The sequence below is a fragment of the Oryctolagus cuniculus genome, chromosome 4 (assembly GCF_051225735.1).
Source record: "Oryctolagus cuniculus isolate XC-2025 breed Fujian yellow rabbit chromosome 4, ASM5122573v1, whole genome shotgun sequence".
Classification (NCBI taxonomy): Eukaryota; Metazoa; Chordata; class Mammalia; order Lagomorpha; family Leporidae; genus Oryctolagus; species Oryctolagus cuniculus.
The window spans coordinates 113,556,534-113,700,712 of NC_142870.1; the positions used below are offsets into that span (position 1 = coordinate 113,556,534).

General features: G+C 36.8%; 2 pseudogenes; both read left to right on the forward strand.

Moving 5' to 3' along the window:
* Window positions 1–4,568: 4,568 nt before the first annotated feature.
* On the forward strand, window positions 4,569–59,405 carry LOC149127079 (protein MIX23-like; annotated as a pseudogene).
* Window positions 59,406–128,926: 69,521 nt separating this feature from the next.
* Window positions 128,927–129,100, forward strand: LOC127483003 (U2 spliceosomal RNA; annotated as a pseudogene).
* The last annotated feature ends 15,079 nt before the right edge of the window (window positions 129,101–144,179 follow it).

A 144,179-nucleotide genomic window follows, 5' to 3' on the forward strand; every position in this document is an offset into this window, starting at 1 on the left:
CCTGCGCAAAGGCTCACTTGGTTAATCCTCCGCCTGCAATGCTATGTTCTAGTCCAGCTCTCTGAAGTAGACTGGGAGGGCAGTGGAGGATAGCCCAAGTGCCTGGGCCCCTGCACCCACATGGAGACCAGGAGGAAGCACCTGGCTCCTGGCTTCGGATCGGTGCAGCGCCGGCCATGGTGGCTATTTGGGGGGTGATCCAGTGGAAGGAAGACCTTTCTCTCTGTCTCTCTCCCACACTGTCTATAACTCTACCTGTCAAATAAATAAAAAAAAATCCTTTAAAATAAACTGCATTTCGAACATTGTTCCAGAAAAAAATATGATACTCTGTTCTCATTATTGAGTGAATTACAAATTAGGGTGCTTCAAAAGTTTATGGAAAAACAGAAAAGCTAATGTGAATTTTCCATGTACTTGTTGAAGTTTGCTTGTACATAAAATATAAGGTAAAATTGAGATATTTAATATAAAATGATCAAGATATTTTTACAAAAGAAATGTTTGTACCATTAAACAGATTATCAATGCAAAATCAAGTACTATATTTGATGAGATTATCAACCTTTGTCTAAATACTTAAACAAGCAAGCTATGTTTCTACAAATGTCATTGGAGTGCATATTTTCTGTCAGTGTTTAATTCATTGCATGTTACTTACTACTGAAATAGAATTACATTAGTATTGAACCTGACTGTTTACAGATGAATTCCATGAGTATTTCTATTTGGTAATCTAGTGATCCTGATAGTTATTCACCTGTGGAATGATCACTTACGGACAAATGTCAATTCCCTCAGTCCCCCACTCCCGTGTAATTGTTGTCTGCACTACATCCAGAATTGGAAGTGCTCCAGGAAAGGCATTTGTACAGTATTAGGGATTCTAGTTAAATCTCCTTTTTTAAAAAAATGTTTTTATTTATTTATTTGAGAGACAGTTAATGAGAGAGGGAGAGACAGAAAGAAAGGTCTTCCATCCACTCCCCAAATGCCCACAACAGCTGGAGCTGGAGCCAAGAGCTTCCTCTAGATCTCCTATGAGGGCGCAAAGTCAAAGCATTTGAGCCAGTCTCCACTGCTCTCCCAGGTCATAAGCAGAGAGCTGGATCAGAAGAGTGGCAGCCAAGACTCAAACCAGCAGTCACGTGGGATGCTGGCACCACAGGCCGAGGCCTAGCCCACTGCACCATAGCACTGGTCCTTAGTTGAATTTCAATATTATTCAGTCTCAAAGTAGCCCAGGGAATTATGTTGGAAGCAGTTCACCAAAGCATAACACTGTCCAATGGAAAAAAAATTGTTTTCAGTATGGAAGCAGAGGTTTATATACTAAAAACTAATTAATTAATAGTTTACAGGTATAACTATAAAAAGAATAAGTTAAATTAGAAAGTGAATGCAGAGATTCTTCATAACTTCAAACAGTTTCCCGAGATCAAAGAGAAATGTACTTCTTAAAAATAAAATTCACTATTTTCCATTAGGAACTGTAATTGAAATTGAAATTGCATTCATTTGAGAAAGATTACTGGATTTATTTTTTACTTCTTCCCTTTCTTTTCTTATTGCTCTTTTCCTTTGAGTCCTTCTTAAGAGAGTGTTTCAGCAAGTGGGAGAGAAGAATCCATGCCTTCCCATGCATTTGTCTTATTTTAGACCCATCACCTAGGGATGCGGAAATGGTGCTATTTCACATTTTTCCATCTGCAATGCACAGTGCACTAATCTTCCAGTGTGTAGGAAGAAACAAAGATTCTTGAACACTTAGTATCCAAAGAATAGCTTTAGTGTTGTCTATATAACTCTTTTTTAAAAAGATTTATTTATTTAAGTGAAAGAGTTACACAGATAGAGAAGTAAGGGCAGAGAGTGAAGTCTTCCATCCGCTGGTTCACTCCCCAGTTGACCACAACGGCTGTAGCTGTGGAGATCCTCCGGGTCTCCCCCGTGGTGCAGGGGCTCAAGCACTTGAGCCATCTTCCACTGCTATCTCAGGCCATAACAGAGAGCTGGATTGGAACTGAAGCAGCCAGGACTCGAACTGGCGCTCATATGGGATGCTGGCACTGCAAGCGTCAGCTCTACCCACTACGCCACAAAACTGGCCCCTCTATATAACTCCTTGTATAGCTTAGAATCAGTTTATGATGTATATTACAAATGATGGAACAAGGACATAAGCCCCAGACATTTTAGTTACCTCTGTCTTCTTTCAAGAGTTCAGTTCATTCTAACATCCTGTATTTTTCCCCACCCCACCACCTGCATTCTTCCACAGGTTTGGAAGCCAATAGGCCAAACTTGATAAAACAATATGGACAAGCTCATCTCCATCTACTGTCCCTCGCACCCACTACAGCCCACCTAAGATATAAAAAGGCCCAGCTTGCTGGGTTCTCGACTCTGTCACATGTTCCATCCATGTACATGCTGGCGGTTTGTCGACCTCTGCGAATTTATTTTCTCTGCATACAGTCAGTCTGGCTGCGAGTTTGTACCCTGTGCCCCCTGTTCTGTGCCTTTTTCCTTACTTTTGGTGCCCTATGTGAGGAGGCACCAATCTACACCCTTTTTTAACAACATATGTGTGGTATAATATGTATGCATCTTTCACAGTAAAAATGTGAGCATATAAGAGGCGGGATATGATTGTATGCACAGAGATATTTCCAAAATTTGACACAGGGTTTGGTACATGTGAGAATCTTAGGAAACTATGTCAGGACACACTAGGTGGGGGAAGTTAACACTACCCTCTGAATCACAGCATGGAGGCGATTAATGACTATTCTTTAAAGACAAAGTTAAAAGATTGGTACAAAAGCAATGCTTCTACTTTCACATAAATTTCAAACATCTGCCTGTTAAAGAATGGAATAGTAGTTCCTCCAGGCTTAGTGAAAATTTAATGTTATATTTCATTTAATATTTTGCATTTTCACAAATAATTAAACTTTTTGTGTCTGTTCAAAATAATAGGACATTCTAACTTATAAAATGCTTTTTCATGTCTCAGCCTGTTTATTTTTCACAAAAACTCTGAAGGAGAATATTCTTAGGTTGATTTTCATATTCTGATGGAGAAAACCTGGAAAGTTATGTTGCATTCAGGTGGTACTGGTTCTCTCCCACTCTGACACTTGGAAGTCTGGGTTTACCATCTCTACCGTTGTCTTCAGAAATGTAAGAATCTCCTCTATGTTGCTCATTATTTTGTCTTTACCAAACTGCACAAAAGAGCAGGTGGAGGAAGAAATATTTTAAGATGAATTAGTGCTTGCTATTTCCATTATATCCCACTTTACTATTCTGGAAATACATAAAATTGGGACCAGCTTCTGTAGTCAAATGCTTCACTGTATAGAGAGTTACAAAGAAAGGAAAGATCATTCTAGATGGAAGGAAGAGAGGAAATTAGAAAGGACAGAAAACAAGAGGGAAGGAAGGAAGGAAAGGAGAAGGACAGAAGAAGGAAAAATAGAGTAAGAAAGTGTTTCCTTCTGGAGCTGAAGTGGCACAGCAGGTGAAGCCCGCGCTTGTGAAACCTGCCTTCTAAATTCAGATCTCTGCCGCGCTGCACTCACAGGCGCACTCTCTCTGCCTTTCAAATAAATAAAAGTTAATCTTCAAAAACAACACAAGAAAAATAATGATTCTGTTTTATAGTGGGAAGAATAATCACTCCTAAAATGTCCACACCCTAGTCCCTGGTGCATGTGACTGTGTTGTACTTTACGATGAGAGACCTTACAGGTGTGATCAACATTCTGGTGCTGAGAAGAGATTTTATTGGTGGGACAATATGACGATGTACATCCTTAAATGCAGTGAAACTTTGTCAGGTGTGCTGAAAAAAAGAGAAGGGTCAAAGAGGTGTGACATGAGAAGGAGCTAACCTTTAGCTGCAAACTTTGAAAATGTAGCAAAAGGACCATGAGCCAGGAACTGAAGGCAGATCCTATCAAGGAAACCGATTCTCCCCTAAAGTGTCCAGAAAGGAACACAGGCCTTTAGATACGTTGACTTTAGACCAGTAAGATTGATGGTATACTTCTAACCTAAAGAAATATAAAATATATATATATATATATATATATATATTTGTATTATTCAAACAATTAAACATGTGGTGAAACAGTTGCATCTTTTTTCCACACAAATGACAGGAGCAATATAGAACAAGGGACGTTGTGCATTGGAAGGAAAAGGTAGGCAGCAGTCACTTTAACTCAAAATTCTAAATTTTTACTCTAGGCAGAAGTGGATTGAAGTTAAAGAAGACTCTGCAGGCCTGGGACTCAGACATCTCCTTAGAAAGAACATGCCTTTTCCTCCAAATAAACCACAGAGATTCTGTACCTCGTGGATCACCCTGACAGGGACAGGGCTGAGAGGGGTGCAGGCTCTGGGACCTCTCGGCACTACTTCAATGAGAGTGCCTTTCATTGCTTCTGCTCTGCAGATGTCTAAAGGACTAAAACCCTGAGTGTTAGATGTTTGCAACTTCCAGGGACAGGCTTTCTGGGCAATGTTCCAGAGACGGCTGTCACTTTGGGAGTTTGGCAATGGGGAATGAAAAAGCTCCTTCCTGCTCTTGGTGTTGCCTGCGCATCAACTTCAATAGTAGCTTCAGCATGTCAGTGGTGGTGTTCATGGCACCTGTAAGAGAGAGGGGAGTGTAGTTCCTGTGGCGCTTCCATAGCAAGAGGAGAAGAGGCAGTGGCAACACCCCCAGCTGTTGAAGTCAAGTGTAACCTGTTAGACTCCGGTGAGTGACTATGCACCTTCCACTGTGGTTCTTCACCCCTTCCTCATCTTCAGTTTCCTTCTCACCATCCTCTTCCTTTAGCTCTGTGATCCTTCCAGTGTCTTTATTATCAATTTCTCACTTTACATTTCTTTTTTACAAAAAAAAATTATTTGAAAGGCAGAGTGACAGAAAGAAAGTGATAGAAACACACAGAGAGATTTTCTATCTGCTGGTTCACACCCTAAATGGCCTCAATGGTTGGGGCTGGACCAGGCCAAAGCCAGGAGCCTAAAATACCACCTGGGTCTCTCTCAAGGCTTACAGGGGCCTAGCTATGTGGGCCATCATCAACTGCTTTCAAAGGTGCATCAGCAGAGAGCTGCATGAGAAGCAGAGCAGCTGGGACTCAAATGGTGCTCAGGTATGGGATGACTGTGTTATAGGTGGTGGCTGAACCTGCTGTGCCACAACGTTGGCTCCTGCCACTTTATATTTCATAACACTAAAGTGATTTCTACTTGCTAATTGAACTTTAACATATGGTATTACTGAAAGAAGTGGGCACAGGAAAAGGATCTCAAGGATTAGAATCTGGGTTTGTTAGTCTACTTGCCATCTGAAGGTGAAGTAGGCAGGCAGGTTAAAATTAACCTGCAGGTTAAGTAGGCAAGTAGGTTAAAATTGATCAGATTTGTGAACTGGAAGACCACGCCTTTGCCAAGCCCCTGTGTGGCCTCATGCCCCTACCTGGCCACACCTGGGTGCCCACCAGCCAATCAGGTTAATTAACCACTCCCCTTCGGAAGTGGGTTAAAAGCCGGGACATGGTGTGGCCGGCCCTGATCTTTTTCCCCGGCCTCTTGCTAGGAAAGGGGCTTGCTGTAGCCCTGCTCCTCCAGGGTGCATGGCCTTCGGGCTATGTGCTCTAGGCTTCCTGGCCTACGTGCTCATCCATGTGGCTGGTTCCTGGTGCTCGGCATGAACCCCTATTCACCTCTGTCTCCTAAATAAAGCTCTCACTCTCCTATGCGTCTTTCTCACTAAATAAAAGCTTAAAACATACCATGCTGCCTTGTTTATCTGTGCCGGTATTTAGAATTCTTCTCTAAATATTAGGCAAGAACCCTCTTGGGCTTATTAATATTGAGGATTTAGTAATAAGCCCGTGGTGAAATCGTAAGGCACCCCAAATTCCGGTAGCACATGGCACCCCGGATAGCATTTCTAGGGTACTTTAAGGGGCCACATTTCAGGGTCTTCTTCGATTTCAAAGGTTGTGCAAAATTATTGCCATTGAATGATGGGCTATTTGTGTTTCACAGTACCAAAAGCAATTAAAATTAAAAACAAGCCTATGAGGCAGCAAGTGGCTGCCGATTGTAGTGGGAATGGTCTTTCCATGGCTGAGCCATTTCTGGCTGCACTGGAGAGCTGTTGGTGTAGTTACAGGAAGGCTGAAATCCTGTAGGGTGTTTAAATCTCCTGTTGACCTTTCTAAAGGCACCCAGGAAGGCAAAAACACTATTTTCTTCTTTCCATCTTCCAATTCCTTATTTATGCTTCCCTCTGGCAGCCCAGAAATAATCAAGATGCCGAAAGATCAATGGAAATAAAGTTTTCAGGCTTCAAGCTCCCTGTAATGAAGTGGGTATCTCAGAGTTTTGAGAGGAAAGCTAAGTGCCAATAGACAGATGACCAGCTCAGTGAATACATGTTTAATGTGTTTTATAGTTGTCTGTACTCATGATCTGTAAGCACATATCAGGCTCAAAATGAGAGAATTCTAATAATAATAATAATAAAATAGCATTCATCTTATTTCTGGGTGAAATAACAGACACAAAGAGAATCTCATAGGGTAAATAGCAAAATATTGATGCTAAAATTAAAGTAAAAATAAAATAAGGAAAAAATAATGTGACCAAGACATTTTTCTGCAGTATGCAAAAAGGAAAACTTACATCTAGGGGAGATGAAATATCATGACAACATTTACTGTACAAAATAGAGGTGAATTTCAAATAATATCTGTACAAATCAAAATAGCATTAGTGTATTTCAATTTTTGTGCATAAAATTCAAGAAAACCATGTTCCTTCATGAAGACAAAACAATAAATTAAAAAGTGAACAAGGGGCAAGGTTGTGAAGTACGGACTTAAGGTACCACTTGGGATACATGCATCTCATATTAGCAGGGTCCCTGAGTTTGAGCACTGGCCACTCCACTCCTGGTCCACCTTCCTGCTAAAGGGCCTGGGAGGCAGCTTAAGCAACTTTGCCAATGTCACAGTGAAAACTGTTGAGCTGGGATTTTATTATGAGGCAACTGTATTGAGTCTGTGCTCTTGACTACTGCACAACACTGATTCTCACATTTTGACATTTGTCTCCCGGTGGCAGTCTGTCTTAAGCTACCCATACTGTGTGTTTATCATCATACTGTGTGTATTTCCATTATTTCATGATGTGGTTATTTATTTTAGTTCAATAATGTTCTTTTTTTCCTCCAAGAATATATTGCCACATCTACATCAATATTATAAAAATTATACAGAACATAAGTATTCTCATCACTATTAAAAGAAGCACTAACTCAATCAATATCTATTAAATGGCTATCCTACATATATTGCTGAATGCTTATGACAAAAATAGAAAAGTCACAAGGAATTTGAGATTTCAAAGATTCACAGACTAAAAGGGAATGTGACAAATGACCAAATGTACATCTATAGACACAGGTGCTATTAACAGAATTATTGTAGATAAGATTCAGTGGGAGGAATTAAGTAGTTTCTCTTTCACAAAGATAATGCTAGTGAGGTCAAAGAAATGACTGACAGAAGAGATTTTAGGGATATAAAATAATCAGTAATATAGTAACTGGCATTTATTGAATATTATTAATGTACCTGTTTCTGTCATAAGTGTTTCACCTGGATTTTATCACATAATTCCAATTGTAAAAGCTATTAGCAAGCTGTATTAATTTTATAGGAGAAAGAAATCAAGCATCGGATAGGCTACATAAGTAACCCATGGCATGTGACAGAGGAACGTTATGCAACTCTTGGTACAGGTCGCAGCTCTCTCTTCCATCCTCTTGGAGTGTTGCTCTGAACCTGCTGGGAGAGAACGCTGGTTCTACAGAAGGGGATCGTAGGGATGACTATCAGCCTTTGAGTGGTTATCGCGAACCCGGTAGCCCAGCTAGGCCTCCAGTAGGTGGTGCACTGGTAAATGTCTAACAGCTCAGGATTATGGGCTGGACAAAGTCTGATATATAGTATTTGCCTCTTTTTGTGTAGTCAGCAATTATAGTCAATTTTGAGCCATTAATGTGATGTTACCTTTTCATAGAACTCCTGCAATTATCAGGGCTCTTGAGTTGCTCGGAACAAGCTTCAATCTACTCCTGTGTTCTGTTAAATGTAGTGGCATAACTCAGCCAGCTTTAATCCCAGAAACTCACAGAAGCATGGAAAATAAATCATTGCTTTAAGCTACTAAGTTTTTAGTAGTCTAATATGTTGCAAAAACTAACAACAGTGGACAGCAAGAATATAGAACAATAACAATGTTTAAAATCACATAAATATTCACTTATCTCCGTATTGACCCAATGATAATACTAAGAGCAAAGAAACAATATACTTTTATGTATAATTTCTACTTAACATGCATGTTAAGAATTTATTTACTGTCTCTTAAATGATATCATCTCTGTGTAATTTTAATTGACTAATGCATGGGACAAAAAGAAATAAAAAATTTGGGAAAATGCATATTTTCACATGTATTGAAACATGATTATATCTATATGGGTATTAAGAACACAGTGTCTCTTCATTGCAATTTTTATATGATGATATTTTAATGTGAAAGAAATGTATGATAAAAATCTCTTGAGTTTATGCAATCTTACAGGATTTAAAGAGAAAATCTTGGGAAGATTTACATATCTCTTATCTCATTTCCTACCTACCCCACCACTGCCAGATAAACATGATGCTTCTCTTTTATAAATAAAATAATGGAGTCACAGAATATTTAAAGATTTTCTAATTGAGTATTAAGTGATGAAAAACAAAACTCATAACTTATTTTGACTTGCTTTGCATTCTACCATGCTGCAAACTAATCAAATAAAAAAATCAGCCAGACATATAAATGTGAATTTTATACAGTTTTATTTTGAGTTAGCACTTATTTATATTTTAGCCAGTATTCTGAAATGTCCTCAGTCATTATATTCACATGAAATACTGTGAGATCAGTCCATAGGAGCTACTACCAAAATTTTTATTTATTTTATTTATCACTCATGAGGAGAGGTATACTAAATAGTTGACAACCTTTGTCAGAGACTTTGGGAGCTTGGCAGTCAATTTCACTTCTCAGCTCTTCATTTTGGAAAGCTCTGCATATACATAATGACTGCCATAGGCATTTTTTCAGCAGTAGAGAATAGAGCTCAGCTGATAACGATAACTAATAGGAAAATTACCAAATGAAGAAGATAGAATTCAGGATTTTTCTCTTTGGAGTTTTTCTGTGATCAACTTTCTTTGGCAACATGGGGAGGGTGTTTGGATAGCCTTAACTGCCATCATATTATGAACATTTTTATGACGATGACAAATTTCTGAAGATAATATTCGGAAAATTATCACCAGTACAAGCTATAAGCCTATAAATGCTCTTGTTTGTTGTAACAAATTAAGATTGAATTGCTTATTCTAAAGATGTTGGTGCAGAAGCTGAAAAACTGCTTGATGGGAATATGGTAGAAAGGATCTCAGGATAGTGTGTGGACATTTAAATTGCCTCTAAAATATTTTCTACTTTTGATAGTCTTTGTTTTTTTGATTCAGGGATACAACATGTATTTATCTATATTCTCCTTTGGGAAAAAAATTACTCCTAATAGGGTGTTTGGTCTCCAGAGTTTGAGTTATTAAGCTACAGGTTGGTGTGAAAAGTGATTAAGATAACTTATTGTCCTACTGAAACTAAAAGAATGAGAGATAATTTGGCTGACACATGACAGTGGTATAAGTTGTGCCAAAATGTCAGTTTTGCATATATACATTGCAATTTTTCTGTAATCTGTAATAGTGATGGCAACTCAGGAAAAACATGTTTTATTTGTATTTTGGGGACTGGCTTTTTTTACTCTGCATAATAGTCTCTGTTACATCAATTTTGTGGTGAAAGAGAGGATTTTATTCTTTTTTGTGGCTGAGTCATATTCCATCATGTTCATACACCAAAAGTTCTTTATCCAGTCATCTTTTGATGGACACTTGGGTTGATTCCATATCTTAGCTATTGTAGCTTGAGCTGTATAAATATGGGGTTACAAATATTTCACATATTGATTTAATTTCCTTTGTGTAATTACCCAGGAGTGGGATTGCTGAGTCATGATAGATTTGTTTTCAGATTTCTGAGGAATTGCCATGATGTCTTTCATAACGGTGTACTGGTTTACAATTCCATAAATAGTGTATTAGGGTATCTTTTCCCCACATCCTCACCAGTATTTTTTATTTTTTGATTTTTGGAATATAGTCATTTGAACTAGTATGGGATAAAACCTCATTGGGGTTTTTATTTGCATTTCCTTGATGGCTAGTGATCCTGAGCATTTTTCCATGTGTCTGTTGGTCATTTTGATTTCCTCTTTTGAAAAATGCCTCTTCATGTTCTTTGCCATTTCTTAAGTTGATTGCTTGTTTTGCTGTAGGTGAATTTCTTGAGCTCCGTACATATCATGGATATTATCTTTTATCAGATGTATAATTTGCAAACAGGGATAATACGACTTTCTCCTTTCCCATTTGTATTCCTTCCATTTCTTGTTCTTGTCTAATGACTCTGGCAAAAATTTCCAAAACTATACTGAATAGTAGTGGTGATAGTGGGTATCCTTGCCTGGTTCTGGGTCTTAGTGGGAATGCTTCCAACTTTTCCCCATTCAATATTATGCTGGCTATGGGTTTGTCATATTTATCCTGGATTGTGTTGAGGAATATTCTTCCTATATCCAATTTGTTTAAGGTTTTCATCATGAAAGGATGTATTTTATCATATGTTTTCTCTGCATCTATTGAGATAATCATTTGATTTTTAAAAAATATTTATTTTATTTATTTGAAAAAGTTACACAGAGAGGGTAGAGACAGAGAGAGAGAGGTCTTCCATTCACTAGTTCACCCCTCAAAAGGCTGTAAAGGCAAAAGCTGAGTAGATCTGAAACCAGGAGAGAGGAACTAATTATGGATCTCCTACATGGGTGCAGGGGACCAAGATCTTGGGCCATCTTCTGCTGCCTCCCTAGGTGTTTAGCAGGGAGCTGGATCAGAAATGGAGCAGCTGGGACTTGAACCGTCACCCATATGGGATGCTGATGCTGCAGGCCAGGGCTTTAAAAGACGGTCTGGCGCTGTGGCACAGTAAGTTAATCCTCCGCCTGTGACACTGGCATCCCATATCCGATCCGTGCCAGTTCTAGTCTTGGTTGCTCCTCTTCTGGTCAGCTCTCTGCTATGGCCTGGGAAAGCCACAATCTAGGAAGACTACTGGCCTTGGTAAAGAATAAATCATTGTTATGCTAATGTTACCACTTTTAAAATAAGCATAACAGAGACTAAAGGCAAATAACTCTAGCTAAGTGATATACTCAATAATGTCCATAAAGTAACATAAACAAAACACTGAATTTAAGTAAATAAAAGTAACAGAAATGATATGGAAAAGGAAGAAGCTGGATTTTAAAAAATGCTTATTATAGAACTAGAATTCTGAATATTTTAAAGTTAGACCTGATAAAAAGGCCTAGGAAGTGCTAAACTGTGTTCATTAGATGTAGTGTGATGTAGCCCCTTTAGAAAGTTGTGACTACCTATGGAAACTGTATATAATATAACGTTAGCTAAAACATTTACATAAATATAATTTAAAAGTACTCATGTGGAAGGAACAAAATGTGGTATAATTTTAGTGCTGGTATTATGGATAGATGCTTTTGTCAATTGAATTTTTCTCTTCTTTTCAGTATGTTTTAGTGTGACAAAAATCAATTTGTATTGAAAAGGTAATTATATATAAATAAAAAGTATTTTTCATAAAAGTTTTTTTTTTAGATAAAATGTTTTAAAAACAGACATTAAATAAATGGAAAAGCTCATAATAATACTATTACTTTTGGTAACTTCTGCAATAAATAGAATTCAAAATGTATAATTAAAGTATCTTTGCACTTTATTTCTTTCTAAAATATCTGCACTTGTCTAGTAAATATCTAAACGGACAAACATTCAGGAACTAGAATCTGGGCACATTGATACACTCAATGAATGACTACTAAGGTTTTGCTGATCATCAATCCCATTCCAGAGCTGGAGAAAAAGAAATGAGCACTTCAGTATGCTCCCAGGAGCATTTCGTAGGTCAGGGCTAGAAATGATAGAACCATTTTTGCAAGTGTTGCTTTCTGTATCTGTTAACACTTTCTGTGAAAGAGGTCACCCCAAAACTCCATTTCCTAAAACAATAATTTATTTTTTCCTCACAATCCCACGGGTTGATTGAGCAGACCTTTTGCTACTCATGCTTATTTTTGTGTCTTCATTCAGTTGAATGTCTGTTTGGACACAGGTTCATCTGAATTGACTGGACATATTTCCAGGTAGTCTTTTATTCCAAGTTTCTTTGTTTTCTTTCTTTCTTTCTTTCTTTTCCTTTCTTTCTTTCTTTCTTTCTTTCTTTCTTTCTTTCTTTCTTTCTTTCTTTTTTTTTTTTTTTGACAGGTAGAGTCAGTAAGGGAGAGAGAGAGAGAAAGGTCTTCCTTCCATTGGTTCACCCCCAAAATGGCCGCTAAGGCCAGCGTGCTGCACCATCGGAAGCCAGGAGCCAGGTGCTTCCTCCTGGTCTCATATGCGGGTGCAGGGTCCAAGCACCTGGGCCATCCTCCACTGCCTTCCCTGGCCACAGCAGAGAGCTGGACTGGAAGAGGAGCAACTGGGACAGAACTGGCACCCTTACCAGGACTAGAACCCAGAGTACCGGTGCCACAGGAGGAGGATTAGCCTAGGGATCCACAGTGCCATCCTTTTATTCCAAGTTTCTTAAAGGCAAAACCATGGCAGGGAAAAATTTCACGAGGAAGTGAACAGAAATTCAGTTCCCTGAAGACCTACTAAGAGGTCACATGGTATTATTTTGGTTATATTCTGTTAGTCAAAACAAGTCACAATGTCAGCCCAAATTCAGAGAGGTCACAGATGCCCCGGGAGAAAGTAGTGATGCACAAATAATTGGCTTCCTGCCACCTATGTGGGAAATACAGTTTGAGGTCCCAACTCCCCACTTTAACCCTGGATCAGTCTGGGCCGTTATGGACATTTGAGAAGTGAACCAGCAGAGTGATCCTCTCTCTCTCTCTCTCTCTCTCTCTCTCTCTCTCTCCTCTCTCTCTCTCCTCCCTGAATAAGTGTATAAGAATTAGGAGGATTAATATTTAACTCCACCTGTAGATCTGAAAATTACTAAAGTCAAATTGCTAAGCAATAGAGATATGTCAATACTTCAATAGATTCATTGAAAATGAAATTTAAGGATAAATTTACTTTGTTGGAAGAAAAGTGGTAATTCATCAACACAATGAGTACAATGAAAAAATATGAACGGATTTCACAATATTTTTTGCAGCAAATGAATACATTGCGTCAGGGTTAGTCTAGTGGTTAAGACAGGAGTTATGTGTGCCATATCAGAGTGATAGGGTTTTGTACTTGAATATAGCTCCTGACTAGAGTTTCTCACTAATGTGGACCCTGGAAGATAGCAAGTGAAGGTTTAAGCAGTTGGGTTCCTGTAATCTTTGTGACAGACCTGGATTGAGTTCTTGGCTCCTGGCTTTAGCCTGGCCTGGCCTTTGATGTTGTAGGCATTTGGCAAATGAATCAGCAAATGGAAGATCTATTTTTTCTCTCTGTCTCATTGTGTTTCTCTGTCAAAAAAGTATACAAAAATAACCAGTTTATTTTTAATTCAATTTTCCTAAACCTGATGAAATATCTTCATATGCAAAGACATAATTCACTAGGAGTTATTGTAACAATCTACCACATGCCAATTAGAACTTAATACTTATGGTGGCCAAATTGAGAAACGAGATCTAACTTTTTGCCCAGGAAGAAAAGAAATTCTTAATTTTACTGAACCACAATAATTATCTTTGGGAGTTCAGTAGGTCTCATTTTTGGTTGTTTTTCCTTGTGTACTAGATTTGTACTTTATTGAAATCTAATGAATAATTACATTTGAGATTTACCATTATGTTCTCTTATTACATTAAAGCTTTCTCTTGTAGCAAAAGTTTGATATCACAGTTCTGACCAATGGGCTGTACTATTCCTGTGATTTTGTTGCCAACTCAGTCTCAGCTTAACAGGTGTCAGTTTCCACTGCATCCAGTATGGCCAAAAAATCTAGACAGATGCACTGGTGATATAGAGGAAAGTGAAAAACAAGAGAGTACAGATACCTTGCAGTCATATTTGGGGTAGTACCTTTAAATCTATTCAGTGTCGTACTAGGGGACTTGCAGCCATTCTCCTGGCAATGTGTACTCTTGGCACATTATTAAGATGAAGAGAAAGATAGGCAAAGTTATGTTTTAAAACAGTAAATATGGTTGCAATAAAGAAAATGCTTCTGTGGGTAAGTGGCTAGGTAAGGGAAGAAACCAAATTACATGCAATTAATGTCTGAATGATTGTAGTGGGAGAGAAGAAATCGATGAAAGAGAATGTCTGAATTGGAATTGATACAACGACGCTGAGCAGGAAGGCGCAGAAGGTGGAGCCTGCTCTTTATGCAAGTCTGTGCATTTCAAGGCACCCGGCCACAGGCTGAGCTGCAGTTCTTGCTCAACTTGCCAATCCTTGAGTCATGTTAGAACTATATATTCCTGCAGAGAGCGTGTAGCCTCTTAAAATATCTTTCCATGTGGGCCATCTATTTTTAATTCATCCACCGGCACCAATGGGAAGCTTTTTTCATGTTCCACACTTAAAGTGGAATCCTTTTTTTTTTTTTTTTTTTCCTAAAACTGCAGACATGTGCTGCTCCGGTTGGAAGGAGTCCTGGGTGACAAGCTAAGGGGCTTGTGACATGAGTCACTAGCTCAATTGTTAGGGCTTTGTTTCTCAGAATGTGGTCTTTGGAAAAGGGCATCAATATTGTCAGGTCGTTCATCAAAAACACAAAATTTCCAATCAGAATCTGCATTTTATCAAGATCATCAGATGATTCACATACATGTATATATGTTTATGTATGCATATATGTGTATGTACATATGTATGTGTGTGTGTGTGTAAGTATAATTAGAGCTTGTGGAACACTGCTTAGGGTTACAGATAAAGAATGCTTCAGAGTTTGGATAGTAGGGATTATTTATTTCTCCATGTGCCAAGCTAGAAGCTTTCCAGTTATAGGTGATAACCAAAGACTGTCTAAAAAACAAATTTAAATTAAAAAATATTTATTGAAAGGCAGAGTTATACAGAGAGAAAGAGATAGAGAGTAAGAGATTTTCCATTCCCTGATTCACTCCCAAAATGGCTGCAATGGCCAGGGCTGGGCCAGACCCAAAGCCAGGAGCCAGGAACTTTATCTAGGACTCCCACATTGGTATAGGGGAGATTTTCTGCTGCTTTCCCTGGCACATAAACAGGGAGCTGGATCAGACACCAATTTTCATCCAGGTCTCCTACATAGATGCAGGGACCAAAGCATCTGGACCATCTTCTGCTGCTTTCTCAGGACCACAAGCATGGAGCTGTATTGGAAATGGAGAGGTCAACACTCCAGCAAATGCCCATAGGGTATGCTTGTTTCATGGGCAGGGGTTTAACCTACTATGCAACAACATCAATCCTGCTCAGAAACTTCTTGCAGTATCTATAGATGACTCAGAGAAAATAGCTTCTTTTAATAAGGAGAGAGGACTTTTACAAGCTGTTGACATAGGTCAGTGAGGAGGAGAGAAAATTGAAAGCATAAAAAGAGATAGACAATTTTGAACGGCTGCCTTGAAAAGATTCACAATCTGGATGGTTTAAAATAGAAATTTCTTCTATCACATTTCTGGAAACTAGAAGTCCAAATTCTAGAGATTAGGAAAACCATGTTGCTGTCTCTCTGTCTCTCTCTCTCTCTCTGAAAGCTCTAAAAGAGGCTGTTTATTTTTTCTTCTAATTTTTAGCTTCTGGTGGTTACTGGCAATCTTTGGCTTGCAGATTCATCACCCTAGTGATGAATCATGGCTTCTTTCTATGTCTTCACAGTGTCTTCCCTTCTGTGCATCTGTCTGTGTGAAAACTCACCTTTTCAATAAAGCAAGAGTTGTACTGAAGCAGGATCCACACTAATGGCCTCGTCATAAGGAATCACATTAGCACTAATCCTGTTTGCAAATAAAGGTACATCATGAAGTACTGGGGGCTGGGTCTTCAACATACCTTTTTAGGAGATATAATTCAACTCATTAGAAAAGGGAGCAATAATTGTAATAAGCTTGCTTTCATGCTATCTTAAGAACTCTCTTAATTTATCAAAGACTTTCTATAATCAATAATATGATAATTGGTATTCATGGATTTTAAATTAAAGAAGTGTAAGTTTATATTAATGGCATTAATCCAAGGTAATAGAACAAATCAGAAAACATGAAAACCTGAAAGCTGTAAAGAAATTGTTAAGTCATTAAGAAAAAACAGCTGGGAATAGCAAGAATATAAAAGTCATGGACAGGCCATTAATAAATATACCCTGAAAAAGGGATGGAATAAAGCACTTGAGTTCCTTAAGCATTTAGAGTCACAGCTGATGCACTTGCACAGCATTTTTGTGACTCTTTCACTTCTTTCCCATCTCTACTCAGCTTTCAGGTACTGAGACTTTTCCTGCCTCCCTTTCAAAAAAAGAAATATTTTTCCTACTTCCGGGTTTTCCCTATTATCATGTTTTATTTTTCTCCAAGCAGCTTATGATCCTCTGAAGCACAATATTTTGAAGTGTTTATTTCTTATTATATATCTTTTCTCCACATAATATAAAGTTATTGAGTGCAGGGATTTTTTTCTGTGCTGTTCACTATTGTGATCAACATTATTCTTGAATCTCCACCTACGGACAAAGAAGCACTAAAGGAAATGCCCCAATGATGTCTGAAGAGTTGGGAACAGTGGAGATTTATGAACAATAGTAATCAATGAACTGATTCAGAAAGATCCTGACATTAAGGAGAAATTACTGGGAATATTTTTTTAAAGATTTACTTATTTATTTGATAGCCAGACTTACACAGAGAGAGGAGAGGCAGAGAGAGAGAGAGAGAGAGAGAGAGGTCTTGCATCTGCTGGTTCACTCCCCAATTGGCTGCATCGGCCGGAACTGCGCCGATCCGAAGCCAGGAGCCAGGAGCCTCCTCCTGGTCTCCCAAGCTGATGCAGGGCCCAAGGACTTGGGCCATCCTCCGCTGCCTTCCCAGGCCATAGCAGAGAGCTAGATTTGAAGTAGAGCAGCCGGGTTTCAAACCAGCGGCAATATGGGATGCTGGCACTTCAGGCCAGGGCATTAACTACTGCACCACAGCACCGGCCCCTACTGGGAATATTTTAAAATTTAAGTAGAACAGGTACAATGAGGATAAAGAATGAAGGCTATTGAAAATGGGGATAGATCCAGGAGGTAGCAGAAAATAGAAAACCATATATGTTTTAAAACATTTATTTATTTATTTGAAAGTAGAATTAAAGAGCAAGAGTGAGATCCAGAGCAAGACAGATTGAGAGAGACAGAGAGAGATCCATCTTCCATCTACTGGTTCACTCCCCAAATGGGCTGCAATGGCCAGGAACTGCCCAGGCCAAAGTCAGCAGCCAAGAGCTTCTTTCAGGTCTCCCACATGTGTGGTGGAGCCCAACCACTTGAATATCCTCTGCTGCTTTCTTAGGCACATTAGCAAAAGCTGGATTGGAACTGCAGCCTCCTGGACTTGAACCAGCATCCATATAGGAAGCTGGTGTCACAGGTGGCAGCTTAACCCGCCATAACATGATGCTGACTCCAGAAGGCCATATTTTTATTACTTCATAAAAGCAACAAAAGTGGGATTTCTAGGGAAGTGAAAAATAAACACTTTCATGACAAATTCATGTTCCTCGAAATATCAGGAATCTAACCTAATCCAATTTAACGTAACAATGTACAATAGGCATTCAATGTAATCAGAATTCTTTTCAGAATTATTTTGGAAAATGACACAAGAGCAAGAAGCAGGATAACACGCTCACAGAGAATGAAAGGGTGTTAAGCACCAGCATACACTAGATTGAAGCCATATTCAAGCCAAACTGAAAACAATTTTCAGCAGTTATGAAAACACAACAGAGTCAAAATATATAAAAACTCAAAAATAGACATGAGAATTCTAGAAATACTTACAATAGAATAAAAGAATTGCACAATTCTTATGTTGCCCGTGAGCTGTATGTTTATCACCATTGAAAGAAGAAAGGCACAGAATGAAGAGCAAACATGAATTCTTCTGAGTGGCTTTGGTACAAGGTTTCTACAGGGGCGTATTGAAAGATGAGTGTGAGAAATTGAATCAATAATTTATAGTCGAGGGGCTGCGCCATGACGTAGCAGGTAAAGCCACCACCTGCAGTGCCAACATCCCATATGGGCACCGGTTTGAGTCCTGGCTGCTCCACTTCTGATCTAGCTTTCTGCTATGGCTGGGGAAAGCAGTGGAGGATGGCCAGGTCCCAGGTCCCCTGGGCCCTTGTGGGAGACCTGGAAGAAACTCCTGGTTCCTGGCTCTGGATTAACCATCTGGGGAGTAAACCAGTGGATGGAAGACCTCTCTCTCTCTCTCTGCCTCTGCCTCTCTGTCACTCTGCATTCCAAATAAATAAAAATAAACCTTAAAAAAGATTTAAAAAATAACTTATACTTGAGTGACATGCTAAGAGTTGTTAATTACATGTTGAGCAACTGAAGGTTGAACCCATCAATATTATTTTTTCAAAAATGGTTGTGGCACAGGAGAAAGATCAATGTAAATACTTATTTGCTACAATTTCTCCAATTCCAGGGAATTCCAACCAAGGCACTAGAAGAAGTTTCCTTCTTTCCTGACCCATACTGCTGATATTTTCTTCCTGGTAAGAATGTTCAATGTGTATGTATGTTCTATTGATTACCCATTTCTAACCACATTCTGTTGCACCGGTGACATGGTTGCAGCATCTGAAATACTTACTCTTGATTCTGGCGACATAATTTGGACCTGCTTGTCTATTCAATGGTGAACTAACATAAATCTGTGAATTAACCTTGTTACCAGGGAGATGGCCATTTTTGTGTAACATTTCTGCAAAATTAATATTTAATCTACTGAACATAGCAAGTATTTGATGAGTAACCCACTTATATATTGGCTGATTCTGTAACATAATATGCTTTCAGTCGAAGAGAAGTTAAGGCCATATTATAAATAGTTACTTTAAGTCATTTTGTGAAATGCAGTTCTAGAGCTTAAGTTAGAATCATTTCAATTGAATTCATTGTGTGTCTATGTAAAAAATAATAATTATGAATGAGCTTAGGACTCATGAAAACTCTAAATTGCCTTAGGAATAAAATAAATTTGACAGGAGAAATCATCATTTCACAACACACATTGTGCCATTTCAAATCTGTTTGCAGTGTAACCTGTCACTCTTTTATCCATTCTTTTCACTCTAGATTATATTTTCTCATTGAAGATTTAAGTGTCAGGAATTCTGTTAAAGGGTCACATGGAGGTTAAATAAGACTTCAATGATAGGAACTCTTTAAAAGAATTTGATCTTACAGACTGTCAACTGGTGATTTTTTATTGGCACTAATTTGACAGCCTGAAAATTAAAAGAGGTACAAGAGGATGAGAACATTTAGCTGTACATATTTTCAACAGTGACTTGCTGAGAATGAAAATGTGTTATTTAGTTCCAAATTTTGCAAGAGCTGAGAATAGAAATATTAACTTCTTTTCATATATACTAGTATGTAGATAATATATTTACATACAAATATTTCCAAAAAGTCATACTTCAAAATGCAATATTATTTAAAATTTGACAGAAGGGAGGAGAGAACTTCCATTTTGACAATGGCCTTGTCTAAATAAGATCAGAGTTGGCAAACTCAAGAGGCTTCCATAGCCTTGGCAGCTCGTGACAAGAGCCTCAGGTGATTACTGACATCATAAACAAGAGTGTCAATTGTTAAATCAACAGCAGGAGTCACTGTGCATTTACTCCCCATGTAAGATCTCTGTCCTTCATGGGTTGTACTATGTGAATTAATGGTACAACTAGTACTCAAAGAGTACTTTACACTTTGTGTTTCTGGGTGGGTGCAAACTGTTGAAATCTTTACTTACTATATACTAAATTGATCTTCTGTATATAAAGATAATTGAAAATGAATCTTGATGTGAATGCGATAGGAGAGGAGTGGGAGATGGATGGTTGCAGGTGGGAGGGAGGTTATGGGGGGAAAAAGCCACTATAATCCAAAAGTTGTACTTTGGAAATTTATATTTATTAAATAAAATTTAAAAAAAAGAAATATCACATTCTACCCTATAAAGAAGTACAATTTTATCAGCCAATTTAAGAATAAAAAATCAGACTCAAAATCATCCCAAAGAATCTTGAGAAAAGGAAATAAAATATACTATTAATTAAAATAAAATTTGAAAGCCCTAAGTAAAGTACCTGCACACACACATATTAACATAATATGTATGCATTGCTTTGTATGTGTTGACATAAACTACATATATGAGAGTAAGCAATTAAAGTTCCAGTTATAAGCAAATGGTTGAACAACTTTTGGTGTTGGGACCTAGTAGAATACAATGAAATATTGACAATGATTGGAGAAGATACATTTGTACATAGAAAAATCACTGTATGTGCTAGTAAATGAAATATGCAAATTATAGAGCAATACATTAGCTTTTGCACACACAAAAAATCATTCTTCACACAAAACCATGCTATAATTTTCTATAGATGGTTGTACATTTGTAAATGGGTTACAGAAATTCTAGAAAGAATCACAACAAAACAATAATAGCAGTCACGTTTACTGAGGGAACTAGGGTTAAGATAAGCTTTGATTTTGCTTTCTGAGAATATATGTTCATGTTTTACTTGAATAATAAAAATAAAATTTAAAAGAAAATAAATGTTTACATTTATGCACAAAAGAAATTTCACAGAAAATAGAATTAAAATGTAAGTATATTCTGGTGCAAAATGTTTTCTATGCCAATTTTCTCGTAATATGTGTGTTTATGCACTCCTTGAAACTTCCTTGTATGCATTTCACTTATTTTTTATAATTAAATATACTTATCACCTACTTCCATCTTTGAGGTACCTTCATATATAAATACATGTAATAATATAGATATTATAGATGAAGATACTATTTAGAAAATAATTTAATAAATTTATCAAAAGCATAGAATTGCTATATAATTGGAGAGTACAACTTGTTAAATTGAATCACAAAGAATCCTCAAGCAGTATTGATTTTATCCAGTTGACAAAACTGATTTGTGAAACATATTGTGATTTTGTCTTTCTTTAAGATTTATGTATTTATTTGCAGGCAGAATGATATAGGGAGTGAAGGAGAGACAGAGCGAGGTTTTCCGTCTTCCGATTCAACACCCAAATGCCTGCGATATCCTGGGCTAGGACAGGCAGAAGCCAGGCCAGGGATTCCATGCAGGTCTCCCATGTGGGTGGCAGAAACTAAATCTTTGATCCATTATCTCATGCCTCTCAGGTGAATTAATAGGAAGCTTGAACAGAAAAACAAACAAAAAGAACAAAGCAAAAATAGCCCACAGTGCATTCAGGACTTGAACCAGGCACCTTGTTAAGCAGTGTATGTGCCCTAAATAGTAGATTAAAACATTGTACCACCCATGCTCACCTTATTTTGCCATTTTAAAATTGATACCCAGTCTCAATAATAATCAGTTGCCTATAAAATTGAGGAAGACTTCTTAGTTCTTCAAGTCTCTTTACCACGGTAGAGTCTGACATATTCAGGATACCACACATGGCCCTTCATGACCTGCCCTTTTTTGCCAATCAATGTTCAATGTTACTTTCTACTATTCATCTAAAGCTGACTTTTCTATTTTTGGAAGGTACACTTTGCACTTATTACAGTTTTTTAACTATATATGTTATTTTGTTTCTTGTTCTCTTTCCCACAAGAATATATTTTCTGTGCAAGCAAGGTTCATTTTGACAGTTTTATTTACTACCATAATCTTAGCACCTAAAACAATACCAAGCTTGTGACAAACATTTGCTATTTGCTGATTAAGTGTGTCCTGCAATTCATGTTTGGTATGAGAAAACCATGAATCAGAACGGTTAAATGGTTGTGCAGTGTCAACTGGCTAGTCCGTGGAAATCAGAAATATAATCTAGGGGCTGGTGCTGTGGAACAGCAGGTTAAAGCCCTGGCCTGAAGTGCCGGCATCCCATTTGGGCCCCGGTTCTAGTCCTGGTTGCTCCTCTTCCGATCCAGCTCTCTGCCTGGGAAAGTAGTAGAAGATGGCCCAAGTGCTTGGGCCTCTGTACCCACATGGGAGACCCAGAAGAAGCTCCTGGCTCCTGGCTTCAGATCAGCACAGCTCTGGCCATTGTAGCCATCTGGGGAATGAACCAACAGATGGAAGACCTCTCTCTCTGTCAATACCTCTCTCTGTAAAACTCTGTCTTTCAAATAAATAAAATAAATCTTAAAAAAGAAATATAACCCAGATTTTATAATGCACAATACATTTTCTAAACTCATCCATATGCAATCCTTGTGCTACGCACAAACATAAACAAACACATATAATGTGTTATACATATAATGTGTTATGTGTATAATATATATTGTGTTATATGAAAAAATCCTGTTTTGGAATTTATTCAATTTCAAATACTTAAAATAAGTATTTTCTATAAATACTTCCATCCTTGAGTGTAAAAAACAATTTGACTAAAAAAATCTATGTTTAAAAACTTCATAATGAATCAAAGATAGAATAATGTATGATGAGTATATTACATCAATATATTAGTTCAGTTGAATAATAAGAGGATCATAATAATTTTAATTGTACTTATATGTCTATATTAATATTTAAATATCCAAAATGGGTATGTGAGTTTACTATATATTTATTTACATGTATTGTATATACGTGCATACATACAATATGTTGATAGATGTATTTTCTATCTGGGAAATATTTAATATACACAGATAGTGTAAAATGTATGCTAATTTGAATAATAATTGAATGAAATTTTTTTATTACAAAAATATGCTTTTAAATTTTTTACTATTGAAATAGTTATGGGGGCACAGAAAGAGAAAGAGTGGGATATTGAAAGAGAGAGATTGAGAAAGAGAGGCAGAGAGAGTTCTTCCATCCACTGATTCACTCCCCAAATGGTTGTAAGGGCCAGAGTTGAGCCTATCTGAAGCCAGGAGCCAGAAGCATCTTACAGGTCTCCCACATGGGTCCAGGGGCCCAAGGACTTGGGCCATTTTCTACTGCTTTCCCAGGCATAAAGAGCTGGATTGGAAGTTGAGCAGCTGGGACCAGAACTGGTCCATATGGGATGTCAGTGCTACGGGCTGGGGCTTTAACCCAGTGCACCACAGTGCCGGCCCGCAAAATGACTTCTGAAAGGTAATTTTTTCCTTTCTGGTTAGCTTTTGTTTTGAATAAGAAAAAAGCAAAGCAATATCTAGAATTTTTATATGTCAACTAAATAAATTTAAAAATTAAAAAAAAATCTGGTTTCCAAGTTACTGGGAGACTTGTGGTAGAAAAAAAAAAAAAGATGAGGAAAAATCAGTGTACTAATGAAAATTCTCCAGTCTAAGTGATAATTCAATCAATTTATATATTTTCATGAATATGCTTTTCATGCTTTTCTTTAGTTCTTTAGTTTTCATGCTTTTTCTTTAGTGCAGACTTAATCAGGATGACAGAAAAAATAATCCTCTTTGAAAATACGGTGCAAACCAAATCACTGTCTTTTGCCTGTGTAATCAATTCAGGCAGTACTCATTGGCTGCCTGACATTTTTCTCCTTGTGAAGAACAAAGTGTTTCATTTTTTTAAATATTTATTTTATTTTTTGAAAGGCAGAGTTACATACACAAATACACACACACACACTCAGAGAGAAAGGAGACAGAGAGAGAGGAGGATGGAGAGAGTGAGGGGTAGAGAGATCTTCCAACCACTATTTCACTCCCCAAATGGCTGCAATGGCTAAGATTGGGCTAGGCCAAAGCCAGGAGCCAGGAACTTCATCCATGTCTCCCACATAGGTGCAGGGCCCGCTGCTTTCCCAGGCACATAAGCTGGGAGCTTGATCAGAAACAGACTGGCGCCCATATGGGATATCTGCCTTGCAGGAGGTGGCTTAACCATTATGCTACAACACCAGTTGTTTCATTTTTATTTGGAAAGTTAATAATCTCAGACTTTCAGTGTAACTTATGAGATTGAGGTTCTCCCCCCTGCCCACAGGGGCAGTGAATGATAGCATCCAGACCATTGTTTTGCTTTGTGGTAGACAACACATATCTCAAGAACTGTGAAGTGACTGGAAAAAAAGCTTCCTATTTTCTGCTGGATGAGAATCAGAAATAAAAAATATGTAGGAGTTCCTCTGAAGCCATTTTCTGACTGTGAGGAGAAAAGGCATCCAGTATGCGAAGTGAGCAAAGTTGAACAAACATATGCAGAAATCTGGTTCTGCTAAGTTTGTATCCGTATGTATGCTGCAAACCAATTCCCCAATTTGTCAATAAGCTGAATCCACTGTAGTTCCATTTTGTTGAAGCTGTTTGAGTAGGACTTTCTGTCACTGACAGACAACAGATCACTGATCAACACCAATCATCTCAATATTAAAGGTAAGTTACATGAGCAGAATTGCAGAAAAAAGAGCTGCATTTAGATTTACAATACTGAGGTATGTTTTTTCAGATGGTCTTTGTTTTTCCTTTTGGTTCAGAGTGGGTATTTTTTTATAAGTAGTGTTGTTCATGAGTAGATCTATAAATTTTCAATTACAGCTCTAGACGTGAGCAAGGAAGTTAGCGATGAAGGTGAGAGGAGCAGCGTTCTCCAGTCGTGGACAAGCCACCTCAGCCCTTCCTTCTTGAGCACAGGTCCCAGAAAGCATTCAATTCATCGGCTTGTTCTGTTTCTGGGGATACATTGTAAGGAAGCCAAGTGTTTAAGTGGCTGCAGAAATGGGCACTGTGCCTTCATTCTAATTCACTCAGCACTTCATTTAAGAGCATTGGGATTTTACCAAATACTCAGTAAGTTGGCAAAGTCCTATGAGGGTTCTCCGTCTCTAAAACTTCTGCATTTTGTATGTCTCCATCGTATCTTTGCTTCCTACCATGAAAGTTGTCCTCCCGAAGTCCAGCATTTGGGACATCTTTAGAAACACTTTTGTTTATGAATTTCCATGGAATTCAATGTGGGCTGTGAGCCTGGCCATCCTATCTTCCACCTGTTTCAGTAGATACAACAAACAGAAAGAGCTTCCTGTGCCAAGCACATTATAAAGAGGTTTGGGAGGGGAGAGCTGGAGGATTGAGAGCTTCTGGGAGTTAGAAAGGGCTTCAGTACTGCTTAGATTAGGTTTGTTCACTTCTTTTGGTTGTATGAAAGATCAAAAAGAAAAATAAAAAAGAAAATACTTTTATTGCATAGATTAATTTTCTTATACCTTTCTTTATTAAGCCTCTTGCTAATGTTCAATCCCTTTTGTTTTTACCCTTAATATACTAAAGGAGTATTAGTCACTCTTCTATTCTATATACATAATGCAGAAAGTATGTTCAAATTCTTTTATACAGTCCTTGGGATTCTCAGGGTGGCAGTGTACATGGAAAAAGTTCACAGTATACATAATGAAACTTGCTGAACATTGAAATATGTATGGAAATAAAATAATACTGGAATTCTTACATATCAGAAAAATATAGCAGATACAAGTTGAATAGTTGAACTTATTTCCGTATCTAAAACCAAATGAAAACACAGTTATGGTGGTAAGTCAGTTGAAACTGTTTTTTGCTTGTATATATGAGCATTTTGACGGAACACAGAAAAACATAATTTATTGACCTTAAGCCATGTCTTTTTTTTTGAAACACGCACCTTTATATCTTTTATTTTAATTCACAAATGGTTAAAATTTCTCACCACATTTGTTTTATTTTTCTCTTTTGTTTTTGTTGATTAACTTGGAAACACATTGCAGACAGCACATGATTCACCACTTGCATGTTTCTTCTAGAACAAGGACATTTTCTTACAAAATTGCAGGTCCCATTATCAGACACCCTAAAATCAATATTGGTTCTGTAATACTTGTTATATAGTACATATCCAGACTTCCCAAATTATCTCCCACAAATGACCTGCATAGTTTGCTCTTTTCTTTCTTTTTTTTTTTTTTTTTTAAGATTTATTTATGTAAAGGAAAATCAGAGTTACAGAGAGAGGGGGGCAGAGAGAGAGAAATATCTTCCATCTGCTGGTTTACTCCCCAGATAGTCTCAATGGCCAGAGCTGGTTCAGGCCAAAGCCAGGAGCCAAAAGCTTTGTCAAGGTCTCCCCTGTTGGTAGCAGGGACCCAAAAACCTGGGCCATATTCCTCTGCTTTTCCCAGGCTATTTGCATGAAGCTGGATCGAAAGAGGAGCAGCCTAGCCAGCGGCTGTGGCTCAATAGGCTAATCCTCAGCCTGCGGCACTGCCACATCAGGTTCTAGTCCCAGTCCGGGCACCAGATTCTGTCCCGGTTGCCCCTCTTCCAGTCCAGCTTTCTGCTGTGGCCAGGGAGCGCAGCGGAGGATGGCCCAAGTGCCTGGGCCCTGCACCTGCACGGGAGACCAGGAGGAAGCACCTGGCTCCTGCCGGCCGCAGTGGCCACTGGAGGGTGAACCAATGGTAAAGGAAGACCTCTCTCTCTCTCTCTCTCTCTCTCACTGTCCACTCTGCCTGTTAAAAATTAAAAAAAAAAAAAAAAAAAAAAAAAAAAAAAAAAAAAAAAAAAAAAAAAAAAAAGAGGAGCAGCCGAGACTTGAACCAGCATGCACATGGGATGCTGGTGTCACAAGCAGCAGCTTTATTTTTTTTTCTCCTTTTTTTTTATTTATTTAATGAGCATAAATTTCCAAAGTACAGCTTATGGACCACAATAGCCTCCTCCCCTCCGTGTCTTCCCTCCCATCCACAACGCTCCCCTCTCCCACTCCCTCTCCCCTTCCCCTTCACATCACGATTAATTTTCAATTATCTTTATATATAGAAGATCAATTTAGCGTATGTTAAGTAAAGATTTCCACATTTTGCTCCCACACAGAAACACAAAGTGTAAAATACTATTTGAGTACTAGTTATAGCATTGATTAAACACCTAAGAGTAATTGTGTATTAATTACAGAGTTCAACCAATAGTTTTAAGTAGAATATAAAATGCATCTTTTGTATTGTTGTGGCTTCCCCCCGACTTCCCTCCCTCCCTCCCTCCCATGGCCCTCCCCTCACCCACTTCCTCTCCCATCCCGCCCTTCATCACGTTTCATTTTCAATTACCTTCATATACCGAAGATCAATTTAGTATATACTAAGCAGGGATTTCAATAGGTTGCACTCACACAACTGAACCAGGTACAGGGTATTGTTCGACTAGTAGTGTTGTTTTTGAGTTTCATAGATAAACATATTAAGGACAGAGATCCTGCGTGGGGAGCATGAACCCAATGACTCCCGTTGTTGATTTAACAATTGGCACTCTTATTTGTGACGTCAGCAATCACCCGAGACTCTTGCTATGAGCTGTCTAGGCTATGGAAGGCCCTTGAGTTCACCAACTCTGAATTTGTTTAGTCAAGGCCATATCACAGTGGAGGTTCCTTCCTCCCTTCAGAGAAAGGCGCCTCTCTCCTTGATGGCCTGATCCTTCTGCTGGGGTGTTGTTCACCAGGATCCTTCATTTAGATTGTTTTTTGCCACCGTGTCATGGCTTTCCATGCCTGCGAGACTCTCATGGACCTTTTAGTCAGATCTGAATGTCCCAAGGGTTGATTCTGAGGCAGGAGTGCTGTTTTGGGCATTTGCCATTCTATGAGTCTGCTGTGTGTCCTGCTTCCCCCGCAGGATCATTCTCTCCCTTTTGATTCTATCTTTCATTATTTGCTTACACTGGTCTTATTTGTGTAATCTCTTCGACACTTACCCTATCTTTTTGATCAGTTGTGTATTTATATTTGTCACTTTACCAAGTGTGCTGGCATTGGTACCTGCCTCCTTGGTAAGACTGAGTTGAAATCCCCTGGCACATTTCCAGTTCCACCATTGGAGGTAGGTCTGAGTGAGTATGTGCCGTCCTAAATATCTCCTCCCAAAATAAAAACCATTAGAAAATTAAAAGTCAAAAAGTTTTTGACAATTGCAGTGCCTAGAATTTTTAAGGTATTTAGAAAAATATATAACCCAGACAATTTTTACTATATAATATAATAAAATGTTTGTATTAAATTTTCCTTCCTCTGATCTATGTATCCAGTTTTGAAGCAAGGTCCAAGTGATAGCACAGCAAATCTAAGACTATATTTCAATTGCACTATAGTATTCCATAAATTCCTGTGAATTTGAATTTGTGTATTTAAGCTCTGTAATTATTTCATGAGATGCTTATTTACTTCCTTCTCTCCTTTTTAAAGATGTATTTATTTATTTGAGAGGCACAGTTACAGAGAGATAGAGGGAGAGACTAAGAGATCTTCCATCCATTGGTTCACTCCCCAGATGGTCACAATGGCCAGCACCAACACTGAGCCAGGCCAAAAACAGGAGTGAGGAGTTTCTTCCAGGTCTCCCCTGTGAGTAGCAGGGGCCTAAACATGTGGGCCATCTTCCAGTGCTTTCCCAGACCCTTAACAGAGAGTTGGAGTGGAAGTGGAGCAGCCAGGATATGAACCGGAGCCCATATGGGATGGCAGTACTGCAGGCAGAGGCTTATCCTACTACATCACAAAGCAGGTCCCTATTTATTTCTTTCAATGGACTGGCTTAAAAACCTTGCTTTGTATCCAAAACATATATATATGATTACATCATATATTCACAATATTTAGTAACATGGAATTAAAATACATATGTTTGGTTACGAATTTTGCTTTTACTGTCATGTGTAGAGAAAAACAGGTCACTATAACATTATAATCACACTAATATGACGGATTCATCAAATAACTTCTTAGATATTATAAGTGGCATAAGACAGAGGGACATGGACACTTTTCTATTGCCCTTTTAAGAACTTTGGCTAAAAATTGGAGTAGAAAAAGCTGGGTCGATGTCTTAAATTCAAGTACATATTTCTTTTTACTTTTCTTGTCTTCAATAAAACTTAAACCAGCCAGGATGAGTATTTTTTTCATTAGAATAATAATGGGGGGAACGGCTTTGTGGGATAGCAGATTAAGCCTCTGCCTGCACTGCTGACATCCCATATGGGTGCCGATTTGAGACCTGGCTGTTTCAGTTCCCTACTAATGCACCTAGAAAAGCAGCTAAAGATGGTTCAAGTCCTCAGGCAACCGTACCCATGTGGAAGATCCAGAAGAAGCTCCAGGCTCCTACTTTCAGCTTGGCCCAGCTCTAGCTATTGTGGTCAATGAAGGAATGAACCAGCAGATTTGAGTTTTCTCTCACTCTGTCTCTCTTCCTTTCTTGGTAACTCGACCTGTCAAATTAATAAAAAATATAAAATATAAATAAATAATAAATAAATAAAATGAGGGATAATGACAAAGATGCAGGTATGCATATTTGTACATTTACATAATGAGAGACATCTTAGTTGCTTTCAAGTTTTGAAAATTATTAATAAAGCTGCTATATGTATCTTGTTAAAGTTTTTATGTGGACATATATATATATATACATATATTTTAATCATACTTTGGTAAATATGTGAGAAGATGATTGCTGGATCATATGGCAATGTTATGTGTAGTTAAATAAGGCTTTTTTAAATTTTTATTTATTTTATTTTATTTTATTTTATTTTATTTTATTTTATTATTTTATTTGACAGGTAGTGTTATAGACTGTGAGAGACAGAGCAAGAGAAAGGTCTTCCTTCTGTTGGTTCACTCCCCAAATGGTTGCTATAGCTGGTGCTGCACCAGTCAGAAGCCAGAAGCCAGGTGCTTCTTCCTGGTCTCCCACACGGGTGCAGGGGCACAAGCACTTGGGCCATCCTCCAATGCCTTCCCGGGCCACAGCAGAGCGCTGGACTGGAAGAAGAGCAACCGGAACTAGAACCTGGTGCCCAAATGGGATCCCGGCGCCAATGGCAAAGGATTAACCAAATGAGCCATTGCACCGGCCCCTAACTAAGACTTTTAACAAACTGCTTTCCAAAGAGGTTATACTATTTGTCCTTCTCATTTGCAGTGAATGAAAGTGCCAGTAGCCCCACATTCTCTCTGGCAATTGTGCTGTCATTGTTTTGAATTTTAACCATATTAAATGGCACATGGCTCTCTGGGTTATACTTTATCTCTTTGTTATATTGAAAACAGTTTTACTTTTTAAAATAATGTCATCACCTTATCATGCATCTCTCATCCACAATATTTATCTGATTTATCTTTCTGATGTCTAAGTAGTTCCAGCTCTTATCTCTGTACTTCATACTTCATACAAACAGTTTAAACCATGTTTGAGCATCTGAAACCTTTAATTTTCCTTATCCTAATTTGTGACATATAAGTGTACTCTTTCAATTATGGCCCCAATAAAAAACCCTAGTTTTTTTTTCAACCTCTTTATCCTGTTAAAATGAGTTTATTTCTGTTTTTCATCAACTCAGTTTCCTTTCTTGATGAAAGAAACAAAGGAGTAACCTGTGCCATCCACTTTGCTATTATCCTGCAGCAAAATATTAACTTCCCAAAAGAATCATACAGTTGTAATTTCAGTGAAGTGGACTATCTTCTTTTATCTTCACACTAGATATTAGAAACCTACAAGAGCCTTCCATTATACAGTTTATCTGTGATAAAATTGGAACTAAGCTCTGGTCTTATGACTTCTGCCACTTTCCCTTTCCCACTGATTCTTACATCACATGGAGATTTCATAACTTTTCTAATCTAGCCTCCAGAATTAACTGAAAATGAAATTAAATAAAATAATAAGGGGTATTAAAACAAACAAACATATATATGTATATATACACATAAATTCATTAAAACATTCAATGATGCAATCTACTGTTATAGGTTGCATTATGCTTTCCAGATGGATACACTCAAGTCCCAGTATTCTGTACTGCAGAATATGACCAAATATGAACATCAGGTTTTGTCAATGCAATGCAGTGAAGATGAAGCCAGGAGAGTGGACTTAATCCATATAACTAGTGTTCTTTAAGAAAAGGACAGAGATACACAAGGTGAACCCCATGAGACTATGAAAGAGATTAACGTTAGAGGCCAGCGCCGCGGTTCACTAGGCTAATCCTCCACCTTGTGACGCCGGCACACCGAGTTCTAGTCCCGGTAGGGGCACCGGATTCTGTCCCAGTTGCCCCTCTTCCAGGCCAGCTCTCTGCTATGGCCCGGGAGTGCAGTGGAGGATGGCCCAAGTCCTTGGGCCCTGCACCCCATGGGAGACCAGGAGAAGCACCTGGCTCCTGCCATCGGATCAGCACAGTGCGCCGGCCGCGGCGGCCATTGGAGGGTGACCCAACGGCAAAGGAAGACCTTTCTCTCTGTCTCTCTCTCTCACTGTTCACTCTGCCTGTGAAAAACAAACAAACAAACAAACAAAAAACATTAGAATGCCACTCATTACCTGGTTACAAGTCAAGGAGTACCAACAGTTGAAGATGAGGCCGAGAATCCAGGAAGAGGAAAGGAAGGAAATACGTCAAATGGAACATGATCCTCCTGACACCTTCCCAGAACAATGAGAGGAAAATGTTGATTGTTTTAAGCCCTTGTTTGTGACACTTTTTCTTACCTTAGCCACAAGAAAGTACAACACCAGTGTAGGGCAAACAAGTGCCAGAGTCCAGCTCCAGCCAGTCCAGGGGTTCCCAAAAGTGTGAGAGGTGTTGCACATGAAGAAATGAGAGGCACACTCACAGCAAGGCTGATGGCATGGCTCTGGCTCTTGAGCACCAGACGTTATTTTTATATCATGTCACATAATGAATCTTTCTTCTTACAGTAACAAGTCTGTTTTCCATTTTCTTAGAACCATTGGCCTTGTATTTTATGTTGCCTTTAGATTCTATGTCAACATCTAGTTACAATTTCTTTGATTTTCAAGGGCATATTCAGAGCATGGGTTACAATCATAGAGAGGCGCGAGATAACAGGCTGCCACACAAGCCAAGGCTTGGAGTGCTGCTGAGCTATGCAGAAATTGGCTACACAAGCTAGAATATTACTTTCCTAATCTAATCTTTACTAGAAGCCCCAATGTTTAAAGCAGGACATTTTTTTAAATGTATCCCCTCTTTTGCAGTTTTTTTCTGTAACACTTTATTTTATTTTATTTTATTTGACAGGCAGAGTGGACAGTGAGAGAGAGAGAGAGAGAGAAAGGTCTTCCTTTTTCCATTGGTTCACCCCCCAATGTCCACTGCAGCCAGCGCACTGTGCTGATCTGATGGCAGGAGCCAGGTGCTTCTCCTGGTCTCCCTTGTGGGTGCAGGGCCCAAGCACTTGGGCCATCCTCCACCTCACTCCCTGGCCACAGCAGAGAGCTGGACTGGAAGAGGAGCAACCAGGACAGAATCTGGCGTCCTGACAGGGACTAGAATCCGGTGTGCCGGCGCCGCAGGCAGAGGATTAGCCTATTGAGCCATGGCACCGGCCTAACACTTTAATTTCTTTATTGTACTTATCTAAAAGTTCACTTAGATCTATTACAGTGTTGGCAACCTAATTATTATTGTATTTGTTGCACATATAGAATTAAAGCTTTAATAACATTTGTCTTTGTTTTAATGGGAAATGTACACCAGAAAGCCTGTTGCTTTTTAATACTTTTCCACAAACAGCTCGACCTTGCGTAAAGCATCAACCCTTTCTCCTACATTAACTTTCTGCTTGATTAAACTACTACAAAGCAATGGACATTTTGGGGATTTTAAAACCAAGGGCTCTTCCCTAAAATCAGAAATACAGCAATCGTTAGCAGGACCACCAGGAAGTCCGGCTTTCTTATGCAGAGTGTAATTTCCAACAAACCTAAAACCACCTGGAGGACCGAAGCTGTCATTCTCACACCTTACTGAGAAGGACCTTCTGCTGTGACCTTGTCAACCAGCCGAAGTTGCTTTGGCCTCTCCAAACAAGAATGCCAGTGAAGGAGAACTTTGAGCGTGCTGCTCAGTGATCAGGCTGCTTACGCTTTGCTGTTGAGTTCCCAGGGTGCAGCCATGCTGATGGCTTGCTGCTTCTCAGTGTGCACCAAGTTCTTTCATACATTTGCTGCTGCTGACCCTTTCCCTGCTGGGCAAGACAAAATGCCAGTGAAGCTTTGTCTTCTGTAATTGCATGTTTTGGGTTCGTCCTTTAATTGCTATGGCCAAGATATTTTATTCACTATTTATATCCACATAGAAATATTTTCTCCTAAGCCATTGTCAATGCAAATGAGATGATTATGGTTGTTACTGGAGACCAGGGAAGGTAAAGGTTTATTTGCTGCTTATGCTGTGAAGATTCAGGAAAAAAAATGCCTACAAAGCCTCATGAATCCAAACAAAACAAAAGAAACAAAAACACAAGCAGGGACACAATGGCAGCTCTTCAAAGATGAAAAAAGTACAATACATTTTTGAGTGTGTTTAGCTTTATTATTACATCCAATGTCATTCAGAGTTATCCCTCTGTCTTCTGGAAGTTAGCATATTGAAAATAATCAATTTTAAATTCAATTCCTGTAATTTTTTTTGATTCAAGGGACATTATTTCCTATGCCCAAAAGATTTTTCTCTTTGCCTATTAGAAAACAAGAGCTTATTTGTCATTGAAGTAAATCATTGTCTTCTTTCTTTTTTGTCACAATTTTCTACTCTTCACATTTGGCTACCTGTACCTATTTCCATCACCTCATCTGACGGCAGCTGATGAGGGGCTGCTCATGCTTTCCAAGCCCATTGGTCTCAGAATCGACAGTAATGCTACTGACAGCAACCTGACAAAATCAAGCATTCACATTGTTGGAGCTCTGCTTATCTAAACATTTCCCTCAATTTCTTTACAAAATGTAAAAAAGGTCAAATTTATGGTAAAGGAATATAGTGGCTATTGATCCCATAGATTCTTTAGAATCTATTTAGGTTTTGGATAACAAAGGTACATTAATTTGTAGATCATAAGTGATCAATGAAACAAATGCATATGTCAACTGTGATTACCCCAATGCAATGAAATCAGCCTATGAAAGAGTGATCTGTACCCCATACTTATTTCAGCTCAATTGATAATAGCTACGAAATGGAATTAATCCAGATGCCCATCAACCAGTGACTGGATTGAGAAAATGTAATAGATATACACTAGGGAATATTACTCAGCCATGAAAAAGAATGGGATCCTTTCTTTCACCAAAATAATGGATGAAAATGGAAATCATTATACTTAATGAAATAAGTCAGTCCCCAAAAAGACAAATACAATATGTTTTCCCTGCCATGTGGTAAATAGTAGAGTACAAAAATATAGTGTATATACATGAAATTGACATTTTTAGAATTGATTATTATTTAAAGCTTTTGTTTCTACAGATGTGGAACAGTATGCTTCTTTTTTCTTCTTTACTTAATGAAGGTGTGATAACTGAGTGAGACATTTTAGATTTTATATTATTTATTTATTTGAGAGGTAGAGTACAGACAGTGAGAGGGAGAGGCAGAGAGAAAGGTCTTCCTTCCATTGGTTCACCCCCCAAATGGCTGCAATGGCTTGAGCTACTCTGATCTGAATCCAGGAGCCAGGAGCTTCTTCCTGGTCTCCCACGCGGGTGCAGGGGCCCAAGCACTTGAGCCATCTTCTACTGCTTTCCCAGGCCATGGCAGAGCTGGATAGGAAGAGGAGCAGCTGGGACTAGAACCGGTGTCCATATAGGATGCCGGCACCACAAGCGGAGGATTAACCTAATGTGTCATGGCACTGGCCAAATGAGTGAGACTTAATGGTTTTCTTGAAAGAACAGTCATGTAGTCATTTGATTTTGTCTTCTGTATGTTGGCAAAATTTCTGGTTTCTGTGCTTGTAAGTGGTCGAAAATGTTTTTTGTGGGGGCAGGGGATGTCTTTTGCAGTCAGGGTCTCATTTATTTTGTCACTTCCTTTGCAATCCAAAGTTACATTTATGAATTGATAGCTTGGAAGAAAATTATTAATCATCTAAAATTGAATTTTATTAATTTAATATTAATTAAATTTTATTTCTTCACATGATTACAACCAATGCAAAAAATCTGATAGATTATGAATTATTGTTTTTACTGTGATATTCATTCTTTCTCTTAAGGAATTGTGCTTCAGTTTTAACTAGATAAAGACAATTCTAGAATAAAATATTATGTTTCCTAGTTTCCCTTGCAGCATAGAATAGCTCTGTCATACCTTTTGACAGAATGTATAAGTGTTACATTTGATTTTGAGTAATTGTGACTACTACAATGATGCACATTCTCATCTTTTTTTTTTCTTGTCTTAACTATATGTGATGGAAGGAGTTATGATTAAGTAGAAACATCTTAAATAATAATTTTTGAAAAAACTGTAAGTGATTAAGTAGTTTTTTAAAAATAGATAATGTTTTTAAAATCTTAAGATGAACAAACTGCATAAACACATGAGGAAAACAGAGCTCTTGCTAACTTAACAGAAATTACTAATGAGATTGGTTGATGATTATAGTCAACTTAGACTCTTCCAAATTAGTTACTCTATCTATAAATTGCAGACACTCTAGATATAACAAAAAATGTAATAAATAATCTGGAAAATTGTAGTCCAATTTTATCCTAAAATTTTGCATAGCAAAATCCTTAACAAATTATTTATTAGAAACAAAATTTTATATTTTTAATGACATAAAATTATTATAAACCATAAAAGATGAAAGATCAAATTATCTTTCTATCCAAGGTATAGAAAATTAATTTTATGAAACTGCCCTTGAGGTTGGTATGCCACAGCTGGTTAAACTGCTGCCTCTCACTCTCTCACTCTGTATTCTATGACTTTCAATATATAAATAAATTCCAAAAAGAAAAACCAACCAACCAACAAAAAAAACTACCCTTACATGAAGACATTACACAAGAAGCAATATCCAAAAATGCTGGTCAAGCTCTGTCTTATAATGAAAGATGAAGCTGTTGTGCTTATCATACACTACTTAGTGCTTAGAAGTATAGATACTGTAAGTGAATAAGCCTACCTAATTAACATATACATTACCTCACATTTTTTTTTGTGCTCAGAACACTTTATGTCCATTTTCTTAGGATTTTTAAATAATGCAATTGTATTAGTTATCTTTTCATCATTATAAAAATAATTTTTGAAGTAATCTACTTTGAAAAAAGAGAGGTTATCTAGCTCACAACTTTGGAGCTTCAAAATTCAAATGACATAGCACAGACTTAATGAGGACTGGCTTCTTGACTACATAAACTCATAGTATAGAAAACAGTGATCTGGGCATGTACAAGACCAAGTAGATGATTTCATTTCTAATCAGGAGCAGAGCTAATAATCTTCCTCAAGGAAACATCACAACTGAACCAGGGATCTCCTGTTAGACACCAGAGCTGAAAGATCCCAACCAGCTCTGTCAGGTGGCAACCTGACAGACCTGCTTTCAGGTACAGTGGACACTTAGGGGACAGTCACACCACATCCAGTAATAATAATAATAATACATTGTAAACTGTAATTATTATTTTATACAATATATATTTAACTTATTTTTATCTAAGAAAAATTTATGTCATTTGACCAATAACTCCTCAAACTCTCCAAAACTCTCCCAACCCTTGGAAAGTATGCTGTTCACTACTTCTGTAAGATAAAATTTGTTTAGATTCTAGACTTGAGTGACATCATGAAGTATTTGTCATCCTGAATTTGGCTTGTTTCAATTAATTTGATGTTTCTGAGGTTCATCTTTGCTGTCATAAATTAGTAGATTTTCTTTTTTCATAGCTGAATAGAATATAATCATAACAATATATACCAATTTTTCTATACTTATTCATGTATTAAAATTGATTAGGTTGATTTCATGTCTTGGTTATTGTGAAAGATGTTGCAATAAATATGACAATGTAGCAACATCTTGAATATTTTGAACATAATGATTTCATTTCCATAGGATATAGAGTTAGCAGTGAGATTGCTAGATCAAACAATATATTTGCTTTTGATTTATTTTAAAGGAGACTATATATTGATTCTTTTTATGATTTTATTATTTTATTTATAACTGCAGAGTTATAGACAGTGTGAGAGAAAGAGACAGAGAGAAAGGTCTTCCTTCCGTTGGTTCAATCCCCAAGTGGACTCAAAGACCGGAGCTGTGCTGATCCGGAGCCAGGAGCCGGGTGCCTCCTCCCAGTCTCCGATGCGGGTGCAGGAGCCCAAGCACTTGGGTCATCCTCCACTGTTTTCTCAGGCCACAGCAGAGAGCTGGACTGGATGAGGAGCAACCAGGAGTAGAACTGATGCCCATATGGGATGCTGGTGCCGCAGGAGGAGGATTACCCAGTCGCCACGGTGCCAGCCCAATATATACTGTTTTATAAAGTAGCTGCACTAGTTTTTGTCCCCAGAAACAATTCACAAGGATTGTCTTTTATTCACACCCTTGCCAACATTTATTATAATTCATCATTTATAAAATAGTAATTAGAGAACACTGGGGAAACTTTGCAAGACATTGGCATAGGCAGCAACTTCCTGGAAAATACCCAGAAGCACAGAAAATCAAAGCCAGAATTGACAAATAGGATTACATCTAGCTGAGAGGCTTCTGCACTGTAAAAGAAACACTCAGTGAAGTGTAGAGGCAACCGCCACAATGGAAGAAAATATTTGCAAACTATGAAACCAATACAGGATTAATATCCAGAATCTATAAAGAGTTCAAGAAACTCTAAAACAACAATAAAAAATCCATTTAACAAATGGGCAAAGAACTTAAGCAGGCATTTTTCTAAAGAGAAAATCCAAATGGTCAATAAAAACATGAAAAAGTGCTTACGATCAATAGCCATCAGGGAAATGCAAATCAAAACCACAATGAGGTTTCACCTCACCACAGTAAGAATGGCTCTCATATAGAAATCAACAAACAGTAAGTGCTGGCCTGGTTATGGGGGAAAAGTTACCTTAATCCACTGTTAGTGGGAGTGTAAACTAGTACTGTCATTGTGGAAGTCAATATGGAGGTATCTCAGAAAGCTAAAAATAGATCTACCCTAGCAATCTCACTCCTGGGAATGTACCCAAAGGAAATGAAATTAGCATATGAAAGGGTAATCTGTATCCCCATGTTTATTGCAGCTCAATTCATAATAAATAAGATGTCCATCAACAGACAACTGGATAAGGAAATTATGTTATATATACACTATGGAATACTATTCAGTGTTAAAAAAAATGAAATCCTGTCTTTTGCAACAAAATGGATGCAACTGGAAACCATTATACCTAGTGAAATAAGGCAGTCCCAAAAAGACAGATATCATCTGTTTTCACCGATCTGAGATAACTAATAGAGTACCTAAAATAATGTATTGGAGTGAGATGGACATTTTGAGATTCAATGATCATTTACAGCCTTTGTCTCTACTGATGAGGAACAGTGGGTTTTTTGTTTGTTTTTGTTTTCTTTTGTCTTCTTTTTACTATCTGTTCAACTCTTTACTTTGTGTAGGGGTAATCTTATGAGTATAAAGTACACTGAAAATAGATCTTTGTTAAAAGTAAAAGTGGGAGTAGGAGAGAGAGGAGAACAAAGTTTGGGAGTGTTGGCAGAAGGGAGGGCAAGTTGGGAAAAATCACTATGTTCCAATCTATATATATGAAATACATGAAATTTGTACAACTTAAATAAAATTTAAACGATTTAAAAAAGAAATAACAAAAACTAAAAAAACTGCAATTACAACAGGTATGAAGTGATATTTATTGTTGTTTCAGTTTGTACTTCCTACATGTTGAGCATTGTTTCATATTCATCTTGGTCATTTTAATCCTTATTCTCAGAAATATCTGTTCAGTTCCTTTGATCATTTTAAAATCCTTTGCTTTTTATTTAGATGAGCTTCTTGTGTATTTCTATTATAATACCCCATCCAATGCAGGGATTGCATAAATTTCCATTCGTTCTATGAACTGTCTATTCTCTTCTTTGATTGTTTCCTTTACTGTATAGTAGCGGTTTAATTTAATGTAGTTCAATGTCTGTTTTTGCTTTAGTTGCCTGTGCAGCTTTGTCATAAGCAAAAATTCATTGTCTAGACAAAATTCATTGAGCTTTTCCAATTTTCTTCTGATGTGTTATACATTCGCATCCTATGTTTAACTGTTTAAGTATTCTGAATTTACTTTTGTATACAGTGTGAAATAAAAATTAAATTTCATTCTTAAGCATGAGGATATCCAGTTTTCACAACATAATTTACTGAAGAGAATTTTTCCCCTTGCATGTTCTTGGCATGGGCTTATTTCTGGGCATTCTTTTCTGTTCCATTGATTTATGTTTCTATCTGTATAGTAGTACTACACTATTTTGGTTACAATGGCTTTATAGTGTATTTTAAATTAAGACAGTGTAATGCTTCCAGTTTTAGTCTCTTTGATCAATTACTCAGGCTATTCAGGATTTTTTGTAGTTCTGCATGTGTTTTGGATTTTTTCCTATTTCTGTGCAAAATGTTATCTATATTTTAATAGAGTTGTGCTGAAACTCTTCATTGTTTTGTGTATTATGGACATCATAGCAATATTATTTTTTTCCAGTCCTGAGCATATATTTCCATTTGTTTCTTTAATCAGTGTTTCATAGTCTTTAGTGCAATGTACATTTACCTCCTCAGTAAATTTTTCTAACTAATATTTTTTGTAGTTATTGAAAATGGGATTTTTCTTCTGATTTTTATTTACATGATTTGCCAATTGTGTATCTAAACACTATTGGTTTTTACATATTGATATTGTACTTTTCAATGTTATTTAATTTGCCTATATGATTTAGCAGTTTGTTTTTTTTCCTCTTTGGTGGGGTTTTTATACATTTCTATTTTTAAAGATCACATTGTGGCGCTGGTGCTGTTGCATAGAGGATAAAGCTGCCACCTGCAGAGCCAGCATCCCATATGGGTTCGAGTCCCAGCTGCTCCACTTCCAATCCAGCTCTCTGCTATCACCTGGGAAAGCAGTAGAAGATGGCCCACGTCCCTGAACCTGGAGGAGACCTGGAAGCAGATCTGGCCATTGAGGCCATTTGGGGAAGGAACCAATGGATGGAAGACTTCTCTCTCTCTCTGCCTCTCTTCTCTCTGAGTAACTCTGACTTTCAAATAAGTAAATAAATAAATCTTTAAAAAGATCACATTGTGTGAAAGTAGGGGCAATGTAACATCTTTTCTAATTTGTGTGTCTTTTATTTATTTTTCTTACTTGATTGCTGTGGCTAGGAACTCCAATGCTGTATTGAATATAATTAATGACAGTAGGCATCTTGTATTGTTTCAGATTTTAGCTTAAAGGTTTCCAATTCTTCTATATAAAATATGATACATTTTGGTTTCTCACATATCATATTCATTGTGTTGAGGGACATTCTGTCTATGTCTAATTTACTGAGAATCGTTTATCATGAAAAGATGTTGAATTTAGTTACATAGTTTTTCTACATCTGTTGGAAAGATTATCTATAAAAATGGTTACTCATTTATTTGAAAGGCTAACTATGAGAATGAGACGAGAGAGAGAGAGAGAGAGAGATCCATTTACTATTTCACTCCACAGATGGCCACAATGGACCAATGGACAAGGCTGGGCCAGGCAGAAGCCAGGCACCAAGAGCTTCATCCAAGTACCCCATGTAGGTAGCAGGGGTCTAAGACATTGGTCATCTTCCACTACTTTCCCAGACATATTAGCAGGGAGCAGGAATGAAAGCAGAGCAGCTGGGACATGAAACAGGTTTCCTATGGGATGCCGGCAACACAGCAGTGACTGAAACACCTGTGCAACACCAGCAGCATGATTAGCCTTTTTGTCCTTGAATTGTATTGATTTGGTGTGTTATATTTATTGAAATAACTTTATTGGAAACATCTTTTCATTACTAAGATGAATCTCTTTTGGTAATGTTTAATTATCATTTTACTATGCTGTTGAATTTGGTTTTCTAGTATTTTGCTGAGAATTTTTATATCTATGTTCATGCAATGTATTGTCCTGTAATTTATTATTATTAATTTTTTGGTAATGTCTTTGCTTTTGGTATTAGAGTGATGCTTGCTTCATAAAGTAGGATTGAAAGTATTTTCACCTACTCAAAATTTTGAAATAGCTTAAGAAGTGTTGGTGTTAGTTCTTTTGAGGTTTGATAGAATTCAGCAGTTGAAGCCATTAGATACAGGGCTTATCTTTAAGCAAAGACCTTTTATTACTGATTCAATATCCTTATTCATGTTTGTAGGTTACATGTTTAAAGGAAATTATCAATTTCTTCTAGATTATCCGTTTGGGGCATATAGTTATCCTTAATAGTCTCTTACGATCTTCTCAATTTTTTTTTTTACCAGTTATAATGTTTCCTTTATCATGTTTGATTTTATGGATACTCCTCTGCTTTTTTTTTCTTGTTTAATATAATATAGCTCATATCTACTGGTTTTCCTTAGCTTTATAAAAAAGTGAATCTGCATTTCACTGATCTGTTTTTATTTTATTTCCTATTTCATTTATTTCTGCTATGATATTTTATTATTCACTTTCCTTTCCTAAATGGGGAATGAGTTTGTTATTTTCTAGTTTCCTGAGTTGTAAAGTTTTGTGGGTAATTTTTTCATATCCTTCTTCTTTTTTTTTTTTTTTTGCTGTAGACATTTATTGCTATATACTTCTCAGTTAACAACTGTTTCTGAAGGGTCTTAGAGATATTGTTTAGTTGTTTTTCCATGTTCATTTTCTCAAGATGTATTTTGTTTCCCTTTTAATTTCTTCATTGAACTATTTGGTTGTTCAAAAGCATATTGCTTCATTTCCTTGTAAATGTAAATTTGTTAAGCTTATCACATAATTGGTTCCCAGTTTTATGCTATTGTTGTCAAAAAAGATATTTGTTAAGATTTGTTTTGTGGCCTAACATATTTTAGAACATTCTTTGTGCTTTGAGAAGAATGTTTATTCTTCAGTTGTTAGACTAAATGTTTATAGTTGCATAAGTCCATTTTCTCTAGAATGTTAACTCTGACATTTTCTTATTCATTTTCTACTAAGGGAGGGTAGGATGCGAAGTATCACTAAGTTTCTAAATCTATATATACCATACTATATTGTACGATAGCTTACTTTAACCTCTGGTTCTATCAATTTTAACTCTTTCTGTCCTATATATGGCATATATTGAGGTGCTCCAAGATTGGCCACATATATACTTGTAATTGTTACATTCTCTAACTGAATTGATCTTTTTATCATTATATAATGACCTTCTTTGTCTTTATTCTTCTTATATATTTGATTGGTTATTTATAATTTTGTCTTTTTCTATCTCTTCCTTTTCAGTCCATGTATGTCCTTGAAGGTGAAGTGACCCTCTTCTTGGCAGCAAATATTTGGATCTTATTCGATTTTGTCACAATATGTTTCTCTTTGGATAATTTATTCCATTTACATCAGGGAATTATTAATAAGTAAGGACTTATTGTCACCATTTTGTTAATTGCTTTCTAATTATTTTTAGACCCCCTGTTCCTCCTTCCCTGCTATCTTCATTTGTATTTAAAACAATTTTTCTAGTGTAATGTTTTGGTTCTTTGATTCTCACTTTTTCTGTCTGTACTATTGATTTTTGTTTTGTGGTTATCATGAGGTTTACAGAAATGCCATTTAACAAGTTATTAGAAACTGAAAAAACTTTCATTAAAAAAAAAGCTATGCTTAACCTCCAGTCTCTTTCCACATTTTGAACTTTAGGTATCACAATACAAGACTTCTTAATATTACATATCCTTTAACATTTATAGATATTCTTATTTTAATAGTTTTATTGATTAGCATTTGTATTAGACATATGTGATTTTTTACTCCACGATTATAATATTATTGTATATTTGACTATGTACTGTTTTTTTCAACAAGTTTTACACTTTTGATAGTTTGCTTGAATAATGCCATTTAGCAGTACTACAAGACAGGTTTTGTGGTGAATCACTTTTTTTGCTTGTCTTGGAATATGTTTACCTTTCTCTCATCTCTGAAAGATGGCTTTGAAAAGTATAATATTAATTGGAAATGTTTCCTTCAATACCTTTGCTAAAAACATTCAAAATATTTATTAATAGTAATTACAAATATTTATGGGATTCTGTGTGACATTTCACTTTGTGCTCCTTAAAGCATTTTTCAATTTATTTTAAGATTTAAGGTTATTTAAAAATATTTATTTATTTACTTGAAAGGCAGAGTTCCAGAGAGACAGATGGACAGACAGACAGAGGTCTTCCAAATGACTGCAGTCAGGAGCCAGGAGCTTCTTCCCTGTCTCACATGTGGGGTGGCAGGATCCAAGCACTTAGGCCATGCTCTACTGCTTTCTCCGGCAAGTTAATAGGAAGCTGGATGGAAAGAGGAACAGTCAGGAATTGAATAAGGGATGCCAGCGCCACAGGCAGTGGTTTTACCGGCTACACCACAGCACTGGCCTCAAGATTTTATATTTTTAACATTTGCCCTACTGATGTATCACCCCACTCTTCCTGTAAGGTTTTTATGAGAAGTCTGCTGATACCTTATTAAAACATCCTTTATGTTATTTGCTTCTTTTCTCCAGCTGCTATTGGTATCCTCTCTTTGATTTTGATTTGCTTAATTTTTTTTTCCAGGAGCCAAGTGCTTCTCCTGGTCTCCCATGCGGGTGCAGGACCCAAGGACTCGGGCCAACCTCCACTGCACTCCCGGGCCACAGCAGAGAGCTGGACTGGAAGAGGAGCAACCTGGACAGAATCCGGTGCCCCAACCGGGACTAGAACCCGGGGTGCCCGCACCGCAGGCGGAGGATTAGCCTGTTGAGCCGCGGCGCGGCCAGATTTGCTTAATTTTGATTTGTTTAATCAAAGTTTGATTTTAATATGTTTAGCAGTAAACTTGTTTGGGTCGAATCTTATTGGACATCTCTGGCCTTTTTGTGCCTGGATATTTATATCTATTTCGAGGTCCAAAAAGTTTTATGTATAATTTATTTAAATACAGTTTAACACCTTCATCTTTCTCTTCTCCATCCTGAACTGTGACTCAGATATTTGCACTTTTGATGCTGTCTTTCTAATCCTCTGAAACTTTGCTCACTCCTTTCTAGTAGTTTTTCTTTTTCTTTTCCTTTACTGAATATTTTTAAAAATCAGTCTTCAAGTTTTCAGATTTTTGCTCTTGATCAATTTTGTTGTTGTTTTCTTCTATTGTGTTTTTAATTATGTACTTTGTGTTTCTCTATTCTGGAATTTCCATTAGAACTTATTTTTAATTGTTTCATTCCTTCTGGTAAGTTCCTCATTCCACTTGTTTTCCTCATGTCATTGAATTCTCTCTCTACATTTTATTGAAGTTCATTAGGCTTTCTTAAAATAATTATTTTAAATTCATTCTTCATATATTTCTTTTGTATAGGTCATTCACTATCATCTTATTTGTCCCATTTGGTAATGACATGTGTGCCTGATTTTTTTTTTTAACGAGTTCTTTATCTATTTGAAAGGCAGAGTTACAGAGAGGCAGAGAGAGAAAGAGAGGTTTTCCATCTTCTGGTTCACTCACAAAATGGCAACAAAGGCCAGAATGTTGACAAGGCTGAAGCCAGGAGCCATGCGCTTCTTCGAGAATCTCACATGGATGCAGGGGCCCAAGGACTTGGGCCATCTTCTACTGCTTTCCCAGGCTACAGCAGAGAGCTGGATAGGGAGTGGAGCAGCTGGGACTTAAACTGGTGCCCATATGTGATGCCTACATTTCAGGTGATGGCTTTTCCTGCTATGCCATGGTTCTGGCCTTGTCTGATTATTCTTGATTTCTAGTTAGTCTTATTTGTGTTGGTGTCTGCATATTTGAAAAAGTAAGTATTTATTTCAGTTTAATAAGACTTTTTCTTTTTAAAAATTTATTGTATGTGAAAAGCAGAGAGAGAGATCTTCCATCAGCCCTTAAGGCATGCGGATCTGGCTGAAAAGCCCATTAGAGTATTACAGGCATGGAAAGCCAAAACACTCTGGCAAAACAAACAAACAAACAAAAAAAACTACTAGATGAAAGATCTCTGTGAGTGAGATCTCAGTGGAAAGAACAGGTCATCAAAGAAGGAGGTACCTTTCTCTGAAGGGAGGAGAGAACTTCCACTTTGACCATGGCCTTGTCTAAATAAGATAAGAGTCGGAGAACTCAAAAGGCTTCCATAGCCTTGTCAACTCATGGCAAGAGCCTAGGGTGATTACTGATGGCATACACAAGAGTGTCAATTTGTTAAGTCAACAACAGGAGTCACTGTGCACTTACTCCTCATGTAGGATCTCTGTCCACAGTGTGCTGTACATTGTGATTTAATGCTATAACTAGTACTCAAACAGTATTTTTCACTTTATGTTTCTATGTGGGTGCAAACTGTTGAAATCTTTACTTAATATATGCTAAACTGATCTTCTGTATATAAAGAGAACTGAAAATGAATCTTGATGTTAATGGAAGAGGGGAGGGAGAGGGAAAGGGGAGGGTTGCAGGTGGGAGGGAAGTTATGGGGGGGGGGAAACCATTGTAATCCATAAGCTGTACTTTGGAAATTTATATTCATTAAATAAAAGTTAAAAAAAGATTATATGAGAGACATGCCTGCAATACTAGATGAGTTCCTAATTAATATTTAAAACTAATTGTCAGGAAAAAATAAGAGCTGTGAAAGGGGTTGGTCAATGAGTGAAGGATGGATGTTCTAGAGGTCAGAAATAGCTTCTGATGAATCATTCCATTTTAGTGAAACCTGAATAAAATTAGAGCTCTGTTAGAAGGAAGAAATGATGAAACAGATGCTATGTATACAATAAATTAAGTGTAAATACGTAAAAAAAAGGATTAAAAAATCCCAAAGAATCCTTCAATGAAAGTTGACAGAAACATTGTGGCAAACTCCTCTATATGTGTATATCAGGATATATAAAATCCAGATAGCTTTCAAAGTTTAGTTTTAGTCTATATGTATTTTTAAACAATTTCTTCATACTTTATCATTCCTTCTTTAAAATTTCAAGCCCATATATACAACTTCCTACTTAAGATTTATTCTTGGATAGCTAAAATTATTTAAAATGCATCTGTTTTAGGTATCACAGTTCAATATTTCCAGTTGTTCTCATTAACAAGAGAGTCACTATAACCGCCGCTTTCCTTTATACTTTGCATGGAAAATCTTGAGAAATTCTGTTGACTCTCTCTTCAAAGTACATGCAGAAACTGACACTTTGCTGCCCTTCCAGTTCTGCCACCCTGATTGCTGTCACTTTTATCTGTTGCTTGGATTACAGAAACACCTTCTCTACTTCTCACTTGCCTCCTCTCCATGAGCATAGCAGCCAGAATGAAACTGCAAAAACATGATCTAAATGTAGTTGTTAATTTGCCCAAATTCCTGTTCTGCTGCTCTCTCTGTTGTGTTCATAGTTTTCTCATTTCTGGCCCTCTACCCTAGCATTTTAGACAAACTTTTACCTACAGTCCTTGCTCTGGCTCCTTGCTTTTCTGGACATATACTTCTCATATATATTAATATGGACAATGTCCTTGCCACCTTCTAATCTTTGCTAAGGAGGCCTATATAGGTTATTCAATTTAAAAGATAATCTGATTCTATCACCATTCACTTCATTCATCTCCCCTAGAATTCTTTCCAGTTATTATAATAATTATTACCTCTAAATTTACTTACATAGAATTACTAATTTTGGTTATTGCATGCCCCCCCATATAGAATATAAAGCATATTAAAACAAGTATTTTTGTCTTCTTAAATTGTCTGTTTAGTTCCCAGAAAAGTATCTAGCATATAATTCTCAATTCATATTTATTGAATTAATAAATTTAGAAATTAAAAAAAATCTTTATGCAGATTCATCATAGCAAATTTTCAGATAAGTAAGATAACTTTTATCTATCAAAAGAAAAATCTATGCCATTAGACAGAAGCTTGTTGTTGACAACCAGCAAGACACACTAGCACGTACTCTAAAGTGAACTGAAAATCTGGATCCATCACCAAGAAAAAAATAACTTTTAATACCAGGGTGAAACAAAAACATTTTCCACAAAATAAAATCTAGAAGCAGAACAATGGAAATGCTGATAGATAAATTTAAGAGAATAGGAACATATTAGCTATGTAAATGGAATAGTAAACTATTATTTAAGTGGGTTGTTATTTCCACAGATTAAATCAAATATATCTTTTAATTTTTTATATTAATTTTCCATAATGTTCACATGAGTTTATTTTTTACATAATATATCAAATGGATGAAAATGGATGAATAGCTTAGAAACATTTTTCATCACAAGGGATTGCTTTCATCCATCTTAACTAAGTTTTGGCAGATTTATTTGTTACAATTTTTCTATTGGGAAGGCCAAAATGCAGAGATCCTTATATGCTTCTTTGTAAAGAAGATGATTATATAATTTCTTCCACTATTTCAATTTTTTAGTGTGTGAACTAATGTAATACCTCAAATTTTTTATTGAAGAATGCACTCCTACTGATACTCTTTCTGGGTCTACTGAAAGTTATGTAAGCTTCATTTTGATCATTACAGTGTCAGTGTGAAATGCATTTGCTATCATCTCTATTTCTGGACCAGTGGTTTTCAGAAATAGGTAGGAAATGTCAAGGTTGAAGTGAATCAAATGTAGTGTTTGTACAAGGCTAAGGTTAACAGTGGGCTGTTAGGCATTGTAGCTGAAAACTGCCCATGTGATGATTTTCCAACAGGTAATATTCAGTGTGTGGGAAAGCTGCATCTTATGATTCATTATTGTCTTAATAATATTTTTGATTTCTAGTTTTTTAGATTTTTGAAACCATTAATAATTTTTCAGTGATTCTATTAGCTGTATAGGAACTGAAAATATCACTTCTGAAAGTATTCTTAACCCCTTATACCTTTGATTCGAACTCTTGAATAGCTTTGTTTAATTTATACTATGTTGTGAACAGCCAAATCAGCCAATATACCACCAGCTTCGGAACAATATTGGAAGCATTCATACCAACATTTTCCTTGAACTAAACAGCTATATATGCATCCAAGTGAAAAGGTAAGGCATAGAGACTATGAATATTAGTTGTTCTCCAGGTAAACAATGAAATTGCTAGTTGGATGCATTTTTATTACATAGAATTCTAACAAAGTTGGGAAAAAACTCAAAAGCTGACTGGGATAAGAAATTTTGAACAGTCATTCTTATGAAAACTGTAATCTATAATAATCACAAATAATCAAATTCTAGTAGCCATTTTATTAGAATTTATTATTTTGATACCACCAAGTGATATTTTTTCATGTTTGGTCCATTAATACATATCTTCAAAAATAACTAACATAATCTCATATTAAGTAAAATACTTTTGCTTAGTTATTCTCAATAAAATAATCTGTGGTTAGGATTTGTCTTAATTATTGTAATGAGGCCAGCATTGTCACACAGTGGACTAAGCCTTCACCTGCAGTATTGGTATCCCAAATGGGTGCCAGGTTGAGCCTGGCTGCTCCACTTCCAATCCAGCTCTTTGCTATGGCCTGAAAATGCAGTAGAAGATGGCCCAAGTCCTTGGGTCACTGCTCACATATGGGAGACCCAGAAGAGGCTCCTGGCGCCTGGCTTTGGCCAGCTCTGGTCACTGTGGCCATCTGGGGAGTGAACCAGCAAATGGAAGACCTCTCTTTCTCTTCCTACTCTCTCTCTCTTCCTTTTCTACCTCCCCCTCTCCCCCTCCCTCCCCTTCTCCCCCTCCCTCTCCCTCTCTTTTTCCCTCTTCCTCTTCTCCCTATCCCTAGGTCTATCCATATCCCTGGGTCTCTCTCTCTCTCTCTCCCTCTCCCTCTCCCTCTCTCTCTCTCTCTCTATCACTATCTCTATCTATCTCTATCTCTAATTTCTGCCTCTGTATAATTTTGCCTTTCAAATAAATAAATCTTTAAAATATTATATTTTCTTTTTTCAATTTCCTTTATTTTGTAGAGTGCAAATGAAATATGTCTTAAATTGTTTACAGACTCTCAGGATAAGCACCAACCTTTTGTAATTGTTACAAGCATATTCTTCATTCTATAACATACTTAAATATACTAGGAAAGCACTTAAATATATTAAATATATAAAAGTAATGTAGGCAATTTGAACAAAATTAAATCATAAAAGCAAAAAACGTTCTCTTCCCATTTTCTTGATTACATTTTTGTACAACAGAAGTTTTAAATTTTTAAAGAGTCCAACTTAAAAATTCTTTCTTTCATGGATAATATCTTTGCTGTTCATTTCTAAAAATTCATTGTTCATCCAAAGGTCATCTGGGTTATCTCTTACGTGTCTTCTAGGACATTCAGAGTTTTTGTCTTACATTTAGGTCTATGCTCCATTTTGAGTTAGTTATTATAAAAATCTGTGCTTGTATTCATGTTTTTGAATATGGACATCCATATTTTTCAGTTGTTCCATCACCATTCATTGAAATTATGATCCTTTGGTATTATATAGCTTTTGTTTCTTAGTCAAATATCCACTGCCTATATATTTTCTTGAATTGTTGATAATCTCTTATTAATGTTTCAATATCCAAAGGATCAGTGGTCATTTAGTCATACCAAAGATTTAACAACTTAATCTTTTTACAGAAACTACATTTGAATTTGTTAATTTTCTTCACTGAATGTCAGATTTCATTTTAATTTGATTTCTGCTCTTACCTATTTCTTTATTTCAGCTTAATGTGTTATTTTTAATGTCTTTATTAGATAGATGGATTATTGTTATTTCCCTGATAGGTATTTATTCTTCTTGAAAGCATGAGGAAAACAAAATTATCTGTACTTAGCAACTGCATTAGCGGGATAATATTGCCATTTTCGGGTTATGGTGTATTTAATGTTCAATGAAATAAATGAGTAATCATTTGATTCTCTCATCTTACCATTATCTGTCCTTTAGGACTAGGGATTTGGGGTAGAGGTAGGGAGATAAGGAATTAACAGAGACAAGCACAAGCTAAAAACACTGTATACACACATTCAAATCAGAAGTAGTCAAATAGAATTATTTTATTAAAAAAATTAGTAGGAATTCGTAAATTATTTTAATTGCAGATATAAGTGAATGCATGATATGTGTATATAAGAGTGAGATAAACATTGACTACCTCAAATTAACTAATCCAGCATAAGACTCCATAACTTTGAAATCACAAAAAGAGAGGCAGATATGTAGAGATAAGAGACAAACAATTGTTCTCAGAAGTAGCCCAAAAATATAGACTAGCCCAAATGCAAAGACTTCCCTGTCTGCACTATTCTCTGCTACAGAAGTTCAAGGGTTGCTTTGAGAAATGGTTGATGTTAGGTTGGAGCAAGAAATATACAGGATGAGCTAAGAACATCAGATAGCAAGACATTATCAAGGACCACTAAAATCATGTCAAAAGGACTTAGAAAACAACTTTCAGATACTGAGCTTCACAAGAATAATAATATTGATAGGTTGAGAAATATCCTTGTCTTGATAATTATATTAAAATAATATTTTACCTCTGAAATTATAAGATATAAATTTGATTCTTTGAAAAATAATATAGAGAAAGGAGGAGACATATTATTCTTTTTACCATGTAAATAAATGAATAAGTGAATGAAAGCAGCTATTTATAAAAGTATTCCAATTAAGATGTGAAAAACATACTATGTAGTTAGAATCATATAATTTTATATTCTCTAAAATTTGCAAGGCTATATGGAGCATTAGTAGATTTAACAACACACACAAAAAGAGAAGCAGACATTATAAGCCTCCCAATAAAGAAAATCTATGGTGTCTCTGAAGGAACTTAACATTAATCTGATAAGGCCTTCGTATCCCACTGCCATTTTTCAGGAAAAACAAAGGCCAGGGATTATGTCAAACCTCGTTATATGCCTATAATTCAACAAAATCCACCGTGGAAAAATATGCTAGTTTAATTGCCTCTGGTTTTCAATAGATATATTCTTACGAGAATTTAGGTAAGGAGAGAGAGCCTGAATGGCAAGGACACTTAAAGACAATGGATTTCAACAGGCAAGACTGAACCATGGTATCTTGGCAAGTAGATTGGAAAATATCATTTTAAAGAAATTCAAGGACATAAATTATTATAAAATTCAGGACATGGATGATTTTTGAGGTAGTAAAAATGGAGAAAAAGATGGAGTACATGGAGGAATTTTTAGATTGGTATTCAGCTTTTTGTTTTTTAGCTGGGTGGTGGTTACATAAAATTTTCTTAACTTTGTTTAATTTCCAATACTGCTTTTCCAGGACATAACAGGGAGCTGGATAGGAAGTGGAGCAGCTGAGACTCAAACCTATGCTCATATGGGATGCAGGTACTGCAGGTGGTGACTTTACCCCCTATGCCATAGCACCAGCCACATGAGTGTACAATTTGACAAAGCACTTTAGAAAAGAGTTGGCATCATTACGCAAAGTTAAAGTGATGCATTTCCTACAAGTTAGCAATTTGTGTGTTCATACACAACCAAAGGAAAACTGTTACCTTATACACAAAAAGGACATGTGTATGTTTACAGAAGCAGTGTTTCTAATAGCAAAACCTGGAATCAACAAAATAAATTTATTTCAACAATTGTACTACAATAATTAGCAACACTAAAATAAATGGTATGTATTATCATTATCATGAAGTATAGAAAAAACTATTAAGCAAGTAATCAGAATTCAGTAATAATGGTCAACACAAAGAAGTTGATGTCAAAACTTCTTGATAATAAGTATATAATCTTAAAATAAATGTGGCATAACTACAAGTGTCAACATGCAACAACTAAAATATACATTATTGAGGAAAAGTAAGTTACAGAAAACTATCATATCATATAAAAATACAACAAGCAAGTAAGAAGTAAAAATCAAAAGAAATCACACATTGCCGAAGATACATATGGTCAAAATACATGGATTTTGCTCAGACGAATGGGAAATATTAAAGTATTAAAAAAGAGATATTAAAATTATGGAAAGCATATATTTTCTGGGAAAGAATATGAGATATGATGAGAGCATAAAAAGACTTCAAAGTTTATAGTGATTTATATCTTAAGTTGAGTAATAAATGCTGACTTTTATGGTAATTAAAGCAATAGATTTAAATAGTCTATATATCCTTTCATAAGTGTGATGCATTTTATATTGAAATTGTCTTTTAAATTATACCATATTCATTTTCCTTCACATGACCCTGACTTAATAGTTACTTGGCAAGTAATTGTCCAGAATTGGTAGTACAATGACACCCCTCACTTATCTATTTAGACATTTAGATTGTCCCCTATTATTCAGTAGTGTTAAAATAGTAAAGACGTTCTTTATTAACACTGCATGCGGTACTCTGGTGTATAATCGATACTATTTCAAAAACATTAAGCCAAATTCTATTAAATATACTATTTTACTTTTACTTTGGATTCAGGAATTTTTTTTTTTTTTTTTTTTTTTTTTTTTTTTTTTTTTTGACAGGCAGAGTGGACAGTGAGAGAGAGAGACAGAGAGAGAAAGGTCTTCCTTTGCCGCTGGTTCACCCTCCAATGGCCGCCGCTGCAGCCGGCGCACCGCGCTGATCCTGGCAGGAGCCAGGAGCCAGGTGCTTTTCCTGGTCTCCCATGGGGTGCAGGGCCCAAGCACCTGGGCCATCCTCCACTGCACTCCCTGGCCATAGCAGAGAGCTGGCCTGGAAGAGGGGCAACCGGGACAGAATCCGGCGCCCCAACCGGGACTAGAACCCGGTTTGCCGGCGCCGCAAGGTGGAGGATTAGCCTATTGAGCCACGGCGCCGGCTTGGATTCAGGAATTTGTCTGTAACTTCCCTCACAATGATGAAAGCTGTTATTAGTTTATGTCTTCTCAGTGGAAGAATGCTAACAGTGAATTAAAATAGCAAGATAAGAACAGGTTTTCAAGATTTCAGGCAAAATGTTTTTAGAGTCCTGTCTATATAAACAGTTTGATTTTAAATTTGTTTAAAATTCATAGTCACATGAGGTTAATGATTTCTGTTTAGAGAAATAGAACAAAAGTAAAGAGGAAAAGAAAAAAAGAAACTATTGCATTCACATTATTGTTCAATCAAGCACTCTCTTTGCAGGTCCAGAAGCTATCTCTTTGTGCAAGAACAATTGAAATTATTACTACTGGATAATTTTTATCTTCCACTATGAATAATAGTTTAGCAGTGCTATTATCACCCGCAGTGCCAAGGCCTTTTGGTCTCTGTGTGTAAAAGAAAAAAAAAAAAATCCAAACTTCATATTCTAAAGTTTTCTAATGCTGTTATTTAATGCATTATAATTTTGACGTCAACTTTTTTGTGTTCACCGTGATTACTGAACTCTAATTACTTTCTTAACAGGTGATTTAATTTTTATTTTTTTTATATCTTTATTTATTTATTTATTTGAGAAGTAGAGTTACAGACAGTGAGAGACAGAGCAAGAGAAAGGTCTTCCTTCCGTTGGTTCACTCCCCAAATGACCGCTACAGCCGGAGCCGCTCCGATCCGAAATCAGGAGCCAGATGCTTCTTCCTGGTCTCCCATGCAGGTGCAGGGGCCCAAGCACTTGGGCCATCCTCCACTGCCCTCCCAGGCCACAGCAGAGAGCTGGACTGGAAGAAAAGCAACCGGATCTAGAACCCAGCGCCCAAATGGGATGCCAGCATTGCAGGTGGAGGATTAACCAAGTGAGCCACGGCGCCGGCCCCTATTTTTTTTTAATGAACCAGTGCTCATATGGGATGTCAGAACCACAAGTTCTTTCTTTTTCTTTTTCTTTTTTTTTTTTTAAGATTTATTTATTTATTTGAAAGTCAGAGTTATACGGAGAGAAAAGGAGAGACAGGGAGAGAGAGAGAGAGAGAGAGAGAGGTCTTCCATCTGCTGGTTCACTCCCCAAATTGCTGCAAAGGCTGGAGCTGTGCCTATCTGAAGCCAGGAGCCAGAAGCTTCCTCTAGGTCTCCCATGCGGGAGCAGGGACCCAAGGACTTGGGCTATCCTCTACTGCTTTCCCAGTCCATAGAAGAGAGCTGGATCGGAGCAGCCGGGATTTGAACAGGCGCACATATGGGATGCTTGCACTGCAGGTGGCAGCTCTACTTACTACGCCACAGTCCAGCCCCAACAGTTGATTTTATACTTCATGATAATGATAATACATACAAAACTAGCCAGCATATGTATGACAGTATGAATGTTATTTCATTTTGTTGTTATGCTAAATGAATTATTTTTGATTTAAACTCTATTTTCTTCTAAACTCTTCTGCACTAAACACTGCATACCTACAGTGTGATCTCTTTTAATATTGATCACACCCGCGTCTTCTACATTATCACTCACAGTATCACCTTTGGGAAATGTGGAGGTGTCTAGGACAGTTTGTGAAAGGTGGCCTCGCTGGAACAAAATATGCCTAGGTCTTTCTTCCAGCATAGCTTTAGACAAAAACAGGATACTGTGAGATAAATATTAAGCTGGAGGCAAGACAGGACATAAATCAAAAGATACATTGTTTAGTGGACATTGTAGTTCAGTGGGTTAAGCTGCCATTTGAGATACCCTAATCTGATACTGGAGTACTGGTTCAACTCCTGGATATTCTGCTCCCAAATCAGGTTCTGGTTAATCAACCATGGGAGGCAGTGGATGATGACTGAAGTGCTTCAGCCCCTGCCACCTATGTGGAAGACTTGGAATGAGTTCCAGGCTAGTGACTTCTGTCTTGCCAAACAAAATCTGTGTAGGCATTTGGAGAGTGGTCCAGCCAAGGGAGATAATCTCTCTCTCTCTCTCTCTCTCTCTCACTCTCTGTCTCTCTGTATGTGTGTGTTTCTTGTGTGTGTGTGTGTGTCTCCCTTCTCTCTCTAAAAGTGAGTAACTACTTAAAAAGGGCCTATTGCACTTGCTTGGCAACTGTCTCAAAACCCTCAGACACCCAGGGAGGATGCCTTACACATCATGTGGGAGTAACAGAAATGACGGGATGATTTCTGTGAGTGCAATGGCAATGGTGCACATGGTAAAGAATGCTGCTGTAATCCTCACCACCCTTTAATGTAGTTGGGGCCATGGTTCTTACATGAATTGGTTAAAATTGAGGTGTAGGCCCAGAAATCTTTCTCAAGTACAAGATACAGTTGTGAAACATTGGTAGCTGAGAGCCCTGAATTCTTCCTGTGAATACTATGAATGAGAACAGCTACAAATCAGATTGTCTGAACCATTCTGGTAGCCCAATCTTCCACACTGCTGTGAAACAATGACCAAGGTTGGTGACAGGAACATCCTTATTACCAGGCCACCATCCTGGTATTAGAGTTAGACCATCAGGCTGCAGCAAAACCCAATAATCATAATTACTAGAACTCCACAGTGTATCTGGTCAGTTTAATGATTTGTTGAAGAATGACCCAAAGGAAATAAGTGAGGACAGGGGCTATAGAAGTGCAAGTTATTATACAGAGCCATTGAGCCACAGTTGCTGCCCCATAATGGGAGTAGACTTAAAAGTTTTTGAAAGGCAGATCTTAGCAACAAGAATATACGTGAGACAAAGCCAGTTTCTGAAGTACCCTGCATGGGTGTCACTTTGGTACTGTGCAGTCCAAGGTACTGGAAATGAATGAGAAAAATCTGAAATAGGCACTGAAAAGTATCATAGCCATCAGGATGCAGGTTTCAAGCAGCACACTATTTATCCATATCTAAAGGCATCATTGAATAAAACAGTCAATATTAAACATGATTTGTACAAATGAGCCAAATCAAATACCTTTTACAATAAAAGGCTAAAATATCAATTAATAATAATATGCAATATTGATTAACACATGTCTGTAGTATGACATTTGTTCTTTAGCTATACATTCATTATATGTCTAGCACAATTCAGATATAGCATTAGGGATACAACAATCAATATGAAATGTTTTCTACATCAACTGTGATATTGAATCATAAAAAAGTTTATAATTTTTAGTTGATTGATGTAATATTAGAATTTAATACTAGGCAATAAAACAGACTCTAAAATACTATAGGAAGCAAAATGTGTATTAAATATCATTAATTGAGGCTGGTGTTGTAGCATAGTGGGTAGAGCATTAGTTTTCAGTGCCGGGATCCTATATATCCCAAATGAGTGCTGGTTCCTGTCCTGGCTGCTCCACTTCGGATCCAAATTCTTGCTGATGCACATGGGAAAGCAGTGGAAGATGGACTAAGTGCTTGGGTCCCTACACCCACGATGGGAATCTGGAAGGAGCTCCTGGCTCCTGCCTTCTGCCTGGCACAGCCCAGGTCGCTGCAGCCATTTGGGTGTGAACCATCAGCGGGATGATCTCTCTCTCTCTCTCTCTCTCTCTCTGTCTCTTCCTCTCTCTGTGACTCTGATCCAAGTAAATAAATTAATCTATTAAAAAATTGAAAAGTAAATATCATTAACTATATTGTATACTGTTGGTCCTTAAAATATTCATCAAGACTGCTGCTCTGAAAATTCATCTATACCTTGATCCCACTCTGCTTCTCACTGGAGATAGCCAGTCCTTCATGGTGCACTTCTAGAGCTTTAGCGAGAGCCCAGAATTCTCACTATCATTCTACTGCCTCACATCACCTGGGTGTCCCATCGTGTCAAATGGAGGCCATGGACACCAACTCAGAAATCACTGTTAGTGTCTATGAGGAGAAGAAAGAGGTGTGAGGAAGGTGGAGAACGGAAGAGGTGCCCCTGCTTATAGAAAATGGGAGCAGCAGGCCGAAAATGAAATAGATGAAGAAAAGAGAGAAGGCGGGGAGGAGGAAAAGAAGAAGGTGCCGGGCATGGGGAAAGGAATGTATAGGATGATGAGAGGCAGCTATGGGCCCCAGGCAGCTGAAGATGATGAGGTGATGAGGTTGACACCAAGAAAGAGAATGATGGAGATGACCTAGAAAATAGAAGAGCTAAACGTAAACAACAACAACAAAAATATATCAGAAGGCCTGAATGACCTGTTCAGCACCCATTTGCTGTCTCAGAATCTACAGTGGTCGCCTTGGTGTGGTGGGCAACACCAGTTGCTGTCCACTCCTGCTCTCCACCACCTAACCAAATTCCAGGTGAATTCCCAATGGGGGTGGAAAAAGCATCCCTGATCTTTTTGTTAAAAGTATTTTAAAAGGGATTTTTTTATTTCCAGCTTATATTTTTCTATATATTTTTATAGGCAAGCCATTTTTTTTTTATTTTTTAAAAAGATTTATTGATTTATTTGCAAGAGAGAGGAGAGGCAGAGAGAGAGAGAAGTCTTCCATTTGATGGTTCACTCCCTAATTAGCCACAACAGCCGGAGTTGTGCCTATCTGAAGCTAGGAGCCAGGAGTGTCCTCTGGGTCTCCCATGTGAGTGCAGGGGCCCAAGGACTTGGACCATCTTCTATTGCTGTCCTATGCCATAGTAGATGGCTGGATCGGAAGTGGAGCAGCTGGAACTTGAACCGGTACCCATTTGGGTGGCACTTCATTAACCCCCTGCACCACAGTGCCAGCCCCAGGCAAGCAACCCCCCCCCCTTTTTTTTTTTTTACAGGCAGAGTTAGAGAGTTAGACATTGGTTCACTTTCCCCTGTCCCCCAAGTGGCCGGTGCACTGTGCCAATCCAAAGCCAGGAGCCAGGTGCTTCTTCTGGTCTCCCATGTAGGTGCAGGGCCCAAGGACCTGGGTCATCCCCCACTGCACTCCTGGGCCACAGCAGAGAGCTGGACTTGAAGAAAGGAGCAACTGGGACAGAATCTGGGGCCCCAACTGGGACTAGAACCCGGGGTGCCAGCGCCACAGGTGGAGGATTAGCCTAATGAGCCAGGGCACCGGCTAGGCAAGCCATTTTAAAGATCTTGGATGACCAAACCATAAGCCAGCCTTGGGAGCATTCTTTGTTCCACTTCTGACTTGACTTGTGAAGTGAGCCTGTCCATTATAATTTTTAAAGAGAAGAAGGAGAAGAAAAAAATTAAAAAAGAAAAGCAGGTGCATTCACTGAGTTCTAGTCTATATTCTTTTATTTTAAATATATATAGGACCTTCTTAAGTTGTTGAGGACAATTGACGGCAAATAGTTCATGAATTAAATACTATGTTCCAACAGCTTTCTTTGCAGGGAAAATTGATGTCAGTAAACAACTTTATGAGTCTTTGATGGCAACTCATGATAATAGGGATAGAATCATAAAAAAATTGTATAGCCCTTATGTCAGGTATGGTAAGAAAACTCTAAGAAGAAAGAGAAAATAATGTTGATGATTTAATATTATTAAAACAACTTAGGAAAGAACAGACAATTGAAATAGATGCAGTCAGAACTAAATGTTGCCAGCGCCGTGGCTCACTAGGCTAATCCTCCGCCTTGCGGCGAAGGCACACCAGGTTCTAGTCCCGATCGGGGCGCTGGATTCTGTCCCGGTTGCCCCTCTTCCAGGCCAGCTCTCTGCTGTGGCCCGGGAGTGCAGTGGAGGATGGCCCAAGTCCTTGGGCCCTGCACCCCATGGGAGACCAGGAGAAGTACCTGGCTCCTGCCTTTGGATCAGCGCGGTGCGCCGGCCGCAGCGCGCTGGCCGCGGCGGCCATTGGAGGGTGAACCAACAGCAAAAGGAAGACCTTTCTCTCTGTCTCTCTTTCTCACTGTCCACTCTGCCTGTCAAATAAATAAATAAATAAATAAATAAAATAAATCTTAAAAAAAAAGAACTAAATGTTGTAGTGATAAATGGCAGGAACTGGAAGTTGTTTAATGAACACTGCAGGATTCACTTCAAGCTCCCAAAGAATGAATGAAGATATATATATATATATATATATATATATAATATATATATTTAAAGACTGGGTCATCTCACAGGAGCTAAGCATGATAGGTGTCAACAGGATGGGCTTCTAAGAATGGTTTCTGAGCCAATAGTCTAAACCTGTTTTGATTTCAGCAACATATATCCAAGAACTTAAGTATGAACAATTTTGATAATTATGGAGAAATCAACTACTTTTTACTGGTTCTGTAAAAAGGAACATTTTTTAGCTGTTAAAATAATTTTCTGATTCAATATAAAAAAAGACAACAGTAACAAAAATCATATTTGGAGTAATCCAGTAACTTTTAATTTTTATACTTAGCTGCACTGTAAATAATTGGGGTGTGTGAGATGCTTAAAAGGGCCAATAATGAGAGGTTTCTGATTTTTCTTTTATTTTTGTATATAAAGTTTATATTTTTGTTTATTTGGTCTGTTGACTTATATGGAAAATGTTTCCAACAATAAACTAGTATTTTATTTTGCTGAATTGTTCTAAAAATATTCAACCATGGAAGAAGTTTTTGTTCAACTATTTTATGGGATACTATACATTAATTTAAATTAGAATCATGAAGCTCTCTGGAAAAATAACTATAACTATGTAAGTTTATATTTGCCTGAAGATTAAAACCAACAAAGAACATAGAAATATGGATAACTGATATTCACAGTGAACCTCTATATTTTAAAAGATTTTTAGGATATTAAGCTTACTGAAAATTAAGTAAACTTAATGATATCCTTTAATTTATATAATTAGCTGACTACATTTAGCTATACAATAGTAAAACATGAGGGCATTTTAAAAATTCATTGAAAAATGGAATTAAGAAATATAATTACTTGTTACAAAATATTTAAAATCCTTGCATGTTTTTTCATAATACACACTTTATATTTTTGAAGATATATTATATCATATATCATATGACATCATATATCACAATCATTGCTATTCAATCACTTAATCATTTTAATTTTTTTTTTAAAATGGAGATGTTTTCTATGCCAGAAGTATTACATTATACTGACATTTAAATTCATGACACTAAGTCAATAGTTAATAGTTAATAGCTCATTAATATGAATGGAGATCATTGTAGAGTCTGAAAAATATTAAAATATAAAGCAATATATTGTAAATTAAGTCAAAAGGTAGAAGGAAGTAGGTGCAAAGGAAGTCAGCTTTGAGAATGCAGTAGTAGGACTGATACTTGAATGAAAGAAAATTCAAACATGAAAGAATCTCCCGGAAGAAAATTCCAGAGAGAAGGAACATCCTTTACACATTTCCTAAGGCACATTTACCTGGGTAATAACAATGTATTATGTAACTAACTGTAGTGGATAACCACTGGGTATTTTAAGTAAGGAAATGTTTTAAACAGACCTCTCTGGCTACTTTGGGTGTATGTCTGTGGCATGACTAGGGGTTAAAAATACAAGTAAGGAAATAATGATATTTGACTCATGGAATGTTGAGGATGTAACTGATTGTCGAATGGACTAAGTGCCAGCTCAAGAGGAGGAAAACAAATTGGATACTGATCTGATTATATCTGTGAATAAATGGAATCAAAAAAGACTGCAGGTTTAAAGACATTCAATGAGATGGGTCAAATGAGGGAGGAGTACAGCAAGGTTTTCTGACATCTTTAGGTTAATTTCAAGGGACCCATTAAATATCTAATAGAATATCAGATGCCTGATATGAAATAAGTGTCCCAGAGGCTGGCATTGTAACGCAGCGGGAAAAGCTGCCACCTGTGGGGCCGGCATCCCATATGGGCGCTGGTTTGAGTCGCAGCTGCTCCACTCTGATTGAGCTCTCTGCTCAAGTGCCTGTGAAAGCAGTGCAGGATGGCCTAAGTGCTGGGGCCCCTGCACCTACGTGGCAGTCCCAGAAGTTCCTGGCCCCTTGCTTATGCCTGTCCCAGCCCCAGCCTTTGTGGCCATTTGCAGAGTAACCCAGCAGATGGAAGATGTCTCTCTGTCTCTTTCTCTCACTTGTAACTTTGTCTTTGAAATAAATAGAATAAATCTTTGAAAAGAAAGGAAGAGTCTCAAACTCGTTGGTATCTGCTGAACTAAAATAATCATACTCAGTATTTTACCAAGTATTTTATAGAGAGGATATATTAAAATATCCCATGTGCTGATATAGCTTTGTATTCATATATCTTACATAGTATTGATTCCACTATATCTATTTAATCGAATTCTTCCAGCATTAAAATGTGATACTTTGGCATTTCTTAATTTTTGCATCAAAAGCAACTAGCCCAAAGTCTGACCTACAGTACAAGCTCAGTAAATGTTTGTAAATGAATATATTATGTAGAATAAAGAAAATTAAAAGAAAAAATAATTCCTCACAAACTATCAGAAAATGTTATATTGTTATTTAGTTTTATGATTTATAGCCGAAATAATGTAAAAGAAATTGACTTGTATGGAAATATTTATTATTGAGGTTCAGTAGGAAACAGAACAGAGTGTTTATTTGAATAGAATTCCAGTCAAATATAATGCATAGCAGGTCAAAAAGGACAAACAATATTCCCAGCTGAATTAAGAATTGTGGTATTTTTTTGGAGGGGGAGGGTTGGGAGTCAACTCAAGGCCTTTTGCACTATTTTTTATTTCTATTAATCCAAGCAGACTGCAAGGATATGTGTAAAATTCACTGTAATGTCACCCCGTTAGTCAACAAAGTGCAAAAGTGATTTAAATGTGAATGGCAAGAAGCTACTGATAACTAATTCATGGGACAAGACTTTAATGGTTGCACACTAGACAGAATGTTCTTTAATAAACCTCTAGTGAAGCCAGCAATTAGGATACTTTAATAGAGCTGTCTAGGGTCTCCCTGCTAAGCATGATGCATGCTAGTTTTTAATAGATGCTTTTGTTCAAATTAAGAAAGTGCCATTTTATTTCTAGGTTGCTTAGATATCTTTTATTAAATTGGGAATTGGTGGTGAATCATGCCATATCTTTTGCATCATCTATGAAGCTGATAATTTGTTTTTTGTATTTTTTGAAACATTACATTATACCATTATTAGTATCCCAATATTGACTTAATTTTTCACTTCTGGGTTAAACTCTATTTACTCAAGATACACTTATCTGTTGAATTATGGCTGTATTTGATTAACTAATATTTCATTTAGAGTCTAGGCATGTACATTCATGAATAACTATAACTGCAGATAAGATTTTTATTTATACTTTTTGTATGGATCTTAGTTAACAGGGTTATTATCATTTCCTATAATTAATTTGAGAGTATTACAATTCTTTAATGTAGTAGAATAATTTAAATAGTAACAATATGATTGAAAACTTTGATATAATTTCTATAAAATTATCCATGTATAATGATACTGTCAGTGATAAATTATCTAATTACTTCCATTTTAGGCCTAATTATGGTTTTAATTCTTTTTTAAAAGAATTTATTTATTTATTTGAGAGGTAGAGTTACAGACAGCAAGAGAGAGAGAAAGACAGAGAGAAAGGTCAGCTGGTTCACTCTCCAAAAAGCCTCAAAGGCCAGAGCTGGGCCAATCCAACCAGGAGCCAGGAGCTTCTTCCAGGTCTCCCACGTGGGTGCAGAGGCCCAAGCACTTGGGTCATCTTCCACTGCTTTCCCAGGCCATAACAGAGAGCTGGAGTGGAAGAGGAGCAGCATGGATTAAAACTGTTGATGGTATGGGATGCTGGTACCACAGGCGGAGACTTAGCCCACTATACCACAGCGCCGGCCACAAGGTTTTAATTCTTAAAAAAATAGTGTGTTTTTTTTTTTTTTTTTTTTAATTTTACAGGTAGAGATATAGACAGTGAGAGAGAGAGAGAGAGAAAGGTCTTCCCTCCGCTGGTTCACTCACCAAATGGCCACCACAGCCGGCACTGCGGCGCTGCACGGATCCGAAGCCAGGTGCTTCCTCCCACGCAAGTGCAGGAGCCAAAAAAAATTTTTTTTAAAGTACACAAGGCTGGCCAGCGCCACAGCTCACTAGGCTAATCCTCCGCCTTGCGTTGCCAGCACACCGGGTTCTAGTCCCGGTTGGGGCGCCGGATTCTGTCCCGGTTGCCCCTCTTCCAGGCCAGCTCTCTGCTGTGGCCAGAGAGTGCAGTGCAGGATGGCCCAGGTGCTTGGGCCCTGCACCCCATGGGAGACCAGGATAAGTACCTGGCTCCTGCCATCGGATCAGCGCGGTGCACCAGCCGCAGTGTGTTGGCCGCGGCGGCCATTGGAGGGTGAACCAACGGCAAAAGGAAGACCTTTCTCTCTGTCTCTCTCTCGCACTGTCCACTCTGCCTGTCAACAACAACAACAAAAAAATAAAAAAATAAAGTACACAAGGTAATGTATTAAAATTTCATATGGAATATGAATACATTTTTAATGTTTTCCATTAACTTGTAGAAGTTTTTGTATTTATTTTTGGATTTTTACTATCTTTATTTCTGTTAAAATTTTAAAATATTTTCTTTTAAAAGTTATCTTCAAAGATCTTGCTCTTGAATTTATTTATGCTACCTATTATACTTGGATTTATTATTGAGTAAATCTGAAATTTATGTTTAAGTTATTTACTTTTCATTTTTAAAAACATTTTCCTAGCTTCTTGTAAAGTATAACTGATTTATTCTCTGTCTTAATATTTTTGCTAGAATAATTTACATTTATTTATTTTTTCCTTCTAATGACAACTGACTCCTTCTATTGCTTGATTATTATTAATTAATTATGTATTTATTTAAATAGCAGACAGAAATAAAGAGGGAGAATGAGAGAGAGAGAGAGAGATAGAGAGAGATGTGAAAGAGAGATCCCCAAATGCCTGTAAAATTTGGGGCTGGGGCACACCAAAGTCAGGATAAGGGGACCTAAGTCCTACATGGTTGAAAGGGAACCAACTAGTTGAGCCATCACTGCAGCCTCCAAGCATTGCGTTAGCAGGAAGCTGAAGTGGAAACTGGAGCTTGGTCTGGAACTCAGGTTTGCTGAAATGGGATGAGGACATCCAACCAGTGTCTTAAACAATAGGCCAAATACCTGCCTGTAGTAATTTTTAAATTATAATTTAAGAATAATTCATGTTGTGCTATATATTAAGCAGAAAATATAAAAATACATAAAATACATGAAAATAAAAGACTGTCTTGTCCATGATATTCACACAGCAGTGCTAAAGTCAAAATTATGTCTTTGAATTTTCTAATACTGATTTCTAAACTGATCCCTAGTTTCTTATTATTAATGATGGATTTTCTATAGGGATAATCTTTTATTATTGAGGTATTGTCTACATGAAGAATACGCACAGATCTTAAACTCACCTCCTGGTCAATTTTTACATTCTTAGATACTCATGTACCTGTCACCCAGGTTAATAAGGAAATCTCTGCCCTCCTTTTTTTCTTTTAATTTGCATTCATTTCATGCTGAATTTATCCCCAAGCCATAAGTTTTTGTGTTTTCAGTTTCGACTTCTTCTTTTTCATTAATGTCGTCTCCAGTACTGGTTTGGGAACAATTTGTTCCTTTTCAGTGAGAATCTTCTCAATGTTTCACGAGTAGTACTTGCACAGGTTATTCCAATCCTGAGCTCGAGGTAAGGTTGTACATGTTGGGTGCTTTGTTCACCAGGATATATTCAATGACCAGAGAATCTACAGGAACATCCCTTGGTTCTACATTAATCTGCATTTTGAATCCTGCATAAGTGAAAGCACTAATTTAGGGTTAACAACCCTGTGTCCAGCCCTGCTGTTAAGCCTGGGCACACCTACCAACTCCACCATTGTACTAACAGAACAGCACAATGCTTCATTAGTATGTCATCTTTCACATGGTTGGAGGCTTTTCAGAAATGCATGACGTTGATGGCCTGGGCAGTTTCTCAGGTATTTTTAAAATGAACATGGTTATTTCAACCTCTTTATTTGCATGATATTGTGGGTTCTTCTGTGTCAAGTGAATAGCAAACCATTATCACCAGAAGACCACATTATTCCCCTTATAATGCCAATCATTTCTTTATGCCAAAATTTTTTACTACTATTTTGATTCCTATTACTAAAAAGGGAAAAAGAAACTTGTTTTTCTTCACTATATTGGCAGAATATCTCAATGTGACAACAAATGTGTGGGACATTTTTCTTTTCTTTTCTTTTTTTTTTTTTCAAGAGAGAGGTAGATAGAGAGGTCTTCCATCTGCTGGTTCACTCACCAATTGGCTGCAATGGCCAGAGCTGCACCAATCCAAGCCAGGAACCAGGAATATCCTCCAGGTCTCCCACATGGGTACAGGGTCCCAAGAACTTGGGCCATCTTTTTTTTTTTTTTTTTTTTTTTTTTTAACAGGCAGAGTGGACAGTGAGAGAGAGAGAGACAGAGAGAAAGGTCTTCCTTTGCCGTTGGTTCACCCTCCAATGGCCGCCACAGCCGGCGCACCGCGCTGATCCGATGGCAGGAGCCAGGTACTTCTCCTGGTCTCCCATGGGGTGCAGGGCCCAAGCACTTGGGCCATCCTCCACTGCACTCCCTGGCCACAGCAGAGCTGGCCTGGAAGAGGGTCAACCGGGACAGAATCCGGCGCCCCGACCGGGACTAGAACCCAGTGTGCTGGCGCCGCAAGGGGGATGATTAGCCTAGTGAGCCGCACCGCCGGCCTTGGGCCATCTTTTACTGCTTTCCCAGGCCACAGCAGAGAGCTGGATCAGAAGAGGAGCATTTGGGACTAGAACCGGTGCCTATTTGGGATGCCTGCACTTCAGGCCAGGGCTTTAACCCGCTGAGCCACAATTGCTGGCCCCAGCATTTTTCTACATTGACAAATTCTCTAATTATAGACACAAGCTGGAAGGCTTACAGTTTAACTCCATTCTGCATCTACCTGAGATTAATGCAGTTCCCACTGGATAATGCTAACTTCCACAGGATGGTTTTCTATTTTGGACATGAATCAAAAAAGATGGGGTTCCCTGTTATCCACAATTCTGACTTGGTTAAATATCTGAGGGTCTCATCACCACCTCCTCAGTGTAATAATTAGCTATGGGAGGCCGGCGCCGCGGCTCACTAGGCTGATCCTCCACCTGTGGCGCCTGCACACTGGGTTCTAGTCCCGGTCGGGGTGCCGGATTCTGTCCCGGTTGCCCCTCTTCCAGGCCAGCTCTCTGCTGTGGCCAGGGAGTGCAGTGGAGGATGGCCCAAGTGCTTGGGCCCTGCACCCACATGGGAGACCAGGAGAAGTACCTGGCTCCTGGCTTTGGATAGGCACAGTGTGCCAGCCGCAATGCGCCAGCCATAGCAGCCACTTGGGGGGTGAACCAACGGAAAAGGAAGACCTTTTTCTCTGTCTCTCTCTCTCTCACTAACTCTGCCTGTCAAATAATAATAGTAATAATAATAATAATAATTTGCTATGGGGGTTAGCCTGGTCATTTTCCTAATAGTTTCTTGGTGAACAACTTTCTTCATTCACTTGCTTGCCCTTTCCTGCCCTCTCCTCTTCCTCCCTCTCCCCCTCCCTCCTTCCCTCCCTCCCTCCCTTCCCTCTTTCCTTTCTCTTTCATTTTATTTTATGAAATACAACTCATTATCCTTGAAATTCTGGAATCTTAAAAGGATTTGATTAAGTGTGATTCTTTTATATTCATTCTGAACAACATATGGAGGAATCTAACAAGACATTTTTCCAGTTTTACTTCTGGGAAATTTGGAGTGTGCCCTTTAGTAATTTAATTTTTTCTCAGCTAGTTTTTAAGGCTTCTGTTGGACATATTTAATATCAGATTTTCTCTCTTTTAGTTTTTGCTATACTTTTTATGATATTTTGCTGTGTTATGAGTAATTTTTTCTGCTTTACTGTTTAATCCTGGCTATTTTCCAAAGATTCCTATATTATAGCAATAATAACAAATGCAGCATTAAAAGCAAATCAATTGTAAAAGAAAGAAAAAAAAAACAGAAAAAGAGATTTAAACATATTTAATAAAAAAAAAAAACATGGAGATGGTATTGCAGGTTAAGCAGCTGCCTACAGCTCCCTGCTAATGTGCCTGGGAAAATGGTGGAAGATGGTCAAGTACTTGGACCCCTGCTCCTATGCGGGAAACATCAAAGAAGTTCCTGGCTCCTGTCTTCTGACTGGCCCAGCTCCAGCCATTATTGCCAGAATGAGCCAGCAAATGGAAGATCTCTCTTTCTGTCTCTGTCTCTTACCCTCTCTCTCTAACTTTCAAATAAATAAATGCATCTTAAAAGAAAAAAAAAACATACTGAATCACATTAGTTTGAACTGAGATAAATTATTGGTTTCAAAGAGCAAAATACTAAAGTGCACATGATTGCAAAAAAAAAAAAAACACTTATTTTCAGATAGAAAATAAAGAGGTAAATTTTATTCATCATGTAAAATGTCAAAATACAGAGTCAAAAACCATCAGAGATCAATTGATAATAATTCATCTTAACTAAAAATTGACATAGTCTGTCAAGATAATATTCTAGGTTGGTATTTCTGTAATCCGTGGCATACTGAGAAATTAACCTTAGATAATTTTCCTAAATATTCCCAAAGTACTGACAATATGTCATGTATTATATCATGCTATTATCACAACAGCTTTGTAAGATAGACATGATAAATTGACACTAATTTTGTTGATATGAGCATTCCAATAGGTCTAGGAGGGTAGGCAATAACTAACTGTAGCTCTTAATATATAACTTTGGAATAAGAATTAGATAAAGTTAAAAGTGCAGTTACTGAATTACACTAGAAGTATTTCAAATGAGCAATTATTATATGTGACTAGTGGCTCCTATTGAACAGTACAGTTACAGCACATTCCATTATCATAGAAATGCTTATGCACAGCACTACTTTAGTTCTCCCAGTTCTTTAAGCACATAGGAATGCAAATTTCTGTGAATTTACTAGTCATCATACTCACGTGAAATGTTCCCATTCAATATTTCTTTCTAAGAATATTTCTCCAATGCACTCTGCTTTACAGAAGTAACGATCATTCTCAAGGATATGAGCATTCACATATTTTTTTCAAGTATAATCCTGTAATATGGATGCCTCAGGCTATCATAGCAGGACGCTCCATTTATTGAAATATAATCTAATATCTCCTTTTGCGCTAATGATTTAATCATTAAGAACTAACTTTCCAGCAGAGAATTGTGTTCAGCTATCGGGATCATTTTTGTCTGTGCAACAGTTACACAAACCATACTACTGAAATCTAGGTTTTATGAAAACATTACTGCAGGACCACAAAGTCTGTGATACACTATCACATAGGCATTAAATAACTGCGTACAGAAAATCTATGCTGTGTTATTATGATATCCAGAGAGCCCTCCTTCTGATGGACAGCTCCATAACTGCATTCTTTCAGTCTCTCAAAAAACAAAGCTCGTAACTGGATTCCTGCACCTATATTTGGCCTCTCAGTCAAGCTTCCTATTAAGACAAGAGCCTAGAGAGAAACATATTTACACAACAGAAATTGAAGCGAACTACAAAACCCCTCTTCTAAACCATAGATAACTAAGACCTTCAGCACTTGAAGAATGCCAAAAATCTAGTTTGAGATCTATTGTTGTAATTAATCAAAACAAGTTAACTTAGTAAGCAGATTGTGGATTTAAACGATTCCATTTTGAAACTTCTGAAATTCAACATGCATCTGGAATTAAATAATACATTTTGTTTCACACACAGGAAAATAAATATGGATTTTAAACATGCCTGCTTCTTATAAAACCAATTGACTTTGAGCAAGCATATATATTTCCATTTTCTCTAATTCACAGTACAGAAAATAATACCTACCCTATGTACCCACCCTGGTCTGTGGACAAGGCACAGCTGAGTTCATGGTAAAATAATTGTATGAATTTACACGATTTTGTTATTAACACATCACATGATAAGTACTAAATTATTGAATGATTAATGTATAAAAATGTCTGGTGCCTTCGGAGTTCAGAGGAGTGACAGATCTCTAGGCTGGGATATTAGGAAGAGGTTTATAGAGAAGGGATTGAAACCAAACAGGGATGCACTATACTCAGGCCAGGGAAAGGGCAGCAGAAGATAATAGTTCCATTTAATAAAATGTTGTTGAGTCAACAGAGAAATGCAGAATGTTCAAATAAATTGTTAGTGTTTCATTTTATATTCTGTGAAGCTTGTTTCAGGAGAGTCTCATAATCAACAAAGACACAAAATTCATGATGTGTCAGAATCTTTTTATTTTTATTTCAAATGCTATTTAACATCAATAAATATAAAAACTGTGGAATAAAATATCATAGCTGGGTTTCCTTTGATCTTGCTTGTCCCTTAATTTCAATGCAAATGACATTTCAACTTCTGATGATTTTCATTTATTATGTTCTTCAAACATTCTATTGCTATCTGCATTCAACCAAGTATTGCTGACATATTTTTGAAGTAACTTTTCAAGCATTTCTTCTTTATTTTGTATCAAATGCCCAAACTTTATTTTTCATCTGGGTATGCCACATTTTGTATTATTAATTAAAATAATTGATTATAAAGTGATCATCTTCTTAAAAATTATTTCTTAGTTATTTTTATCTCCAAAGCAACTCATTTTTAAAATTTCTTTTCACAGTTTTGGTAAGGTTATTCCTTATCCAGAGAAAATAATGTAATTTTAAAAGTAAAATACAACTTCAACAAATTACAGAAAATAGAATTACTGGGAGCTTTGATTTTGGTGTAAAGTTTTTTGTAAACACATATTTATTGCCTCAGTTTTGTTCCACATAAGCTTTTCATGAAATTTTGAGAGCATCCTTGTGTGCATGAGTTTCAACAATTTTTCCCAAAATAAACTTACCTTTTAATGCTATTTTCCATAACTTTTAAAAGTACTCTCGGCCAGCGCCGCGGCTCACTAGGCTAATCCTCCACCTTGCGGCACCGGCACACCGGGTTCTAGTCCCGGTCGGGGCGCCGGATTCTGTCCCGGTTGACCCTCTTCCAGGCCAGCTCTCTGCTGTGGCCAGGGAGTGCAGTGGAGGATGGCCCAGGTGCTTGGGCCCTGCACCCCATGGGAGACCAGGAGAAGTACCTGGCTCCTGCCATCGGATCAGCGCGGTGTGCTGGCTGCAGCATGCTGGCCGCGGCGGCCATTGGAGGGTGAACCAACGGCAAAGGAAGACCTTTCTCTCTGTCTCCCTCTCTCTCTCACTGTCCACTCTGCCTGTCAAAAAAAAATAATAAAAAAAAAAGTACTCTCAAATTGTATTGTTGGTTAATTGCAATGAAATTCTACTCTAAAAACAGTGAAGGGGGCTGGCGCCTTGGCTCATTTGGTTGATTCTCCTCCTGCTGCACCTGCGTCCCTTATGGGTGCCAGGTTCCATTCCCGGCTGCTCCTCTTCCAGTCCAGCTCTCTGCTGTGGCCCGGGAGGGCAGTGGAGGATGGCCCAAGTCCTTGGGCCCTGCACCCGCATGGGAGACCAAGAAGAAGCACCTGGCTCCTGGCTTCGGATCAGCGCAGTTCTGGCTGTAGTGGTCATTTGGGGGACGAACCAATGGAAGGAAGACCTTTCTCTCTGTCTCTCTCTCTCACTGTCTATAACTCTAGCTGTCAAATACAAAAACAAACAAACAAACAAACAAACAAAAAAATCAAATGAAAAAAACAGTGAAAACATGCAATAAAAATTCTAGCATAAAAATACTATTGTTATACTTTTTGCATGGAATGCTTTCCTCTGTCACTTCTATTTGTGATTTTTAAATTTTAATTAAGTTTGTATCTGGAAAAATATATGCCTTTTTCACACATTAATTATATTTAAAATGATTAAAAATATTATTTGGTTTAGTAAATGATACACAAAAGTTTTTATAATAGGAAATATAAATGCTTAAAAAAGAAATGCATTTCTTTGTAAGACACAATAATATTTTGTTAAAGGAATGCAGATTGTCACAGTTCTATTAAACTCTGAAGTTGGAATTATTCATTTAATTTAGAAAAATGGCAACAGAAGTACAAATTTCCTCACTATATCCAAAAAGGGATGATTTTCTAATAACTGTCATGTATAAACAACTTGTGCTGAAGGCTTAGCAGGTGGCTAAAATAGTTACATTTTCTCTTATAAGTTACCTTTTCTTGAGTGTTTTGCAAGACAGTTGATTTGTAGCATTTGTTGTCACTGTGATGAATTTTCCCTTAAAGTGTTCATATTTAATACAATGTTTTATCAGTGTCAACACATATATTTTAACAGAGGAAAAAAGAATATTCTTTCTTCAGTTTCAAAGAGTACAATGTTATACTATTTGAATATTGTATCCTTATGGGCATATATTTAAAATAAAAAGCAATCCCAAATGCAAGGACCAAGATTGTGACTGAGTAAAATATTCTGACCCTCTCCACAGGGATACCAACTTGAGGACCTCTGCACACACCAAGCTACCTGCACAAGAGCTACAGAGGCCAGTTGAGAGACCACAGTGCCTTGTCTTGTTATACTCATAAGAAAAATCACATTGAACAAAGCAGGAAGGAAAGAACTGCCTGCCTCATCTCTCTCCCAGCTCCAGGGAGCATGGCATGGAGAGACAACTTCTCACTTGGGAGAGAGAGTGAACCAAATCTTGGCACTGGTCTCATTATGAAGGAATTCAGTCAGTCTGAAACACCTAGCCCCTGCCCCAAACCCCCTATATGTGGCTTGAAGATTAGGAGCTTCCACATCCAGGTGGCCTCTGCCACTTGTCCCCCAGTCATCATCAAATGGCAAAATTCCAGACATTCATAAGGACAGAAAAGAAAGCTCAGAATCATGTGTGTGAACTCAAAGCTGGGCCTATTGCATGAGGACCCAACATGTAATAAAGCCCAAAGTAGTCTATCCCCACTTAGTGATCACTGGCTGTAACTCTAGAATTGCAGTGTCAGGCAGAGATCTCCACTCTTGTGATTCAAACTCATAACATGTGTCACTATTAGCCTCTTGGGGCTTTTCCAAAGTCATTGTCGGGAACAATGAATTTGGTCAACCAGTGGGCAGCCTTTCTCACCCTCTTCTAGCCTTCTGCAGACAGCAAGGAGCCCCAGGACTCCCTTGGGCCATAGTCCTAGACTGGTAAAGCCCAATGCAGAGCCTATCCTGATGATTTTCATCCCTGGGCAAGTGCTTGTGCACAGTCTCAGGACTTGGCTGAATACTAGGTGGAGACTTGAGTCCCAGCGAGACAGATTTGGTTCCATGTGAATCACCATTAGTCTTTTGTGGGCTGGCATACATTCCAAAGATTTCATGGAGTCTGATGATTGTGAGATCCAGTTGAAGGCCTGACTTTATCACCACTCCTTCAACTCTGGGCAGACAGCAAGGAATCACAGGACAGTTTTGGGAATCAGTGTCAGTCTAATAAAACCCATCCCTGAGCAGATCCAAATGGTACCTTTCCCAAGGGCAGTGCCTACAGACAAAAGCCCTGGACTTGCTTTCATGCTAACCAGAAATCTGTGGTCCCAGCTGAGCAGTCTGACACCTCAGCCGTCATCAACAGTGGCTGATAGGTGCATAATTAGGAAGTAAATCAACCCCAGCAGCACACAGACCACATCAGGATGAGCCTGGGATCTATTCAGGTTGTGCTGGTGTCTCTGAGCTCCAAATATAATCTAGGATTATAACATTTGTTCCCAGTTTTTTTTTTCACATCAATTGAAGATTTAGAACAAATTTGAGATTTAGAATGTATAGTAGGATTGAATCAGGAAAAACATATTTATAGTGGACCAGGAGAAAACCTAAAATTAGCATACTACCCATTTTTGAAATAACAGAAGTAACCATAAGCTCAGAGAAAATAACAGATTGAATAGAATTTATAGCAAGACAATTACAACTGAAACCTGATACTAAAATTGATTATTCAGTGCACAGATGGCAGCATAAACCACCAAGCATCAAGAGCATCCAGAGAACTCTGGAAGAGCAAAATAAGGTGCCAGTTATCAACCAAATAAGAGTTGAAATTTTCAAATGCTTAAGGGAAAAAGGTGTCTAAATAGCTGTTTTAAGGAAACTTAGTGAATTCTAATGGAACATGGAAAAAATTCAGTAATCTAATAGAATTTTGATAGAGACATGGGAGTAATTAAACAAAATCAAATTGAAATTCTTCAACTGAAACCTACACTAAATGAAATAAAAATGTGATAAAAATCTTCAGTAGACTATATTAAACAGAAGAATCAGTGAGCTCAAAAATAATCTATTTGAAAAGACAGTTGGAAAAAAAGAATTACAAGGAATGAAGGAAGCTTATGGAAGCTGGAATATCATGAAAAGAAAAAATAACTGAATTACTGGACTTTGATAGGGGTTTGGTAATGCCAAATTATTAGAAAGCATATTCGAAGGGATAATGACAGAAAATTTCCCAAATCTAGAGAAAGTTAAACTTACATATATACCAGAAGATCAAAGGTCATCAGTCAGATTTAGCCCAAAAATTCTACCTGAGGACATTTTATAATCAAGCTCTCCTATGCTGAAAAATAGGAAGAATTCTTTTTTTTTTAACTTTTATTTAATGAATATAAATTTCCAAAGTACAGCTTATGGATTACAATGGCTTCCCCCCCATAACTTCCCTCCCACCCGCAACCCTCCCCTTTCCCTCTCCCTCCCCCTTTCCATTCACATCCAGATTCATTTTTCATTCTCTTTATATACAGAAGATCAGTTTAGCATATATTAAGTAAAGATTTCAACAGTTTGTACCCATATAGAAACACAAAGTGAAAAATACTGTTTGAGTACTAGTTATAGCATTAAATCACAATGTGCAGCATATTAAGGACAGAGATCCTACATGAGGAGTAAGTGCACAGTGACTCCTGTTGTTGACTTTACAAATTGACACTCTTGTTTATGCCATCAGTAATCACCCTAGGCTCTTGTCATGAGTCTCCAAGGCTATGGAAGCCTTTTGAGGAAAAATAGGAAGAATTCTGAAAACTACAAGAGAAGAGAAGCAAATAACACATGAAGGGGTCCCAATTCAACTGAACATAGATTTTTTTTGTTAGGAACCTTACAAATAGGTGGGGTATGTAGTAAAAATTTTACAGTATTGAAGAAAAAATTTGCTACCCAAGGATACTGTATCTAGAAAAAATTACCCCTAATATATAAAGGAGAGAGAAAGACACCTCCAGTCAAAGGCAAGCCAGTAGAAATTATCACTACCATGTCTGTCTTACAAGAAATGATGAAGGGAATTCTTCAGACTGAAAAAGTAGACATTGACAGGTTAGAAGAAAATATAAGATAGAAAATTCACTGGTAAGAGTAACTATACTAGTTCAGCATGCTGTAACACTGTAATCATGGTGGATAAACCAGTCATATTTTTACTATGAATACAAAAATTATAATTATTATGTTAAAATTTTAAGAGACATGCAAATCAGAAAGGTTTATTTATTTTTTTAACTTTTATTTAATGAATATAAATTTCCAAAGTATGACTTATGGATTACAATGGCTTCCCCCCATAACGTCCCTCCCACCCACAACCCTCCCCTTTCCCACTCCCTCTCCCCTTCCATTCACATCAAGATTCATTTTCGATTATCTTAATATACAGAAGATCAGCTTAGTATACATTAAGAAAGGATTTCAACAGTTTGCTCCCACACTGAAACATAAAGTGAAAAATAATAGATGATTTTTTTAAATGATGATGAAATCAGAGCAGACCTATTGTCATGTTTAATCCCAGTGAGAGTCAAGTTGGGAATTGCTAATTTCTTTTTTTTTTTTTTTTTTACAGAAGATCAGTTTAGTATGCATTAAGTAAAGATTTCAACAGTTTGCACCCCCATAGAAACACAAAGTGAAATATACTGTTTGAGTACTCGTTATAGCATTAAATCTCAATGCACAGCACATTAAGGACAGAGATCCTACATGAGGAGTAAGTGCACAGTGACTCCTGTTGTTGACTTTACCAATTGACACTCCTGTCTATGGCATCAGTAATCTCCCTATGCACCAGTCATGAGTTTCCAAGGCTATGGAAGCCCTCTGAGTTCTCCGACTCTTATCTTGTTTAGACAAGGTCATAGTCAAAGTGGAGGTTCTCTCCTCCCTTCAGAGAAAGGTACCTCCTTCTTAGAAGACCTGTTCTTTCCACTGGGATCTCACTCACAGAGATCTTTTTGCCAGAGTGTCTTGGCTTTCCATGCCTGAAATACTCTCAGAAAGGTTTAAAAAATAAAGTCCAATATTTAAAATGTCAGGAAGAACGGAACAAAAACACAAGTTATTTTATTAGGATTTCTTGCTTCTTCACTTTTTATTTGCTTCCCTATTTAATAAACAGTATTAAGTTTTTATTATTTAAATATAGCTTATTATAATCAAAATTAGTTTCTGTAAGACTCATGATAACCTAAAGCAAAAACCTGTATGGACTTACCAAAAATTGTAAGTGAAAAATCAAAGTACACCATTAGGGGAAATCACTTAATCACAAGTGAAGATTGTAAAAGGGAGAAAGAAAGAAATGAAATAACTAAAAATGCAAAGATAGCATCCAAATTGGAACAGTAAGACATTATCTATAGTCCCTTGATATCAATGAACTAAATTATGAATTTTTTTTTTTTTACAGGCAGAGTGGACAAAGAGAGAGAGACAGAGAGAAAGGTCTTCCTTTACCATTGGTTCACCCTCCAATGGCCGCTGCGGCAGGCACACCACTCTGATCCGAAGCCAGGAGCCAGGTGCTTCTCCTGGTCTCCCATGTGGGTGAAGGGCCCAAGGACTTGGGCCTTCCTCCACTGCACTCCCTGGCCACAGCAGAGAGCTGGCCTGGAAGAGGGGCAACCGGGACAGAATCCGGCGCCCTGACCAGGACTAGAACCCAGTGTGCCGGTGCCACAGACAGAAGACTAGCCTATTGAGCAGCGGTGCCAGCCTAAATTATGAATTAAAACACTTATAGTAACTGATAGAATTGGAAGAATGGGACCTGACTATACATTGTCTATAAGAAACTCAGTTCACTTATAAGGACATACTTATACTGCAAGTGAATGGAAAGAAAAAGACATTTGAAGCAAGTGAAATACGAAGAAAAGAGAGTAGCCATACTTGTATCAGATCAAATGAATTTTAAAAAACAGTAAAACGCAGTAGGGAGGCCATTATATAATGATAAAGGGCTTAACCTAGCAGGAGAAAATATATAAAGCAAATATTAATAGACCTAAAGAAACAGACACCAATATAGCAATAACAGATTTTTTTTTTTTTTTTTTTTTTTTTTTTGGACAGGCAGAGTGGACAGTGAGAGAGAGAGACAGAGAGAAAAGTCTTCCTTCCATTGGTTCACCCTCCAATGGCGGCCACGGCCAGCGCATCACGCTGATCCGAAGGCAGGAGCCAGGTGCTTCTCCTGGTCTCCCATGCGGGTGCAGGGCCCAAGCACTTGGGCCATCCTCCACTGCACGCACAGAGCTGGCCTGGAAGAGGGGCAACCGGGACAGAATCCGGCGCCCCGACCGGGACTAGAACCTGGTGTGCCGGTGCCGCAAGGCGGAGGATTAGGCTAGTGAGCCGCGGCGCCGGCCGCAATAGCAAACTTTAACAACCCACTTTTACAAAGGCCAGGTTGTCTAGACAAAAATAACAATGAGATGATAGCAGAGTTAACTTACTCTAGATCTATTGATCCTAACAGCTATATAAAGAACTTTCCATTCAACAATTGGAAAATACAAATTCTTTTCAATGGGATGGTTTCTAGGATAGATCACATGGGAGGTCACAAAACAAGTCTCAAAAAATTTAAGAAAATAGAAATTGTATTGAGCCTATATTCTGACTATCATGCAATAAGACTAGAAATCAATAATATTAAAACCTCTGGATAATACACGAGTACATGGAAATTAAACAGTTTCTGAACTAAAGACCAAGGAAGAAATTAAGGAGGCAATAAAAAAAAACCTTGAAATGAATGAAAATGGAAACATATCATATCAAAACATTTGAGATACACCGAAAACAATAATAATATGAAAACTCATTTATAGTATTCAATGAGTGCATTAAAAAAAGAAAACTCTCAAAAAAAAGGACTTCTCATTACACATTAAGGAAATAGAAATTCAAGAACATATCAAATCCAGATTTGGTAGAAGGAAAGAAATAATAAAACTCAGAGCAGAAGTAAATGATGCAAATTGGAAGCAGAAAAAGAGATAGTTTCTTAAAAATTTAAATAACATTGATAATATATGAAATCAGAGATGAAAACTGAAACATGAATAAAAACCACATAGTAGAATTGTGATTACTACAAAATACTCTATGGTAACAAATTCAGTAACCTATAAGAAATGAAAAAAATCATGTATACATATAACTTACTAAGACTAAGACATGAAAAATAAAATATCTAAACCCATCAAAAATGAGCAAAATGATTGAATCAGTAATAAAACATCTCCAGGCAAAGAAAAGGCCAGGGTGAGATGTCTTTGCTGTCGAATTCTAGCAAAAATTTAAAGAAGAATTAAGACCAAACCTCTTTAAATTGTTTCAGATAATAGAAAACAAGGAAGTTATTTCAAATTCTTTCTTTGGTGTCTGTGTTGCCTTGATACCAAAACCAAAGACAGAGCAAAAAATGAATGTTGCAGTCCAATATCCTTGATGAAGAGTAATGCAAAACTCTTTAACAAATGCTAGCAAATTGAATTTTAGAGCACGTTAAAAAGATCTTTCACCATGATAAAGTAGGATTCCTCCCCGTGATGCTAGCGTGGTTCAACAAATGCAAATCAATAACTTTGATGCACTGCATAAATTGAGTGAAGTACAAAACCATATGCTCTCAATGCGTGTACAAAAAACAATACATGAAATTCAGTGTCCCTTAGATAAAAATCTCTGAACAAATGGGATACAGAAGGAACTTGCCTCAACATAATAAAAGGCATAGTTTGGAAGCTAACAATGGGCATCATATGGAATGGGGGAATCCTGAAGGCTTTGTTTCTAAGAGCAGGAATGAGGCAAGGATTCCTACTCTCCTCTCTTTTATTCAACATAGTATTGGAAGTCCTTAATTGTCAGAGTCCTCTAATTGCCAGAGCAATTTATAATTTATAAATTATAAACTATAAATTATAATTTTAATTTATTATATTTATTATAAATAAAGGGCATTACAATTGGAAAGAAGGAAGTCAGAATGTCACTGTTTGCAGAGGACATGATCTTGTATACAGAACATATATACAGTGAAGATGCAACTTACAGAGTGGAAGAAGACATTTGTGTTTTTTAAAAAATATTTATTTTATTTATTTGAACATCAGAGTTACAGAGAGAGGGGAAAGACAGACAGAGATCCTCATCTGCTGGTCCATACCCTACATGGCTACAATGGCCAGGGCTAGGCCAAGTTGAAGCCAGGAACCAGCAGCTTCCTGCAGGCCTCCCACATGGGTAGCAGGGGCCAGGTTATCCTCTGCTGCTCTTCCCAGGCCACCAGCAGGGAGCTGGACTGGAAATGGAGTAGTTTACTCAGTCTTAATGAACTGATGGCCATATAGGATGTCAACATAGCAGGTGGTGGCCCCACCAACTATACTTACTCCTCATGTAGGATCTCTGTCCTTAAAGTGTTGTTCAAAGTGAATTAATGCTATAACTAGTACTCAAACAGTATTTTACATTTATGTTCTGTGTGGGTGCAAACTGTTGAAATCTTTACATAATATATACTAAATTGATTCTGTATATAAAGATAATTGAAAATGAATCTTGATGTGAATGGAATAGAAGAGGGAGCAGGAGTTGGGAGGGTTGCAGGTAGGAGGGAAGTTATGGGGGGGGGGGATCCATTGTAATCCATAAGCTGTACTTTGGAAATTTATATTTGCTAAATAAAAGTTAAAAAAAAAAACTACCAATCCTGGAAGAAGATATTTGTAAGTGGTACTTAAGTTAAAGGGTTAATATCTAGACCACATAAGAATCTCAAATGACTGCAATAATAATAAAAAACCCAAATAACACAATTTAAAAATGGTAGTATTCTAAATGGATACTTACTAGAGGAAGACATATAAATGCCCAATATGTACATGAAAAAAGTGCTCAACATCTCTAATCTGTAGAGAAACGCAAATACAAACACACAATGAAATGTTAACTCACTTTAGTAAAAACATGGTCATTTATCTAAAAGGTAAAAGCTAATAAATTTTGACTAGGCTGTGGAACAAAGGGAACCCTAGCACACTGTTGGTGGGAAAGTAAGTTAGTACAGCCATTGTGGAAAACATTATGGAGGTTCCTCAAAAAACAATAGAACTACCCTATGATCCAGAAATCCCATGCCTGGTTATATAACCAAGGGAAAAATAATCTATTTGTCTAACAGACATCTTTATTTCCATATGCAATACTATTCACAATAACCAAACAATGGAAGCAACTTAAGTGTCTATCCACTGATGGATGGATAAAGAAAATGTGATAAATACACCCAGTGGATATTACTCAGTCTTAAAAAGAATGAGAGAGAGGCCTGCGCTCTGGCAAAGTGAGTTGTCTCTGCCTGCGGCACTGGCACCCCATATGGGTGGAAGTTTGTGTTCCAGCTGCTCCTCTTCCAGTCCAGCTCTCTGCTTACAGCCTGGGAAAGCAGTAGAAGATGGCTTAAGTGTTTGGGACCCTGTACCCATGTGGGAGACCTGGAAGAAGCTTCTGGCTCCTGGCTTCAGATCGGCCCAGATCCAGCCATTGCAGCCATCTAGGGAGTGAACCAGCAGATGGAAGCTCTCCCTCTCTGTCTCTCCCTCTGTCTCTTCCTCTCTCTATAACTCTGCCTCTCAAGTAAATTAAAAACAAAACCTTTTTTTTTTTTTAACAAAAGGATGAGATATTGTCATTTACAACAAATGGTTGGAATTTGATGTCATTATGTTAAGCAAAATAAGGCAAGCACCAAAAGGCAAGCATCACATATGATCTCAGAGTCTAAAAAATAGATGACCTCATAGAATTAAAACTATAATTGTGGTTATCAGAAAGTGAGAGGGAGAGATGGGAAAATGTTGATTGATCCTTACTAGGTTATAGCCAGAGAGGATTAAGCAGTTCTGTGGTTCTTTGCATTGTAGGGTGACTGTAGATAAGGCTAATGTACTGCATATTTTTCTATAAAGAAAAACCTAAGGGCCAGTATTGTTGCACAGCGAGTAAGCCACTGGCTGCAATGCTGGCATTCCATCTGGGCATGGATTCAAATCCTAACTGCTCTATTTTTGATCCAATTCCCTGCTAATACACCTTGGAAATCAGAGAAGATAGATCTCTCTCTCTCCCATATCTTCCCTCCACAACCCCCTAACTCTTTCTTCCACTTAAGTAAATAAATCTTTAAAAAATAAAAATAAATAAGATAAAAAAAAACACTAAAAAAGCAATCCAGGGATCATCACACTCTTGTGATTTCCCCCCTATGCTGTGATTTTTCCTTTTGTATGTAAATAAATTTGGAGCTAGAGAATGAGAAACAAGAAAGAAAACCAATTATCCTTAGTTGTATATTAGCATAAACTATATGTTTCAATGTTATTTGATATATAGGATTATGCTAAAGAGTTCTTTCCATGTATTTCTTAAGGCAAATATTTATAAGGAAAAGAACAGTTTCCTGTAATGGGAGGGATGCTCATGGGCCATTCTTGGAGAGGAAAAGTCACGTAGGTGGGCCTGGGCTTCATCTGTCATCGCTCATTTGGTTTTTGTAGTACTCTAGTTACTCTACATCCTTTCAATTCCTTTTACAGTCCTGATGCTTTGTGACCCAAAGTTAAATTATTATTGGTCAATTTTTGAAATTTACCTTCTCTACTATCATTTTCAAAGGCTTCTTAGCTCCCACTCAATTTATTTGTTTTTTAAAAAAATTGTAAATAGTAAGTTCTTGTTTGAATGAAAATTTACATTTGAAACATTTGAATTAATTTATCCTTGTGATTGCCTCATAGTGTCTTTTTATTAAAGATTCTTTTTTTATTTAAAATGCAGAGTTACAGAGAGAAAGGGAGAGAGAGAGAAAGAGACAAAGGAGAGAAAAAGAGGAAGAGAGGCTGAGAATATCCCTTCTCTACTTCATTTCCCAAATTTCCCAGTTGGCTGCAAAGGCCTGGGGCTGGGCTAGGCCAAAAGCCAGGGGGCTGGAACTCCATGTGGGTTTCTCAAAGGAGCCCAAGGTATCAGGCCCACGTTCCCCTGCTTCCCCAGCACATGATTAGAGAGACTGATCAGAAATGAGCTGCTAGGACTCATGTGGATGCCAGCATTGCCCTCGGAAGTTTAACCCAGTGCACTACAATGCCAGTTCCCATAGCGTTTTAAGTTATGCTGGATTCACACTCCAATTTGAATTAATCATCTTGTAATAAACTATGTACATTATAAGACCTGGGTTTCATTCCAAATTTTACCTTAGGCAAAAGCAAAGCACAGTATTTATGCCAACATTTTTTTCCAAGTCAACTAAGATTATGTTTGGAGAAAATCATGTAAAAGCTTCTTCACATTGTGATTAAAACAACCTAATTTACTTGTAATAATTTACATTGAGTTAATTATACAGAACCTCAAAAATCCCTGAGAGATATTTCATTTCTTATTCTGTACTTATTATATTTTGAAACATGATTCTTCATTTATCTGTTTTGTTCTGTGGTATAGTTTTTGTTTTTGGAATCTGAGTTGTAATGCCATTTGTCCATTTTCTCTATACACATTGAAAAACTACAGGATGCCAAATCCTTTGCACATTTTAAATCAAGTGAGATGAAAAAGGAGAGTCATTATTTATAGGAAGGAGCTCCTCTTTTCCCAAGTGCAAAAGGCATTATAGAATACACTGCACCATCAAAGCAAATCCCCACAGATACAAATTCAAGTACCCTTTAACAAAGGACTTCTAATTGTAACCATGCTTTTCTTAATTCAGTCCCCCTGAATCAGTCTAAATACATGCCTTCTAGTTTTCTGTCACCTGAATACTTGTTTCTATAGACATACAGGCCCATGGATTCATTTCTTCTGCATTTTGACCGTGCTGAACTCATACACAAAGCCTTGAAAAAACTCATTTATGACATGATGGTTATATATAAGGAAAAGAAAAAAAAAAACAACACTGCAATCAAAATATTCTTTGCCAAAAGAAAGTAGGTAAAGCCATTTAAGCTAAAAGTATAGTTATTCATTTTGCTGAAAAGTAAAATGGTAGGTGTTCAAAATTTTTGGATTTAATAGATAATAGAATATTGAATAGATAACCAAAACAATGGAAAATAAAGCCAGCTAATATTTCATAGCTATTTCTATTTTGTAAAACTTTTGAAATAATTGATTCCCCCATTTTTATTACAAGGAACTAGGAACTCAGGTGAGCATGTATTATCACAAAATCCTTTTTTTAACAAAAAGTTTTTTTTTTAATTATTATTTATTTGGCAGAGTTAGAGAGAGAGAGAGAAAGACAGAGAGAAATGTCTTCCTTCTGTTGGTTCACCTCACAAATGGCCACTACAGCCGGAGCCCGAAGCCAGGAGCCAGGTGCTTCCTCCTGGTCTCACTCGCGGGTGCAGGTGCCCAAGCACTTGGGCCATCCTCCACTGCCTTCCCCGGCCACAGCAGAGAGCTAGATTGGAAGAGGAGCAGCTGGGACAAGAACCCAGTGCCCACATGGGATGCTGGTGCAGCAGGCGGAGCATTAACCAAGTGAGCCATGGCTCCAGCCCCAACTAAAAGTTTTAAAGCTTAAAAAAAAAATAAGTAAAGGTGCAAGACTCAAAGATATAAAAAAGGCTTGCTTCAATTGCCTGGACTACAAATTATATGGTTTTGTTTATGTATGTCTGTGTGTGTGTATATGTTAACTCTATCAGGGTCCTTCCTAAAATATATGCTAGGTAATTCAAACAAAAATATATATTAAATTTACTTGAAAATACTGTACTTATTTGGAAACAGTTTTATTTTTGACAGCAATTCACATAATAATTGGAATGTATTTTGTAGGAACTTAATTCAGTTATAATTTGAACAATATAGTTTTATATATTAAACAATATAACTGATATTAGGTAATATAAATGGTGATTACTGTATAAATGTGATTTCATTGTCGTTAGGTACATTAATCTTCTGCTCTTAAATAAAAATAAGTTGGGAAAGTGCTCAAATGTAATTTTATTAATGTTAAATTATACATATTTTTGAATGTTTACATGGTAACTTTTAAATGTAAATATTTTTATACCAAGTAAGTTAGAAAAACCAGACATTATTAGAAATGATTTCATGTTTATTAATGAATACATTTTATATGAGAAAGGGCTTAGTTTCAGTTTTAGCACAAAGCATTCAACAATTAGTCTACCAAAAAATAATGTTTTGGGTAATTATCACCATTCATTCATTCCTCAAGTTGTTACTGAGAAATTGCCATATGCCATGTGGATATCTATTTATTGATTATACAGCAATGAAGGAGGGAGTTAATATCTGTACCATCATGTGATGGACACATGCAAAAAAATCAACAAAATAATATCACATGTGACATGGTGCTAAATGATACAAAAATAAAAGGAGAGGTCAGAGTGATGCTAGGTGGAAGTTTTGCTGTCCGGGGAGCCATTTACAGCCACATATGAGATAGTATAGTGGCATATGGGGCAGGGAGCACTTGCTGGGTTCCAGACATAGAAACGTGTTCTGTGGCTGGACCAGAGGAAGCAAAGACAGAGGCTTAAGAGATGAATCCAGTGACCTTGCAAGAATAGATCATCTAGGACTTCACACCTCTGTTATTGGCTATTTCTGTGAATGGAAATGGGAAGCCATTTGTGGGATTTTTATTTGTTTTACAGGGAATATTGAGATGGACAAGTTATGTAAGAATAATGATAATTAGTATGAATAGGGAACCTATCTGATGCTGCTGAGAGGGAAATGGGCTCAGTACTTGAATTTGAACATTTATAGACTATATAACCCACAAATCTGTTCTTAGGCATGAACCCTAAAAAAGCCCTTACTAATGTGTGTTTGGGTATATGTATATATATTTTGTATATATATATATTGGGTATATATATATTTTTTTTTCTTCTCAGCATTGTTCACAATTGAAAGATCTTGAAAAAATAAATATTAATTGACCAGAAGACAGATAAATTGAGGTAAAAATGTACAAACTAGGTTTATATGAAACAACATAATGGACCTTAGAATGAGGGCAGAGTAAAAGCAACAAGTCTCAGAAGAGTACACAGTGTGAAAGCAATTTTACAAGTATCTATAAAAATAAAAAGAATGTTTTTAAAGATTTATTTATTTATTTGAAAGTCACAGTTACACAGAGAGAGAAAGAGAGACAGAGAGAGAGAAGTCTTCATCCGCTGGTTCACTCCCAATTGGCCACAATGACTGGAGCTGTACCTATCCGAAGCCAGGAGCCAGGAGCTTCCTCTGGGTCTCCCATGTAGGTGCAGGGGCCCATCTTCCACTTGGGCCATCTTCCATTGCTTTCTCAAGCCACAGTAGAGAGCTAGATAGAAAATGGAGCAGCCAGGACTCAAACCAGCGCCCATGTGGGATGCCAGCACTGAAGGAGGTAGCTTTACCAGCTATGCCACCACACAGGCACCAACAAAGAGTCTACTGATAATTATTACAACACATATGACATAGCTGAATCAAAAAAATAAACAAAATGTTAGCACACAAGTTAAGATATAATATGCTAAAAAGTTATATAGGTAAATGTAGTAAAGTTAACAGTTTTCTAGTTCATAAAATTAGCATATTTAGCAGATGTCTTTCATTATTATCAATATATACATCAAACACTTCATAACATATTTAAAATAACTTGCCAATATGACAATACTTTAAAAATTCATAGAAAATGGAATTAAAGATGTTTATTTTCGTGCTAATTTTGAAATCCATAAATGCAACAAGTCCTCAAATTTCATGAAAAATGCATATTGTAAGAAATTATGACTATAAATATTTTGCTTATTTTTAAAATAAATTTATCTTTTAATTCATTTTCCACAGTCTTTTTGAAGTTTTCTGGCATAAAATTCCTTAGGGATATTAGCATAAATATCATTAACTTTTAAATAATTTTAATAAAATAAAAATCAGAAACATGACAACAGTGTAGGAAAAACTGATGACAGAATCTTATTGTTTGGTATGGAAAATTTGTTCATCACAAAATGCACAAAAGACACCATATAATTTTAATGGAGTGACATGATTAAGTTTTCATTTCAAAGTAATGTACATTGCTATGGTTTCACAAAATAAATCACAGACCGACAGAGATGAATGCTGGGAAACTAATTAGGAAGCTACTTCAGATGAGGTATGTTTGTACCTGTGCTAGACTCAATGGCAGGTACGCTGAGATGTATCTGGATGGTAGATACATTTCATAGTTGTTTCTATGGATGTCAAGTATAAGAGCTAGAGAGTTCAAGGTTATGGACCTTGAAATTGGATTAGAATGAAGTTGTCATTTGTTGAAATGGGAAAGACTAGAAGGAACAGATTTAGGAGATGGAAAAAAAGAGTGTATTCTTAAGCATTTTAGACATGTGATGTCTATTACACATAGCAGGGAAGATGAGAGATAAGTGTCTCAAGTTGAAGGGAGGCATTAGAGCTCCAGCTATAAATGAGAACATCATCAGCAAGTGTTTGATATTTACAGCTAAGAAACTCAAGTTGAAATGACTTAGGGACTGAGCCTTGACAAAACAAGGAGATTGAGCACAGCAGGCCAGTGAGGGAAAACACAAGGGAAGGCTGCCCTGATATCCAACAAGGCAAGTATTTGAGGGAAGAAAGAGTAGATTAGTCATGTCGAATGCGACTAAGTTGTGAAGCAGCAGGGGGTTGAGAACTGACACTGAATCTGACACAATAAAGAGCACTCATGGAAGTGACAAGGGAGGCCCATAGCCATGTTATTCAAAATACGAATGCATGTGACCGATTTTTTTTTAATGATTTATTTATTTGAAAGTAAGAGTTACACACAGAGAGAAGGAGAGCCAGAGAGAGAGAGAGAGAGAGAGAGAGGTCTTCCATCTACTGGTTCACTCCCCCAATTTGCCACAGCGGTTGGAGCTGCGCTGATCTGAAGCCAGGAGCCAGGAGCTTCTTCCAGGTCTCCCTACATGGGTGCAGGGGCCCAAGGACTTGGGCCACCTTCTACTGCTTTCCCAGGCCATAGCAGAGAGCTGGATTGGAACTAGAGCAGCCAGGACTCCAACCAGGACCTATATGGGATGCCGGTGCTGCAGGCGGTGACTTTACCCACCATGCCACAGGCTGGGCCCCCAATTCTTAAGAAAAACAATCACTACATCTCTAGCTTGAAAAATATGCCTTCATAAAATTCTTATGTAAAATATATAACTATTGTGTCCAATTATTAAAGGTATACCATATAGTTATTATACAAAATTTAAAAATAGAAGGCAGCACCTCTAGAAAACCATCGTACTGTCTGCCAGAATCAACTTTATTCATCTTGAGAGGAAGGAGTTGAGGAGTTAACTTGCCTTTTCTACTACTTAAGAGCTCAAATCTGCCGTTCAGTACAGATTATCTAAATCAGTAGTTGATGGTAGCAGATTCAGATACCACAGATTTTCACAGCATCTGGGTGCACATACATTTTCTTTTGAGAACAGAAGGAAGAAAATGTGAAGTGTTCTTCAGATTCTGAATACTGTTCAGCACGTGAATTAATGTTTTAGGAAACAGTGTACCATGCTAAAGATCAGCTTCCGAGTCGAAGAGGAAATCTTGTGATCTTTAATAACATTTTTTGAGTCTTGGGAGGAAGTGATAGGCTATATGATCTGTACCTGCTTCCAAATGTGGTCGCTGACATATGATAGTTTGACTTAAAGATTTTTTTTAACTTACAATGGTAATAAAGCAATACACATTCAGTATATTCATATGTTAAATATTGAATTCTCATGTTTTCTCAAGCTAGTGATATGTAGTGCAATTCTCGATTGTGATGCTGTTTGGCAGTCACAATCCCTAGCTCCCTGCAAGCCATGTGGTCATGACAACAAACAGCTACTCTAAGATGTGTTGCTAAGTGATGGTGTTGGGTAGATTGGATGCATTAAATGCATTTTTGACTTATGGTATTTTCAACTTACGAAAGGTTTGTTGGCACATAACTCCCCCTGTAAGTTGTGGTTATCTGATTGTTCTTCAGCCTCTTCGAATGTACTTCAAAGGTGGCATGGCTAAATGTAGTGCTGAGAGGGACTGGAAACTCCCCTAGGACTTCTAGTTTGTAACCTTTTCATTACATTGCTTCAGAAGAGGGAGACATACAGAACACGGCAACAATGGGATTGAACAGATTCCACAACCCATATTGAAATCGAGTGACATTTCTTTCACTGACTATTAAAGAATATAAGTATCAGGAATAAAATAAGAGTTTGGAGATGAATTAATTCATTCTTCCTTCATTCCATTGAATTTCTACATTTCCTAGTACTACGTAGATGATCTGGCATAATTTTTATGCATTCCTGATACCCAGAGTGGGATCAAAGCCTACTTTCCAAGCACTGAAATAACACAACTGCATATTTTGTTTAAGGCTACTTCTCAGATACTTAAATTTTTTGTGACAAGTCAAAGAACTTAGAATTAGAATGAGGAGATTTAATGAGAAGAAAAATAATTTTCATTGCTCAATGAAATTCATAGAAGTGCTTTTTAGAATTCAGGTACCTCAGATTCTATTTCTCCATGCATTAGAAGTTGAATATTCTGCTGACTATGAAAGTCAAGAAATTATATTATGAAACAAATTTAATCATTTTAGTTTGATTGCATAAAATATGTTATCAGAAGCTATGGAAAATTGATTTTTGGATGGAGAGGGATTTCCAAGGCATTAAGCGATTTGCTTTTGCTTGTCAGCAACATGGAAGCAAGAAATATTTTATCTCATTTGTGCTGGTGGTTCTTGTGTGCTTCATTAGTTTTCATTCAACTTCATCTACATGACACAGTTAATACACTAATGCTTTAATGAGTGTGTATAAATAAGCAGAGGCAGAATTTGGTCTATAAATTCCCAAGATATAATTGCTACTAAAATGTATATAGTTTCCTTTCTTTTAATTATTTTTAATTAATATAGACCATAAACCAAACTAGTACTTTTCCCATACAAATGTATGTGCTGTCACTGCATTATCAAGAGTTCTAGAAATCGTGATAATTAGACTTTATGTAAATGATGGTTTAATGGCTGCAAAATCCAAGAGTTATGAAATTTGAAACTTTCATGCAGATTTGTTCAAATATCAGCTAACATGTTTAAACTTTTCTACTTCAGCATAGGAATTATTGCATGAAAACTTTATTGATTTTTCCATTTTAAGCATACATCATGTTTATTGTTATTGTGTCATTTTCAAAACAACAGCATGGGTTCCGTGGGGAGGCAGGATAATAAAGCATTCACTGGTGTTAGTTAAAACTACAATGAGTAAAGCCAAGTAACCCAGCAAATGTTGACTTTTCTTATTATTACCTTTTTCCTTTCACTCCTTACTTGCAACTATTCTATCCTATTTTTCCTTTCTCCCTCCTCCCATTATTTAGCATGGTAAGATTATTATAACCTTATAGTTGTGTTTTTTAACTGCATCTGCTACCTTCAAAGAGTTGTCATATATTTAGCCTACCATCTCAATTGTACTACATCTTGTTTCTTAAACAGACACCTAAGGATTCTGTGTTTCTTTCAGACATTTCACCATTTCTCATTGCTCTTACTTCTTTTTTTTTTAAAGATTTATTTCATTTACTTGAAAGACAGAATTACAGAGAGAGGTAGAGACAGGAAGAGAGAGAGATCTTCCATCTGATTTTTCACTACCCAGATGGCTGAAACAGCTGGAGCTGTGCCAATCCAAAGCTTCTTCTCGGTCTCCCATGCAGATGCAGGGGCCCAAGGACTTGGGCCATCTTCTACTACTTTCCCAGGCCATAGCAGAGAGCTTGATCAGCTGGGACTGGAACCAGTGCCCATATGGGATGCTGGTGCTTCAGGCAAGGGCTTTAACCCGCTGTGGCACAGTGCTGGCCCCTGCTCTTACTTCTTAAAATCTAGCCTACTAGGTTGTCACTAAATTTTAATTTTCACTTCAATATCCTTTCCTTCCTTTTTTAAAAATATATTTATTTGAAGGGAAAGAGAGAGAGAGAGAGAGAGAGAGAGAGAGAGAGAGAGCGCAAATGAATCCCTACTGCTGTTTCATTCCTGAAATGCCCACAACATCTAATGCTGGGTGAGGTGAAAACCAGGGGTCAAGAACTTAATCCAGATTTCCCACACAAGTGTGTCAGGGACCCAATTACTGGGTGAGTACCTGTTGCCTCTCCAAGATACACATCAGGAAGGAGATATCACCATCACAACTCACTCCGTTTTTTTTTATACCAAATATTTCTTTAGAATTATTTATTTATTTGAAAGGCAGAGTTACAAAGAGGCAGAGGCAGAGAGAGGTCTTCCACACGCTGGTTCACTCTCCAAATGGCCAAAACAGCTTTTATCTGAGCCAATCTGAAGCCAGGAGCCTGGAACTTCTCCCCTGTGGGTGCAGGGGCCCAAGGACTTGGGCCATCCTCCACTGCCTTCCCAGGTGTTAGCAGGGAAATGGATCAGAAGTGGGGCAGCTGGGACTCTAATTAGCACACATATGGGATGCTGGCACTGCAAGGGGTGGCTTTACCCACTATGCCACAGTGCCTGCCCCAACACCAAATATTTTTATCTAAATTACATATGTTAATTATGTTACTCTTGTATTTCAAGATCTATACTGTGGGGCTGGTACTGTGGCACAGAGGGTGGATAAAGCCACTGCCTGCAGCAACGACATCCAATATGGGGGCCCGTTCGAGTCCTAGCTGCACCACTTCTGATCCAGTTCCCTGTTAATGTGCCTGGGAAAACAGCAGAGCATATCCCAATGGCTTGGGCCCTTGCACTCACTTGCGAGATCCAGAGGAAACTTCTGGCTCCTGGCTTTGTATTGGCCCAGTTCCGGCTATTGTGGCCATTTGGGGAGTGAACCAATAGATGGAATGTCTCTTTCTCTGCTTTGCCTCTTTCTCACTGTAGCTTTGCCTTTCAAATAAATATACCAAATCTTCAAAAATGAAACAAAACAAAACAAATATCAAACAAAAAGGTCTGTACTGTGTATAGCCCTTTACTTTCTGACATTAACTATAATTATTTCTAGCCTCACTCATGAATTCTCAGCCACTACAAAATTTCTCAGTATTCGTTAAATATAAGAATACTTCAAAAAGTTTATGAAAATGCAATGATCATTTGGCTTTGGTTTAGACATCACCTGGGAGGTCTGCATCCCACATCAAAGTGCCTGAGTTTAAGCCTTAGCTCCACTCTTGAATCCAGATTCCTGTTATTTCTGCCTTCATGCTAATACACACCCTTCGAGACAGTGGGTGATAGTTAAAGTACTTTGGAGTCTGCCTCCCACAGAGGAGACCTGAGTTGATTTCCTGGCTTCAAGCTTCATTATGAACCAGTTCTGGTTACTGTGGGCATCTGAGGTATCAGTCAGCACATAGGAGTTCTTTCTCCCTCTATCTCTATGTCTGGTCTGTTTGTCTTTGAGTGTCTCTTTTGTCTGTTTCCTTGCTTTTCAAATTTAAACAACATTTTAGAAATGTATGGAAATGAAATTAAAAGGCTTATTTTGGTACAAAAATTCTCTGAAATACATGCAGATTTTTATAATACACATTTCCATGGACTTTTATGAGAACTCTGTGAACAGACTTTTAAAATTTTTCCATTAAAATAAACATCTTTGTGTGTGTGTGTGTGTGTGTGTGTGTACTGTGGACTTTCTTTTTTTATTTTTTTTAAACTTTTGTTTAGTAAATATAAATTTCCAAAGTACAGTTTATGGATTACAATGGCTTCCTCCCCCCATAACTTCCCTCCCACCCACAACCCTCCCATCTCCCGCTCCCTCTCCCATTCCATTCACATCAAGATTCATTTTCAATTATCTTTATAGACAGAAGATCGATTTAGTATATATTAAGTAAATATTTCATCAGTTTGCACCCACACAGAACATAAAGTGTAAAATACTGTTTCAGTACTAGTTATAGCATTAATTCACATTGAACGACACATTAAGGACAGAGATCCTACATGAGGAGTAAGTGCACAGTGACTCCTGTTGTTGACTTAACAAAATGACACTCTTGTTTATGGCATCAGTAATCTCCCTAGGCGCTAGTCATGAGTTGCCAAGGCTATGGAAGCCTTTTGAGTTCACCAACTTCGATCTTATTTAGACAAGGTCATAGTCAAAGTGGAAGTTCTCTCCTCCCTTCAGAGAAAGATACCTCCTTCTTTATGGAGCCCCGTTCTGTCCACTGGGATCTCACTTGCAGAGATCTTTCATTTAGGTCCTCCTTTTTTTTTTTTTCTTGCCACAGTGTCTTGGCTTTACATGCCTATAATACTCTCATGGGGTCTTCAACCAGATCCGAATGTCTTAAGGCTGATTCTGAGGCCAGAGTGCTATTTAGGACATCTGCAATTCTATGAGTCTGCTGTGTATCCCGCTTCCCATGTTGGATTGTTTTCTCCCTTTTTCATTCTACCAGTTAGTATTTGCAGACACTAGTCTTGTTTGTGTGATCCCTTTGACTCTTAGACCTATCAGTGTGATCAATTGTGACCTGAAATTGATCATTTGGACTAGTGAGATGGCATTGGTACATGCCACCTTGATGGGATTGTATTGGGATCCCCTGGCACATTTCTGACTCTCAACAGATCATATGGAGGGAGCTGCTCTGCTATGCACGAAACCCTGACCCAGAAGCAGGTTGTCTACGCATTGTTTAGTGCCAGTTTCCTCATGAACGTGCATTGTGTGCTGGGCCAGAAGGCAGCTCTGTTTCTGGATGTGCCCCATTTCCCAGGACAAAGGGCTCTCCCCCCACACTGGACCCCGGTCCCTATACACAGCACAGACCACTGGCAGGGACGTCAGGACACTGGATATCCAAGGCCAACCGAGTCTCCTTCAGCACCATATCCTTCCAAAAATAACCATGTTTTAGTGTCATTTTCCACCAACTGTTTGAACTATTTCATATTTCTTGGGGTTATCTACCTTGAGGTCTTTTATCAAAATTTATTTTAAGCATTGAATATTTTCTCTTAACTATTCTTTGTAAAATCAACACATTTTACTTATAAAATTGTGTGCTCTTATTGTGTACAATATGATCCTTTGAAGTATATATATCTTGTGGTAGGTTTCATTTAACAGATTAACAAATGTGTTTTCTCATAGTTACCATTTTTGTAGTGAGAAATGTTAGCATTTACTCTTTTTAGCACTTTCAAGAATACAATGTGTAGCAGCTTTCTATTATCTCCAGGAAATATAGTCCACGTGCCCCAGTGGATGTCTGAAACTGCAAGTAATACCACATCCTGCATACACTATGTGCTTTCCTATGACTACATATATATTATAATAAAGTTTAATTTGTAAATTAGGCACAGGAAGAGGTTATCAACAATAACTAAAAATGAGGTAGAACAATGGTAAAATAACAAAAGTCATGTGAACATGCTCTCTGTCTCTCTCAAAATAGCTTATTGTACTATATTCTTTCCTCCTTTTTAATGAGGCTACATAATATGATGTCTGCATGGAAAGATAGTGTAGTGAATGCTGTAGGCATTGAGATGTAATGGTAGGCTACTATTGACTTTCTTACTTGATTATAAACATTCCCAAACTCTGGAGATAGCTACTAAGCAATAGTGAGACATTATACACAGCATGTGTGTGCTGAACAAAGGGATAATTCACACTGTGAGTGGGAGGGAGAAGGATGGCATGAGAATTTATCACACTGCTCATCTGAGTTAGAAAATTAAAAACTATTGTGGAATGGTTATTTGGCACAGGTGACGACATCATTAGCAAAGCCCACAGACCATGTTGGAGTGGCTGGTTTTGAGTCTAGGTTCTGTTTTCAATTCCAGTTTCCTGCTAATGTTTGCCCCTGGGGAAGTAGCTGATAATTCAGGTATTAGTTTTCTTGCTGTCCATGTGAGACACCCCGTAGGAGTTCCAAGTCTCTGGCTTTGACCTGACATAGTCCTGGCTGTTGTGTTTGGGAAGTGAACCAACAGATTGAAGATCTCTCTCATCTATCTCCATCTCCATCAATCTGTTTGCCTTTCAAGTAATACATGCATTTCTAATTACACACACACACATAAATATATAACATATATATATATATATAAACTGTTTATTTCTCAAAATATCCATTAGATATATTCTCAGATCATGGTTGACCATGGATAACCAAAGCCACAGAAAACAAAACTGTGGATAAGAGAGAATCTCTGTATCATCAATAGCTTTGGTCAAGATGCTATACAATAATAAAACATATTCCCGTAACTGATTATGTTTAATTTAAGCAATACCTACCCAATCCTCCATCCTCCTTAAACACTTCGGCTTCTGGTAATCACTATTCTTTTCATTTTATCTGTGAGAGCAGCTTTTTAAGAATCTACATTAATGATGAGACCATGCAATATTTACCTTTCTGTGCCTGGCTTATTTCACTTAACGTAACGTCCTCTAGCTTCATCCTTGCTGCAATGGCAGAATTCTATTATTTTGATGACTGACTTGATCCTGCCATGTATTTATATCACGTTTTTTAATTCATCTGTTGACAGGCGATTTGATTCTAGATGTGGGCTATTATGAGTAGTGCTGCAATAAACATGAGAATGTAGTTATTTTCCCAATATACAGATTTCTTTTCTTTTGGATACATACCCTACAGTGGCATAGCTGTACCATGTGGGAGTCCTGTTTCTTGTTCTTTAAGTATCTTTGTACTGCTTTCCATAGTGCCTGTACTAATTTACATTCCCACCAGTAGTGTGTAAGAATTGATTTTCTTCTAAATGCTATTTAACACTTACCTTTTATCTATTATTATATAGCCATTCTAAAAGGAGAGTAGTGGTATCTCACTGTGAGTTTGATTTGCATTTCCATGACGATTAACAATATTGAGAATTCCATATTTTTTTTTGGCCATTTGCATGTATAGTTTTCAGAAATGTCTTCAAATCTTTGCCCATTTGTAAACTGGATTATTTGTTTTATTTTATTGAATAGTTTGAACTCCTCATATGAGTGTACTTCAACAAGTTTCTGAAAAATTAAATTAAAATATAAGCTTGTTGCTAAATTTGTTGAAATCAATACAAAATATTTTCATATTATGAATTTCTATGAAATTTTTGAAGACTCACATATATGTATTTTGTATATAAACCTCTTCCAGATTTACAGTTTTTAGTAGTTTCTCCCATTCAGTAAGTTTTCTCTTCATTGCATTGATTCTTTCACTGGTTTTCCTGAAACATTTTGGCTTAATGTAATCTCATATCTTCTATTTTTGCTTTTCATTCATATGCTTTGAGATTCTATCCAAAACATCTTTTCCCAAATCAATGTCATGGAAACTTTCCCCTATCTGTTGTCTTGGAATTCCATAGCTATATGACCTACTTTTAAATCTTTAATGCATTTTGAGCTGATTTTTATGTCATGAGAGATAATTTTATTTTTCTGTTTATAGATATCCAGGTTTTTCAACATCATTAATTGAGTAGACTATTCTTTTCACTTTTTCTGTTCCTAATCTCTCTATCATAAATTAGTTGGCCTATCTCAAATGTTAATCCTTTTTTGCTGATGAAATCATGCTTTTGGAAATAATATTTTAATTTAAATACCACCTCATACTTTAAAAATAATAATTTATGAATATATAAATATTTATCTTTCCTACTGTATTATAAACCTCCTAAAGCCAAATCAGGAATAGTTTTCATGTTATCTTGGAAACTATTTCTAATTATTTATTTATTTACTTAAAAGGAACTGATTTCATAAATTTAACATATAGTCTAAGAACATAATAATACTTCCTATCCTCTCTCCCTCACTAACACTTCCCTCCTCCTTCTTTTTTTATTTTTCTTTTAGTTTTTGAGATGAGATACTTTCAATTTAATTTATAATTACAACCTTAATTCTGTTCTAAATAAGGCATTCAACAAGTACTAAGTCGAAAAAAATCACTGTTCCTTCAGAATGTGGACAAGGATTATAAGCAATAATCAAATCTCAAGAAGTCAACCTCATTTATGTACATTACTATTTTTGTACTGTCTGGATTAGTTACTACAAGTCAGAGAAATACATGCTTGTCTTTTCAGAACTGGCTTATTTCAATAAGCAGAGTGGTCTCCAATTGCATTCATTTTGTTGTAAAAGACAGGATTTCATCTGTTTTTATGGATGAATTGTATCTCATTGCATATATATAATTATATATAATATATATAATTATATATAATTATATATAATTTTCTTTATCCAGTCATCAGGTGAGTGACATCTGGGTTGATTTTATATCTTAGTTAATATGAATTGAGCTGTTATAAACATGTGGATACAGATTAACAGTTTCATATGCTGATTTCATTTCCTTGAATAAATTTCCAGGAATGGGATGGCTGGGTCATGTGTTAGTTCTATTTTCAGATTTCTGAGGAGTCTCCATACTGTCTTCCAAAATGGTTGTACTAGTTTACATTCCCACCAATAGAATGCTAGGGTACTTTTAACCTCACATCCTTGCCAGCATTTTTTATTTTATTTTATTTTTTTAATTTTGGATGATATCTACTCTAACTGGGGAGAGGTGAAACTTTGTTCTGGTTTTATTTAAATTTCTCCTTTGGATAGTGACCCTGTTCACCTTTTCAAATGTCTGAATTTGTGTTTCATCCTTTGGAAAATGCCTGTTCATAGCCTCAGTCCATTTTAACTGTATTGCATGTTTTGCTGTTGCTGAATTTCTTGAGCTCCTTATACATCCTGGATATTAATCCCTTATCAGATGTATAGACTGCAAATATCCTCTCCCATTTGCCTCTTCACTGTTAAGTGTTTCCTTTGCTGTGCAGAAGTCTCTTAGCTTGATATAATCCCATTTGTCTATTTTTGCTTTGATCACTTGTTTTTGGAATGTTATCCAAGAAGTCTTTGCCTTGACCAATGCCTTTCAGTGTTTCTCCTAAGTTTTCCTCTAGCAATTTGATTTCAGGTCTAAGTGTAGGTCCTTGATCCATTGAGTGTTGATTTCTGTATGGGGTATAAGGTATGGGTATTGTTTCATATTTCTGCATTTAGAGAGCCAATTTTCCAGACACAATTTATTGATGAGACTGTCTGTTCTCCATGGAATGATTTTAGCCTGGAAACTACCTGGAATGTATCTTTATTGTGAATGGTGGTAATGTTCTCCAACCATGTTCCTTTTTCCTATTTCTCTCTCTCTCTCTCTTTCTATAACATTGACAAGTCTAGGAAGGTTTTTAATCTCTGTAATGTTTTATTTTTATTTATTACATTGCAAAGAATGAATTTAACTCATAGTTTTATTATTTTACCAGTTAATGATAAGTAGTCAGAATTAGTACTGCACTTTACACATGGTATTAAATAATTCACATGTAATTATGTTTCTTATTGCTTTGTTTCCTCTTGTTGTACAGTTAACTAAAACACTTCTCAGTAGCAAGAACAATTTTCTTATCTTTTGAGTTTCAGGTTGCTGCTATACAAAGTACTCAATAGAGTGCAGAAATCATAGTAGATTTTTTTTTTTTTTTTTTGGACAGGCAGAGTGGATAGTGAGAAAGAGAGAGACAGAGAGAAAGGTCTTCCTTTTGCTGCTGGTTCACTCTCCAATGGCCGCTGCAGCTGGCCCAATGCGGCTGGCGCACTGGGCTGATCCGAAGCCAGGAGCCAGGTACGTTTCCTGGTTTCCCATGCGGGTGCAGGGCCCAAGGATTTGTGCCATCCTCCACTGCACTCCCGAGCCACAGCAGAGAGCTGGCATAGAAGAATTTGAGCAGGAAATTGGGCTTCTTGTTGATGTGTTACTACAAATATTATAGATATTTAGGTGACATTATCATTGTTTATCTCTTAAGTAATGTATTAAATTATTTGTTTTATTTTATTAAAAATATTCTACAAATGTCTTCTTCTTTGCTAAGATGTAGTCAAGTCTTAGTAAAAAAAAAAAAAAAAAAACACACATTTGTAAACAGACTGGAGAAACCAAATAGAAATATTTGAAGCTGGCTACTAAAATTGTATTAAAGATTTTTTTGAAAATTAAAAGTTTTTTCTCTTATGAAAATATTTATTATTCTGTACATAAGAAGCAGTAACTAAAATGATTTGTTTTCTTTATGATAAACAATGTATATTCAACTACATAAATTAACAACTAAAGGGCTACTAAAATGTTTTAAAATTTTAACAGCAGTCATATTTTCATGATACTACTGTTTTTTCTTTCCTAAAAGTTTTGAGGTTTTCTTATTTTCAGAGTAAACAAGGTATTTTTAAAGATGCTTTATTTTGAAATACTTGCATATTCACGAAAATTGCTAAGATAATGTAGAGATGTCATAACTTACATTCATACCCCTTAATGCTTGTAGATTTTTTTTACTTTTTAGACATTTTATTTCAGAATAGTGTTAAACTTACAAAAAATTTGAGTGTGTAATACAAAGAGCTTTTAATTTTTAATGAATTTGAATATATAACAGCACACTATATATATGAAATCAAATAGAAAATTCTGCATAAAATACTACTAAGTGAAAATGCACTAATTATTAAAAAAAGAATTCACAGTATATTTATTATGATAATAACTGTGAAACACATTTAGTTATTAATTTACTAACCTACTTGATTCAAAAAAAGGTTTCTGACAACTTGATTTTAATTAAACTGTGAATTCCTGGATGACAGGGGTTGGAAGTACTCAAAAGGACAAAGCATTCTGTCCTGTTGTCCCAGTTTAATTTGTTTTCTGTTACTAAGCTGCTGTCCTGTCTCATTCCCCAGACTTTTTTTTTAAATACATCTTATGATTTTGCTCACTATGAATTACAAAGAAAATATCAACTTAGAAAGTAGGAATTAAAAACTTGCCTTTTATATATCATGGCATTTAAATAACATTTCCTGGCTATAAAAAAGATTTTATAATAATCAGAGTTTTAAAAAATAACCCTGTCTGCTGCTGGTGGTGAGTCACTTTTGCAAATAAAATGGGTATAAACAAATATGTCCATAGGGCACGTTTGATACAAATACTATGAGTGTTTTTCCCAAGTTCCTGATTTAAAAATAGTCCTAACAGCAATTATGTCATCTGATTCTGCACAATCTTTTTAATCTTGTTAATAGATCCAAATATTATATATTTGGATGTTATATATATTGAAAATAACAATATATATATATTGGATGTTATATATATAACAATTATTTGATTATTACAATATCATTTTCAGTTATGTAGGCATTTATCTCTGTTTGCTAATTTTCTACTATTTAATTCTGCATCATTTATTTTTTATTTAAAATTTGGTTACAAAAATAATGAATAAGTTGTTACAAAACTGATGACTTATAATTTGGACATTTCTGAGAATTCCCCAGAATTCTGATTTCTTATTGACAGATGAAAAAATGAATAGGTTAAGATAGGTAAATGCTTTATAAAACTCAAAATCATGTTTTTTCTTAAATCCATGATAGAGCTGAGAGTTCCAATTGTAAGGTCCCTGGTTGGCCTGAAATCTGAAGACTGGTACCACCAAAGAGGGAAGGGATACAAAGGACTCCGTTATCTAATTCAGAGCCCAGAGCAGAAGACTTGGATACCACCAAGGGGTAAGAACATTTCAATTAAAATGTTCACTAATTTCCTAAATCTGGGTGAGACTTAGTCCAGCGGAGAGCCCTGGGAAATCACAGATACAAAGGGAACTCATAGTCACTGTTTGGCTCTTCCTGAGATATTTTCCTTAATACTCACATATGAATTACTGGAGCCAGAGTAGAAGATGGAAAAAAATCTCCCTCTTGTTGTATGCCAAGGAGCAGAGTGTGTCTCCTGCTCTCGAAAGCCAAAAATCTCCATGTTTTTTAAGCAACCAAATGAAGGAAAAAGGAAGCAAGAAAACAAAAGCAAAAATGAACATAAGCATTCTTCAGTGAAGGGACAGAAAACTGTGCCAGGACCCCAGATCACTGAAAATTCTCACCATTTCTGGCAGGAGCAAGATTGCTATAAAATCTTCAGCTCTGATACTTACCACATAGCGCCTATATATAAAAGCTAAGCTAAGGACAAGGAATGCCTTTCAACTCACCCCGCCCTCTGCACCACTGGGTACCACTGAACAACAGCCTGTCCCTGGGGATAGGGCAAGGATTTCCAGGAGAGCTTCTCTGAGGTTTTTGCTAGGTGGGCAAGTCTAACTTTGAGTAGAATACAGGAAAATTGAAGGAAAAGATGCTCCAATAATAAAACCCTTACCTAAATCCGAAATGTTAGAGGAATTTGGAGCTCTTTGTGCACTACAAAAACAGAATTCTAAAACTAGTTCAGTACCTGACCACACTAGGGTAACTTCTTCCAAATATTCACTATCAAAAAAGAGTGCACATTTCCTTACAAATACACTTGTTTCTCTATGTCTCTGATTCCTATATTTCTTGATTCAACCAACCATGAACCAAATATATTTTTAAAATTGCATCATAATTGAGCATATAAAATATTTTTTATTATTATTCTTTAAATAATATAGTATAATGCTATTTCCATAGCATTTACATTGTATTAGGCATTACAAGTAATCTGGAGATGATTTAACATATACAGGAATATGTGTGTGGATTACAAGCAAATATGACACTATTTTACCTAAGGGATTTGAACATCTGTAGATTTGGCACCCACAGGGTATTCTGGAAGCAATCCTACATGGATACTATGTAGAATATATTTTAAAAATAATTAATATATTTATTTGAGAGGCAGTCAGAAAAATACAGAGAGACAAAGAGAGAACTTTCACTTGATGGCTTGCTCCCCAAATGCCCCCCAACAGCTAAGGCTGGGCAAGGTCAAAACTGGGATTCAAGCTTTCCATCTGGATTTTCCTCATGGATGTCAAGTACCCAAGTACTTGAACCATCATCCACTGCATTCCTGAGTTGTACACATTAGCAGGAACCAGGAATCAGAAGCAGAGCTGGGACTCCAATCAGATACTCAATATGAGATGCAGGCATCTTAAGCTGCCTGCTGCCAAATGCTGGCCCCACAACTTAGATACTTGCTACCACAGTCTTCACTGTTCTCACAGAATAGATATGGGCCAGAAGAGCCAGACTCAAAGGTGATGGAGCTTTCAGAATTATCAACAGTCATTGTGAAATAAAAATGATTAATAGCTTGAGAGTCTCTAAAGGAAAAGTTGGACAGCATGCATGAGCAGGTGTGAACTCTCACCAGAGAGCTAGAAACAATAAAATCCTAAACTAAACTGAGACACCATTTGTCTTCTATTAGATTTGTGAGATGTCCAATATGTGAAAATTAAAAATAGCAATACATTATTTCACCATACTGTGGAGAAACAAGAATTGTCATACCCTTGTTGTGAAAGTGGACACTAGAAGACATCTTGGAAGTGACTTTGAAATATCTAACAAAACTCCCTATTGATCCATCAATTCTCTGTTTAGGAATTTACCATGAGGATTGAGCCTTGTCAACAAAGTGGAACATACTCCGACAAATATATTGTAGCAATAAAAATTGGAAACAAGATGTTTCCATACATGGAAGTGTAAAATAAGCTAGAATTGATTGTCCATCCAATAGAACATTATGAAAAATAAAGAGACTGTCCTTCAATAAATGGTGCTGGGAAAATTGGATTTCCATGTGCAGAACCATGAAGCAAGACCCCTACCTTTCACCTTACACAAAAATTCTCTCAACATGGATTAAAGACTTAAATCTACGATCTGACACCATCAAATTATTAGAGAGCATTGGAGAAACTCTGCAAGGTATAGGTACTGGCAAAGACTTCTTGGAAAACACCCCAGAAGCACAGGCAGTCAAAGCCAAAATTAACATTTGGGATTGCATCAAATTGAGAAGTTTCTGCACTGCAAAAGAAACAGTCAGGAAAGTGAAGAGGCAACCCACAGAATGGGAAAAAATATTCGCTAACTATGCAAATAAATAAAGGGTTGATAACCAGAATCTACAAAGAAATCAAGAAACTCCACAACATCAAAACAAACAACCCACTTAAGGGATGGGACAAGGACCTCAATAGACATTTTACAAAAGAGGAAATCCAAATGGCCAACAGACACATGAAAAAATGTTCAAGATCACTAGCAATCAGGGAAATGCAAATCAAAACCACATTGAGGTTTCACCTCACCACAGTTAGAATGGCTCACATTCAGAAATCTACCAACAACAGATGCTGGCGAGGATGTGGGGAAAAAGGGACACTAACCCACTGTTGGTGGGAATGCAAACTGGTTAAGCCACTATGGAGGTCAGTCTGGAGATACCTCAGAAACCTGAAGATAACCCTACCATGCAACCCACCCATCCCACTCCTTGGAATTTACCCAAAGGAAATGAAATTGGCAAACAAACAAGCTGTCTGCACCTTAATGTTTATTGCAGCTCAATTCACAATAGCTAAGACCTGGAACCAACCCAAATGCCCATCAACAGTAGACTGGATAAAGAAATTATGGGACATGTGCTCTATAGAATACTATACAGCAGTCAAAAACAACGAAATCCGGTCATTTGTAACAAGATGGAGGAATCTGGAAAACATATTGCTGAGTGAATTAAGCCATTCCCAAAGGGACAAATATCATATGTGCTCCCTGATCGGCGACAACTAACTGAGCACCAAAGGGGAAACTTGTTGAAGTGAAATGGACACTATGAGAAACAGTGACTTGGTCAGCTCTTGTCCTGACTGTTGATGTACAATGTAATACTTTATCCATTTTAGTATTTTCTGTTTGTTTTGTTCTAGTACTATTGGTTGAACTCTGTGACTAACACACACTAACACTCACTCTGCGAGTGAGATCCCAGTGGAAAGAACGGGGCCATCAAAGAAGGAGGTACCTTTCTCTAAAGGGAGGAGAGAACTTCCACTTTGACTACAACCTTGTCTAAATATGATCAGAGTCGGCGAACTCAAAAGGCTTCCATAGCCTTGGCAACTCATGACTAGAGCCTAGGGAGATTACTGATGCCATAAACAAGAGTGTCAAATTGTTAAGTAAACAACAGGAGTCACTGTGTACTTACTTCTCATGTGGGATCTGTCCTTAATGTGTTGTTCACTGTGAAGTAATGCTATAACTAGTACTCAAACAGTATTTTTACACTTTGTGTTTCTGTGTGGGTGCAAACTGATGGAATCTTTACTTAATATATACTGAATTGATCTTCTGTATATAATGATAATTGAAAATGAAAAAAAAAAAAGAAAAATAAAGAGAAACACTCCCATGAACTGACACAAGTTTTTTTTCTGATTATGTATTGCTAACATTTCTAAGACACAAAAACAACGTGAAAAAGTTAATTGTGTTGGGGTCAGCACTGTGGCTTATTGGGTTAAGCCTTTGCCTGCAGTACAGACATCCTATATGGGCGCTGATTCAAGTCCCGGCTGCTCCACTTCCAATCCAGCTCTCTGCTACAGCCTGGGAAAGTAGTGCAAAACGGGCCTAGTGCTTGGGACTCTGCACCCACGTTGGAGACCCAGAAGTTCCTGGCTCCTGCTCTGGCCATTACAGCCATTTGGGGAGTGAACCAGCAGATCGAAAATCTGTCTCTTTTTCCTCTGTATCTCTGCTAGTAAATAAATAAAAAAAAATCTTTTAAAAAAGTTAATTGTGCACTAACATGTATACAGGAAGAAACAGAAACAAGAATACAATTACCTTCTTGTATGAAACTGAAAAGGGAATTTAAACCAGAAACAAGGGAGAATGCTTATCTATATGGGTTGGGTGAGTATGTGAAACACAGGATTGAGAGATGGAGGTAGGGAAACAGGCTAAAGGGAACTGGTGATTTTACTTGTTCATGAATATCTATTCTTGATGATAGTTCTGAATCTTAGTTCTAGGTTAATATTTTATATACTTGATGAATAATTTCAATAAATGAGAACAAAATTTTCAGTCTAAGAACTAATTTTACTCAATTTTTATATGGTGGACTTTTTCTCTTATAAAATTTCTCTTTCTCTTTCATCTCTCGCTCTCTGTATCACCCTCCAACCCCTGTTGCTCTCTCAAAGGTTTAGTTGAAAAAGTAAGAAAATATTGACTGTTTCTATATTGCTAATCTTTTTAATTTTCTTACCAGTTCTGGGGAAATATCACAAACAAGGGGTAAAAACAGTTGAGGCTGAGTTTGTATTTTTAAGTTCAGTTTTAAGAAGCCAGTAACCTCTAAGATCTCCAAAGTCCACAATAATATAATAATAACATTGATTCTATTTTTCTGGCAAATGTGATTGAACAATTTGTAAGATAATAAAGGAATGAAATAATTCTTAAAAGAATAAGGGTATGAAAAAATCATCTACACATTTTTATGCTGGTGGGCTTTGGAATTAAAATGGGTGTAGGGGCTGGCGCTGTGGTGCACTGGGTTAAAGCTCTGGCTTTAAGTGCTGTCATCCCATATGGGTGCTGGTTCAAGTCCCAGCTGCTCCACTTCTGATTCAGCTCTCTGCTATGGCCTGGGAAAGCAGTAGAAGATGGCCCAATTTCTGGGGCCCCAGCACGCATGTGGGAGATCTGGAAGAAGCTCCTAGCTCCTGGGTTGGGTTTGGCTCAACTCTGGCCATTGCGGTCATTTGGGAAATAACCATTGGATGGAAGATCTCTCTCTCTCTCTCTCCCTCTCTCTCTCTGTAACTCCTCCTCTCTCTGTGTAACTCCGACTTTCAAATAAATAAGATAAATCTTTAATAAAAATGGCTGGATTATTGAATAATTTAGTAAAAGGTAGGCAAAGTAACAAACATGACAACCAATTAAGTACTAACTTTCATTTTTTTTCTCAGTGAATCCATTCAGCTAATTTTAGTCTGATTTTCTTAGCCATAAAACAAAAATATTTTAAAGAGTATGGACTGTACAATGGTGTAGAATAAATCATGTTGGGGCTGGTGCTGTGGTGCAGCAGGTTAATGCCCTGGCCTGAAGCACCGGCATCCCATATGGGCAGTGGTTCCAGACCCCGCTGCTCCACTTCCAATCCAGCTCTGTGCTATGGCCTGGGAAAGCACTGAAAGATGACCCAAGTCCTTGGGCCACTGCACCTTCGTGGGAGACCCAGAAGAAGTTCCCTGCTCCTGGCTTCTTCAGATCGGCGCAGCTCCGGCCATTGCAGCGAATTGGGGAGTGAACCAGAGGATGGAAGACCTCTCTCTCTCTCTCTCTCCCCCTCTCTCCCTCTTTCTCTCTCTGCCTCTCATCTCTTTATGTAACTCTGACTTTCAAATAAATAAATAAATAAATAAATCTTTAAAAAAAAGAATAAATGATGTTGATATATCTAATTGTGGCGTGTCATTTTGGAGAGGCTAGTTCTCTCAGTCTTTAAATCAAAAGATTCATGCTAGTTCGCTTCAAAATGACATCGTGGCATAGACATTGATCTTTGGAATATCTAGAGTCTAGTTTTTGTCTGATGATCAGATTCTACCTATGAAACCTATACTATATTCTTTCCATGTGGCCTGGTAATTTTCTTTAAGTTTCACATACCACGAAGTTGACAAGATGAGACTATCTGCCTAGTAAAATTTAAGACAGTACTTGAGTGATAGTAAACACTCAGAATTTTGACCATACTATTGAATAAATTACTGCACAGTCAGGTTATTATTTACTAATTTTGAAAACCAATGAATTAGAAAATAGAAAAATGTAGGCCTGTCAAACACAATAGTCAGATTTTCCTAATGAAAGTGAAATAAATCAATGTACTATATTATATCAAAATGAAGAAGGAATCAATTCATAAATAAGAAATTATTATGGAAAAATAAAAGCAGCTGTTTGAGCATAGTTTTAAGCACTTGAATGTAAAGAATGATTTTCTAGGATAAATTTATCTGACAACAACTGATCCCCTCTGTGCAGAAATCTAAGGAATATTACTGTGGAAGAGAAAGATCAAGTTGTCAAAAAGTATAATCCTTTCTGTGGAAACTAAGCAGTTTCATGTGATATTGGTACAGTAAATTTCAGTCATGGATCATTGGGATTCTATTGTAAATGCTTCTGAGGACAGAGAGAAATTGCAAATTATATTTATGCATTTGGCCTGGCTTCATTTTTGTTCTTATATTTATAAAGTCTTATTGACAATTTTCATTGTTTTTTTACCATATTTTAAAATTGGACACAATTTTTTTAAAGATTTATATTTTACTTGATAGTCAGTGTTACACAGAGAGAAGGAAAGGTAGAGAGAGAGAGAGGTCTTCCATCCGCTGGTTCACTCTCCAGCTGGCCACAACAGCCAGAGCTGTGCCGATCCGAAGGCCATCTTCTACTGTTTTCCAGGGCCATAGCAGGGAGCTGAATTAGATGTGGAGCAGCCGAGTCTCAAACTGGTGCCCATATGGGATGCCAGGGCTGTAGGTGGTGTCTTTACCCACTATACCACAGTGCCAGCCCCAGGTGAGACACTTTAATACCTAATAATAGTTTTTTGTGCCTTTTTAAAAATAATAATTTGAGAAATCAGAAATAGAGACAATCCATATCTATCTATCATCAATCATCAATCTATTATCTATCTAGCTAGCTAGCTATCTAGCTATCTACCTATCTATCTATCTATCTATCTAAAGGGAGAGAGAGAGACTCCCAGAGATCCCGTTATATTCTTCTCTTCCCAAATGCCTGCAATGGCCAGAGCTGAGCCAGGCCAAACTCAGGAGCCAGGAATTCAATCCAGGTCTTCCTCATGCATGGAAAGGACTCAGTTATTTGAGCTATCACCGCTACCTTCCCCTCCCCCCTGTTTCAGCCCTCTCCATTGTGTACATTAGCAGGAAGCTGTAATTCAAATCAGAGCTAGGAATTAAACAAATTCACCCTGTTATGGAATGTGAACATCCCAACCAGCGGCTTAACTGCTATGAAAAACACTCACCCATTGTTTCTTAATGTAAGTAAGTATTTCAAGTAATCTTTTTTGTCTATTTATTTAGATATATCTTTTCATTTCTAACAAACAGTAACTTGATCATGGTAATTTTTGGGCATGACAAAAAATTGAATTGAGTTCCTTCTGGAATGGAAGTTAAGAAGAGTAGGTTGCTAGCTTTATGGTTTACTTTTTCTTTTAGTACTCAACAGCTACAAGACATTTTGCTTTCATTTTATTCTCTATAGTCATTATAAAGATTTTGAGTTTTCTTGTTATTAATTTGTATTTTAACACTTAAGCAAAGCTCAACTTTTTATATTTGTCTTTTTGGATGGAAAATTGAAATGGATATCATACATATAAATGTATTGCAATTCAAATGCTATTCATGTTCATTTCATATTATACATATCCCCAATATTAACAGCTTATTCTGTGGAATGCTAATTTTAAGCACTATTATTATGCTACTGTCAAATAGAAGATGTTGAATCATTGGGTATTTATAGTAATTTTTTAAAAAATTATACTCAATATATTTTGTTATGATAAATTATGCGCATTTCCCTTTGTCTCCAATTTTCTATTGAATGTATAATGTCATGAGAACACAAAATCTAATTTTATTAAAATAATATGCAAATACCCATCTGTTCTCTTCAATGAGAATTAATTTTAAAAGAGAAATTATTTGTATTCAGTCTTTAAGACTTTCATGAATAATTTGAAATCCCATGTATCTTGAGGATGGAAGCATAAGAAACATCTACTTTAAATAATAGAGACAATTCATAAATGGATATCCTTTTGTGAAAATCCATATAGGCATATATTTCTTATGTATCAACTCTAATGAAACAAAACTGAAATACCATGCAAAATCACATAGTCTATGCAAAATATATTACAGTGTTGAAAACTTAAAAGTAACAACTTTGTTAGCTGAACGTCAAAGTAGTTCATTGTCATATTATTCATTTGCAAGTTTCTGTAAAGGAAAGAAAACATAAATTGTGTATTAAATTGACTGAGCACTCCAAGTGGTTAAGGGGCTTGTTATGAACAAAGCTGTAGGGAAAGCTTAAAATAAAGTAGAAGACAATAAATTTTCCTATGGAAGTAAAAATGTATAATTCCAAGAACTTGGGCTTCTCTTATAATCTTAGATTTCATTTATAGGATCGAGTTGAAATTATGGAGTACGACAATCTTCAGGAAACTGAAACCTGACATGCTAAGTGTCAGCTAATACATATTTATATTAGTTAGAATAGTAACATATATCTTACAGAACTGAGAAAAATAGAAAAATGAGAAAACATAACATGTAAACAACAGGGTACTCCAGAGTGCAGGCAAAAACAAGTCATATAAAAGGGTTGTCATCAGAGTAGTGGTTCTTCTTTAATTCTATCAAATTATGCTTTCTTAAGATAAGTTATGATACAGTATGATCTGTTGAATTTCACAGTAGTTACATTCCATAAAATATATGAACTTTATGATTTACTACTGCTCTTTAATTTTTAAATTATTCATCTTTTTTGAAAAGCAGAGATACAGTCAGAGACAGGCACAGACCTTTTATTAGCTGGTTCACATTTGAAATCCCAGCAATAGCCCAGGCTGGGCCATATTGAAGTCAGGAGGTAAAAATTCAATCTGCACCTCACTTATGAGTGGCAGATACCTACATACTTGAACCATCACCTGCTGCCTCCCAGGGTGCACATTAACAAGAAGCTAGAATTATAAGAGGAGCTGGGACTTGAAATTATAAAATCTGATCTGGGATGCAAGCATCCGAAGTGATGACTTAACTGTTTTTTTAACTTTTATTTGATAAATATAAATTTTCAAAGTACAGCTTTTGGATTACAGTGGCTCTCCCCCACTATAACCTCCCACCCACCCGCAACCATCCCATCTCCCACTCCCTCTTGCATCCCATTCACATCATGATTCATTTTCAATTATCTTTATATACAGAAGATCAATTTAGTATATACATAGCAAAGATTTCAACAGTTTGCACCCACACAGAAACACAAAATGTGAAGTACTGTTTGAGTACTAGTTATACTGTTGATTCACATAGTACAACACATTAAGGACAGAGATCCTAAATGGGGAGTAAGTGCACAGTGACTCCTGTTGTTGATTTAAGAATTGACACTCTTATTTATGATGTCAATAATCACCCAAGGCTCTTGTCATGAGTTGCCAAGGCTATGGAAGCCTTTTGAGTTTGCCAACTCTGATCTTATTTAGACAAGGTCATAGTCAAAGTGGAAGTTCTCTCCTCCTTTCAGAGAAAGGTACCTTCTTTGATGGCCTGTATTTTTCACTGTGATCTCACTAACAGAGATCTTTCATTTAGTTTTTTTTTTTTTTTTTCCAGAGTGTCTTGGCTTTCCAAGCCTGAAATACTCTCATGGGCTTTTTATCTGGATCTGAATGCCTTAAGGACTGATTCTGAGGCCAGAGTGTTGTTTAGGATATATGCCATTCTATGAGTCTGCTGTGTATCCCACTTCCCATGTTGGATTATTCTCTCCCTTTTCTTTTATTCTATTGGTTGGTATTTTCAGACACTAGTCTTGTTTATGTAATCCATTTGACTCTTACTCCTATCATTATGATCAATTGTGAACTGAAACTGATCACTTTGACTAGTGACACGGCACTGGTACATGTCACCTTGATGGGATTGAATTGGAATTCCCTGGCACGTTTCTAACCCTACGATTTGGGGCAAGTCAGATTGAGCATGTGCCAAACTGTACATCTACTCCCGTTCTTAATCCCACTCTTATATATAACAGGGATCACTTTTCAGTTAAATTTAAACACCTAAGAATAATTGTGTGTTAATTAAAGATTTCATCCAATGGTATTAAGTAAAACAAAAAATACTAAAAGTGATAAAGTATTAATTTGTTTCTCAACAGTCAGGAAAAGGACTGATCATGTCATTGTTTCTCATAGTGTCCATTTCACTTCAACAGGATTCCTTTTTGGTGCTTGGTTAGTTGTCACCAATCATGAAGAACATATGATATTTGTCCCTTTGGGACAGGCTTAATTCACTCAACATGATGTTTTCCAGATTCGTCCATTGTGTTGCAAATGACCGGATTTCAGTTAAAAGGCACAGACTGGATAAATGGATTAAAAAATAAAACCCGGCCAGCACCGCAGTTCAATAGGCTAATCCTCCTCCTGCGGCACCGGCACTCCGGGTTCTAGTCCCGGTCAGGGCGCTGGATTCTGTCCTGGTTGCCCCTCTTCCTGTCCAGCTCTCTGCTGTGGCACAGGAGTGCAGTGGAGGATGGCCCAAGTCCTTGTGCCCTGCAACCGCATGGGAGACCAAGAGAAGCACCTGGCTCCTGGCTTTGGATCAGTGCGGTGTTTCGGCTGCAGCACACTGGCCACAGCGGCCATTGCGGCATGAACAAGTGGAAAAAGGAAGACCTTTCTCTCTGTCTCTCTCTCTCACTGTGCACTTTACCTGTCAAAAAAAGAAAACCATCTATTTGCTAATTAAAGGAACACATCTCTCCAACAAAGGTGCATGCAACAACTGAGAGTGAAAGGTTGTAAAAAGATATACCTTGCCTAAAGAAACCAAAAAGGAGCTGGCATAACAATCTTACTATCAAACTTTAACTTTAACACAAAAAACTATTAAGAGAGACAAAGAGGGGCACTATGTAATGACTAAGGGTTCAATTCAACAGGAAGATGTAACCTTATAAATGTATATGCACCTAATGACAGGGCACTGGTTTATTTAAAAGATATGTAAAGGGACTTAAAGGGAGACTTAGATTCCAATACAATAGTATTGGAGGACTTCAATACTCCACTTTCAGAAATAGACAGATCAACAGGACAGAAGATCAACAGGAAACAGCAGATTTAATCGACACTATAGCCCATATGGATCTAAAAGATATCTACAGAACTTTCAATCCTACATTTAAAGAATTTACATTCTTCTCAGCAGTTCATGGAACCTTCTCTAGGATTGACCACCTACTAGGCTATAAAGCAAGTCTCAGCAAATTTAAAAGAATTACAATCATACCATGCAGCTTCTCAGAACACAATGGAATGAAGCTGGAAATTAGCAACTCAGGAATCCCTAGAGCATGTGCAAACACATGGAGACTGAACAACATGCTCCTGAATGAACAGAAGATCATAGAAGAAATCAAAAGAGAAATTAAAAACTTTCTGGAAGTAAATGAGGATAATAATACAACATATCAATACTTATGGGGCCGGCACCACAGCTCAATAGGCTAATGCTCCGCCTAGCAGCGCCAGCACACCGGGTGCTAGTCCCGGTCGGGGTGCTGGATTCTCTCCAGGTTGCCCCTCTTCCAGGCCAGCTCTCTGCTATGGCCCGGGAATGCAGTGGAGGATGGCCCAAGTCCTTGGGCCCTGCACCCCATGGGAGACTAGGAGAAGCACCTGGCTCCTGGCTTCGGATCAGCGCGGTGCGCCTGCCGCAGCACGCCGGCTGCAGCACGCTGGCCACGGCGGCCATTGGAGGGTGAACCAATGGCAAAAGGAAGACCTTTCTCTCAGTCTTCTCTCATTATCCACTCTGCCTATCGAAAAAAAAAATTATGGGATACAGTGTTAAGAGGAAAGTTCATAGCAATAGGTGCCTACATCAAGAAATTGGAAAGGCACCAAATAGATGAGCTTTCAATTCATCTCAAGGATCTAGAAAAACTGCAGCAAACCAGACTCAAAACTAGTAGGAGAAGAGAAATAATTAAAATCAGAGAAGAAATTAATAGAATTGAACCCAAAAAAATTACAAAAGGTCAGCCAAAGAGCTGGTTTTTTGAAAAAATAAACAAACCCATTGGCCCAACCAACTAAAAAAAGAAGAGAAAAGACCCAAATCAATAAAATCAGAGATGAAAAAGGAACCATAACAACAGACACCACAGAAATAAAAAGAATCATCAGAAATTACTACAAGGACTTGTATGCCAGCAAACAGGGAAATCTATCAGAAATGGATAGATTCCTGGACACATGCAATCTACCTAAATTGAACCAGGAAGACATAGAAAACCTAAACATACCCATAACTGAGACAGAAATTGAAACAGTAATGAAGGCCCTCCCAACAATGAAAAGGCCAGGACCAGATGGATTCACTGCTGAATTCTACCAGACATTTAAAGAACTAACTCCAATTCTTCTCAAACTAATCAGAACAATCAAAAAAGAGGGAATCCTCCCAAATTCTTTCTATGAAGCCAGCATCTCCTTAATTCCTAAACCTGAAAAAAAAATGCAGCATTGAAAGAAAACTAAAGACCAATATCCCAGCTGGACATAGACACAACCATCCTATTCTCAATAAAATTCTGGCTAATAGAATGCAGCAACACTTCAGAAAGATCATCCACACAGACCAAATGGGATCTATCCCTGGTATGCAGGGATGGTACAGTGTGTGCAAATCAATCAATGTGCTACACCACATTAACAAACTACGGAAGAAAAACCATATGAGTATCTCAATAGACGCAGAGAAAGCATTTGATAAAATACAACACCCTTTCATGATGAAAACTCTAAGCAAATTGGGTATAGAAGGAACATTCCTCAATACAATCAAAGCAATTTATGAAAAACCCACGGCCAGCATCCTATTGAATGGGGAAAAGTTGGAAGCGTTTCCAGTGAGATCTGGTGCCTTAACCTTTGTAACAAACTCCCACAACAGATTTATTAATTCTTTGTGATAAAATATAATTCAAATATTTAAACTTGCACAATAAAAGGAAGGCGTATACTTGGTCTGTAAAAATTGCGGTTAATCTTTGTTTATCTTTGCAGCACCCTGATTTCTATTTCATCTTTACATGAGACCCTAAAGCTCTTGCATGGATAAAACACACATTTGACTTTGGATCTTTGGTTTTTGGAAAATGTGATTGTTTTCTCCTAAGTAAAATGTCAAGTTACATATTAGTTTGTTGGTGCTGGGTCACTAGAGATAATATTAGATGAATTTGGGTTATTGTCTTTATCTGTTTTCTCAATTTTTTGGTAAATTTATATTGAAATTATTAATGCTCTGAAGATATCCCTGAAAAAGAAATTTCAACATTTACATATTTGTATCAAATATTTGTAACTTACTTAAAAAAAAAAAAAAACTCAGTTCTCCACCAAGGGTTTATGTAAGAATTAAGCCTTCTTGACCAAGATAGCCATTATGTATAATGAGCAAGAATGGTATTCGTTGTACAACAACCATAAGAACCCTGACAAAAGCAATCATTCCCCTCCCAACCCTCTTTTTTAAGAGTGGAAATATTAGTGAAGACAGACCTAGAAACATGAATTTAATTTGCTTAACTCAACGTTTTCCTAAATTCTTAGAATATACATTTTGGGAAGTCACCAGACTGCAGACTACAGTTCAGTGATTTCAACTGCTGAACTAGAATACATTGGTCTAAATCAGCTTCTACACCTGCAGTATGTGTTGGCCTAGGAGCTCTATGCTTACTGAACTACACCCTAGCTTGATGTATAAACAAATTCTGAGCTAATTTAAGAGTACTGTGGCTAAGCAGTAGCCTTAACCAATCAAAACAGGTTACCCTTAAACCAGCCCATGCTGAAGGCTGCCAAATTTTTCCCAAATGAGGCAAGTGCCCAACTACATTAATCAATCTCTTTTTTTTTTTTTTTTGACAGGTAGAGATATAGACAGTGAGAGAGAGAGACAGAGAAAAAGGTCTTTCTTCCGTTGGTTCACCCCCCATAACGGCCACTACGGCCAGCACTATGCCGATCCGAAGCCAGGAGCCAGGTGCTTCTCCTGGTCTCCCATGCGGGTGCAGGGCCCAAGCACTTGGGCCATCCTCCACCACCTTCCCAGGCCACAGGAGAGAGCTGGACTGGAAGAGGGGCAACTGGGACAGAACCGGCGCCCCAACGGAGACTAGAACCAGGGATGCCGGCTCCACAAGCGGAGGATTAGCCTAGTGAGCCATGGTGCCGGCCAATAAATCTCTTAATGTTTAACCTGTCTTTCTGGCTTTAAAAGTAGCTCACTACATGGCAAGGGAGGCATTTGGGTCCGTGTTTCTCAGGAATGCTGCTGGTTTTAGAATCTTTTTCTTTTTCAAACATACATTATTAAATGATATTAATCTCATTTTTTTTTGTTAGAACAACTTAACTTCCCATTCTGGTTACGTAGGTTATGTGTGATTGTTGACAGAAGAATTAAATGATTTACTGGGAGGAAATAAATGTCTTTTGCAGTAAATACAAAAAAAAATCACTTAAAGGTTTTCTCAAATGGATCATGTATATTCCATGGAACTTACAGTGAAGATGTTAAAATTAATTCAAGCTATCATAAAGTTGTTTTTATGAATTTAATTCACCTAAATTTAATTTACAGAAATTTTTTATGAAGTTTATTTTTTTATTTTTTTTAATTTTTTAATTTTTTTAAACTTTTATTTAATGAATATAAATTTCCAAAGTACGACTTATGGATTACAATGGCTTCCCCCCCATACCGTCCTTCCCACCCATAACCCTCCCCTTTCCCACTCCCTCTCCCCTTCCATTCACATCAAGATTCATTTTCGATTATCTTAATATACAGAAGATCAGCTTAGTATACATCAAGTATGGATTTCAACAGTTTGCTCCCAACAGAAACATAAAGTGAAAAATAATAGATGATTTTTTTTTAAATGATGATGAAATCAGAGCAGACCTATTGTCATGTTTAATCCCAGTGAGAGTCAAGTTGGGAATTGATAATTTCTTTCTTTTTTTTTTTTTTTTTACAGAGGATCAGTTTAGTATGCATTAAGTAAGGATTTCAACAGTTTGCACCCCCATAAAAACACAAAGTGAAATATATTGTTTGAGTACTCGTTATAGCATTAAATCTCAATGTACAGCACATTAAGGATAGAGATCCTACACGAGGAGTAAGTGCACAGTGACTCCTGTTGTTGACTTTACCAATTGACACTCCTGTCTATGGCATCAGTAATCTCCCTATGCTCCAGTCATGAGTTTCCAAGGCTATGGAAGCCCTCTGAGTTCTCCGACTCTTATCTTGTTTAGACAAGGTCATAGTCAAAGTGGAGGTTCTCTCCTCCCTTCAGAGAAAGGTACCTCCTTCTTTGATGACCTGTTCTTTCCACTGGGATCTCACTCGCAGAGATCTTTTGCCAGAGTGTCTTGGCTTTCCATGCCTGAAATACTCTCATGAGCTATTCAGCCAGCTCCGAATGCCTTTAGGGCTGATTCTGAGGCCAGAGTGCTATTTAGGACATCTGCCATTCTATGAGTCTGCTGAGTATCTCACTTCCCATGTTGGATCACTCTCCCCTTTATTTACTCCATTGGTTAGCGTTAGCAGGTACTAGACTTGTCTATGTGCTCCCTTTGACTCCCAGTCCCTCCACCATGACCAACTGTGAACTGAAACTGATCACCTGGAACAGTGAGATGGCATTGGTACATGCCACCTCGATGGGATTGAATTGGAATCCCCTGGTATGCTTCCAACTCCACCACTTGGGGCAAGTCAGCCTGAGCATGTCCCAAATTATACATCTCTTCCCTCTCCCATTCCCACTCCCATGTTCAACAACGATCACATTTCAGTTAATTTTCAACACTTAAGAATAACTGTGCATCAATTACAGAACTAAACCAGTCATATTAAGTAGAACAGATAAAAAAACTACTAAGAGGGATAATGTATTAAGTTGTTCATTAACAGTCAGGGCTATGCTGATCAAGCCACCGTTTCCCATAGTGTCCACCTCACTCCAACAATTTACAGAAATTTAATAAATAATTGAATACATTTAATTTATAGGAATTTAATTTATATAGTAATATAAGTAGTGTTTGTACAATGACATATTATTTAGCCTTGCAAAATGAGGTGGACTTTCAGGTTTTAACATAATAATTTCCAAGATGCAATGAAATAAAAGAGTATTTCTGCATCATGGATTCAAACAAACCAACAAAATTGGTAAATACAGATTAGCAGCCTGAGAAACACAGTTCAAATCAAGAATAACTCTTTTTTTGTTTGTTTGAAAGGGAGAGTTACATAGAAGAAGGGAAAGAGAAAGAGAGAGAGAGAGAGAGAGAGAGAGAAAGTCGTTCTATGTGCTAGGAGAAGTTGGAGAAACTAGGAGAGTTGGAACTCCATCTGTGTCTTCCAAGTGGGTAGCAGGGGCCCAAGTACCTTGGCCATCTTCCAATACTTTCCAGACACATTAACAGAGAGCTAGATAGGAAGTGGAGCGTCTGGGGCTCGAACAAGTGCTCATATGGGATGCCAGGGTATGCCATAATGCCAGCCCTGAAGAGTATCCTTTCATTTTTCCCTTTAGTGTTGTTTGATAATTTTTAATATGTGTATCTATTATTCAATTCAGTTTTTAAAAAATGAAGTGAATAAAACATGAACATAATATTTTCTTCTGAAACATCAATCTATGTATCATAATAATATAATACAAATTTTATTGAATGGCTTTATGGTGCTGCAATCTCACTTCTGGGTACACATCTCAGGGAAATGAAATGAGTCTGTCACAGACCTACCTGCACTCAATGCTCTTTTCACATTATTCACAATAGCCAAGATTTGGGATCAACTAAAGGCTCATCAGTGGATGAATGGCTAAAGAAGGGCTGCTATATGGGTGGAAAAATACTGCTCAACCTTTAAAAAAAAATCCTGTCCATTGTTCAATTCAATAGAAATCAGAGTAAAAGAACAATATGTTAAGTAAAAAAAATGAGATGCAAAAAGGCCAAAACTACATGAATGAGAAAGGATTGAGATATGTTGGTCAAAGGAAATAGAGTTTCATTTAAATAAGAAGAATACCTTCTGGAGACTTGTTGTATTATGGTGACTATTACTATAGTTAACAATAATGCATCCTTGAAAACTGTTTGCAGAGATCTTACATGTTCTCACCTCAATGAAATAAGAATGTTAGAATATGCATATGCTAATCAGCCTGCTTTAATCATGCCACAGTGAAAGTCCATATCAAAACCTAATGTCTCACATCACAAATATATATAATTTTTGTCAATCATACCTTAATAAAAACTAAAACAAAGACATATATAAAATATGCCTCTAAGTTGTTAAATAAAAATAAAACTGATCATATTTTCAACATATTTAGCTATTGCTTTGGAGTACTGTAAGAATTCTGGATACAAAATAAGGCAAATAAAAAGAGACATATTTACTGATTGTGGTAAATTTATCATTTTAATTTTTCTTCAGTCATAAAAGCTTAGAATATCTCCCATCATAAAATGCATTCCTATGGAAAATGTACAAAAAAGGTAAAGAAGAAAATATCTTAGATAAGTTTATATGACAAAATTGATTTTTTAAATAAATTTATAATATTTAAGCCTAGAAATCATGTATTCATTGAAAATTAGTGATCATTATTTGTTATGTATATGAAGTGAGTGTAATCTCAATGAGAAAATGTTAATGAGTTAGGTCCTTAACATTTAATCACATAATTTTCTACTTGGGACAACCTGCTGCTGTCTTCAGAAAAGACATCAGCCCATTGCCTACTTAATATTTATCATTAAGGAGGTTTAATTAAATTAACAGCAACCAGCATATTTTTATTTTTATACCTGATGTTTCTTTTGAATATGAAACCATATGCATATATTGGCACATTAACTGCTAAATGAATTTTAACCTCGAATAAAGTAAACAAAGTTTAGTCAGAGGTTTAAAGTTTCAGCTATAAGCTCCAATTAGTAAAAGACTCCCTAGATAACTACCACATTAAGAAATAGTCATTTTTTTAAATAAAGCACTCCTCAACATCTCTAGTTATACCAACAGAAGAGCTAGAAATTCTCTAAGACAGATAACTGTAAAAAGTCACCTCTGCCAGTTCTCATACAATTGCTTTTATCCCCTTAAGAAACCGCATTATACAAGGTCCTTTATTCCTGTAAAATTATCTTTCTATTTCCATTATACTTAGAATTTTAGTTTTAAAATTCATTACAGTTTTTTCAAATGGACCATCTGATATGTTGTTTTTATTCTAAAGGTCAATTATGTGATATAATGTTTTTAAAGTGCTAAAAAATTTCTGGATTTCTGTCATCTTATGATGTATTTTCTTCTTTTTAGTATTACTTTCCCTTTTCTGCTCCCTTACTCACTTATACCACATATATGATATATCAATTTTCATTCTGTATTATTGGAGCCAAGTTCTAACATTGCTCTTTCTAATCTGGTGCCAAACTCAAATGTGACCATCTTGATCCTGACTTATTCTTTGTTCTGACTTTATTACTACATCAGTGCAATCTATATTGTCCCCTTTATTTATAATTTGCCTCTTTTAGAAACATTTCAGAGCAAGAAATTATTTAGCAACCCACATTTCTCTGATGACCTGTCGCAACAGATACTCCTGCACATAGCCAAAATTGGCTTTTTGGAATATGTCAATCACGTGCTTTTCTGCATAAAATACTTACTGGTTTCCTTCTTTCCAGAAGGCTAAAATTTAGCTATTTAAAATATAATAAGTATATACCTCAATATGAATCATCCTATATTCATTTCATCTAAAATATCTGGGCCCTTTCAAAAGATTTCAAGAAATTTAAAAATCATATTTAAATATATTTTATCTAATTTGTATGTTTCTTTTGTAGGGATAACTATTGTTTCTAGTTTATAAGTTTTTATTTTGTATATCAAGTATAATCTTTTTAGATCTTTAATTTTTTCACTCACTATAATTGTTTTTGTTACTAAACCAGTTTTCATCCTCTGATATTTCAATTAATTTATTAATATCTATAATGTTTTTGCTCATCCTTAATTCATAGCTTTTCAATTTATCTTATATTTCCCAACATGAATTTTTATTTGTAGCTTTATTTAACTTAGGATTGTAAGAAATTACATTCTAAAATATTTGTGATTTTTTTTTCCAATCTAGACTAAACCTCACACCAATTAAATTCTTCGTTTTGTAAATTAATGAATGGTTAATTTGTAGATGATCAAATTAAAGAAATAAGTATCACAGACATTAGTAATAACTTCCACCTGGGTAGATGTATCTTGGGTATCAGTTCAGGAATGAGTGTTGTTTTAAAATGTGGTTCCAGTTCATTTTTCTTGTGATTTGTGATTTTTTTTTACTAAAAAGATTGTATTGCACCCTATAAGGCTGCTGAAACAAAGCTGACAGCTACTTACAAATTCTTTAATGTTTAGACACTGAGTTAACAAGCCCCAATATAGAACTAATCAGATAACTTGACAAATGACTAGACCTAGTCCTTATAATAATTACTGTGGGTGTGATTTTATTTTATCTGTATGACTTCTATCACCTAACCTCAGGGACTTTGCTGAAGCTACATTTTCCAGTTCTTTCAGTGTTAGATTCCTTTCAGGTATTGGAATAATTGAAATAAATGAATGTTTAATATGTGCTTTGCTCTTCCAGAACTAAATTATATAACCCTATGAGCAAAATCTTTTTTATCATCTCATCCTATTATTGAAATATACCTCTTACTGCGGCAAAGAAAATCCATCATCTTGCTGCAATCTAACTTAAAAATAATAAATTTTAAAAATACACATTTTCACTTAGAAGCTGATTTAAGTACATTTTATTTTTTAAAGAAGATTCAGATTAACAAAAAGTGGAAATTATAAGCTTCTCAAGTGTTCCTACTTTCACATGTAGGAACTTTTTCCACTCACCATTCTCCGTCAGAATAGTACACTCATTACATTGATGAGCCTACACTGACAAATCACAATTACCCTAAGGTCATAATTTATGTTATAAAGCACTCTTGGTGTAGACATTCAGTGAGTTTGGGCAAATGCGTGTTGGCATGTATCCATCAGTATAGTAACACAAGTTTAGTGCACTGAAAATACTCTATTTCTTCATTCTTTTTCCTCTTACTCCTGGCTACTCTCACTGTCTCCATAATTTTGCCTTTTCCAGAAGGTCATATAACTTAAATCAGAGAGTATGTAGTTTTTATTCAGTTGCTTCAGTCAGGTAACCTACATTTTTTTTCCATCATGTCTTTTTACATGGATCTGGCTCTGGCTCTATAGTTCATTACTTGTTAGTATTGTATAGCATTTTATCATCTATATGTAACATAGTTTTTTATCTACTAAAGTTACAAAGGGCAGCTCAGTTGCTTCCATGTTTGGGCAATTAGGAATAAAGGTGCTGTAAACATTTACTGAGTTATTTTTGAGTACACGTTTTCTGTTCCATTGGGTCAGTAAGAAGTAGTAGAACTCTTAGCATACATGGTAAGAAAATGTTTGGTTTTACAGAAAATACCCAAGTCCCTTCCAGTGTAGCTGTATCATTTTGGATTTCAATTAGCAAAAGAAGAGAATTCCTGTTGCTACAAATCCTTACTGGTCTTTCATGCTCCCAAGGTTTTTAGATTTTGAACATTTCAATGTGTGTTTCAATACTGTTTTTTCTTTTAATTAATTTATTTATTTGAAAGATGGGAGACAGAATAAGAGGAGAGAGAGATAGAAAGAGATAGAATGTTCAATCCACTGGTTAACTCCACAAATTACCCCAATGGTTGGGGCAGCTTCAGGCAGAAGGCCAGATCCCAGAATTGTATCTGGGTCTCCCGCATGGTTGGAAGGTGCCCAGTTCATCATTAGCTGCCTTCCTAGGCACATTAGCAAAAAGCTGGGTAGGAACCAGTGCTCCAGTAAGGGATGCTGGTGTCACAAACAGCAGCTTAACCAGTTACAAGGAAGACCCCCATGCAGTTTTAATCCCCATTTCATTGACAATATATCACATGGAAAGTCTTTTCATCTGCTATTTACCATCTCTGTATCTTCCTTAGCTAGGTGTTTGTTAAGACTTTTTGCCTGCTTTTTAATTGTATTCTTGTTTAATTATTGATGAATGATGAGAATTCTTTAGATATTTTGGATGAAAGCTTTTTTTTTTTCAAAGAAATTTTTTTGATTATATTAAACCTCATATTACTCTCAATGGCATAATAGGCACGAGTTTATCAGCATCTGGACATACAAATGCAAGAAAACCAAAATTAGTGACAAAATTGTCAAATTATTAGCCCATTCATTTTAAACATCTAAGTACAAAAGGTTGGAGACATTTAGAAAGCCAGTGAAGCCTACACAAATGCAGGGTTACTCGTTAGGAAAAAAATCCAATTAGTGTTGTTGAATTCTGTGATGGTTATTAGAAAAATATACAACCATCTGTTATCGACTCGGCCTTAGCAGGTGCAAGGCATTGAGAATAATGAGAATTTATTCATATTATATGTTAAAATTAGATTTAAAGTGTGCTCCAAAGCATAACTGAAGTATATTGTCTCTGTCATCGCTTGTGTCAGAGAATTTTCCTGGGCTCCATTTAGTCTTTCTGCATTCTAAACTTCGGTTTTATCATTATCACTGTTTGAGTATTAATTTAGAAATTCATTTGCTATAACCACCAGAACCATTAAAATCCTTCTTGAAATAAGAATATAATCACATTTCTTTTAGACAATGGCAGTAGTTATCTTGTCTTTATAAAAAATTCATCTTTATACCTAAATCTAACAAGACTCGACTTTCTGGTCTCTTCCATCATTGCAGATATCTGGAGATGGCCAAACAGTTACCAGCTGATAATGAGAAACAGCCTAACTCTAGAGTGTTTTTCACTTCAGTCATCCAATAATATTAAGGTCTAGATTTATGTCATTTGAAATGTATCTGAATAGGAAATGTATGCCATGGATTTTATATTAGTAATCAAAGTGGCAAAATTATGTTCCTACAGATTAAAACGGGGCAAATAAAGTGTGTGTCCACACAAAGACATGCACACAGTTATTATCTAACAGCTTCATATGAAACAGCTCAAAACTGGAAACAATCCAAATGTTTAGTACTAAGTGAATTAGTAAACAGGCTGTGACATACTCATGCAGTGGAATGAAACACTATCCATTAATAAAAAGTAATGAACTGAATGGCTGATGGACCTAATAATATGGATGTACCCAAGTTTTAGTGAAAGAAGTCACACACAAAGACTGAATTATTTAATCTCATTTCAAGATGCAATTATTCAATTTAATTAAGATAATTTTAATCTTTATTGAGAGAGATCCCTGATGAACAGGAGAAACAAGGCAATGATTCAAGGTAATGAGGTAATACACATATATATGTGTGTATATATATATGTGTGTGTGTGTGTGTGTGGTTACATGGATGTACTTACTAATTTGTTTTTAAAAAATTACAGAATTGGGCCTATGTTGTAATATAACAAGTTTAGCTGTTACCTACAATGACAGAATCCTATGTGAGTGATGTTTTGAGTTCCAGCTGGTCCACTTCTGATCCAGCTTTCTGGTAATGCTCCTAGGAAATCAGTCAAAAAATGGCTCAAGTCCTTGGGCCTCTGTACCCATATGGGAGACCTGGATGAAGCTCCTGGCTCTTGGCTTCAACCTGACCCAGCCCTGCTCATTGAAATCATTTGGGGAGTGAACCAGCAGATGGAAGTTCTTTCGATACCTCCTGTCTGTCTTTCTCCCTCTCTTAATCCCCCCTCCATCTCTCAATCTCTCTCTCTCTCTCTCTCAAACTCTCTCAGTAACTCTACCTTTCAAATAAGTAAAATAAATCTTAAAAAATTATAATACATGCCAGAAATCAATGAATTGTATCGACTTAACATTTTCCTCAATAATATGACTTTAAAATATAATTCGATTCTTCCTTAAAGATTTCAGGTAATTATGACTATTCCCAATTACTAATCACCAATATTTTATCATCACTGCTGCTTACTCCTCTTATCTCTTCACCTACTCTCTTTTTCCATTTTCTTTATTTTAAATAATGTTTGTTGTCTTTAGAATAACCTGTATTTGCTGTTGTGTTCAGTTTTGTATTACATTGGCAGTAAATGTTAGCCTTTATTCTAAGTTTAAATGATTTAACCAGTTTTTTAACCATATATTTCTAAAGTTCAAATTCTTACTTTGATTTGTTCCTTTATCGTTTAAAAACACTAAAAACTGCATTCCAATATTTACTTTGCAAAATTAATAATAATAACAATATATATTTTTTCGACAGGGAGAGTTAGACAGTGAGAGAGACAGAGAGAAAGGTCTTCCTTGCGTTGGTCACTCCCCAATGACCGCTGTGGTCAGTGCTGCGCCGAACGGAAGCCAGGAGCCAGGTGCTTCTTCCTGGTCTCCCATGCCGGTGCAGAGCCCAAGCACTTGGGCCATCCTCCACTGCCTTCCCGGGCTACAGCAGAGAGCTGGACTGGAAGAGGAGCAACCAGGACAGAATCTGGCGCCCCTACTGGGACTAGAACCCAGGGTACAGGCGCCACAGGTGGAGGATTAGCCAAGTGAGCTGTGGTGCCAGCCCATTATAACAATATTAATAATAATAGATGTTATGTATCAAGATGCTCAATTTATTTCTTTTTTTAAAAGATATATATATATATATATTAATTTTAAGGCAAAGTTAGAGGCAGAGAAAGAGTGAGAGAGAGAGAGAGGTCTTCCATCCGTTGGTTCACCCTCAAAAAGGCTGCAATGGTCAGAGCTGCACCAAACAAAGCCAGGAGCCAAGAACTTCTTCCAGGTCTTCCACAGGGATGTGGGGGCCCAAGCATTTGCTCCATCTTCTACTGTTTTTCCAGACCATAGCACAAAGCTGGATTGGAGAAGGAGCAGTCAGGCCTTGAACTGGCGTCTATATGGAATTCTGGTGCTGCAGCCAGAAGCTTAGGCCACTATGCCACAGTGCCAGCCCCACTCAATTAATTTCACTTTCCTAATTCCATGTCCCAAAATACAGTTTTGTCTGGCTACTTTGACAATTATTTGCCTTTGCTATAATATTTTCTACCAGGCTTTCTGAATGAAGGTGCATATAATTAAAAATGAGGTAGCATAAAAACATGGCTATATCTTTATACCTATGTAGCTATATTAAGTATTTCTGGCTTACATAAAAATAGTAGGCAGAAGTAAAACCCTGAAAATTCATCAATACCGCTTCACTGTTTTTCATATGATATGCTTCATCAATTTGAAGTGCACAATTAACTGACTTACAATACATTGAACAATTGAGCATTTCTTGCCAAAATGAATTTTAAGAATGTTTGATTTTTCTATTAATTTTCCTGAAAGAAGTCCTTCTTTCCTTAGTGAGTACACTCTAGCTCCACCATCCTCTTGGTTTTAGACAGCTGCCAACTTACTTTTTTCACCATAGATTTTTCTGTTATGAGCGCTTCACATAATGAAATCATACAATATGTAGGGAATTTGATTGACTTCTTTTATATATTGTTATAAATTATTCAACCTTAATGTAACATGCATTAGTATTTCATTTATTCTTTCATTAGCTGATACCCTCTTGTATGGATTCATCAGATTTTATTATCCATTCCTCAGTTGACAGACAACTGTGTTATGCCTAATGTTTTGTTGCCAAAGACAGTATTTCACTTTTTTTTTTTACAGCTGAGTAGTACTTCATGATGTATGTATACCATAATTTCTTTATCATGACTTCAGTTGATGGACGTCTGTGTAGATTTCATTTGTTAGCTTTTATGAATTGAGTTGCAATGAACATGGTGCTGCAGATAACTCTTTCATATGCTGATTTCTTTTCATTTGTGTAAATTCCTAGGAATGGGATGGATGGTTCATCTGGTAGGTCTATATTCAGATTTCTGGGGTATCTCCCTTCTGTTTTCAACAGTAGCTGCACCAGTTATCATTTCCACCAACAGTGGATTAGTGTAGTTTTTCCTCACATCCTCACCAACATTTGTTTTTTGTTGATTTCTGTATGAGAACCATTGTAACTGGGTAAACGTGGAACCTCATTGTTGTTTTGATTTACATATCTTATGGCTGGTGATCCTGAACATTTTTTCAAGTATCTGTTGGCCATTTGAATTTCCTCTCATGAAAATTGCCTGTTCAAGTCCTTTACCCATTTCTTAACTGGATTGATTGTTTTGTTGTTGTAGAATTTCTTGAACTTTTAATGGATTCTGGATATTAGTCCTTTATCAGTTCCATAGTTTGTAAATATTTTCTACATATCTGTCGGTTGCCTCTTCACTTTGCTTAGTGTTTCTTTGGCAGTCCATAATCTCAGTTTGAAGTAATCCTATTTATCAATTTTGGTTTTGATTTTCTGTGCTTCTGGGGTCATTTCCAAGAAGTCTTTGCCTATGTCAATGTCTTGCAGAGTTCTCTAGCAATTTTATGGTATTGGGTCACAGATTTAAGTTTTTGATCTATTTTGAGTGGATTTTTGTGTAAGGTGTAAGGTAGTTATTCAGCTTTATACTTCTGCACATGGAGATCCAGTTTTCCCAGCACCACTTGTGAAAGAGACTGTCCTTGCTCCAGGAATTCATTTTAGTGTCTTTGTCAAAAATAAGATGGTTGTGGAAGCGTGGATTGATTTCTAGAGTTTCTGTTCTGTTCCATTGGTCTACATGTCTGTTTTTGAGCCAGTGCTTGCCTGTTTTTGATTATAAGTGCCCTGTAGTATGTCTTAATTTGGTATTGTGATGCCTCCAGCTTTGTTTATGTTGGATAAGATTGCTTTAGCTATTTAGGTTCTTTTGTATATCCATATGAATTTTAGCATAATTTTTTCTAGATGTGCAAAGAAATGGGTGGTATTTGGATTAGGATCACATTGAATATGTAAATTGCTGTCAATTTTACAGATATTTTGATGATATTGATTCTTCCAGTCCATTTAAATGGAAGATGTTTTCATTTTTTATGTGTTCTTTATGTTCTTTCTTTAATGTCTTGTAATTTTCATCATAGAGAACTTTGATATCCTTGGTTAAATTTATTCCAAGTATTTAATTTTTTTGGTAGTTATTGTGAATGAGATTGATCTTAGAAGTTGTTTCTCAGCCATGGCGTTATCTGTCTATATAGTCACTATTGATTTTTATGTGTTGGTTTTATATCTGTCACTTTACCAAACTCTTTTATGAGTTCCAATAGTCTCTCAGTGAAGTCTTTTGGTTCCCCTATGTATATAATCATGTCATCTGCAGATAGAAATAGGTTGACTTCCTCATTTGCTATTTGAATCCCTCTGATTTCTTTTTCTTGCCTAATGGCTCTTACTAATACTTCCAGGACACTGAATAGCAATGGTGAGAGTGCGTATTCTTGTCTGGTTCTGGATATCAGGGGGAATGCTTTCAACTTTCCCCACTAAGTAAGATGGTGGCCATGGGTTTGTCATAAATTGCTTTCATTGTGTTGAGGAATATTCCTTCTATACTCCATTTGCTTAAGGTTTTCTTTAAGAAAATGTGTTGTATTTTATCAAATGATTTCTCTTGATCTGTTCAGATAATCATATGATATTTTTTCTTCTGTTCATTAATGTGATTTATCACATTTATTGATTTAGGAATGTTGAGCCATCCCTGCATACCAAGGATAAATCCCAATTGATTTGGGTGAATGATCTTTCTGGTGTTTGGATGGATTCAATTATCTATTATTTTGTTTAGGATATTTACAGTAAAAGCCTAGGGGATATTGATCTATAGTTCTCTTTCCCTATTGTGTATTTTTCTGATTTAGGAATTAAGATGATGCAGGTTTAATAGAAGGAGATTAGGGGATTCATTCCATTTCAGTTGTTTTGAATAGCTTGAGAAGAATTGGAATTAATTCTTTAAGTGTCTGGTAGAATTCAGCAGTGAAGCTCTCCGATCTTGGGCTGTTTATTTGGTTTCAATTTTGTTTATTTCTTCTCTAATTTTAATTATTTATTTCTTCCTACTAGTTTTGGATTTGATTTATTGTTGATATTCTAGGTCCTTGAGATGCATTGATAGCACATTTGGTACCTTTCTGGTTTCTTCAGGTAGGCACCAATTGCTATAAACTTCCCTCTTAACACTGCTTTGCTGTATCCCATAAGTTTTGATATGATGTATTGTCATGTTCATTCATTATCAAAAATTTTTTACTTCTCTTTTAATTTTTTTCTGTGACCTGGTGTTTACTTAAGAGCATGTTGTCCAATCTCCAAGTGTTTGCATATGATCTAGAGATTCTTGAGTTGTTGATTTCCAGTTTCATTCCTACTTTGTTCAGAGAAGTTGCATCATATGTTTTCATTTTTTTTTTTTTTTTGAATTTCCTGAGACATGCTTTAAGACATGGCATACGGCCTATCCTAGAGAATGTTCCATGGACTGATGAGAAAAATTTCTATTCTGCAATGGTAGGATGAAGCATTCTGTACTATCAGTTATGCCCCTTTGGTCCATAGTGTCCATTAGCTTTTTTTTTCTTTGTTGATTTTCTGTTTGGTGGGGTGTTGAAGTTCCCTGTTCTACTATATGGGAGTTTATGTCACCCTTTAGATTCATTATTATTTCTTTAAAATAGCCAGGCACCCTGTAATTGTGTGTGTAAACATTTATTATAGCCACATGGTGCTGTTGAATTGATCCATTAATCACCACACAGTGCCTTTCTTTGTCTCTTTTAACAGTTTTTATGTTCAAGTCTATTTTGTTTTATATTAGGATGGCAACACCTGCCCTTTTTTGTTTCCCTTAAGCATGGAATATCTTTTTCCATCCTTTCACTTTGAGTTTGTGTGTATCTTTGTTGGTGAGATGTGTTTCTTATAGCAGCAAATATACAGGTCTTAAGTTTCAATCCATTCAGCCAATCTGTATCTATTTTTTTAATATTAATTTATTTATTTGAAAGGCAGAGTTAAAGAAAGAAGAGCAGAAAAAGAGAGAGAGTAAGAGCCAGAGCAAAAGAGACAGAGAGAGAGAGAGAGAGAGAGAGAGAGAGAAAGATCTTCCATCCACTGGTTTGCTCTCCAAACGACCACAATACCTGGAGCTGTGCTAATTAGAAGACAAGGTGCCAGGAGCTTCCTCTGAGTCTCCTATAAAGGTACAAGTTCCAAAGGACTTGGGCTATCCTCTGCTGCTTTCTCAGGGAGCTGGATCAAAAGTAGGGCAGTCAAGACTTGAATCAGAACCCATATGGGATGCTGGCACTTTAGGCAATGGATATACCCACTATGTCACAGCATCAGTTCCACAGTCTATAAATTTTAGCTCGAGAGTTTAGTTCATTTACATTCCAGGTGAGTATTGATGTAACGACTTGGCCTGCTGTTTTTCCATAGATATTCCTATTTTTTTTTTACTTTGGATTTATTTTATACTGTTACTGGGACATTTTTTGCCTTCACTTTATTTCATAATGATGACTATGTTTCTGTGTTTCTTTGTGTAGCATATCCTTAATCATCTTTTGTAAGGCTGTATGAGTGGCAAAAAATTCTTTCAATTTCTGTTTGTTATGGAAGGTATTTATTTCACCTTCATTCATAAATGAGAATTTTGCAGTGTACAGTATTCTGGAGGGACAGCTTTTTTTTTTTTTTCCCTCTTATTACTTGGAGTATCTCTTCTCTCCTAGCCTGTAGGATTTCTGTGAGCTGTGAGTCTAATTGGAGATCCTCTTAAAATAAACTGTCATTTCTCTTGTGCAGATTTTAGAATCTTTCCTTTATGTTTTTACTATTGAAAGTTTGACAACAGTGTGTCATGGTGAAGACTTTTTCTTTTCATGTCCATTAGGCATTCTATGTGCTTCCTATGTTTGGATATCCCTTTCATTCTCAAATTCCAGATGTTTGCTGTAACTAAACAGACCTTCTAATCAACTCTTTTTTTTTTTTTTTCCAAAACCTTCAGGAACTCCTAAGACCCATATTTTGGGTCATTTGATATTATCCCATAGATCTCCAACACTGTTTGATTTTTTTATTTTGGCCTTTTGGCTAAGATCAAGTGTATTATATGTTCTTATCAGTGTAATAATTTTTAAAAATGTCTTCTTTTCTGGGGAGGCTGACTGAAAATTTTCCAAAGATTTGTTTTTCTAGCTTGGATATTCTTCCTTCTGCCTTACCGTGTTGGTTGTTAAATCTTCCCACCACATTTTTATTTGATCTATTGAATTTTCATTTATAATATTTCATTTTGATTTCTCTTTAAAATCTCAATTTCATGGGAAAAATTTTCATTCATGTCAGTTATGGATTTATTTAATTCATGGACTTCTTTCTGATTGCTTTTGAGTAATCCTATGGCTAATCGTTTGAATTCCACTTCAGGCATTTCATCAATTTTTATCTTCACATTCTAATATTGTAATTTTGTTATGTTCCTTTGGGGGGTGTCATGTTGTCTTCTTTATTCTTTCTTTAATTATCGCATTTAATTTTAGATATTTGTGGAGGTACTTGTTGGTTTTTTCCTCTGATGCCTTTTGTCTTTGAACTATGCCTCTATGGCCTAGTGCAATGTCTGCACTTTCAGAGAATACCAAGAAGTGTGTCCTGGGTATGCCCAGGGAGCTCTTGTCAGTGCTCCAGAGTGGGAGAGTATCCACGATAACAACCAACTAGGGAGAGGTAGATCTCTGGTTAATAGAAACAGGGAATGATCACCTTTGTTCGTGAGATCACACCCTCTCCTCATCTTTTCCAAGATGATTGATCACTTCCTTAGTCTTAGCCCCTCAGTGGGTGCAACACCCACTCATACTGCCATTTGAACTTCACAAATGATCTGCATTGTCCTTACTCTGAATGCAGATACTCCTCAATGACCCACCAAGGCATCCAGGGAGCTCAGAGCCTGTGGAGCCACACACAGTGATTGCCCAGAGACCTAGCTATAATCTGCACTCTCTCATGCAACCACAGGGTCCCCACAGTCTCAACATACTAGGCTTTCACAGTCACATTTTTAAAGGGTCTGCACTACCCCACCAGCCTGTCTTGTGCACAGAGAGGCAGTCATTCTGCAGGCTAGCCTAGGTAGCTTGAGTCCTGGAGCATATGGTATGTTTGGAGTCTAGGGGTGCATCACAGTCTTTGGTGGGTGTCCAGCTGCCTGTCAACACTCCCAGCCAGGCTCAAAGTCAGTGGAGAATGAAGATTTTTCCCTCTGCCAGAATCTCTGGATCCCACGTGTACAGAGGGCCACTGGCTGACTGTTGCCCACTCCCCACCACTGCCACCAACACTGCTAAGAAGACGGCATCCTGTCCCTTTCAATTGCTATGCATGTGCACAAGGGCTTCTACACTGCCACTTATGCCCAAAATGGCACCTTCCCTCTCTCAGCCAGGTGCTAGGGGTAGTTGTAAAAAGGATGGAATGAGAAGAACATGTCCCTTTCATTTCCTCTGGGTACTAATGTACCCTCTAGCCCCTAGGGCTCCAGGCCAGATTCACACCACACCCTGTCTGGCTATACTAGCACAGGTTGCTGCAGTCTGATCTCACCTCCATCTCCAAGCTGGCTTATCCTCCGTCTCTCAGCTGCTATAATCCTGTGTTGTGTTGTGTTCATGTTCATGCTGCATGTCTGCACCTTCCCCCACACAGGCCCACCGCATTCTTCTTCCTTCATTGAATTTCCATTGTAGTTTTCTAATTCTCCCCCTGGGAGTACACTTCCTACACTTTTTTTCTTTTTACTATTTATTCCTAGTCTAGCACAGTACATCCTTTCCTGTTTTGCAATCTTGGAATCTGCTCTATTTGTACTCTTTGATTCTTAGGAATAATGCTGCTATGAACATTATGTCAGAGTTTCTTGTGTGGACATTCTATTTGGTATGGTTTTACTTTCAAATGTGTTCGTTCTTCTGGGTGTGTCAATTATTGGTCTCTGCATTCTGTTCCATTATGCATAAATGCTGTAGAGTCTGGTATAGTGTTGTTTGGCTCAGAAATCTTGCTAAATTTGTGATGTTTGATAACACTATGGAAATAAGAAATTCACTGATGATGTGGCCAAAGTCATCACTTAGAGATTTAGTTGTACCTTTCTCTCTGTAAACTGGAACTGACAGATGATAATGGCTTCAAATAAAAGTATGCAGTTTCACTGGTGTTCATAATATTTATGAGAAAAAAAACTAGGTGGAGGCTTTCAGCTGTCACAGGAGAGGTGTGTATTTACCCTAATGTGTAACAAGACTTTAAGTGCAATCAAGGTGCCCTGATGCACAGTGGAGATCTGCTACTTAAAAGGTGTCCAAAAGTGAGTTATTTGCGTAGCCTAAAAAAAAAAGTACATTACTGGAATCCCATATTAGAGTGCCTGTGATTCAGTCCTGCTTATTTCTGATCCAACTCCCTGGTAGATCATGGCTCAGGAATGGAGTTCTGGGCTCTAGTTTCCATCAGCTCCAGTCCTGGCTTTTGCAGGCATTTGGGGAAACAAATCAATGAATAAAAGTTTCTCTCTCTCTCTCTCTCTCTCTCTCTCTCTCTCTCCCTCTATCTCTATCTCTATCTCTATCTCTATCTCTATCTCTTTCTTCATCTTTCAAATAAGTAAAAATCAATAAATAAACTTTCAAATATTTTGTAATGCCACCACAAGTATATGCAATAATTAGTCTCTGACCCTTTTCTGAAAAAAGGACTGGGCACTACATGCAAACATAGAGTCATAGGGAAGAAAAATATAGCAGACATTTAGGATTCTGAAATGAGGAGTCGAAGTTGGTGCTAACACAAGGAAACCTGCCATGCTATCATTTTCCTCATTGGAGTTGCAACTTATGGAATACAAGATACACAGTAGCTGTGGTTTAGCAGCCGGCCCCAGTGAGCCCAATGGCTACCAATTTGACCAGCCATCTTTTTCTTTATTCTTCAGTGCAAGAATTGGATTAAGTATTTATCAGCTAGTAGGACTGTCATGTGGCTTACCTGAACTCTGGAGTAGCAGTCATTTAGTGAGCACTGAAGGGATTAGCATTTCTAGCCCTAATGTTTAAAGATATACAAGTTCTTAGTAGTAGAGCTACTTATTTGGTAGGAATCTTTGTTTGAACCTAAACCTGTACTCGGATGGAAACCATATTAAGATAGCTCTGTTCCTATCTGACTGTTGTGTTGGTGTCAATAAAATTCATTATATTCCCTGGGAGACAACTCATTCTATGGAAAATTGGACTCAATAATAAGATATCAGGTGCTAGGAAGAAAAGGCAATCTGACTATGCAATGATTTCCTCACCATTTCTGCTTCTTAGGATCAGTGTTTGATATCTAAGGAAAGGAAGGTTGGGAACAAAAGCTGAAATAGCTATTTAGTTCTAAATTCCTAATAGAATCCAGTAAGCAAAATGCCCCCTCACTGATAAACTGCAATGTTATACATTAAATAAAAAAATAAAATTCAATAAACAAAGATTAACAATCTTTTCATTTAACCACTGGGAAGCTTCAGAAATGAGAATTATAGGGCAAGCGTGAAAACACCTGAATGGCAGTCATTGGGAAAATTCATAGGCAAACAGGTAAAAATAAAGAGTGGCACCCAGGAAACTGGGTCATAGTCCGTGCAGGCATAGTGATGTTCACAAGTGTTCAGGTGATCTAGTGAGAGTGTCCATAAGGGCCTACAAAACTGGTTGGACTATGGTCATTCAGAAGCCAAGGGCAGTGGAAACCTAAGAAGTAAATGTGATATAAGATACCAGTTCAACCACTTTACCTGCAGCTTAGAGAACTATGGCATAGATGTCTGATATTATAGGGACTTCAGTGTAAGACATTCTTTTACTTTTCTTTTCTTTTTTTTGTAGATTAGGTCATCCAAACACTCAGTCTTACTCTGTCCTTCTGCACTACTATCCATTAGGTGATAGAAGATTGTTCGTGCTGTTATATTATAGTTGAGCACGCTTCTGGGAGTATGAAGGTAAAAGCAAATAAATAAAGAGCATGTTGCATATTTTCAAGACATTTTCTCTAATAAGTACTTATTATTTTTAACATCCATTTAATTAAAAGATTATTACACTGTTCTTCCTGGCTCCTAGAAAGCCTAGAAAACTGTGTTTTGTACTACTACTAATGGTAAGATTTGATAGCAGACAATAGTTTAAGCTCAGACACTCAATGGATGTAGCAGTGCTTTGAAAAATAGGCTGGTATAATAACAGAGTGTTGGCACTGTGGAAGAAGAAACAAAAACAGGGACAACAGTTTGCCTCATGGGTAAGGTAGTATCATCTACTTATGTGTTTGACAAGATCTGCAACAGGCTCTTGGAGGTAGCTGAGAATATGTATTAAGGGGCAAGTATAAAATGTATCATATGGATTTCATAATAACCAACAAAGTATCCGATGGTCATCAAACTTACTAGAAGAAGTTTTGGTAGAGTTTTAGACCTGACAATAGGAATATGGTTTCCTTGTAAACAAAATGCAAAGTTAGAGTTAGAAATATAGTAGAAATAGTAAATAATGTTAATGAAAAATTCCTAATATAAAATAAGCAATATATAACCATATGCTAAAAGAGAAGCTTTCAAAAGATATTTTAAAAGTAGTAGAATATATATTAATAAAATTGAAGTGTTATATGTATTCAACTAAAAACAAAACTAAAAACCTTAATAGTACTTTGAGAGTATATATTGGTTCTAAACATTTATTTTTCTCAATTTCCTTCTCACAATTTCATTTTTCACTGAAAACTATGAATTATACAGAATGGGAAATTTCTCTTCTTGAATTATTCTACATTAAAAATTCCTCATATAATCTACTGTATTGAGTTTCTGTCTTTTCAATCAAGAACAAATTAAATGGAACATATATTTAAAATACAAAATATAGAAAATGTTTAAAAGGTGCTTTATGAAATATTTAATTATTTATCTTGAGTTACAATACTTTACCACTCTAGAAAAGTAATATTTCATTCTTTGGTTTATTTTACTGATTACTAAAATTTTCAGTAAATCACCCTTTTCTATAAATTTTTCTAGAAGTTAAAAATAGTTTTAATTTGTATAGCTGGGTTGTCAAAAGGCTCAAAATTTTTTAGAGAGAAATAATGCTTTGAAGTGAAAAAAGAAGATTTGTTTCCCCACTTCTCTAAGCAATTAATATATTTATTTCAACCAAAACAGGAATGTTGATAAATGCTGTTCTCATGTTGCTTTTGCAAATGAAAAAACAAGGGACAGACATTATGTCCTTCTTTAATTCTGTGCAGGCCTTAGTACATTGTGATCTGTTCTGTTCAAATAACATTCTTCACTTTGTTAAGATCCCTGGAAATGCTCTAATAGTAAAATTATAGGAAACATGACCAGAAAATTAATAGAAAGCTTATTAAACAAATTTTCACAAAATCTATGTATTAAAGACATCAACATATTGGAAATTATAGAGTGATCTTTTCATTTCCAGTATATTTATACTAACAGCAATAGTAACAATAGCCAACTAGCCTACTAATAGTCTTACATCTGTATTTATACAGATTGTTTCATTTTATACAACAATTCTATAAATTCTGATGAGTTTCCATTACATGGATGAAGATACTAAGGCTAAGAATGAGTAATTATTTTGCATAGTATCACACAATTAGAAAGCACAAAAGAACAGATTCTAAAATACTGTTTAGATGCCAGATAATTCACCATAATGCCATTGAACAGCAAAATGAGTGAAGCAAAATGATGTATAGTATTGAGTTCACCAATGTTATGATAAGCTTATGTTAAAATTAAATACTCATGTTCTCCCCCAAAACTATATGCCTCACCTAAAATATTTGTCTTTGTTGGAATATTTGATCTTAGAATACCAACTGCTGTGTTTTAGTTCCCACTATTTTTAGTTGTCCTAGTTGTTCCATAACTCTCTTCCAATTGAATCAATTTCAGTCTTTGCTTCAGGGAGCAGGATCAGCTTGAGTTTCAATTTCACTTTTGCTAAGTACTTAATTGAATCAATTATGCTGAAAAGTATTTGGTTGAGAGAAAAAGGATGTTTTGTTTTGTTATTTTTATTTTCAAACAGCTCCTTTTAAACATCAAGACCCAAAATGTGGCTAATATTTTATGAAAAGGAAAACAAAGCAAAACAAACTACTAAGGGGGAACATACAGGAGGAAGATGAAATTCTATACAGCCAGCAAGTTAGCAATCTTATCCTGTGTATAGCATTCCCCAACACACAGATACACATCACTAACACTGAGAAAAATCAAACAATGCATTTATGCAAGCAAATTAGAGTATGCAACATAGAAATGAAAAGCAAGCAATGCAGTCAATACCTAAAGGCAGAATCTAGATTTAAAATAAAAGAAAAAAGATGGAAACAAGTGATGGGCAAGTAGAATCTCAGTTTCCCTGAATGACCACTGTGAATCAATGACAAGTCACAGTCTGGGTACATCACAGTGGATAGAGAGGTGATAAGTCTGGTATTGCAGACTAGTCTTGAGAAGTTATATTTATACAAGCCCAGAGACAGTGCCCCTGATGACAATATGATTAATAGCTCTCTTCTTCCCAGGGAAAAAACACAAGTGGCAATGAAGAAGCATGAATTTATCTCACCCTAAATCTTGGATTGACTGAAAGTGACCTTAATTTACCAGGTTTGAAGTCTTTTTTCTCCCCTTGCTTTCAATGTAAATGAGATTGTAAACTATGTTGAATTCAGCTATCAAGAGAAAAAGATGCAATTTTGAATACCAGGCAAAAATTTAAAGCTTAATTGTAAACACTAAAACATCCAAGCTATTTTTTTAAACTTTTATTTAATGAATATAAATTTCCAAAATACAGCTTATGGATTACAATGGCTTCCCCCCCCCATAACGTCCCTCCTACCCGCAACCCTCCCCTTTCCCACTCCCTCACCCCTTCCATTCACATCAAGATTCATTTTCGTTTCTCTTTATATACAGAAGATCAGTTTAGCATACAAAGTAAAGATTTCAACAGTTTGCTCCCACACAGAAACATAAAGTGAAAAATACTGTTTGAGTACAAGCTATTTTTTACACTCAAACCTTGATAAATGTTTTTCCCCTCATCCAAATATATTAAATTGATAATATACAATTGAATTTTTTTGTTTTTAAACACTTTAAAATTACTCATAGCTATTTCTAAAAATAATTAGATATGATAAATCTATATATGTGAAGGAAAATTTCATAATAATGGGGCAGTGTTGGGGAGATCACTACCCTGAAAACCAAAGTTCAAAATAAATGCAGTTTTTTGTTATGAACATATTTTAACCTGTTTGTATACTTAAAATTTTTAATGAAGACAAATATAGTCAATTAACAGTGATTCCTTGCATTCCACATAAGATTTATTTTGCTTCTCTGCAAATCCACCTATTTATTTATTTTATTTTATTTATCTATTTATTTTATTTGTATGTATCTCTCTCTCATCTCTCTCTCTCTCTCTCTTTTTTTTTTTTGACAGGCATAGTGGACAGTGTGAGAGAGAGACAGAGAGAAAGGTCTTCCTTTACCCTTGTTTCACCCCCCCCCCCCCCCGCAGTGGCTGCTGCAGCCGGCATGCTGCGGCCTGTGCACCGCGCTGATCAGTAGCCAGGAGCCAGGTGCTTCTCCTGGTCTCCCATGTGGGTGCAGGGCCCAAGCACTTGGGCCATCCTCCACTGCACTCCCGAGCCACAGCAGAGAGCTGGACAGGAAGAGGAGCGACCTGGACAGAATTTGGCGCTCCAACCGGGACTAGAACCCAGTGTGCCAGCGCCACAATCAGAGGATTAGCCTATCGAGCTATGGCGCCGACCAATTTTATTTGTATGTATCTCTTAAGTACAACATCAGGAACATAGTAATTCATCCCACCATACCCCCTCTGCCACCCACTCCCCCCTTCATCCTCCTTCTGTTTAGTAAGAGAAAGTAAAAGAAAGGAAAAAGAAACAATGGAATTAAAAAATTAAGAGAACTGTTCAACAGTCTAGACAAGGGCTGTTCTATTTTGTTGCTTCTTTAAGGTGATTTCACTTTTTTTTCCTTCCTCTTTTCCCTTCCTTCCTCCCCCGTCTTTCCTCTTAGAAACATACTTGTTTTTAAAGAAGAGCCCAAGGATGACACATCTTTTGTGAGCTCTTAGATGCAACTATAACTTACGAGACTTAATAACATCTTCCATTTAATACTCTAAACGGAAATGATCTTGAGAACCAGGTTTTACTATTAAGTCTCATGATCCAACTCTTTGGGGACAGAAGTCCTGCATGGAAGTTAGTGCACAGTGACTCTTGTTTATTTAACAAATAACACCCTTATGTATAACATCAGTGATCACCCAAGGCTCTTGACGTGAGCTGCCTTGGCTATGGAAGCATTTTGGATCTACTAGCTCGCAAAGTGGAAGTTCTCTCCTCCTTTCATACAAAAGTACCTCCTTCTTTGGTGGCCACTTCTTTCCACTGGAGTCTCACCGGAGGGGTACATTATGTAGGACTTTTTTTTTTCGCAGAAAGTCTTGGCTTTTCATAGCTGAAATGTTCCCCCTGGGCTTTCCAGCCAGAATGGAATGCACATTTTTATGTGACCCTCCAGAACTCAACCTGAAGTGTGCAAATATAAAGGGAGTGGTTCCTAATCTGAGAAGATGTAATATTTATAAAGGGGAGGTAACTTCTATTCTTGTACACAATATAAAATGAATTCATATCATCAAGTACAAAGGGTCTTCAAAAGCTAGTAAATATGCATATCATGAAAAACCAATGAATGCATTTCAAAATCCATTGCCTTAAATAAACTTTTTATTTTTGCAACAACAATTTAAAGTATTTTTGAATATCTCCAAATGTTTAGTATTAGTTCCTATTGTTTTTCTAGAAAAAAAAGTTATCAAAAATTACTTCGTGCTTAGTGGCCTTAAACAAATATGTTATTTAGTAACACCAGAATCAGGAGTCCAACATGGATGTCACTGTGTTAGCAGGGATGTGTTCTGAAAAGAACCTGCTTCCTTGTCCTATCAGCTTCTAAAGGCTGCTTCCGTTCCTTGGTTTGCAGCCCCTCCTCCATACTGAATAATAACAATTGCGTTCCTTTGACTTCTGCTTCCTTCATCATATCTCCCATTCTCAGACTCCGGTGCCTTCAATTCTCACTGATAAGAGTTCTTGTTATTATGTTGTGATGAGTGAATCAAGGTATTATTCTATATCATCCACCTATTTAAGCTCCTTAACCTGATCCTAAACTTCCTGTGCTGTGTAAAGTAACAGATTCACCAGTACCAAGGATTAGGAAGTGAACATCACTGAGGGCCCATTATTCTCCCTAAAACAAACAAATTCATGAAATCATTGTACACTAGGGAAAACAATGGTAATTTAGCTATTTCTTATTTTGATATATATTTGAAAGAACTATTTAAAGATGCACATAACAGGAGGTATATGCAATTATGCTTGTGCCAAGTATGAGGATTTTTGGTAGTGAGAATTAATAAAGGTTGTGTACATGTTCAACTGTGTAAATGTAACAATTACATTGTTTGAAATGTTTGGCTTACAATTAAACTTTAAATTGGGAATATATAAACAAAATTAAAATAACTAAGCCCTTGCTGATACATGAAGAGCAACATAATATGAAAGTGAGTCTCTTTCTCATTTTCCTTCTCCCATCTATCCCTTCTGCTTCCTCCTTACTTCTTCCCTTCCTCTCTTCCTCCACTTCCTTTTCTTTATTTTTTCCTTGCCTCCCTCCCTCCCTTCCTCCCTCTTTTCTTCCTTCCTCCCTTTTTCCTTCTTTCCTTCCTTCCTTCCTTCCTTCCTTCCTTCCTTCCTTCCTTCCTTCCTCGCTTTGTTCATCTTACATGACAGCCATATTGACATAAGCAATAAAATATAGCTTTTAAACAGGGTACTCTGGTGAATTTCCACACTGAGAGAACTGTGCAAACACCACTATTAACTAGTATTGGAATAGTTTCATCAATCCCATCTCCCAAAATATTATAATCATTACTACAACTACTCTATATTTCAGTTGCTATGTATCTGACTTTAATGGACATTTCATTTAATGGAGTCAAGCAGTATTTGATCATTTGTAACTGGCTACCCACACTTAAAATAAATTTTCAAGGTTGATTCATATGGTAGTATATATTAGTATTTCATATTTTTAACATTTAAAACATTATTATTAAAAATAATAGCACTTCCAAATAATTTGGGGTTTACAGAATTAATATGATATTTAATGCTGAATCAGACTTGTGAAATTTGGAATAAATCACTTAGTAATACTATGGGGTACTTCTTGTATACTGTCATATTTGATTTTCTAATATTTTGTTGAGGAGTTCTGTGTCTGTGTTTATGAGAGATACTGGTTTATGGTTTTCCTTTCTTGTAATGTCTTTATCTGGTTTTGATGTCAGAAAAATTCTAACTGAATTGAGATATTTCCTACTGCCTCTATCTTTTGGAAGCAATTGTAGAGAACAAGTCCAATTTCTTCTATAAGTATATCCTAGAATTAACCAGTGAAATCTGGGAGTTTTTGATTTTAAGGTTATTACTTGCTGATTCAGCTTTTTTTTTTTTTTTTTTTTTTTTTTTTTTTTTTTTTTTTTTTTTTGACAGGCAGAGTTAGACAGTGAGAGAGAGAGAGACAGAGAGAAAGGTCTTCCTTCCATTGGTTCACCCCACAAATGGCTGCTATGGCCAGCAGGAAGCTAGGAGCCAGGTGCTTCCTCCTGGTCTCATATGTGGGTGCAGGGCCCAAGCACTTGGGCCATCCTCCACTGCCTTCCCCGGGCCACAGCAGAGAGCTGGACTGGAAGAGGAGCAACAGGGACAGAAGTGGCACCCCAACTGGGATTAGAACCCAGGGTGTTGGTGCCGCAGGCAAAGGATAAGTCTACTGAGCCACGGCGCTGGCCTCAGTTTTTTTAAAAATCGATATTTGTTTATTTAGATGGTCTATTTTTCCTTGTATGAGTTTCAACAGGTTGTTTCTTTCAAGAAATTGATACATTTCATCAAGGTTTTCGATGGTATTGTGTTATTCCTAATATTACTTAATTAAATTTTATTTTAAAGAGTTATTTACTTATTTAAAAGGCAGCATTACAGAGAGGAGAAGCAGAGGCAGTGAGAGAAATATTCCATCCACCAGTTCACTCCCCAAATGACCACAACAACCAGGCTGGGCCAGGCTGAAACCAGGAGCCAGGAACTTCATCAGGGTCCCCCACAATGTTGCTGGGGCCCAAGTACTTGGTCTATGTTCTGCTGCTTTCCCAGGCACATTAGCTTGGAGTTGGATTCAAAGTGGAGCAGCTGGAAATTGTTATGGGATGTACACATCCAAAGCACTGGCTTACCCTACAGTGCTACAACACTCACTTCAAATATTTCTGTACTCTTGTCTCCCTTACTTCTCGTATTTCCATTCCATATATGATGGGCCCTCTAGAATTATCATAAGGTTCTTAAGAATTCCATTACCCCTCCATGTATATATATAGACATTTATATTTGCATTTCAGGTTTGGAAGTTACTGTTGAAAATTCTTTGAGCTCACTGATTATTTTAGTAACTATAATTTAATGTAGTGCCAAGGAGTAAATCTGCAATTTCATGTCTAGGTCTATACCCATGGGGTGGGACCTCCCATACACCACTGAGGTTTTTTCGACTTTCCTGTTATATGATAACTTCAAGGGACTGTGTGATAGGACATTTTCCTTCTGTTGTTTGCTTAGTATCCGACCAACTTCCAGTTGGAATTATTCAGTGTCTTGTAAGAGTTTCTTTTGAAGGCAGACCTTGTAAAAAGGAACTGAGTACTCTGGGTGTATTTGAGAATGACTGCTTTCCTCCTCCCTTGCAAAGAGCATGAAGTGATTTGTCCTTGATCATTGACTATGAGAACCTAGCAGAGATCCTGAAGGGAAACTCCCAAGTGTATGAAACCCTCTAAAAACTGGGTACCCCTGGATGTTTTAACTCTTAAATTTGTCTATATTAAGCAATAAAAAATTTCTTCATTAAAATTTTGATTTTCAGGTATGAGGATTGATGCCCGTTGAGGCTTCTGTTCCTGGGCCGCTACTCTATTAGACTGTAGTTGACTGGATCTGCCCACCAGACTCTCCAAAAGTCTGGGTCAGTACTTTTCTCTGCGAATTCACTTTCCTCATGGATCGCAGAGCTATGACTTTAAGTTTATTCATTTTTTTTCTTGTGAGGATCACCGTGATGACTTCCAAGTTTACTACATATTAGGCCAGAAATCAACTGCCATACCATCTATTATTAATTGCTGAATAATTCCAATGTATGGATATTATATCCTAGAAGTTTTCTATTCCTTAGCAATTCATGATAAACAGATATAAAATCCTTAGCTTGATTTGGAGAAATATTTGAAAATAAGCATTATTATTATATATATATAAGCTATAATCTCTAAATTTAAAAAGTTCTGAAATGATTTGCCAGTACTATACCACAGAGCAAAAAAATATGATATATAGTTTTGGGGAGATTAGGTACTAGGAATCAGACTCTTTATTCCACCAAAGCTTGCTTGGAAAGGAATTTTCCAAAGGTAGAAAATGTATTGAGAAATTGTTCAATCCAAACTAATATAAAATTTACCTGAACAATACCCACATATTTCTCTTTCAAAATCTATCATTTCCAAAGATTAATACTTATCTTCAGATAAGAAAATAATTTAATTATCTCTTAGACCTGGTAATGAATTTAATCAACTTTTTTTTTTTTTTGACAGGCAGAGTTAGACAGTGAGAGAGAGAGACAGAGAGAAAGGTCTTCCTTCCATTGGTTCACCCTCCAAATGGCCACTACGAGTGGTGCTGCACCAATCCGAAGCCAGGAGGCAGGTGATTCTTCCTGGTCTCCCATGTGGGTTCAGGCCCCTGAAGGACCCTCCATTGCCTTCCTGGGCCACAGCAGAGAGCTGAACTGGAAGAGGAGCAACCAGGACAGAATTCAGCACCCCAACATGGACTAGAACCCGTGATGCCAGCGCTGCAGGCAGAGGATTAGCCAAGTGAGCCACGGCACCCACTGAATTCAATCATCTTTAAAGGACATTTTTCAAGGCCTTATGGATTACTGTAGCTTCAAATGAATAGTATCACTAACTGATATCCACTATGCCTATAGATCTATTCTATTCTATCTTATATTCTGCTATTTCTGTGCTGAGCTGTAAAATTTACTGTTACTAATATTGTTATACATTGTAATAAATTAAAGAAAACAAAGTCAATGCAATTTAAAAACATGATAGGTAGGAAAGATGGCTTGTAGCATACACAATACTATAGTTAATCAGTTGATTTTTTAACATTTTTATCTGCAGCATACAGAAATATTAATTACTGATAGTCTTTTGTAATATTGCTTGCATTACAGGTATATATTTTGGCTAGTAGGATATGGTGCAATATGGTCCAATTTATTTTTTCATATCTGCTGTTAGGAGCACTTGTTTCTTGGGACACTTGTTTAAGACTATGCTGTCATAAGAATGGAGAAAAGATGTATATCTGAGTTTGCTTATAGGGGAGACATAATGGATAGCCAAGTAATCTGAATTGAATTGTGAAATAGAAAAAAAATCATATTGAAATGTGATAAATTGGAAGAAGTTTTGGGGTACAATTTCCATGGAAGACTACTCTGTTCTACTGTGACCAATATCTATACCATTATAAAACACAAATAAAGAGGGCTAAAATATCACAAAATGCAAGCACAACTTACATTTTCAATTATTTTTGCAGGGAAACTTTATGGTACTCTCCACAGTGGGAAGACTCTAACTTACTTGCTAAACACTTAGATTGTAGTTCTAAATTGAGAACACATGCTACACTATTGCTGGTGAAATTTGGGGCACACAGGAAGGATAGTAGCTTGATTAAGCGGTCAGTGAGGCATGGCCCCCATCTTTCCTTCCAGACTTTTTTCTTTTTTTTCCATATGCTCATTAAGTATAGGCTAGAGTAGTTGAGGAGAAGGTTAACAGAATTCTACAGAGTAGGCAGTGTTGTGTATGTTATAGATTGCCTTCTTCCAGTAAGAACTTTTAGAGGTTATTTACTGATGTGGTTGGTGTTATCCAGATTTGTTCTGGATTTTGTCCTCATTTATACCTCAGTGAATTATTAAGGACCAACATGCATAGTGCATCAAGTTGGTCAAGTAACAGTGTTAATTGGTATCCAGTGGTCAAGTACTTAGTCTCCACCTGGGCCCAGCAGCAAGTAAGCAGCTATTTCTCAAAAGGAGTATATTTCCTTGTTGAATAGAGAGTGGCTGTGCTTCAAAACTACATGGCCCTCTGCTGTGCCTTTCATTTTCCTATTGGCTTTGCCACAAGATCAATATGATAATCATTTAGAGACACCCTCCATGTATTTTATTCTATGTCCTTTCAGCTTTTTCCAATTCTTGGATCTTCTCAACTGTACCTTCTGGGATTTACGATTCATTATCAGTGAAACTCTAGATTTTCAGATGATTCTCCAACCACTTCTTTTACTTTCTTCTTCCAAAGCAAACCGAGCTCCTCTTGAGGACACTGCCTATCCAGCAGCATTCTAAAGCAGTTGTCTTTGAAGTACTACTCTGTCTGACCCTAGGTGTTCAATGGAAGCTGAGAAAGAAACTAGGGGTGTCAATATCATCATCACTTCTTTTACCAGCTTTAGGCATTTCCTGACGCTGCTTCCTAACTATAACCCAAATCAACTCCTACTGTAAAGTTAATTATTGACCCTCAGAGTTTCACTTACCCTCCAAGTCTCACAGCATCCATTCTTATTTCTTTCCAATTCCCTTTGTTCACTGTTATTTTAGCAAATGCAGTTCTATCTTAACTCTCCACTGCCATTTTGTCCTCTACTCTGCTTTAAAGATTAATTTTATTCTACTCTTGAACCATTGCCTTCTGTCTTTTGCCTTCATGCTTCAGCTTTGATACACTTTGGCTGCACCAAGTTATTAATACAATCCATTAATTCTACCATATTTTTACTGTATGTCAAATGTCCGATTTTCTAGCTCTTCTCATTAGCAATGATAAATTATGTGATTAATATTTAATAACTTCCTTATTATATTCTTGGCCCTTGGGTATGTATTTTGCTTATCCCTATTCTCA